This window comes from Lotus japonicus, chromosome 6, assembly GCF_012489685.1.
Source record: "Lotus japonicus ecotype B-129 chromosome 6, LjGifu_v1.2".
In the NCBI taxonomy this organism is placed as follows: domain Eukaryota; kingdom Viridiplantae; phylum Streptophyta; class Magnoliopsida; order Fabales; family Fabaceae; genus Lotus; species Lotus japonicus.
This window is the reverse complement of record NC_080046.1, coordinates 1,506,005-1,650,183: the sequence shown is the minus strand read 5'-3', so window position 1 is coordinate 1,650,183 and position 144,179 is coordinate 1,506,005. Positions and strand designations below refer to the sequence as shown.

The following is a 144,179-nucleotide window of genomic DNA, read 5'->3' as shown; positions in this document are numbered from 1 at the left end:
TTGTCCCTGCGGATCTGCTGTGTGTTTGGCTGATTTTTCTAGAAGCTTTGGATGGATTTCGTGATAATCAAGTTAGGGTTATTGAAGAAGCTTCTCTATGCTATCTGGAATATATTATAGTGGAATCAAATCTTTTGAAGAGGATTTGATTTGGTTTAAATTGTGAAAGTTGTTATCTTTTGTTCAAATCTTATTTGATAAGATTTGTTACTGGTTTAAAAGATTTGTTCCAGATCTGTTTTGTGGACTCTATTTTCGTGCAAGCCCATTGAAGATCAAGACCAGAAGAACGACTATTTAAGGAGGCTTAACCCTAGTTGCAAAGTGTGCGTTGGGCACCCAAGGATTGGGTTTTTAGGGTTTTGTTTTGTGAGTCCTTGTTCTGTTATTTTGTACACCTCTCTACTGCCTCCATTGATAATCATATGGCTTAGAGTTGGTTTGTTTAGTTGCTGTGGCAGTGATCATTAGGAGTTAGGGGAAGTTTCCTCATAGCTTAGAGGAGAAGGGCTAAGCTAGATTCACTTATGTAATAGTGGTAGACATTGAAGAGGCTCTATACTAAGGAGGAGTACTTAGGTATAGGAGGGACTTTCATGTGACCTGAGAGCTATTATTTGATAGTGAATTGACTCCTGGATTGGTTTCCTCCAGATGTAGGTGATGTTGCACCGAACTGGGTTAACAATTCCCTGTGTTTTTTTTCGTTGATTTAATTTATGTACTGTTGTGCAATTGTCGAACCGATTGTCCCAACATCGCGTTCGACATCTGTCCTGTGTGAGAACCGTATTTACAATTGGTATCAGAGCAGGCACCCTATTCTTTTTGGGTGAGTTCCAGGGAATATATTCTGGTTTCATGGACAACGCCAAGGAAGGAGGTATCCGCTGCTGTTTATGTTATGATGTGCAACTGATAGTTGTTGATGAATATTTTCTCCACCCCTGTGCTCACAAGTTGTGTTAGCCAAAATTCTGCTAATAAGGGGGAGTATTAATATGTGTTTTCTGAGATTGGTTTTTGTGCATAGCTTCTGATCATGGCTATGATTTTGTGTAAGCTACCTTGATATATTCTGTTTTCTCTGATCTGATGTTTCAAGCTGCAATATTTCTAAAGAGCCTTATGGTAGTGGATTGTATTAGCTAAAATTTGACAAAGGGGGAGATTGTTGTTCCTTTTTTTATGTTGTCTGCATTTTAGCTAATGTATGTGTGTGCCAAGATGTGGGACCAGATGTTGTAACATCGTGCTGTGACATTTGTCCCTGCGGATCTGCTGTGTGTTTGGCTGATTTTTCTAGAAGCTTTGGATGGATTTCGTGATAATCAAGTTAGGGTTATTGAAGAAGCTTCTCTATGCTATCTGGAATATATTATAGTGGAATCAAATCTTTTGAAGAGGATTTGATTTGGTTTAAATTGTGAAAGTTGTTATCTTTTGTTCAAATCTTATTTGATAAGATTTGTTACTGGTTTAAAAGATTTGTTCCAGATCTGTTTTGTGGACTCTATTTTCGTGCAAGCCCATTGAAGATCAAGACCAGAAGAACGACTATTTAAGGAGGCTTAACCCTAGTTGCAAAGTGTGCGTTGGGCACCCAAGGATTGGGTTTTTAGGGTTTTGTTTTGTGAGTCCTTGTTCTGTTATTTTGTACACCTCTCTACTGCCTCCATTGATAATCATATGGCTTAGAGTTGGTTTGTTTAGTTGCTGTGGCAGTGATCATTAGGAGTTAGGGGAAGTTTCCTCATAGCTTAGAGGAGAAGGGCTAAGCTAGATTCACTTATGTAATAGTGGTAGACATTGAAGAGGCTCTATACTAAGGGGGGGTACTTAGGTATAGGAGGGACTTTCATGTGACCTGAGAGCTATTATTTGATAGTGAATTGACTCCTGGATTGGTATCCTCCAGATGTAGGTGATGTTGCACCGAACTGGGTTAACAATTCCCTGTGTTTTTTTTCGTTGATTTAATTTATGTACTGTTGTGCAATTGTCGAACCGATTGTCCCAACATCGCGTTCGACATCTGTCCTGTGCGAGAACCGTATTTACAATTGGTATCAGAGCAGGCACCCTATTCTTTTTGGGTGAGTTCCAGGGAATATATTCTGGTTTCATGGACAACGCCAAGGAAGGAGGTATCCGCTGCTGTATATGTTATGATGTGCAACTGATAGTTGTTGATGAATATTTTCTCCACCCCTGTGCTCACAAGTTGTGTTAGCCAAAATTCTGCTAATAAGGGGGAGTATTAGTATGTGTTTTCTGAGATTGGTTTTTGTGCATAGCTGCTGATCATGGCTATGATTTTGTGTAAGCTACCTTGATATATTCTGTTTGCTCTGATCTGATGTTTCAAGCTGCAATATTTCTAAAGAGCCTTATGGTAGTGGATTGTATTAGCTAAAATTTGACAAAGGGGGAGATTGTTGTTCCTTTTTTTATGTTGTCTGCATTTTAGCTAATGTATGTGTGTGCCAAGATGTGGGACCAGATGTTGTAACATCGTGCTGTGACATTTGTCCCTGCGGATCTGCTGTGTGTTTGGCTGATTTTTCTAGAAGCTTTGGATGGATTTCGTGATAATCAAGTTAGGGTTATTGAAGAAGCTTCTCTATGCTATCTGGAATATATTATAGTGGAATCAAATCTTTTGAAGAGGATTTGATTTGGTTTAAATTGTGAAAGTTGTTATCTTTTGTTCAAATCTTATTTGATAAGATTTGTTACTGGTTTAAAAGATTTGTTCCAGATCTGTTTTGTGGACTCTATTTTCGTGCAAGCCCATTGAAGATCAAGACCAGAAGAACGACTATTTAAGGAGGCTTAACCCTAGTTGCAAAGTGTGCGTTGGGCACCCAAGGATTGGGTTTTTAGGGTTTTTTTTTGTGAGTCCTTGTTCTGTTATTTTGTACACCTCTCTACTGCCTCCATTGATAATCATATGGCTTAGAGTTGGTTTGTTTAGTTGCTGTGGCAGTGATCATTAGGAGTTAGGGGAAGTTTCCTCATAGCTTAGAGGAGAAGGGCTAAGCTAGATTCACTTATGTAATAGTGGTAGACATTGAAGAGGCTCTATACTAAGGGGGGGTACTTAGGTATAGGAGGGACTTTCATGTGACCTGAGAGCTATTATTTGATAGTGAATTGACTCCTGGATTGGTATCCTCCAGATGTAGGTGATGTTGCACCGAACTGGGTTAACAATTCCCTGTGTTTTTTTTCGTTGATTTAATTTATGTACTGTTGTGCAATTGTCGAACCGATTGTCCCAACATCGCGTTCGACATCTGTCCTGTGCGAGAACCGTATTTACAATTGGTATCAGAGCAGGCACCCTATTCTTTTTGGGTGAGTTCCAGGGAATATATTCTGGTTTCATGGACAACGCCAAGGAAGGAGGTATCCGCTGCTGTTTATGTTATGATGTGCAACTGATAGTTGTTGATGAATATTTTCTCCACCCCTGTGCTCACAAGTTGTGTTAGCCAAAATTCTGCTAATAAGGGGGAGTATTAGTATGTGTTTTCTGAGATTGGTTTTTGTGCATAGCTGCTGATCATGGCTATGATTTTGTGTAAGCTACCTTGATATATTCTGTTTGCTCTGATCTGATGTTTCAAGCTGCAATATTTCTAAAGAGCCTTATGGTAGTGGATTGTATTAGCTAAAATTTGACAAAGGGGGAGATTGTTGTTCCTTTTTTTATGTTGTCTGCATTTTAGCTAATGTATGTGTGTGCCAAGATGTGGGACCAGATGTTGTAACATCGTGGTGTGACATTTGTCCCTGCGGATCTGCTGTGTGTTTGGCTGATTTTTCTAGAAGCTTTGGATGGATTTCGTGATAATCAAGTTAGGGTTATTGAAGAAGCTTCTCTATGCTATCTGGAATATATTATAGTGGAATCAAATCTTTTGAAGAGGATTTGATTTGGTTTAAATTGTGAAAGTTGTTATCTTTTGTTCAAATCTTATTTGATAAGATTTGTTACTGGTTTAAAAGATTTGTTCCAGATCTGTTTTGTGGACTCTATTTTCGTGCAATCCCATTGAAGATCAAGACCAGAAGAACGACTATTTAAGGAGGCTTAACCCTAGTTGCAAAGTGTGCGTTGGGCACCCAAGGATTGGGTTTTTAGGGTTTTGTTTTGTGAGTCCTTGTTCTGTTATTTTGTACACCTCTCTACTGCCTCCATTGATAATCATATGGCTTAGAGTTGGTTTGTTTAGTTGCTGTGACAGTGATCATTAGGAGTTAGGGGAAGTTTCCTCATAGCTTAGAGGAGAAGGGCTAAGCTAGATTCACTTATGTAATAGTGGTAGACATTGAAGAGGCTCTATACTAAGGGGGGATACTTAGGTATAGGAGGGACTTTCATGTGACCTGAGAGCTATTATTTGATAGTGAATTGACTCCTGGATTGGTATCCTCCAGATGTAGGTGATGTTGCACCGAACTGGGTTAACAATTCCCTGTGTTTTTTTTCGTTGATTTAATTTATGTACTGTTGTGCAATTGTCGAACCGATTGTCCCAACATCGCGTTCGACATCTGTCCTGTGCGAGAACCGTATTTACAATTGGTATCAGAGCAGGCACCCTATTCTTTTTGGGTGAGTTCCAGGGAATATATTCTGGTTTCATGGACAACGCCAAGGAAGGAGGTATCCGCTGCTGTTTATGTTATGATGTGCAACTGATAGTTGTTGATGAATATTTTCTCCACCCCTGTGCTCACAAGTTGTGTTAGCCAAAATTCTGCTAATAAGGGGGAGTATTAGTATGTGTTTTCTGAGATTGGTTTTTGTGCATAGCTGCTGATCATGGCTATGATTTTGTGTAAGCTACCTTGATATATTCTGTTTGCTCTGATCTGATGTTTCAAGCTGCAATATTTCTAAAGAGCCTTATGGTAGTGGATTGTATTAGCTAAAATTTGACAAAGGGGGAGATTGTTGTTCCTTTTTTTATGTTGTCTGCATTTTAGCTAATGTATGTGTGTGCCAAGATGTGGGACCAGATGTTGTAACATCGTGCTGTGACATTTGTCCCTGCGGATCTGCTGTGTGTTTGGCTGATTTTTCTAGAAGCTTTGGATGGATTTCGTGATAATCAAGTTAGGGTTATTGAAGAAGCTTCTCTATGCTATCTGGAATATATTATAGTGGAATCAAATCTTTTGAAGAGGATTTGATTTGGTTTAAATTGTGAAAGTTGTTATCTTTTGTTCAAATCTTATTTGATAAGATTTGTTACTGGTTTAAAAGATTTGTTCCAGATCTGTTTTGTGGACTCTATTTTCGTGCAAGCCCATTGAAGATCAAGACCAGTAGAACGACTATTTAAGGAGGCTTAACCCTAGTTGCAAAGTGTGCGTTGGGCACCCAAGGATTGGGTTTTTAGGGTTTTGTTTTGTGAGTCCTTGTTCTGTTATTTTGTACACCTCTCTACTGCCTCCATTGATAATCATATGGCTTAGAGTTGGTTTGTTTAGTTGCTGTGGCAGTGATCATTAGGAGTTAGGGGAAGTTTCCTCATAGCTTAGAGGAGAAGGGCTAAGCTAGATTCACTTATGTAATAGTGGTAGACATTGAAGAGGCTCTATACTAAGGGGGGATACTTAGGTATAGGAGGGACTTTCATGTGACCTGAGAGCTATTATTTGATAGTGAATTGACTCCTGGATTGGTATCCTCCAGATGTAGGTGATGTTGCACCGAACTGGGTTAACAATTCCCTGTGTTTTTTTTCGTTGATTTAATTTATGTACTGTTGTGCAATTGTCGAACCGATTGTCCCAACATCGCGTTCGACATCTGTCCTGTGCGAGAACCGTATTTACAATTGGTATCAGAGCAGGCACCCTATTCTTTTTGGGTGAGTTCCAGGGAATATATTCTGGTTTCATGGACAACGCCAAGGAAGGAGGTATCCGCTGCTGTTTATGTTATGATGTGCAACTGATAGTTGTTGATGAATATTTTCTCCACCCCTGTGCTCACAAGTTGTGTTAGCCAAAATTCTGCTAATAAGGGGGAGTATTAGTATGTGTTTTCTGAGATTGGTTTTTGTGCATAGCTGCTGATCATGGCTATGATTTTGTGTAAGCTACCTTGATATATTCTGTTTGCTCTGATCTGATGTTTCAAGCTGCAATATTTCTAAAGAGCCTTATGGTAGTGGATTGTATTAGCTAAAATTTGACAAAGGGGGAGATTGTTGTTCCTTTTTTTATGTTGTCTGCATTTTAGCTAATGTATGTGTGTGCCAAGATGTGGGACCAGATGTTGTAACATCGTGCTGTGACATTTGTCCCTGCGGATCTGCTGTGTGTTTGGCTGATTTTTCTAGAAGCTTTGGATGGATTTCGTGATAATCAAGTTAGGGTTATTGAAGAAGCTTCTCTATGCTATCTGGAATATATTATAGTGGAATCAAATCTTTTGAAGAGGATTTGATTTGGTTTAAATTGTGAAAGTTGTTATCTTTTGTACAAATCTTATTTGATAAGATTTGTTACTGGTTTAAAAGATTTGTTCCAGATCTGTCTTGTGGACTCTATTTTCGTGCAAGCCCATTGAAGATCAAGACCAGAAGAACGACTATTTAAGGAGGCTTAACCCTAGTTGCAAAGTGTGCGTTGGGCACCCAAGGATTGGGTTTTTAGGGTTTTGTTTTGTGAGTCCTTGTTCTGTTATTTTGTACACCTCTCTACTGCCTCCATTGATAATCATATGGCTTAGAGTTGGTTTGTTTAGTTGCTGTGGCAGTGATCATTAGGAGTTAGGGGAAGTTTCCTCATAGCTTAGAGGAGAAGGGCTAAGCTAGATTCACTTATGTAATAGTGGTAGACATTGAAGAGGCTCTATACTAAGGGGGAGTACTTAGGTATAGGAGGGACTTTCATGTGACCTGAGAGCTATTATTTGATAGTGAATTGACTCCTGGATTGGTATCCTCCAGATGTAGGTGATGTTGCACCGAACTGGGTTAACAATTCCCTGTGTTTTTTTTCGTTGATTTAATTTATGTACTGTTGTGCAATTGTCGAACCGATTGTCCCAACATCGCGTTCGACATCTGTCCTGTGCGAGAACCGTATTTACAATTGGTATCAGAGCAGGCACCCTATTCTTTTTGGGTGAGTTCCAGGGAATATATTCTGGTTTCATGGACAACGCCAAGGAAGGAGGTATCCGCTGCTGTTTATGTTATGATGTGCAACTGATAGTTGTTGATGAATATTTTCTCCACCCCTGTGCTCACAAGTTGTGTTAGCCAAAATTCTGCTAATAAGGGGGAGTATTAGTATGTGTTTTCTGAGATTGGTTTTTGTGCATAGCTGCTGATCATGGCTATGATTTTGTGTAAGCTACCTTGATATATTCTGTTTGCTCTGATCTGATGTTTCAAGCTGCAATATTTCTAAAGAGCCTTATGGTAGTGGATTGTATTAGCTAAAATTTGACAAAGGGGGAGATTGTTGTTCCTTTTTTTATGTTGTCTGCATTTTAGCTAATGTATGTGTGTGCCAAGATGTGGGACCAGATGTTGTAACATCGTGCTGTGACATTTGTCCCTGCGGATCTGCTGTGTGTTTGGCTGATTTTTCTAGAAGCTTTGGATGGATTTCGTGATAATCAAGTTAGGGTTATTGAAGAAGCTTCTCTATGCTATCTGGAATATATTATAGTGGAATCAAATCTTTTGAAGAGGATTTGATTTGGTTTAAATTGTGAAAGTTGTTATCTTTTGTTCAAATCTTATTTGATAAGATTTGTTACTGGTTTAAAAGATTTGTTCCAGATCTGTCTTGTGGACTCTATTTTCGTGCAAGCCCATTGAAGATCAAGACCAGAAGAACGACTATTTAAGGAGGCTTAACCCTAGTTGCAAAGTGTGCGTTGGGCACCCAAGGATTGGGTTTTTAGGGTTTTGTTTTGTGAGTCCTTGTTCTGTTATTTTGTACACCTCTCTACTGCCTCCATTGATAATCATATGGCTTAGAGTTGGTTTGTTTAGTTGCTGTGGCAGTGATCATTAGGAGTTAGGGGAAGTTTCCTCATAGCTTAGAGGAGAAGGGCTAAGCTAGATTCACTTATGTAATAGTGGTAGACATTGAAGAGGCTCTATACTAAGGGGGGGTACTTAGGTATAGGAGGGACTTTCATGTGACCTGAGAGCTATTATTTGATAGTGAATTGACTCCTGGATTGGTATCCTCCAGATGTAGGTGATGTTGCACCGAACTGGGTTAACAATTCCCTGTGTTTTTTTTCGTTGATTTAATTTATGTACTGTTGTGCAATTGTCGAACCGATTGTCCCAACATCGCGTTCGACATCTGTCCTGTGCGAGAACCGTATTTACAATTGGTATCAGAGCAGGCACCCTATTCTTTTTGGGTGAGTTCCAGGGAATATATTCTGGTTTCATGGACAACGCCAAGGAAGGAGGTATCCGCTGCTGTTTATGTTATGATGTGCAACTGATAGTTGTTGATGAATATTTTCTCCACCCCTGTGCTCACAAGTTGTGTTAGCCAAAATTCTGCTAATAAGGGGGAGTATTAGTATGTGTTTTCTGAGATTGGTTTTTGTGCATAGCTGCTGATCATGGCTATGATTTTGTGTAAGCTACCTTGATATATTCTGTTTGCTCTGATCTGATGTTTCAAGCTGCAATATTTCTAAAGAGCCTTATGGTAGTGGATTGTATTAGCTAAAATTTGACAAAGGGGGAGATTGTTGTTCCTTTTTTTATGTTGTCTGCATTTTAGCTAATGTATGTGTGTGCCAAGATGTGGGACCAGATGTTGTAACATCGTGCTGTGACATTTGTCCCTGCGGATCTGCTGTGTGTTTGGCTGATTTTTCTAGAAGCTTTGGATGGATTTCGTGATAATCAAGTTAGGGTTATTGAAGAAGCTTCTCTATGCTATCTGGAATATATTATAGTGGAATCAAATCTTTTGAAGAGGATTTGATTTGGTTTAAATTGTGAAAGTTGTTATCTTTTGTTCAAATCTTATTTGATAAGATTTGTTACTGGTTTAAAAGATTTGTTCCAGATCTGTTTTGTGGACTCTATTTTCGTGCAAGCCCATTGAAGATCAAGACCAGAAGAACGACTATTTAAGGAGGCTTAACCCTAGTTGCAAAGTGTGCGTTGGGCACCCAAGGATTGGGTTTTTAGGGTTTTGTTTTGTGAGTCCTTGTTCTGTTATTTTGTACACCTCTCTACTGCCTCCATTGATAATCATATGGCTTAGAGTTGGTTTGTTTAGTTGCTGTGGCAGTGATCATTAGGAGTTAGGGGAAGTTTCCTCATAGCTTAGAGGAGAAGGGCTAAGCTAGATTCACTTATGTAATAGTGGTAGACATTGAAGAGGCTCTATACTAAGGGGGAGTACTTAGGTATAGGAGGGACTTTCATGTGACCTGAGAGCTATTATTTGATAGTGAATTGACTCCTGGATTGGTATCCTCCAGATGTAGGTGATGTTGCACCGAACTGGGTTAACAATTCCCTGTGTTTTTTTTCGTTGATTTAATTTATGTACTGTTGTGCAATTGTCGAACCGATTGTCCCAACATCGCGTTCGACATCTGTCCTGTGCGAGAACCAGAATTTCAGCAAGGAGAGAGCCATATTTTACTTAAGTAGGGTGTTGAATGATGCAGAAACTCGATACACTATGATCGAGAAATTGTGCTTATGCTTGTACTTCTCTTGTGTAAAGCTGAAATATTATATAAAGCCAATTGATGTAATGGTTTTTTCTCATTATGATATAATAAAGCACATGTTATCTAAACCTATCTTGCATAGTCGAATTGGTAAATGGGCTCTGGCCCTAACCGAATATTCACTCACTTACGCCCCACTAAAGGCAGTTAAGGGGCAGGCAATTGCTGATTTCCTAGTAGATCACACTTTGCCTAAAGAAATTGTAACTTATGTGAGCATCCAACCTTTGAAGCTGTTTTTCGACGGTTCCAGCCATAAAAATGGCACTGGAATTGGGATGTTCATAGTATCCCCAGGGGGCATCCCCACGAAAGTCAAGTTTAGGATTAAGAAGAATTGCTCGAACAATGAGGCCGAGTATGAGGCACTGATATCAGGCCTCGAAATCCTGATAGCCCTTGGAGCAAAGAATGTTGTCGTAAAAGGAGACTCTGAGTTGGTAATAAAGCAACTCACCAAGGAATACAAATGCATCAATGAAAATCTAGCTAAGTACTACACGAAAGCTAATAATCTATTGGCCAAATTCGACGAAGCTAGGCTAGGCCATGTTTCCAGAGTAGACAATCAAGAGGCCAATGAATTGGCACAAATCGCGTCAGGATATATGGTCGATAAATATAGGCTAAAAGAGCTTATCGAGGTCAAAGAAAAACTAAACCCCTCTGACCTCAACGTCCTGGTCATTGACAATATGGCACCTAATGATTGGAGAAAGCCAATTGTCGATTACTTGCAAAATCCCGTGGGTACCACAGACAGAAAGACAAAATACAGGGCAATGAGCTATGTCATCATGGGAAACGAGCTATTCAAAAAAACGTCGACGGAACACTACTGAAGTGTTTAAGTGAAGACGACGCGTTCATAGCAATCTCGGCCGTTCACGATGGGTTATGTGGTGCCCACTAGGCAGGAATCAAGATGAAATGGATCCTATTTCGACAAGGGATGTATTGGCCTACTATTATGAAAGATTGTATGGAGTATGCCAAGGGGTGCCAAGATTGTCAGAGACACGCAGGGATACAACATGTGCCAGCAAGTGAATTACACTCAATCATTAAACCCTGGCCATTCAGGGGTTGGGATTTAGACCTAATTGGCGAAATTAGCCCATGTTCTTCTAGGCAACACAAGTACATAATAGTGGCTATAGATTACTTTACCAAGTGGGTAGAGGCAATTCCTCTACAAAATGTTACCCAGGACACGGTGATCGATTTCATTCAGAATCACATAGTGTATCGTTTCGGGTTACCTGAGTCACTTACTACAGACCAAGGCACAGTATTTGTAGGCCAAAAAGTGGCATCATTCGCGGAATCTTGGGGCATAAAACTCCTAACCTCGACTCCCTATTACGCTCAAGCGAATGGTCAAGTAGAAGCGGCCAACAAAACATTGATCTCCTTGATTAAAAAACATGTTGGTCGAAAACCTAAAAGATGGCATCAAACATTGGGCCAAGTGCTTTGGGCTTACAGGAATTCACCTAAAGAAGCTACCGGGGCAACGCCATTTCGACTAGCATACGGCCAAGAAGCGGTGTTACCAGCGGAAGTATATTTACAGTCATGCAGAATTCAAAGGCAAGAAGAAATTCCAAGTGAAGACTATTGGAATATGATGCTTGACGAATTAGTCAATCTCGACGAAGAAAGACTATCGGTGTTGGATACCTTGACCAGGCAAAAGGATCGCGTCGCTAAAGCTTATAATAAAAAGGTTAGAGCTAAATCTTTTATGCTTGGTGATTACGTATGGAAGGTTGTCTTACCAATTGATAAAAAAGATAGACGTTACGGAAAGTGGGCCCCAAACTGGGAAGGCCCTTTTACAGTCGAGAAAGTGTTTTTAAACAACGCTTATTCGATTAAGGAATTAGGAGGTCGAAATCGATAAATGACGATAAATGGCAAATACTTAAAAACGTATATGCCAACATTGCATGAAATAAACATCGAATAAGGAAGTAAAAGAAAATAAATTGCTAAACTCGAATGTTTTATTAAGTAGAATAGAGCATTACAACTATGGCAAAGAAACTTTAAAAGGGAGGATTGGCCCTATAACTATTGTATCTGGCCCTAAGAGGCTCCATGCGCCTCAAGACATCCTCTTGTTGGGATTCCAGTCGCGATTTCTCCTGTCGAATATCCAGCTCTTCACGGGCAGTGGAAGAAAGCTTGTCCACCAAGGTTTTCAGAGCTCCCACACTCCCCTCGGGGTCCGCCTGGCTCAGAGCAGCCTTCAACGCTTCAAATTCCTCCATCTTCTCATCAATCTGGTGTTCAGCAAAGAACACTCGAGCAGTAAGCTCCCGGTGTTCTTCGTATAGGGGTACAGCTTCACACAGAAGGCTCAAGAACTCTTGAAGAGGAATTCTCACCGAGGCAATAATATTCCTCGAAAGAAGCTGGTTAATGAGCCCCGTAAGCTCTTCAGCCAAAGGAAGAAAAGAGTGCAACTCCCAGAATAGGTCCTGATCAAAAGCCAAGCTCCGGATCTGGTTGAGAACACGACGGCTAGCCATGGCTGAAGGAGTTTGTAAGAGCAGGAAAAGAATTCTGGAAAAGAAGCAAGGGAGAGTTTGAAGAAGTGACTGAAGAGAAGTAACCAAAAACGCTCTATTTATAGTATAACCACAAAGGAATGCATTAATTAATGGCGATCAGTTGCCAACTCTTCATCTTATGGTTACAGGCCATGTAGATTACCACTACCATCGTGAATAGTTTTGGCCTTTAATGAACAAAGACTTACATTGAATCAAGAAAACGTGATATAAGATTGCAATAAATGGGTTCATTCCCCAGAAACCAAGCAACGACTACGTAAGGGGGTGCAAGGGAGTTTGAACGGTGCAACAATAAGTGAATAGCCGTCAGAATAAATGTGTAGTGGAAACTGAAAAGACTTGGCAAATTAAACGTCAAATTATACGGCCTACGTGCCAAAACCACTGTCGAAATATTACATGCAAATCGGCATCGAAAGCCATGGTTAAAACAGTGCCATCATTACATATTGATAAGATAAAGTTTTAAAGCAGGAATTTAAAGGAATTCAAGCGATCAGCAAAGGTGGCAATCTTGGCATCGAGATCCTTCTTCACGGCCTGGTCAACCTCCAACTCCTTGATAACATCCTTTGTCGAGATGATCAGAGCCTTGGAGTCCTTGGTAAGCACATCCAACTGAGCCTTCACAGCAAGGCCTTCCTCGACCAAATCAGCTCGCTTTTTCTCCAACCTGGTAATCTCTCGATGTAGCTCCTCAAGTTTAGTGTCGACTTCAGAGATTTCATCTGCAATCAACACCTTCCTAGCAGTGAATTTCTTGAAGTCCTCTTTCATTGCTGCGACTTGAGCTTTACCAGAAGAGACTTTTGCTTCCTTAAGGCTAACAGCTTGGCCAACGTCCTTGACTTGATGAAAAGTGGCTGAAGCATCCACTAAGAAAGATTGAAGGTTGGCCAAAGCAGCAGCCCGATGAGAATCAAGGTTTTGGCCAAGAAGGAAGACGAGCAATTCCTTAGCAGCATGACTCGCTTGAGGATCAGTTTGGACCTGGTCGAGAAACCCACTGGCGAAAACAATAGCCTTCAGCCGACCCATACTCTCCTCGACTTGCTGAAAGTTGGCCACCTCACTAGATTGAGCAGTCTCAGCAGTGGCATCAGCTTGATGGGGTGGAGAATCCAAGTTTAAGGTGCCATCGAGAAAGCCATCCAAAGCTGCCAACGGGTCCTCCTCGAACAAAGTGTCAAGCTTTTCACTAGACACATGAGACGAAGAGCCACCCTTGGCTTGAGGCGAAGGTTGCATGGTGGCAGACGATTTTGGAGGAGGCATAGGGGTATCATCCTTGCCTGGAAGAGTTTCTGCTTCGCGAATGGGAGAGGTTGCACCTTGAGTTTCCTACAAGAGAAACCTCTTTAATGCCCTTTTCGATAAAGTAAAATGCATAATAGATGGACCAGCAGAACATAAAGAAATGTAAAGATACCTGGCAAGCAGATTCCTTAGAAGGGCTTGAGTTGGTGGAGCTTTTGGAACGATGGGGAGATTTAGGGCCAGATCTGCTCCTAACCTTCCTCCTCCCTTCAGATGTTGAGGTCTTTTTAGCCGAGGATGCGGCCTTGGGAGGTTTCTCGACACCTTCAGCTTTGGATTTTGCAGGATTGGGAGCTGGAGAATTCTCACGAGATGGAGGATTGGAAATGGAATGCTCATGAACATCAGCCTGAAAATAAGGACAAACACAATCGGATTAAGAAGTCACAGGTTAAAATGTCGCAAGGTACCCACGAGAACGGGGAACATACCTGAATGGAGGCGTCGCCACCACCTTCTTTGCCATCGACTTCCAGTTGAGCATCAGATGCTAACTTAGAAGCCCCACTGGTGGTGGAAGCACCAACCCCCTTGGCCCTCTTCTGAATAGCCGAAGCAGCAGGCTTGGGTTTCCTTTTTCGACTCTGTCGAAAGATACGTTAGTCCATATTCCAAAGAAATTGAAAAGGAAAGGGGAAAATCATGAGGAAAGTACCTTGAGCTTGTCAGCGAGACTGACATTATCATCCTCATCATCATCATCATCATCCTCAATCACGACTGGCTTGTCCTTAGAAGAATGAGCCACTGGAGAAACGACTTGAGGAGCTGGTTGGGTAATGACTTCAGCTGTAAACAACAAGAAAAATTAAGAGGTAAGACAGCAAAACCTAGGCCAAGTCGAAGTATTACCTTGACCAATACGCATGTTCAGCGATATGTGGTTGAAGATTTCGACGGGCACATGATATGGAAAGTTCCATAAATGGTACTTAGTCCAAGTCACTCGCTTTCGAGGAGGTAGAGCTTGATTGGCCAACACATTTATATTTACATGGTCAACCCATTTGGGTAGGACCGGTGGGAAGGCCAATGCAAACCTACTCGTAGGCAAAGATGGGAACCTAAAGCCAGTTTTTCGAGTAACAAAAGAAAGACCCTCCTCACCAGGAGGAATAACCAGCTTGGATTTTTTGGCTTTAAATTCCCATTTTTGCCTCAATACCTGAGCTGCTTTTGCAACCGTATCTCGAAGGCGAAGAGTTGGGTAATATACCACACCAAAGAACTCTTGAAAGGATCGAATTTCTGCCAGGTGCATACCTTTGGTCTTCTTCGGATCCTGCTTCTGCAAAAGAAAAGCATCTGTCATGCATTGCAGACAATCTACGAGGGGCTTCGAAATCTGAGCCCAATACTCAGACCACCAGGCTTTAAAAGCATTAGTAGCATAATATGAAGGAGCGTAAGTGAAGGGGCTCAGGTTGAGAAGTTTCTTGTTGTAAAAATGAACAGTTGTGTCGAAAGCAGAAGCCCTCTTAATGGCTCCAGGGTACAGGACTAGACTCTTGTCAAACAAAGTGTTGGGTAGAACTTGGCTAAGCCCAAACTGTCGAGAAACCAATTGAGGGTTGTAGCCACATAGAGTATAGTCACTACTAGCAAAGCCTACAGTTAAGACTCTAGGAGATAAGAGGGTCCTCCAGAGTGTGATGTGGTGCTCTTTGGGCAATGCAAAATCAGAAGCATTAGGATAAGAATTCCTCAACCAGAAAGGGCCACGAACAGCCTTGCTATAAGGAGAAAAACTGGAACGATAATGCTTCAGCTCGAGAAACATGGTAAAGTACTTTCTGAAATCAGCTTCAAAACTCGACGCATCATAAGCAGGGGTCAGGGTCTCGAGCCTATGGGCATCAATCCTGGTGTTAGAAACAGTTGGAGGATTAACTTGTACCGGCAGAAGCGATTCGAAGACTGCATTCAACCAAAGTTGAAACAACCAAAGAGGTCCAGCCGCATTCAGAGAGACGGTCTTGGTATTCCGGATATCCTCGACAGCTTCATTCAGCATTTGATAGAGGTTGCCAAGGACAAGCCTAGCCATAGCGAGTTGTCGACCCTCGTGAAGTAGATTGGCTAAGGGCAAAAGCTTGGCAGGTATACGCAGAGACTTGGTGCAAAAAACATAAGCAGACAGCCAATACAGCAAGAAAGCGACATGTTCAGCATCAGACACCTCACCACTCTCGACGCAATGGTCCTTAATAAATCGACTAAACGAAATATTGTCAGTAGGAATGGAAATGGGGTTAGCAGCTGCAGATGCAGAGTGATAATCGTCACCAATGGGCCATAATCCAGTAATGGCAGCAACGTCCAAGAGAGTGGGAGTAATCATGCCAAAGGGAACGTGGAGGCAATTAGTAGACCTCTCCCAAAAATAAAGTGCACTCAGTAGCATAGCAGGGTTATACGAGATTTGCGACCTCGACAACTGAATCAAGTCTAAAATCCCGACATCCTTCCAGTGTTGCCTCTTGTCTTCCTCAACCCTATCTAACAATTTCAGGCTTTGTCGTTAGCAGAGGGGTTAGGAGGAGCTGAACGAAAGGCTCGTTTTGGGTCAGCAAGAAATGGCATACGGTAAGAGGGTTGGAATGCCAAAATAAGCTCCTCTCCCCTAACACTAGGGTGAAATGACTCATGTTCTTCAGGAAGACTATTGGGCCTATCATGCTTCACTACTTTCAAAGGACCCAAAATGGCGCGTAAAGTACCATTAACAAAGAAAGGAATGAGTACCTGGGATTTCCAGATAGCTCTCTTCTCTGCTTCGTTGGGAGGTTCCGGGATTGCCACGCGCTTGGATTCATCCAGCTTAAGCTCAGTGGCCAACGGAATGGTCTGCTCAAGATTGGAAGACATTGAAGGAAACGGAAGGTATTCCAGGAAAAATGGAAGAAGACGAAGTGAGAGCTTTGAGGGAAGAAGCTGAAGGTTTGAGAAAAGGTAAAGTTTGAACAAGGACCGTGAGTAGGGTATTTATAAGCAAAAGGGCAAACGGAACCCAGGCCACATTGCGCAGGAATTTATAAAATTTGGAGTCCAAAAGATTATTTTATTAGCGAACTCATGTCACTTCTCAGCTTTTTGGCATAGGGGAAATCATGGCCCTAAAAAGGCTATAACTGTCAGCTAGTGGAGAAGTCTTCAGACGTTCTGGTTGCTGATTGGACCTGAAGATCGAATGGTCGAGAACACAAAGTATTTGAATCGTTAGAATCGAACGACTGCGATCAAAAATGCTTGGTGTCTCCAAGCTAAAGCAGTCGACAACCAACATTCTTGGGGGGCAACTGTTAAGCTAAAAATTACAAGTACTACGATTCTCGACATCATGGTGCAAAGGCATATTCTCGACAGAAAGGGTTACGGCGAGACCGGCGACTCAACACATGGTGTCCCCCAAAGCCAAGTTAGTAAGAGCTATATCTCGACAAACTCAGCAGATGAAGAAATCTCGATCATCCTAACAGAAGAGGCAGTTACCGAGTAACAAGCAACTACAAGCACGTGCATATACCCACGATGCCACGAATAGCAACGGTCACCCACGACTCAGAACCATCAACGTGGCAATAGAGTCATGTGCGCAAAGACCACCGGCTAAACGTGGGGTATGGCGCCAAAATTCAAAACCCACGAAGCCATTATGCATTCAAGAAAACCGCCAAGAACGTGCGAAGAAAGAACACTATAAATAGAGGAAGTAGCAGCAGAAGAAAAAGGTTCCCAACTTAAACTCTGAAAAATTCACCAGAAAGCTCTAATGTCCGCATCAATGAGACTCGAGGAGCGAAACGTGATGATGGAGGAGTATGTTGCAGAACCAACACTTTAGTTTCCCTGCATTTCAGCTTGTTGATTTCCAGTTCTTTTGTGTAGTTTGTTTGTCGAAATCTGCAGTTCATGTAGTTTTCATGCTATTTTAGTTTGTTTGACTGTTCTGTAATCGACTCGTATTCAATAACATCTAGTTTCATTTGAGTTGCTCGTTGTTGTTGAAAACACATTTATTCACACACTACACTTTGGCAAAGCGTTTTCTCAAAAGGACCCTGAAATCTAAACTTCCTTCAGTTGAACTAAGAGGATATTTGTTTACCAAAAATCGACGTAAACACCTTCATTACGCAAATTAGAGTAGTTTTAGTCATTTTAGTACATTTTATGCTTAGCTTTGCATTTTATCATTTTGAGGATGAGTCTTGGTTTTTATTGAAATTTTAGTTGATTTTACTTTGTAGTTTAAATATACAATTTTCAAATCAGAAACTCATAGGATATGTATGAATTTTCAGAATTAAAGAATATTTATGGGGATGTTGATATATAGTTTTCTATCTACCTGTATAATATGCTTAAGTTCATGTTTGGTTTTAATGTTTGTGTATTGGTTGTATCTTCATTCCGCAAACTTTATTAGTTATGCCTCATTGAGTCTTTTTGACTCGCCATGCCATTTTCTTCTATTTTAGATTTATGGGCAGAATAGTAGAAGACTCTGGGGCTTTATTGAGTTTTTTCAATAGTTGTTGATTCTTTTTCGTAGGCCTCCATTGCGTAGTGGTTAACGCTTTATTTTCATCGACTCAAGCATGATGCAACAAGAAGGATAAAGTCATTTTTATAAATTTGATTTAGAATATAAAAAATAAAAGAATATGTTTAAAAGATAATAATGCCGCTAGAGAGACATTTATTTCATTAATTTTATCGCTAATTATGTCTTTAATTTATAATTGAAAATTTTATCATTGTAACACCAATCTCTAGCATTTGTCTGTATTAGCGACATATGTTTTTCTATCCTTAAATCATGCCTTTAAAATGAGATGAAATGTAAATTTTGGATATAAATTGAATGAAGTGTTATTTTTCTTATTTCTCAGGAGTGAAGGTAAACTCGATCAAACTATATTGGAAAAACTAATTAACTGCACTAAAAATTTAAATTATTAGGATTTTTGAAATAAAGTTATTTGATCAAACGTCCAAATCTATTTTGTATTTTAACAAGTTCAATCAAAGACATTTAAAAAAAAAACTCTGATTGCCAGGAGCTTGTTAATGTGGTTACGGGGCCTGCTACTATTGAGAATACTGGTCATGGCCATCTGATTAGTCAGATTCGTGCTTTGCTTGCAAGGGAATGGCGTGTGGAGCTTGTTTGGAGTTGCATAGAAGGAAATGCAGTAGCTGGCTGGCTAGCTAAGAAAAGTTCCACTCTCTCAACGGATAGCGTAGTTTTAGTTGAGTCGCTGTTTACACTGATTTTTGGTAAACAAATATCCTCTTAGTTCGACTAAAGGAAGTTTAGATTCAGGGTTCTTTTGAGAAAACGCTTTGCCAAAGTGTTGTGTGTGAGTGAGTGTTTTTCGACAACAACAAACAATTCAGGTGAAACTGGATTTCATTAAACGCGGGTCAATTACAAAGAAGTCAAACAAATCAAAGTAACATGAAAACTACGAGAAACGTAGAATTCGACAAGAAACTACACAAAGGAACTGGAAATTGACAAGCTTAATGCAAGAAAAATAAAATGCCGGTTCTGCAACGTACTCCTCCATCATCACGTCTTGCTCCTTGAGTCTCATTGATGCGGACATTAGAGCTTTCTGGTGAATTTTTCAGAGTTTGAGTTGGGAACCCCCTTTTTTCTGCTGCTGCTTCTCCTATTTATAGTGTTGTTTTTTCCTCCACGTTCCTGGCGGTTTTTCTTCAACGCATGATGGCTTCGTGGGTTTGGATTTTAGCGCCTTACCCCACGTTTAGCCGGTAGCTTTGCGCACGTGACCTTAATTGGTTTGTTTGCGACGTGGGTGGCCTTGAGTCATGGGTAACCGCCGCCATTTGTGGCATCGTGGGTATGCACACGTGCTGATAATTGCTCACCACTTGGTAACTGCTTCCTTCGTCGAGTTTATCGATTTGTCGAATTTTCCTTTACTTCCTTGACTTTGGGAGAGTGTTACCTGACGGGCCTCAAGCTTCATCATGGTTCTTCTTGTCGGGGAGTCATCCTCCTAACACCGGTGTCGATAATTGTAGCGTTAGAGATCTTGGCTCAACAGTTGCCCCCCAAAAATGTTGGTTGTCGACTGCTTTAGCTTGAAGACACCAAGCATTTTTTATCGCACCCGTTCAATCTCAACGATTCAAATACTTTGTGCTCTTGACCATTCGATCCTCAGGTCCAATCAGTAGCCATAACGTCTGATGACTTTCCACTAGCTGACAGTTATAGCCTTTTTAGGGCCATGATTTCATCTATGTCAAAAAGCTGGGAAATGACATGATTTAGTTAATAAAATAATCACTTGGAGTCCAAATTTTATAAATTAATGCATAATGCGGCCTGGGTTCCGTTTGCCTCTCTGCTTATAAATACCCTATTAACATTTCTTGTTCAAACTTTACTTTCTTCCCCAAGCTTTCAGCTTTTTCCCAAAAGTTCTCACTTCATCTTCCTCCGTTTTCTTCGGAATACCTATCATTTCCTTCAATGGCTTCCGACCCTGAGCAGACCATTCCGTTGGCCACTGAGCTTAAGTTGGATGAATCCAAACGCGTAGCAATCCCGGAACCTCCTAACGAAGCGGAGAAGAGAGCTATCTGGAAATCCCAGGTACTCATTCCTTTCTCTGTTAATGGTACTTTACGCGCCATTTTGGGTCCTTTGAAAGTAGTGAAGCATAATAGGCCCAATAGTCTTCCTGAGGAACATGAATCATTTCACCCTAGTGTTAAGGGAGAGGAGCTTATTTTGGCGTTCCAACCTTCTTACCGTATGCCATTTCTAAACGACCCAAAACGGGCTTTTCGTTCAGCTCCTCCTAACCCTTCTGCTAACGACAAAGCCTACCTCAAATGGTTAGATAGGGTTGAGGAAGACAAGAGGCAACACTAGAAGGATATCGGGATTCTCGACTTGATTCAGCTGTCGAGATCGCAAATCTCGTATAACCCTGCTATGCTATTGAGTGCGCTTTATTTTTGGGAAAGGTCTACTAATTGCCTTCATGTTCCCTTTGGCATGCTTACCCCAACCCTCTTGGATGTTGCTGCCATCACCGGATTATGGCCCATTGGTGATGATTATCACTCCGCGCCCGCAACTGCTAACCCCATTTCGATTGCTACTGACAATATTTCATTTAGTCGATTTATTAAGGACCATTATGTCGAGAGTGGTGAGGTGTCTGATGCTGAACATGTCGCATTCTTGTTGTATTGGCTGTCTGCTTATGTTTTTTGTACCAAGTCTTTGCGTATACCTGCCAAGCTTTTACCTTTAGCCAACTTACTCCACGAGGGTCGACAACTTGCTATGGCTAGGCTTGTTCTTGGCAACCTTTACCAAATGCTGAATGAAGCTGTCGAGGATATCCGGAATACCAAGACCGTTTCTCTGAATGCGGCTGGACCTCTTTGGCTATTTCAACTTTGGTTGAATGCGGTCTTCGAATCTCTCCTGCCGGTACAAGATGATCCCCCAGCTGTTTCTAACACCAGGATTGATGCCCACAGGCTCGAGACCCTGACCCCGGCTTATGATGCATCGAGCTTTGAAGCTGATTTCAGAAAATATTTCACCATGTTTCTTGAGCTGAAGCATTATCGCTCCAGTTTCTCTCCTTATAGCAAGGCTATTCGTGGCCCCTTCTGGCTGAGGAATTCTTACCCTAACACTTGTGATTCTGCATTGCCCAAAGAACATCATATTACGCTCTGGAGGACCATCCTTTCGCCTAGGGTTTTAACTGTAGGCTTTGCTAGCAGTGATTATACTTTATGTGGCTACAACCCTCAATTGGTTTCTCGACAGTTTGGGCTTAGCCAGACTCTGCCCAACACCTTGTTCGACAAGAGTCTTTTCTTGTACCCCGGGGCTATTAAGAGGGCTTCTGCTTTTGACACGACTGACCATTTTTATAACAAGAAACTCCTCAACCTGAGCCCCTTCAACTACGCTCCTTCGTATTATGCCACTAATGCTTTCAAAGTCTGGTGGTCTGAGTATTGGGCCCAAATTTCGAAGCCCCTCGTAGATTGTCTTCAATGCATGACGGATGCTTTTCTTTTGCAGAAACAGGACCTCAAGAAGACTAAAGGTATGCACCTGGCAGAAATCCGATCTTTTCAAGAGTTCTTTGGTGTAGTATATTATCCAACTCTTCGCCTTCGAGATACGGTTGCGAAGGCAGCTCAAGTATTAAGGCAAAAATGGGAATCCAAAGCCAAAAAATCCAAGTTAGTTATTCCTCCTGATGAAGAAGGTTTATCTTTTGTAATTCGAAAAACTGGCTTTGGGTTCCCATCTTTGCCTACGAGTAGGTTTGCATTGGCTTTTCCGCCGGTCTTGCCCAAATGTGTTGACCATGTAAATATAAATGTATTAGCCAATCAAGCTCTTCCTCCTCGAAAGCGAGTGACTTGGACTAAGTACCACTTATGGAACTTTCCATATCATGTGCCCGTCGAAATCTTCAACCACATATCGCTGAACATGCGTATTGGTCAAGGTAATATTTCGACTTGGCCTAGATTTTCCTATTTTACCTCTTAATTTCTCTTTTTATTTGCAGATGAAGTCATTACCCAACCGACTCCTCAAGTTGTTTCTCCGGTGGCCCATTCTTCTAAGGACAAGCCAGTTGTGATTGAGGACGATGATGATGATGATGAGGACGATAATGTAAGCCTTGCTGACAAACTTAAGGTATTTTCCTTTTAGCTTTTCCTTTTCTTTTTGACCTCTTTGGAGTCTCGACTAATGTTTCTTCGACAGGGCCGAAAAAGGAAAGCTAAGCCTGCCGCCTCGGTTAGCCAAAAGAAAGCCGAAGGGGCTGGTGCTTCTACAACTAGCAAGGCTTCTACAGTGATGTCTGATGCTCAGCCTGAAGGCGATGGCAAAGAAGGTGGTGGCGACGCCGCTATTCAGGTATGTTTCTCATTTTCGAGAGTACTTTGTGACATTTTAATTTGTGATTTTCTAATCTGGTCGTGTTTTGTTCTTTTCCTCATGCTGATGTCCATGAGCATTCCATTTCCAATCCTCCATCCCGTGAAAATTCTCCAGCTCCCAACCCTACAAAATCCAAAGCTGAGGGCGTCGAGAAGCCTCCCAAGGCTGCATCCTTGGCTAAAAAGACCTCGACGTCTGAGGGAAGGAGGAAGGTTAGGAGCAAATCTGGTCACAAATCTCCCCACCGTTCCAAGAGCTCTACCAACTCAAGCCCTTCCAAGGGGTCTACTTGCCAGGTACCCTTATAACTTTTCCACGTTCTGGTGGTTCCTTGACTGTGCATCTTATTTTATCAAAGAGGCCACTAAAAAGGCTTTCCTGATTTTCTCTTGTAGGAAACTCAAGGTGCAACCTCTCCCATTCGTGAAGCAGAAACTCTTCCTGGCAAGGATGCTAACCCCATGCCTCCTCCAAAGTCGACTGCTATTGTGCAACTTTCGCCTCAAGCCAAGGGTGGCTCTTCATCTCATGTGTCTAGTGAAAAGCTTGACACCTTATTTGAGGAAGACCCACTGGCAGCTTTGGATGGCTTTCTCGATGGCACCTTGGAATGGGATTCTCCACCCCATCAAGCTGATGTTACTGCTGAGACTGCTCAGTCTAGTGGAGTTGCCAACCTTCAGCAAATTGAGGAAAGCATGGGTCGGCTGAAGGCTATCGTTTTCGACAGTGGATTCCTCGACCGGATTCGAGTTGACTCTCAAACGAGTCATGCTGCTAAGGAATTGCTTGTCTTCCTGCTTGGTCAAAAGCTTGATTCTCATCAGGCTGCTGCTCTGGCCAACCTTCAATCTTTCTTGATGGATGCTTTAGCCACTTTTCATCAAGCCAAGGACGTTGGCCAAGCTGTTAGCCTTAAGGAAGCAAAAGTCTCTTCTGGTAAAGCTCAGGTTGCAGCGATGAAAGAAGACTTCAAGAAATTTACTGCTAGGAAGGTTTTAATTGCAGATGAAATTTCTGATGTCGACACTAAACTTGAGGAGCTGCATCGAGAGATTGCCAAGTTGGAGAAGAAACGGGCTGATTTGGTCGAAGAAGGCCCTGCTGTGAAGACTCAGTTGGATGCGCTTACTAAGGAATCCAAAGCTCTGATCATCTCGACAAAAGAGGTTATCAAGGATTTGGAGGTTGACCAGGCTGTGAAGAAGGATCTCGACGCTAAGATTGCTACCTTTGCTGACCGCTTGAATTCTTTTAAATTTCTGCTTTAAGATTTCCTTTTGTCAATGTGTAATGATGGCACTATTTCGATCATGGCCTTTGATGCCAAGTTTCATGTAACTTTTCGACAATGTTTCGGGCACTTAGGCCATATAATTTGACATTTAATTTGCCAAGTCTTTTCAGTTTCAACTATGCATTTATTCTGACGGCTATTTACTATTGTTGCGCCGTTCAAACTCCATTGCACCCTTTACGCAGTCGTTGCTTGGTTTCTGGGAAATAGGCCAATTTATTGCAACCCTATACCGCGTTTTCTTGATTCAATGAAAGTCTTTGCCCATTAAAGGCCAAAGCTATTTACGATGGTAGTGGTAATTTACGTGGCCTGTAACCATAAGATGAAGAGTTGGCAACTGATTGCCATTAATTAATGCACTCCTTTGTTGTTATACTATAAATAGAGCGTTTTTGGTTACTTCTCTTCAGTAACTTCTTCAAACTCTTCCTTACTTCTTTTCCAGAATTCCGTTCCTGTTTTTGACAAACTCCTTCAGCCATGGCTAGCCGTCGTATTCTTAATCAAATCCGGAGTTTGGACTTTGATCAAGACCTATTTTGGGAGTTACATTCTTTCCTTTCTTTGGCTGAAGAGCTTACTGGGCTCATCAACCAACTTCTGCAGCGGAATATTATTGCCTCTGTGAGAACTCCTCTCCTGGAGTTTCTGGGCCTTCTGCATGAAGCAGTGCCTCTGTATGAAGAACACCGGGAATTCACTGCTCGAGTGTTCTTTGCTGAACACCAAATTGATGAGAAGATGGAGGAATTTGACGAGTTGAGGGTTGCTTTGAATCAAGTGGACCCTGAGGGGAGTGTGGGAGCTCTGAAAGCCTTGGTTGACAGGCTATCCATTACCGCTCGCGAGGAGCTGGATCTTCGACAGGAGAAATCGCGACTGGAATCTCAACAAGAAGATGTTCTGAGGCGCATGGAGCCTCTAAGGGCTAGATACAATAGTTATAGGGCCAACCCTCCCTTTTAGCGTTTTTTTTGCCATATCTGTAATGCTTCATTTCAATTAATAAAACATTAGACTTTTGGCAATTTATTTTTATTCCTTATTCGATGTTTATTTCATGCAACATTGGCTTATACGCTTTTAAGTATTTGCCATTTATTGTCATTTGTCGATTTCGACCCCCTAATTCCTTAATCGAGTAAGCGTTGTTTAAAAGTACTTTCTCGACTGCGAAAGGACCTTGCCAGTTTGGGGCCCACTTTCCATAACGTTTATCTTTTTTGTCGACTGGTAAGATAACCTTCCACACGTAATCACCGGGCATAAACGATTTAACTCTAACCTTTTTATTGTAAGCTCTAGCAATGCGATCCTTTTGCCTGGTTAGGGTATCTAATGCCAATAATCTTTCTTCGTCGAGATTGACTAATTCATCAAGCATCATATTCCAATAGTCTTCACTTGGAATTTCTTCTTGCTTTTGGATTCTACATGACTGTAAATACACTTCTGCTGGCAGCACCGCTTCTTGGCCGTACGCTAGTCGAAATGGTGTTGCCCCGGTAGCTTCCTTAGGCGAATTCCTGTAAGCCCAAAGCACTTGGCCCAATGTTTGATGCCAGCTTTTAGGTTTTCGACCAACATGTTTCTTAATCAAGGAGATTAATGTTTTGTTGGCCGCTTCTACTTGGCCATTTGCCTGAGCATAATAAGGAGTCGAGGTTAGGAGTTTTATACCCCAAGATTCTGCGAATGATGCCACTTTTTTACCTACAAATACTGTGCCTTGGTCTGTAGTGAGTGACTCAGGTAACCCGAAACGGTACACTATGTGATTCTGAATGAAATCGATCACCGTGTCCTGAGTAACATTTTGTAGAGGAATTGCCTCTACCCACTTGGTAAAGTAATCTATGGCCACTATTATGTACTTATGTTGCCTAGAAGAACATGGGTTAATCTCGCCAATTAGGTCTAAAGCCCACCCCCTGAATGGCCACGGTTTAATGATTGAGTGCAATTCACTTGCTGGCACATGTTGTATCCCTGCATGTTTCTGGAAATCTTGGCATCCCTTAGCATATTCCATGCAATCCTTCATGATAGTAGGCCAATACATCCCTTGTCGAAATAGGATCCACTTCATCTTGATTCCTGCCTGATGGGAACCACATAACCCATCGTGAACAGCTGCGATTGCTATGAACGCGTCGTCTTCACTTAAACACTTCAGTAGTGTTCCGTCGACGTGCTTCTTGAATAACTCGTTTCCCATGACGACATAGTTCATCGCCCTGTACTTTGTTTTTCTATCTGTGGTGCCCACAGGATTTTGCAAGTAATCGACAATTGGCTTTCTCCAATCATTAGGTGCCATATTGTTAATGACCAGGATGTCGAGGTCAGAGGGGTTTAGTTTTTCTTTGACCTCGATGAGCTCTTTCAGCCTAAATTTATCGATCACGTATCCTGACGCGATTTGTGCCAATTCATTGGCCTCTTGATTGTCTATCCTGGAAACATGGCCTATTCCAGCCTCGTCGAATTTGGCCAACAAATTATTCGCTTTCGTGTAGTATCTAGCTAGGTTTTCACTAACGCATTTGTATTCCTTGGTAAGTTGCTTTATCACCAACTCAGAATCTCCTTTTATGACAACCTTCTTTGCCCCAAGGGCTATCAAGATTTCGAGGCCTGATATTAACGCCTCATACTCAGCCTCATTGTTCGAGCAGTTACTCTTAATCCTAAACTTGAATTTCGTAAGGATGCCCCCTGGGGATACTACGAACATCCCGATTCCGGTTCCATTTTTATGGCTGGAACCGTCGAAAAATAGCTTCCAAGGTTGGATGCCCACATAAGTTACGATTTCTTTAGGCAAGGTATGATTTGCCAAGAAATCGGCAATTGCCTGCCCCTTAATTGCTTTTAGTGGGGCATAAGTTAGTGAATATTCGGTTAGGGCCAAAGCCCATTTACCAATTCGACTGTGCAAGATAGGTTTGGATAACATGTGCTTTATTATATCATAATGAGAAAAAACCATTACATCGATTGGCTTTATATAATATTTCAGCTTTATACAAGACAAGCATAAACACAATTTCTCAATTATGGTGTATCGAGTTTCTGCGTCATTCAACACCCTACTTAAGTAAAATATGGCTCTTTCTTTGCCGTCCTCATCTTCTTGGGCTAACATACTTCCAATGGTTTCATCTGTGGCAGAGATATACAGCTTCATTGGCCTCCCTCCTATGGGTGGTGCCATCACAGGTGGGTTAGACAAGTACTCTTTGAGCTCATCAAATGCTTTTTGATGTTCTGCTTCCCAGCGAAATACATCTTCTTTCTTAAGTCGAAGGAGTGAGGAAAATGATTTTGTCTTCTCGCTGAGGTTGGCAATGAATCTCCTCAGGAAGTTGATCTTTCCTAATAACGATTGCAGTTGTTTCTTGCTGGTTGGTGGACTTGTGTCGAGAATGGCTTTAGCTTTGTTCTTGTTGATCTCGATGCCCTTTTTATGCACCACAAAACCCAAAAAATCACCTGCAATAACACCAAAGGCACATTTAAGGGGGTTCATCTTTAAGCCATATTTCCTCATCCTCTCAAAGGATTTCCTTAGATGGGATAAATGGTCATCCCTTGATGGGGATTTCACCACAATATCATCAATGTAAACCTGCATGAAAGTTTCAATAAAATCATGAAAAATGGTATTCATTACCCTTTGGTAGGTCGCGCCAGCGTTTTTCAACCCAAATGGCATGGCCACCCACTCATATATCCCCAAGGCACCAGGACATCGAAAAGCTGTCTTCGACACATCTTCTTCTGCTATGAAGATTTGGTTGTAGCCTGAATAACCATCTAACAAGCTTAAGTATTCGTGGCCAGCAGCTGAATCCACCATCATCTCGGCAATGGGCATGTGATACTCGTCTTTTGGAGTGGCAGCATTAAGATCTCGAAAGTCAATGCAAACCCTCATCTTTCCATTCTTCTTGATTACTGGGACCACGTTGGCTAACCAATCCACATATCGAGCTGTCCTGATAAATTTGCACCTGAGGAGCCTTTCGATTTCTTCTTTGATTTTTACCAACACATCTGGATGGAACCTCCTAGGTAATTGCTTGACTGGTTTCTTATCTTCTTTGATGGGTAACTGCAATTCTACCAGTTCTCGACTAAGTCCTGGCATTTCATCATAATCCCAAGCGAAACAGTCTTTAAATTCTTTGAGTAATTTCACCATCCTATCCTTTAACTCTGGGTCAATAAGAGCCCTAATGTATGTTGGCTTCTTTTCTGAGCCATCACCCAAGTCCACTTCTTCCAAAGGGTCCTGTGCTTCCATTTTCTTGGAAATGTTGATCGCTGGCTTCTCGAAACCCAATGGGCTATCATCGTAGATGCAATCCAGCCTTAAATTACGGAGATCTTCAAATTCTTCGACACTCTGCTCGTCTTCTTCCAAGCGCGTGTTATCCTTATTCGTTGTTGCCTCCTCTCGAGATGTCATTTCGACAGGCAGAATTGAGACATTAGCTTCTTCAATAGCCATTTCTTTGGCCATTCTTTCGGCCTCTAAGGCCGTTCTTATTTTGTTTTCGGTTGCGTAAGCCGAAATTCGAGCTATGCTCGAATTAATCATCTTTACCACTGGTTTGCCACTCAGTAGTGGCATCTTTTTCTTCATCGTTGTGTCATCCACTCATGGCATCAGGTTTGCATGCTTCATTGAGGTTTAGCCCCCGGATGGGATCCAATGTCACTGAGTACTCTGAGTATGGGTTGAAATATTGATTAGCCACTGTGTCCAAAGGAGCTATGGTGGCTAGGCTCTTCTCGAAATTCTTCTTACCAACGTAACCTGTCTCTGCTAAGTAGTAGCTTTGATCTGCTTGTACATTTTCGACGACCCCATCAGATTTCCAAATGGATCTACGTTGGTGCAAAGTCGAGGGTACTGCCCCCACGCCATGAATCCATTCTCTTCCCAGCAGCAAATTGTAATTAGCCTTTGAAGGGACCACAATGAACAGTGTGGAGCGGGCCACCGTTCCTACTGTTATGTTCAGCATGATTGCCCCCAGGGAAGAACCTGTCTTTCCTTCATAATCAGAAAGTACCATATCATGTGGGATTAGATCTGCTTCAGTTTTACCCAACTTTTTGAGCATAAACCCAGGCATCAGGTTGATTGCAGCTCCCCCGTCGACAAGGACTTTATTAACTCCTTTCTCCTCGACTTTGGCCCAAACAAATAATGGTTTCAAATGGCTCTTCATCTGCTCAGTTGGCCTCTGGAAAATAGCTCTCTCATCCTCGACAGATCCTCTCTGCATCACATAATAACACAAAGGGTTGTCATCTGGTTCTTCCTCGACATAGTAATCTTCTTCACTTTCTGTAACCTCTGAGATTCTGTCGAATTCAGCAAGTAAGATAGACATTATGCAGATGATATTGAGGTCTTCTCCATCACTGTCGTCGAAATCTTCGAGCATGTATTCATCCTCATCTTCAACAGCCTCTTTCCCCTTTTCCTTGGCCGGGTTTGGTGGCACAGCTGTTCCTTGTTTAATGGCGTGGTCGAGCTGATTGATGATCGACGCCACGCTAGGTTCATTGCGAGGGTTGTCTTCTGGCTTTATGTCCCAAAGTGAACGGAACTTGCCACCTCTTTCCCTTTCTGCTTTCCTTTTCCTCAGGAAGCGTCTGAACTGAGTTCTGGTCATTTGTTCAGGAGTACAGTAGTTCCCAGAGCCATAGGAGTAGCTTCGCGACACACGGGAATTGTTGATGTAAGAAGATCCCTGGCCTAGGTCGATTTTCTGCCACTTCTGGTGTTGTTTTGGCCTTGGGGGTGCTGGTATGAACCATTGGTTTTTTGGCAACCCAGCATCAGGGACGTAAGTCTTGTCTTTATTCCTCGACTTCTGGCCTCTTTCAACCCACTCCTCATGGGGGTATTTCAACCTCCTAGACACAGGCACTTTGTTCTGATAATGCCTTTTCATTTCAGAATCTTGGTAGGCTTTGGCTGCAGACTTGTCGAAAACGGCGCTGCATCAAGGGCACAACATGACTTCTTTCTCGCCATCTTTGCTCCGGGACAGAAACTCAACAAGAGTTTCTCCGGCCTTGGGGTAAACCTCCTCTAAGCTCACCTCTTTCTCGACCTCTGGCTCTTCGACAGCAATGTTTTCCTCCTTTGCCTCTCCAAGTGTCAAGCCCAGATCTAGCTTTTCAGAAATGTCGACCATGACAATGTAGAAAGGTTCTACATAGTTAGCCTCAACTACCTGCAACGGATCAGAGTCAATCTTCATTTGGCCTTTGGCTTTTTCATCATACTTGAGTCTTCCTGAATCCAATGCCCCTTGCACAAGATCCCTGAAACGAACACACTGTGAGGTCCAATGACCAAAAAAGTTGTGATACTTGCAGTATTTCTTCCCTTTCCTTTGTTCAGGAGAAGGAAGCTTTTGGTCTTTAGGGACCACAAGCAAACCATCAGACACAAGTATATCATAAATTGCATCACATTTGGTCACATCAAAAGTATAAGTTTTTACTGCAGGAATTGTGTTCTTGGGGCTTTCTTCCCCGAGTTTGTTTTCATATGGTTTTAATGCTTTACAAACATAAGGATCGCCTGGCTGGAGTTCGGCCAGATTGACATCATTTATGTCGACGTCTGTAGGGACTTCTTGATAAACACATGGACTTTGACACACTGGGTCAGTGTCTATGTACGCTACTTTTTCCTTCTTTGGCCACTTAGTAGTCTTGGCCCTTTCTTCAGACTTTTCAGCCTTTAGTAATTCGATATGTCTCACCCTGTCTGCGAGTAGGGACATATCTCGAATATACTGAGTATCAATTTTCTTTCTAATGGAATACTCTAGACCACCAGCGGCTAAAACAACTAACTCGTGTTCAGGGACATGAGTGAAACATCGAGATTTAAGCATCCTAAACCTGTTTAGATAATCATCAATGGACTCTGCTGGCTCTCTTTTGACACTAGCCAAATCTTTCAAACTCACCTTGCACTCTCCCCTAAAGAATTGTTCATGGAAAATTCTTTCCAATTGGGCCCACGTATAGACTGGCCTAGGGGCGAGGGTGGTGAACCAGGTAAATGCGTTCTTAGTTAAAGAACTCGGGAAGTACTTCATCTTTAAATTTTCATTGATGGCTAAATCCCCTGCTTCGATCTGGTACCTGGCTATGTGTTCTACAGTGGACTCTCCTGAATCCCCAGAGAACTTAGTGAATTTGGGGACCTTCCAGCCTCGAGGAAGTTCTGATTCGAGAACTTCTTCTGTAAAGGCCGACACAAAATGGGGCCTATTCGCGAAACCTACGTTGAAGCCATGCTAGTTCAACAATTGTTCCACTACAGCAGCAACATTTTGTTGCCCCCCAGCGTTCTGGTGTCGAATTCTTTCTAGTACGCCATCAGCGTGTTCTTCCCTGATCACCATATACACATTTTGCAATGGTGGCTGCACTGCCTCGTTTCCCCTAAACAAAGGGTTTGCCCCCATATCTTGGTGTGGTGGCGCCTGATAGCGCACAGGGTCAGGGACATGGTTAGGAAATGGGACTTGGTTAACCCCTGGTGCTGGTTGAATTCGACTGATGCCCCCAGGGCTGTAGCCAAACGATCCATCTGACGTGCCAAATGCTGATTATTGGCATTATTATTTTGGAGCACAGGATTAATTAGTTCACCTATCTGACGAGATAGCATGTTAACCATTTCATGGTTACTATCATCTACTTGATGCCTAATGGCTTGAAGTGAACCAGTGTTCATACCTGTAGACAAATAAATTTGTGAACTGGACTCAGGGATAGGGCTAGGAGGGCTAACTCGACTCCCTAAATTTAGCATTGTTCCATTTGCCCCAAAGGGGGGTATGCTGAATGGAGGAACACTTTTAGGGAACGTCGAATATGTGCCTTGTATGTCTTGCATCACAGATGTAGGCATACCATAAGGCATGTCTCCTCTTGTAATAGTTGGAACAATTTGTGCCTGCACTGATGTAGATACAGGCATGTCTGCAACTGCAGAAATTGCCACGTTCTTGGTTGGCATAGTGGTGCCAGGTCCCATCCCAGTAGACACTTCTTCATTATTGTTACCGCTACTTCCCCCGGGGCTGCCCTGATTGCCCACGTTAGACCCTTGGGGGGAGGTTCTTCCTCGATTGCTTGCCATACTTACAGTCTTACCACTTCTCAGGTGCATATAAAACGTAAACCACAATCAAGACAAGTAACAAATACCAGATATCATGCAATAAACCAAACACACAAAACGCTTCTGTAAAACTTAGTTTTCACAAAAACGGTCCCATTGGGCGTGCCAATTTGTTTACACTGATTTTTGGTAAACAAATATCCTCTTAGTTCGACTAAAGGAAGTTTAGATTCAGGGTCCTTTTGAGAAAACGCTTTGCCAAAGTGTTGTGTGTGAGTGAGTGTTTTTCGACAACAACAAACAATTCAGGTGAAACTGGATTTCATTAAACGCGGGTCAATTACAAAGAAGTCAAACAAATCAAAGTAACATGAAAACTACGAGAAACGTAGAATTCGACAAGAAACTACACAAAGGAACTGGAAATTGACAAGCTTAATGCAAGAAAACTAAAATGCCGGTTCTGCAACGTACTCCTCCATCATCACGTCTTGCTCCTTGAGTCTCATTGATGCGGACATTAGAGCTTTCTGGTGAATTTTTCAGAGTTTGAGTTGGGAACCCCCTTTTTTTCTGCTGCTGCTTCTCCTATTTATAGTGTTGTTTTTTCCTCCACGTTCTTGTCGGTTTTTCTTCAACGCATGATGGCTTCGTGGGTTTGGATTTTAGCGCCTTACCCCACGTTTAGCCGGTAGCTTTGCGCACGTGACCTTAATTGGTTTGTTTGCGACGTGGGTGGCCTTGAGTCGTGGGTAACCGCCGCCATTTGTGGCATCGTGGGTATGCACACGTGCTGATAATTGCTCACCACTTGGTAACTGCTTCCTTCGTCGAGTTTATCGATTTGTCGAATTTTCCTTTACTTCCTTGACTTTGGGAGAGTGTTACCTGACGGGCCTCAAGCTTCATCATGGTTCTTCTTGTCGGGGAGTCATCCTCCTAACACCGGTGTCGATAATTGTAGCGTTAGAGATCTTGGCTCAACAGTTGCCTAATCCAGAGTTAGAAGTGCTTCTGTTAAAGGACTCCCTCTAGATTGATTAGTTTCTTTATTTTCGTCAATTTTCCAAATTTTCCGATGTATAAAAAAAAATTCAATCAAATACACTTCTACACTACACTTATCCTTATCACTTTTATTTTTGTGACATCCTTATCTTAATTTATTCCAATTCGAGATCTAGACAATATCTTGGCAGGCACAAAACCAACATGTAGAATATGTTTGATATACGGGATTTTAAATTGGTGAAACATATATAAAATTATAATCAGATTTTAATATGATCGTAAAGTATTTTACACTAACAATCCATCAAATTTATGAATGTGTCACATCAACTAATTCAATAAAAATAAAAAATAGATTTTGTCATATTTTAATGATATATCTAATTGATTAACAAATATTTTACATAGTGGGTGCATAAAATTTATTCTTAAATAAGAGGTATATAATTTTTTTATACCTTTTTTTGTTACAATAGAAAAATAACATATACCTTTAATATTAATATGTTGTCAAATAATTTATAAATATTTTTAATATAGATGCCATAATTATTTAAATTTTCATATTTTAATAATTGAGTGACCAAACAAACATGCAAAATGATATTATAAATGAGTTTAATAAATATACGTCATTGCACTATTAGTGTAAAATTATTTTACAATAAAATCTTTTCACACTATGTCACACACACACACATATATATATATATGAACAACTACATTTATTTTTAGTTTTAATTAATTTTTTTTAATTTTGCTGAAATCAATTAAAGTTCTGTGTAACAAATTTTACACCAGCACAAGTAGTAGTCTAGGGGTGGAAATAGGTCAGACGGCTCGTCAGGGGCCTATGGCTCGACTCGTCTGCGGTTCGGCCCGGCCTGGCTCGTTTATTATAAAGGCCAGACTTAGGCTTTTTAAAAGGCTTGTTAAACTAAAAAGGTTAGGCCCAAACAATTTAAAAAGTCTATTTGGCCTGATAGGCCGGCCTACTTATATATTATTTTTATATGTGTTTGTTTTAAAATGTAATGATACAGGTTTGGTTTTTGAAATGCAATGATACAGGTTTAGTTTTTGAAATGCAATGATACAAGTTTTTTTATTTGAAAAGAAAGTGCAATGATATATAAAAGGCTTATTAGCCCGCCAGCCTAATGACCTTCTTTTGATAAAATTGTCTGTTAAATAAACTTTTAAGTAGGCTTGTAAGCCAGGCCAGGCCTTAGAAAAGACCAGGTCAAGCCATAAAATTTGGCCTCTTGATAGGCCACAGGCCAGGCTTGGGCCACGACAAGAGAATGCAGGCCAGGCTTAGGCCACGCAAAGTTTGGTTCGGCTCGGCCTATTTCCACCCCTAAGCACAACCTTTTAATTCTACATCAATTATATTTAAGAAGATTTTAGTTACAAAGGAAAACTTGGACTAAAGAAAAGGGTGCACATAAATCATGTCCGATTTAGATTCTTAGGTGTCTGAAAATCTTACATTCACGCATTAAAAAAATTAGAGAGCTAATATTCTGAATCAATATTGCAAATTATTTAATTATTACAACTTAATATGTGAATGGTTCAAGATGAGATACATTACATAACTTAAAATGCTCGAGTTAATTCAAATCTATGACGTGGTCTTCTCTCCAACAAGTGTTCTTTGAACCTTTAGGTTGGTAAAGAGGACAAGCCAACCAATGAAGCACCAAGCATGTGAAAAACAAAGCCTATCTCGTAGGTTGGTTGCTTTGGCATCAACAATATCGATCCTTATAAATTCGATTTTCATCTCACCTTAGGAGCCCATGTTCTTGAGACACGTACACTAGCTTTGAAGTTTGCATTGTGCATTTGTCTAACTAAACAAGTTACAATAACTCGTGACACTGCTTGTGCTATTCATGTCAAGTGCTAGCTCGATCCCACTTGGTATATAAGAGTCATTTCTGCCCCACTTAATTTATCCACGTAAATTCCTTCTAGAGTGCTTCCAAATTGCCCTTTTTGGCATAAAGTTTTGGAGCATGAGGTGGTTCCCTTGCTCAGTGGAAATTCCTCACAATAGTGATTGGGATTCTCAGGATTGTGTTCATGCTTTCTCAGTATTAATTGGGATTCCTGGCTCCATTCATATAAATTCCAGGCACTGAAAGGACCAGAGGTATTAGACCATGTACTTATGCACCTACAACCAATTACTTAAATAGTCGCATATGTGCCAAGGTTCTTGACCATAAATCAACATCACTCAGTGCTCGTCCCTCATATCATGAATGAACTACTAAGAATTTTGTGCATTATATCATCGAGCTTTTACCACTTGAGTTATCCTAGTGAGTATCTCATCTTAATTATTGATGGAAGAATTTTAATAACTAAATAAGTAAATGAAAGTTGTTCTTCCAAAATGTGAGCTAATTTTTGCTCATGATCTTCTGTCGTGTTGCAGGTTCTGGATGGGCCTTCCGACATGGTGGCGTGATGTTGGCTTAACAAGAGGAGGTACTTGTAAAGGCACCAACGCTCAATTTAGTATGAGAGCATATAAATAGAAGCTCAAAGTCATAAAAGAATCGGAAGTTAGTGAAATGAGTAATGCATATACAATAGATGTTCAAAAGTACTTATAGGCATGATAAAAGACACACCCGAGGCATCAAGCCTTGCTGAAGTCTTTATATATGACAAATGTAGGTCAGGTTCATACCAAGTCGTTACGGAATGGTCTGAGACTTATCATCTCATCTTCTTTGAATAGTCATCGTGACTATGTTAAAGGCAAGTCTTTGTGACTGAACTCAATTCTTTACTGATTGATCTAGACAAAGCTTAAGCCTAGTCCTTGTAATTTATTTTGAGATCAATTATTACAATCATAGAAAAATGACAAGAGGAATCTATGAAATTTCTCATAAGCTTTATTGAAATTTCTAAAGACTTGTAAGACATTAAGGGTAGAGAATTCAAATGCTATTAGAAAATAAAATTGACATGTCTCTTAGGGACCATCTATGATCCCTAATAGGTGCTAACGAGGACATGCTCGATCGCTCAATTATTCTTTCTTCCTTTTTGAGTCCGCCCAGACCTTCTTTCTTGTCACATCTCGTCTAACCAAACTTTAGATCATATTACAAAAGTTTCTAAGCTTCTAGCTTCCTCTTGATTTTCTCTAATAGTAACCACTACTATATTCTTATTCACGAATTTCATTGATAAATGATGAGTACAAATTATTGCTTCAAACTCATTTAAGGATGGTCTACCTAGTTGGATATTCTAAGCAAATTTTAACTATTTTCCAAAGCTTCTCTTTTCTGAGCGTATCTTGTCTAGATATAACCTTTCAGGGGGGAATTGTCTCCAATTAATTCGACTAAATCTGTTTCATATGCGATCCAATCATCATATAGTAATTCTAGAGCCTTAAATCATTCATAGAGCATAACATTCGTTGAACTACCTGGATCAACAAACACTCGTCGTACTCTTGCATTCGAGATTGTTGCTGAGATTATCATTAGGTCATCATGGTCGTCTAGGACTCCTTCATAGACATTTTCACATAAAGTAACAACAAGCTTATTCATTCGGCTATAAGGCTTCGCTTTGTAAATTTTTGAGTGGAGGAGGTATTATTCATGGCCTCTTTGTAATTTTTTTATGGAGTCATATTCAGTAGAGAATAATTTTCATATCGCCCTCTAAAGTTTCTTCAATTCCCTCAAGGTGTGGCATGTCTTCGGCAACCCCTTGCTAGTGGTAAAATGATGGATAAACTGACTTGAGAGCTCATCCTAATTCTTAATTGAATTACAAGGAAACGATTGAAACAAACGTAAAGTTTCCTTTCTCAAGGTTAAGGGGGAAGTACAAAAAACCAAAGCATAAGAAAGAAGAGATGGTCCCGGGATTCGTCCACCTGCTGCTAACACAGTAAACATTCCCTTTGCACCTGTGCACCTCGTTTCGCAAGGTTTGCACGACATGGCAACGTTCGTGTCACCAACCGGTACGCAAAATGCTTGACTTTCATCGGGCGTAGAAGCAACCAAATCAATTCCAAGGAAACAGTGTGGCCAAAGGGCTATTGGCCGAAAGCTGGAGATCCTAATTTCTTGAAGATGCTCGTACATGGACTTAACGGAGAAAGCACCGTTGCGACTCCAACGCCAGTAAAACAAATCCTCTGTCACCTCCCAACCTAAAGGCATGGATTTGATCTTCCTTGCCCTTCTTTGCACAAAATAGTTGATCCACTAGTTAAGGAACCAATCCGGATACGAACACCCGTAGTTAAGTCTTTCAATGGAAGTTTTATATATCCATACACAACTCGAACATGGAATTGTGCTCAAAGAGAAATTAAACATATACCACTTGTTCTATTACATTTTTCTTTTTTATAATTTTTAAATTTACTAAATATGTATTTCTTGATTTTTTTTTTTGAATGGCTTTAGTATGTTTTTTCGGGGGTACCTATACATGTTGTAGTTAGTTTAGATACTCGACAAAAAATTCTTATAATTCTTAATTATGTTATACAGACTTTTACCATATTTTGCCAAACAACATTTTATTAATTCTATGACGTGTTATAATTCCTGTTAATCCATTTTTGAAAGGCATATAAAATGGAATCTCAATATTCCTTTTCACCGTGGGAGATATTACTGGTGAGGTAACTGCGTGAGATTATTGTTAATAGTTATGCTTTCAGGTTATCTTATAAGAATTATCGAGTACATATAACTAAATTATAATGTTTAGATCTAATCATGAATGGTTACCATTAAAATATGAGAAAAAGTTTGATGCACCGACAGTGCAAAGTTTTTTTACACCGTCAACCAATCAAATTTCAAGGATGTGAGAAAATCTCTCTTTTTATTCAATTTCATTAATTGACATGACACATCCTTGAAATCTGATTGGTTGACGGTGTAAAAAAACTTTACACCGTCGGTGCATCAAAATTAAACTCTTATGTGATTTTTTAAAAATATTACATGATATTTTTAAGTGTTTTTTTTTTGGTACAATATTTTTAAGTGGTTATGTGACTATCACATGACTATTAATTTTTTTAATTTTGACCGTTCATGTATGATGTACCCATATTTTCTCTTTAATCATATTTTCTCATATAAAATGATCATTCTCATAAGATACATCTCCTGGTACATTCAACTAATTTAATATTTTTTTATCTTTTATTCTTATAAACAAAACTAATTAAGGTTGCAAGCATTTTTCCTAGAAATTAGTGGTGTTCATTAGCTAGATTGGTTCGAATTTCGAGTCAAATAAACCGATTAAATTTAATTGGTTTGGTTTGGTTGGGCCTGTAAAAAAGTTTCAGCAAATCCGAATCAAACTGATCAGATTAAAATCGAGTTGGTTGGTTCTGAGCCTGGTCATTGGGTTTGTATATAAAAATGTAATCATTAATTTTCAAATTTTCATCTACATATTAAATCATCTTTTATGCATAAAATTTGGATTTTAGAGTAACTTGTTTGTCAAATTAATTATAAATATTGATTTCATTTTTAATTATACTTTATTCTTTTATATAATTATAACCTTTTTATCTAAAATTGGAGAATATATAACTTAAGACACTTGAAAACAAAGAAGACAAAGTTGTACAAAAATAGGGATAAAAATGGAAAAGAGTTATAAATAATAAAATTTGAAATGTTTAAATATAAACATCAAACATGGAGAAAACAAATCTAGTTGGATGATCGGATTGGTTCAGTTTAAAAATAAATAAATCCAAGAATTGAACCAATTATAAATCGTTTGGTTCAGGTTTAAGGTAAAGATTAACTAAATAAATCTGAACTAATTATATTGGTTAGGTTCATTTAGATTATTATTGGGTTCATCGGATCGAACCAAACTGATAAACACCTAGTTGAAATTTTAGTGCGTGATTAATCAAGAGATATTTTTTTAGAATTAGACAAACCCACCTTGTGTTCCATTCTTTTTCTTCTACTTAAGAACTTTTCAATGATAGAAAAAGTTTGCTTCATCATGAACCTCCCAAGCTATATGTTGAACTTATAGTAAGCTATTCCACACTTTATAGATCGAGTTAATCAATATACGTACGTACGTAGATTAATCAATACGTTTTCTGTAAGTAATTTAGGTTTTGGCATAGTATCTATCATTCTATCTTAATTTAATACAGCTATATTTTGTGTGTGCATCTTATACAGCTTTTAAATCAAGCTGTGATTTTGGCCCAAGATATTAAGCATGCAGAATAAGCATAAACAAAGTGTCTTGATTTCCCATATTTCAATTCTAACTGCTTTTAAGGAATTTTGATCCGAAGAAGATAGAGGATGTGTTTTAGCAGAAAAGGATAGAAAGTATCTCTTCTTAATTGTATTCTTTCAAATTAGTTGTTAGTCAACTAATAATATATTTTTTTATGAAAATTTTGGTAAATGTAAAAGTCAGTCATCAATATTTTAACTAATTTTCTGTTAAAACATTTGAAATTTTTACCTATTGAAAATTCTGCTGCGGACTTTTAAAAAAAAATCGGTTGAAAATCACAAGAGGAAACAATTCTATAAAAATAAGTTTAATTATATTTTTTCGATGCCAAATTTTTATACTACAAATAAACTTTCAACATATAAAATTGCGGAAGGATATTAGATATATTTATGGAAAATAAGGTAAAAACGTATATTCTTTTTGTTGGCTTACAAAAAAATTAAGGACCAAGTAGCCATATGGTCGGTTGAGAAAGTCAATGTAATGATTCTCTAATCAAGCGATTACTCGAGAAAGGGACTATGTTCATCAATAGTGGTTCCTAAGACGAAAATGGATAAATAAAAATTGATGACTTTGAAGCAATCCAATCCTCCAATGGCAATTAATTGCCTCCAAAAATTGAGAGTATTTCAACCACTCTATATATGATGGATAAGGCATGATAAGAGTGTGATGCATGAGCTACATGAAAATATTTAATTTACTACCACCCTCCACCATCGCCCTCCACCACTGCCACCACCCTTTCTGCCATCACCGTCACCGCCTCCACCACTGCCACCACTGTCATTGCCGCCACCATCCACCATCATCACCATCACCTTCCAACATCACAATCACTGCCATCGCCGCCTACACCACCCTAAACTGCTTTCGTCATCGCGACTACCACTACATATTGCCATGACCCACCACAACCACTTCCCTTCATTGCCACCACCACAACCATGGCCACCACCACCGTCATCATCACCACTATCACCTTCCAACACCACCGCCTGAACCACCACCACCGACATACAATGCTACCACCACCACAATACTCTCCACCAACACCATCCACCACCACTACCACTACCACTACCACCACCACCTCCACTGACATCATCATCGCCACCACCACTACCTGCATCACCCACCACAACCACCTCCCTCCACCGTCGCCACCACTCAGCATCACCACTGTCACCTCTATAGCCACCACCCCTCTCCATCACTGTCACCGCCATTGTCTCAGCCACCTCGGCCGCCACTGCCACCTTTACCACCCACTAACATCATCCTCATTTTTGTAATCTCTATCATTATTTAATATTTCACGAAATATATGTTTATATTAATTTTAAAAAATGATAAGTTATACAGTGTGTGAACTAATGCTATATAGTATTAATTTGTTATCAGACATGATATAATTAAGTCTTATACTATCAGACCTTATACTATACAATATACCAAATAGACTGTAAGACTATTTGAAACTATAACAATAAGTAAACCATGGTAAGGGGATGAGTGGGGGCGGGGGAGGAAAATGGAAAGATGGTGGAAGGGAGGTGGGATGAACGGTGGGAAAGAGAGGTGAGAGGATGGGGTGGTGGGAAGGGGGAGAATGAGGGATAAAGTGGGACCAAATTAATGATTTACTCTTTTTTATCATTTCAAATAAACTTTGAGTGAATTAATGGAGGAAAGAAACACATTCATCGAGGAACTTAGGTCACGTAAGATCAACAACTGAGATTCCACATGACACTTAACATACATAGACACTTCTGTAAAGACTCACTTGGAAAATGAGGTCAAAGACTAACGTGAACGACATTTGAACATTTAAGTGTTTTCCGATTAATAGTTTACTCCACCCAAAACCCTTCCTCGTCAAGTTAGGGTTGAAGCCTAGCTACTAATTAGTGAGGTCATAATTGTTACAATAGGCAAGCAAGAGATTCTCGTGCGGCTACCATGTAATACCCTGATTTCAATCAATAAAATTGTTATCTTTATGAATTGAATAATAGACACAAGTTTTGGAGGAAATCAATCAAAATTCAAAAGCACAATATCAAAATAAATTATATCTTCTTGAATACTATTATTTTTAGAGTTTAATGAATATACACTGTCACTGTAAAACTATTTTACACTGACATTCAATCAATGTTTGCCACGTAGGAGAGAGAGTTACATTCATTTTTAATTTCAATTAAAATAGAAACATATTAGCTTACTTTGCGGAATTCAATTGGATGTCAATGTAAAACTATTTTACACTGACAGTGCATATCCATTAAATTTTTATTTTTAATACACTCAGCAATGTGTTTTTTTTTGTACATTGAAAAAATAAATTGCACCTTCAGGAATTAATCTCTAAACTTCCTCCATACAACCTATATGTCTCCTAACTCTTACCGGTTACCACCAATCAAAAGTCCCCCTTCTAAATGAAGCTTTTAAGTGGAACCATTCTTGAAAGGTCAAAATTGCTCACCCTCCAAGAATTAATCTCTAAACTTCCTCCCTACAACTTATATGTCCCCTAACTTTTACCATAAATCAAAAATCCCCCTTCTAAATGAAGCTTTTAAGTGGAACCATTCTTGAAAGGTCAAAATTGCTTGATGACCACCATCAAAACTACTAATCAGTCCCTATATTAACAAGCATCGGATATTGGTAACAAAATAACCCATGGAGCTGGAAAGAACTATTCTACGGCCAATGCACCACGATACCAAAAAATCTGCGAGTTGCAGCATCATTTATAAAATTCATGATATACCAATGAATTGTTTTCTGTAAGAAGCTTAAACTAATACACATACTAAGTTATATAGTTCTTATGAAAAACACATCTACACATCACATCCCAAAAAGAATAAATAAATTCAATGGTTAACTCGTTTTCCTATAAAAATAGATTTAAGTGGTGACTGGTGAACAAGTTGTAATTAGATTGATGACTCTCAAACGATGGCATTGACAGCACTTGCAATTCTAGGCCACAGATCAGCACACTCCTTTCCGATAGGCCCCGTAATGGCAGAACCTAAACAAAACCATATGCAAATAACATTTCAGATTTCAAAAGGATGCACATTTAAAATGTAAAATAACAATGGCATAGTAAAATCCTATATGTCAAATGTAAAATATCAACACTTCAATATATGCATTTCTAACCTTTCATTTCTCCCTTTGGGTTTACAATAACACCAGCATTATCTGCAAAGGATATCAACTTGAATCAACTAAATAACAATGGCTTAGTAGGAATCTTTGCTTAAAGACTACGATAGCCAAACTATGAAAAAGTTGAGAAACAAAGGATCAGCTATAGCAGAAGCATTGCAAAGGAATAAACTGCTCTGGGCATCATTCTCTTATAAGAGACAAGAAAATTCAAATTCCAACGATTTGCAGAATCAGAATCATCTAAAGCTAGGGCTAAACACAAACGTTTATTTTCACAGAGAGATATAGCAGATTGACAGAATCCTTCCATACAATTGCATTGTTGGCTTGTTGCACATAAAAAACTGAAGGGGAAATGCCATATATTTGTGGAGCTCCAATGGAGCAGATGTAAGCACTTAAACCATCACATATGCAACAATGGACACGATTAATTTTCCAGAGCCATAACTGTATCAACCATAGTATTTTGAAAAGGGCACCTGACTAACGTCCGGAGACAGTAATGATTAAAAAAAAAGCAGTTTATGGCATGGATCGAGTTTGAATTAACCATATATGATTTCAAAACTTGAAGCATTTCTATCGTTACAAAAAAATTGCAAATTAACAAAATTCTACCAAACTAGTTTTGTATGATACAACACACACATAATAGAATTCAGGACATATACATGTAGAGTCCAAATGGAGCAGATGTGAGCACAGAAAAAACCACATCTGTAACGATGGACTCATCAATTTTCCAGACTCGTAACTGTATCAACCATTGAATGTTGAGGAGGATACTTGACTAATGTCTGGAGGCAGTAACTATCTATAGAGAACCAAAATCTTAAAACATTTAAATGAAGTGGGAAAATAATAAAGGCACAAAATCAAAACTATTTTATATTTATTGATAGTTACAAACCATTATCGCTGCAGACAATCCATTTTACAAAATTAACTTGAACTGCCACAAACAAAAACAACTCAGAAGGACAACCAAAATGTTGCAAATTAGTGTTGTATAAAAACAGCATCCACAAGTAAATAGAATTCCCGACTTAGATGTCGAGCTCAAATGGAGCAAATGTGAGCATGAAAAAAGCCATCACATCTGTAACGATGAACTCATTGATTTTCCAGACTTGTAACAGTATCAACCGTATTATGTTGAGGAGGATACCTGACTAATGTCTGGAGTCTGTAGCTATCTAACAGAACCAAAATTTATTTTATATCAAAGCTATTTTATATGAAAATGACAAAAAAGGCACCATACAAAAGTTCCAAACCATTCCTTAAAATTGTATAACATTGAGGCAATCCATTTTCCAAAACAATTTTGAATCGTCAGAAACAAAATCAAGACATGGAAGGAAAAACAAAATGTTCCAACCTTGACAGGGATGATATCCAAAAAGGAAACCACCCGGTAGGGGTAAGGTTAGGGTAATGTGGCTGGTCATGGGAGGTGCAGAGAAACCATAATAAATAAAATCTCCACACTACATTACCAGCAACATCATAGAAATTGGAAAGTATAAAATTTAATATGAAATAAAAATTAAAACACAATCAACTGAATATGATAATAAAAAAAGAAGATCAGGATGCAAGAGAATGTATCGAAATGCGAAAAGTAAGATCCCATTAGAGATCTAACCCGATATATTCGATGAGATCCATCGATATAACTGGTTACATAAACCAGTATCAAATCATTACGCACTCCACCCCAATGAATAATGGGAGGCGCGCAGATCATGACACTGCTTAACCAGCTAATCATTCAATCTTTTTACATGCATCCCAATTCAGACAAAAGACAAGATGAGACAAGACTCAGCTACCCAGAAGCTATAAGAGACACAATTTTCTGTTTGCACGCATTGAAACCCATGCAAACAGAAAATCAAACACACTAGAGCTGTTTGGATAATACTTTCTAACGGGTATCCAATCAGACTCTAAGAACTCCCTAAATATTAAATATCATGTTCCCTTGTCAATAGATGCATTACCACAATACCACATATTTCAATTGATAGAATATAAAGTGAAAGCACATCATGATCATGGTATAGAGCAAAATTAACCTTCAAAGTACATGAAGACCCCATCCTTTCTTCTGACAACAACAGCAGGCAAAACCTTCTTCCTAAGATCAGGCTTCCCCATTAACCATGTCACAAACACAAGCAGAAGGCAACCTGTTAAAGATTCTTAGCACATGTCTGTGTTGTCAGCACAATTCATCACTGGTAAACCCAGTGACATCCTGAACTTGTTACCAGCTGAACCACCAGGACCTGAAACACAACACAAAAGCATCGTCATTTCTCTGTAAACAAAAATGGATAAATGCAATAGCAAAAAAGGGTGAGGATATAGAGGAATTGTGACCTCGCTTCGACATCTTCTGCTGCACGCAGGGTGAGGGTGAGGGTGAGGGTGAGGGTGACGCCGAATGCAATTAGGGTTTGGAATTTAGGAATACTTATAGGAAGAATTAAGAAGCAATTAGGGTTCAAGTAGGGTTTTGGTGAGAAAGAACAACGGCACTGCAATGTCAATTTGGGTATCACGTGACTGGACAAGATTAGAATAAAAAAAATGAAAATGAAAATGAAAGAGGAAGTGACAAAAAAAATTAAAATTAAAATTAGCAGTTAGCAAAGCTGATTTTTTATACCTCGGAATCGAAAAAATAAATTGCACCTCCATTATTTGTTTGCCTGGGAATAACATCAACCTTGACTGCTCAGCTCCAAGTGAGAATGCCACCAACAACTATATATGAAGATAATACTGTATGCATTGCTCAAACTAAAGAATGATACATTAAAGGAGATAGAACAAATCACATATCACTCAAAACTTTTCTTCACTCATGATCTTCAAAAGAGTGGTGACATAGACATCCAACAAATCCGTTCAAGTGATAATTTGATAGACTTATTTACGAAGACTCTTCTAACTACAACATTTGAAAAACCTGTGCGGAATATCAGAGTTCGTCGGCTCATAGATCTCAATTAAAATGTATTGTACTCATTTTTCTTTAACCATGTTTTTTTCCATTGAGTTTTTCTTGGTAGGTTTTTGATGAGACAATGTACAAAGAGTCAAAGACGAACTATAAAATGATGTATTTTTTTTCCTTCACTAGGTTGTAAGGTTATCAAATGAAAATTAACATCTTCTTATACCTTGAGAAGAGGATGGATATGTTAGCTCAAGTGGTAAGAGTTAGGAGACATAAGGGTGGGATAAAGGGTGAAGAATTCATGGTTCGAACCCTAAGAGGGTCTAAATTACTAACATTACTAACGATTAACATTTGTCTATAAAAAAAAACTACATGATTTGAATTTGTGCTCTTATTATTATTATTTTTTAAATTAAAAGACAATATCATCCACAAAGAAGTGAAAAAACCCCTTGAAGAATGAACTCTTAAGGAAGAAACAAAAGTGAAGATTATACCAACAAAACGACATAAACTAACCCAACACAAAAGATAAACCACCAAAAGGAAGAAAAAAACTCCAACAGTGACTCCAAACAGGCCCACCCTAGGGCTCACAACAAAGCTATATAATTTATAATATCATTACTCGGAATACCTTACGAGTAATGAAATTAAAAATCTTAAGCACATCAAAATATAAGTAATGAGTCCTTGAATTATATCTCAAGTGGTAAAAACTGGGGACATATGACTTGGGGAGGGAGGGATCCAGGGATCGATCTCTAGAGGATGTAATTTACTTTCTGATGTAAAAAAATAAGTAAAGAGCTTAAGGAAAATTAGGCATAAGAGTGGAGACAATAAGATCACTATCCTCTAAAAATTAGATAATTAAATACAAATTGTAGTCTAATAAGATAAGTTTTTTAAGAGAAAAACTTGTTTTACCTTTCAAACAAATATAATCATGTATAAAATGATAAAATGTAAATTTTATTACAGATGATATAATTAAATAAAGTTTATTGAAATTCCATATTGGAAGAAAAAAAACAATGTTGAGCAGTTTATAAGTGAGAGATTCGTACATCTAATATCTTAAAATTTTAGGTGAAAATGTGATGTCTAAACCACTTGTGGTTTGTCCCAATGACTAAATCCCTCTGAGTTTTACAAAATTAGGAATATTTTTCCTAGTGTAAAACTTTTCAAAGAGTGTGTTTTTCTGTTCTCTTAAGCAGTAAACACCAAACGTGATCCATATGCCTCACATTCACTATCATAAGATGAGGATTGTATTCTCATTTATATATCTCTACTCTTCTCAATAATTTGTCTTGTGACTTGTGAGACAGTTTGAGACCTTCAAATTAGATGATATAGCCACGTCTCCCCCTTATAATTGACATTTCTCTTACAAGTTTTAGTATTTATTTTGCCAGTAATGGCAGCATGTGATTACGGTGCAGGTCAAGGTTTATGGCTGGCAACAACATTCTATCAAACCCATGTGACTCATCTTATTATTATTCATTATCAAACAAATCATTACACACATAACAAAGGAGTAGTTGGATACATTACTTCCTATATTTTGCACATCTAGGACCTTGTCCTTTTGTCTTGAGAAAATGGGGAAAGCACTTTGCTGCTGCTTGCTTATCACATGCCTAATGATTCCTTTAGCTGTTGCAGATTGGAACATTTTGAAGCTGCAAACTAAAGATGGATTGAAGATCAGCTTGAAGAACTATTGTGAAAGTTGGAGAATGAATGTGGAGCTGCACAACATTAGAGACTTTGAAGTTGTGCCTGAAGAATGCATTGAATACATTGGGAAATATGTCAAGTCCACACAATACAGAGTGGACTCACAGAGAGCAACTGATGAAGGCTTGGTTTACCTTAGCACCAGATGCAACTTGAACAAAGATGGAAGAGATGCTTGGAATTTTGACATTGATGACACTCTGCTTTCAATAGTTCCTTACTACAAGAAAAATTTATATGGGTAATTCAGAAATTCACTTTTCATATATTTTATGCAGATAAGTTATTATTCTGTTGTAATTGCTAATAGCTTGAATTGGAATCTTCTCTCTCGAAACTATGTTTGTCATCAATAAAATTTTGACATTTCAATTAAAAACATCCATGCAAGTTTGTAATTGTTTCTCCCATGTTTTTTCAATGACATGACAAGATTTTATTGGTGGAACAAAATATAGACACTATTTAGAGATAGAAAGTCTTGATTCACTACTGATTGATGGTTCTTAATCTTTTTCCCTTGATCTACTTGTGGTTACTAATTAATGACCATTATAAATTAGGCTTAAATACTCTATAGGTCCCTGAAATTGTGCCCCGTACGAAAATAAGTCCCTGAAAACTTTTTTTCCGATTCCGGATCCCTGAAATTGTTTTTTTAATCAGAATAAGTCCCTACCCATGTTATGTGCTTATGTGGCTCTTATTTTGCACAATCATCATTTCCATGTGGATTTTTTAATTTTCTTTTGTTACACATGTGTTAATCAATTATAATTAACAAATAAATCTTAAAATTAAACCCTAAATCAATTAATTCCTAATCCCTAATCCCAAACAAATAAATCAGAAGAAAACAAATTATTATTCACTATGTAATTCTTATTCATCTTCATCATGAATTAATTTTCATCTTCATCATCTTCATCACCTTCAACCTCTTCATCTTCATCATTCATCCACCCCCACCCTGAACCCCACTGCAAAAACCTCATCGCAACCCACCCCCAACCACCAAAATCCCAAAAACCAACCCCCACCCCCAAAAACCCAGAAATCTAGTTTCTCCCTCTCCCCCTGCATCTCCCCTAATCCAGAAACCCAACAATCCAACAACACCAGCCCCCTCTCTCCCTTCATCCACAACCAACATGAACACCAACAACAACATGAAAATCAACCCACAGCCAACCCACAACCTTCACCAACAGCAACAACAATGTAACAAAACCCACAATGAGAGTGAGAAGAAAAAGCTGCGATAACCCAACTCTATGAAGCTAGAAAGATCAGGACCCAGAAATCGATCTAGAACCAACCCCCACCCCCAAAAACCCAGAATCGAACTAGAACACGAAAGAGGCGAAGTAGAAGAGATTGAGACAGGAGACAAAGGGCCAGTGGCACCACCGAGCCACCACCGCACATATTGGCGGCCGCCGTCGCGAAGAAGCTAGGGGTTCTCAAACCTGAAGCTCCCTTCCTTCACCTTCTACCTCTACTTCTCTTTCTCCTTCTTCGACTTTCCTTTCCTTCTCTTAGGTTGAGTTCTGATTATATTAGATTTGGGAATTTAGGGATTTATGATTAGTGGGTTTAATTAGATTTAGGTTAATTAGGTAAATAATTTTTTATATTTAAATTTAATAGTTTTTTTATCCCATGTGTATTTAAAAATAAAAGAAAAAGCCACGTGTAAATATTGAGTCAGCAAAAAATATGCCAGATAGGCTTAAACCACGAGCAGGGACTTATTCTGATTAAAAAAACAATTTCAGGGATCTGGAATCGGAAAAAAATTTTTCAGGGACTTATTTTCGTACGGGGCACAATTTCAGGGACCCTTAGAGTATTTAAGCCTATAAATTATGATGGTTTTGTTAATAGTGGAAAGAAATTGAATGTGACATCTTTGGAAGAATGGATGAGCAAAGGTAAAGCACCTGCTCTTGATCACTCATTGAAGCTCTTCAATGAACTTAAGTCCAGAGGTGTTCAGATTATTTTGGTTACTGCAAGGAAGGAGTATCTTAGATCAGCCACAATTGACAACCTAGTTAAGGTTGGTTATTATGGGTGGGCTAGAATTATCTTCAGGTAAGTACATTTTATCCTTTTTTTATCTTTCACTACTACTAGCATATTTGGACCAGTCTCTCTTTTCTTAAAATCAATTCTCAAATTCCAAAACTAGATGAAGATTTCTCTCTAAAATTAATTGACTCCATAACACACGTCACAGCCTAATTTTATAGCTAATTTTCCTGTGCAGAGATCCAGCTAATGAATTGGTATCAGTGAAGAAGTACAAGTCTGATGTGAGAAAACAATTAATGAATGATGGTTACCGCATTTGGGGCATTGTTGGGGACCAATACAGCAGTTTTGAGGGGATTCCTAGTGCGGGAAGGGCATTTAAACTCCCAAATCCAATCTACTATGTTGCCTAATGTGTCATGCATTGTGATTGCATTTTTTCACCACAAATTTATACTTATTATACTCTTGTGTAATGAAAACATTGTGAATTAAATAAAAAGACTGTCTGAACTCAATTTTCTTGTTCTTCTTTGTTCTAGGTGTGGTTTCAGTGACGGATCTAAAAATTTGATGTTATAAGGGCAAATAAGGGCAATGTATACATATAAATTAGTAACAACAAAAATTAACATATACTATTAGAAGTGGTGACATTTTTACCAAAGAAGGCACAAGTGAGAGTATTTTTTACCAAATGGTCCATAAAAAACCACATACTTTTTCTACATATTTAGCAATATAAAACACAAGTGAGGGTCTTTTTTTACCAAAGAGCCCATAAAAAATCACATACTTTTACTACTCAATTTGTTTTCTAATGATATTTTCCAAAATCAAGTGAGGGCACATGCCCTCATAAGCTTCTACTTGCATCCGTCCCTGTGTGGTTTAGCAACAAATTTAGAATCTGTTTAGTATATTGTACAATATATAATCTGATAGTATTAAGCGTGTTAGTATTAGGTCTCACATGATAAAGCTTAATCAAAATTTAATATTATACAATGTTTGATCATATACTGTATCAGTGTGTGTTTGGATCAGCGTTAGCAGAATTGGATCTAGCCATAATTGGATCTGGTCAGAATTGGATTTGTAAACGTGAGTTTGAGCGACGTGATTTATGTTTGGATACATTTACTAGAATGATTTGATTAGAATTGTTTTTAGGTATGTAATGACCAAAATGGGTATAATCAAAATAGAGTATGCATAAAATAAATAACACATTAAAATAAGAAAATAACTTGATTTGTATGATTTCTAAAATTTAATTTAATTTAATTAGTACAAGAGTATAGTATTCCATTTTTTTTTGATACATCGGAAAATTAACGACAAACTACAAAGCATCAAAACGATCCCTCATGATGATGATCTCTAACTCAGGAGGGGGATTCTCCAGAATGCACACCGTTGTTGTAGGAATGTAGGGGAAGCCGCTCCATACTTAGCCAACCAATCAGCTGGCTTTATGCATTCACGTCGGACTCCATCCAGGGATAAGGACCATGGTCTATCCATCACCTCCAGTATTTCGGACAAGATGGGGAAGAACTGACGACTTTGAGCATCATGGAGGGAATTCAATAGTTCAGCCATTTGACATTTGTTTTCTTCCAAAATCCGTTTTTATAAAAAAAAAACGGTGGTTTTGCTTTTCTAAAAAGTTACCCAAACACTAAAGGCCCATGGTGCTTTTCTAAAAAAAATAAGCCCATGGTTTTATCTTCCTAATTTCTACCCCACCCGTGCCTCCAACAAGCGGTGGTAATTTAACATTACCAATTTTATCTCTCAATTTCTCCCTCACGCTCACGCTGCTATGTCCTAAACCATCAAAATACAGAAGATAGATCACTGGTCAGTATTGATAATAAAGAGTGGGAAGGGTAAGATGGACCAAAATATTTCACAGGCTCAGATCCGGATCCCCCCACGTAGAAGCTACTCTTGCTTGCTTCAGTTGGATCCATGTTTTGTTCTTGAATCAATTTTCAGATTGAAGTACTCAAACATCTTTAAAGCATAGAAGATTCACGTTTGGGGCTCAGATCCATTTTTTGGGCCCAGATTCACGTTTCAGAAGCTGAACCAAACACACACTCAATGTACCTAATTGACACATCGCCAAGTAGCTCTCGTAGCCCTTACTCTTTTCTAATCTATATTAATACATTAATATTGATTGATATTGATGATAACAATAATGCTATATCATACCAATACAAATTAGAGTACACTAATTCAATAGTAAAAACACAAAAAATAAGTGTGTAAATTATGCTAAGGGTTGAGAAAAAGTTTTTTTTCTTCTAAATAATACAAAAAATAGTACTAAAAAATAGAACTTAAAAAGATTTACCATAGGTTATTTCTTTGGTCATGTGAAATGGTGACATAGTGTGGTGGATGAAATGTGCCTCACATGAGGTGAGTTTATGGAATCTCGTAGTTAGCGTTTTTAGAAATTGTATTGTCAATTGTCAAATGCATATAGTAAAACTAATTGTGAGTCAAATAATGCATGTTCTTATCACAGAACCAAATGCGCTTCAAATGAAGCACATCATTATAGCATATTCTAGCGCGGTATAGGGGGTTCAAGGAGCTATCTTGCCTCGTTAGTGGTCAAGCTCGCTTTGACCAAGGTGAGTTTAAATGCATTGATGGTGCCTGCAATACGCCTCATCTCAGGCGAGTCTCGTTAAACCCTATGTTTCTCACCCCGAGCTTAAGAACTTGAATTCACGCGCGTTCGTGATTCACGGTTGGATAAGCTGATAAGCAATCTACCTAAAATATTTTCTTTTTTTGAGCCAATAGTGTTGGGTCCAAATAGCCTTGTTTTTGTGGTCCAATAAAAGGGTCATTAGCAATTACCAATCAAACCTATAAAACAAAGCCCAACACACATAGAGCAAAACCTCACTCATCTCATTCCTTCTAAAGACGAATATGACAACCGAAGCGGCCGTTGAAGACGTTGCGGCGGCGCCAGTGCCAGTGCCGGCACCGGAGACGGGTTTGAAGAACAAATTGGACAGAAAGTGGACTTTCTGGTTCGATAACCAATCGAAACCCAAGCAAGGTGCTGCTTGGGGAACCTCTCTTCGCAAGGTTTACACCTTCGACACCGTCGAGGAGTTCTGGTGGTCAGTTTTCATCTTCCTCCTCCTCTCAATTTATTGTTATTCAATGGATTTGAAGCTTGCAATCTGAACTCTGATGTTTCAATTTGATGGGTCTGTTAGGAAAATCTTGATTAATTTTTTTTTATGGATCTCTTAATCTTCTTGGGCTGAGTTTCATGATTTTAATTTTCTTTTTATTATTCTTGATTATTATTGTTGATGTTATTTGGAGAATCAGGTTTTGGTAATAGATATTGATAGAAATTTGATGAGTTTGTGATTTGGGAATTTTTGGTGCAGTTTGTATGATCAGATATTCAAGCCCAGCAAGCTTCCTAATGGTGGGGACTTCCACATGTTCAAGGATGGGGTTGAACCAAAGTGGGAAGATCCTGAGTGTGCCAATGGAGGAAAATGGACTGTCACCAGCAGCAGGAAGGGCAATCTTGATACCATGTGGCTTGAAACTGTAATTTTTATCACTTGCCTTTACCTATTTGAAAAATTTGAGTTGATCTTTTGCTTGTGATTGTTTTGAATAATTCTGGTGGTGATCCTACTGAATAGCTGATGGCTTTAATCGGGGAGCAACTTGAGGATGCTGAGGACATTTGCGGTGTGGTTGCAAGTGTGCGCCAGTGGCAGGACAAACTTTCATTATGGACAAAGACAGCAGCAAATGAAGCTGCACAGGTTTGTTGTTATTCTTATTCTTATAAATGACAATTGCAACTTTATGTGATTTTCTGTTGTCTTCGCTGTATGTGATTTCCTATTGTAGTATCAAGATAACGGTCTGCATGTGAGATAACGGTATGCATGTGAGAGCCTTGATACTTCAAGTAGAAGTTATGATGGGTCGATGCTTTTGCTGTCTTAGAATTTTTAATTTTGTGTGCGCTCGTGTGGTGTGTGTGGGATTGAGATTGAAGGAAATTGAAGATAATAGGTTCTTGTTTGATATGTGCCAAATATTTAATTTCACGTCACACTTTCATTTAACAATGTCTTACTACCAGCCAACAATATATTGTGTGCTTATTAAATTAAATAAGAAATTTAAGCACGATATAATCTGAAGATGTAGATGAGCATGGATCTATTGTAATCATGGTAGTCAAAATTGCGGTTTAAGTATATAAATTGCATGATTTTGCGATTCAAGAGCACCCTGCGATTTAAATACCAGCAAATTCGCATCGGTTCGAAATTGCACCCTAACTCCCTAAATTGCTGCAAAATCGTATTTTGTTGGATCCGTTAATTTCCGGGTACCGCCCATTCCCAAATCGTGACCCGCCTTCCTTTTCTAAAACCCTAAGGTTCCCTTTTCAGCCAAACAATATATAAAAATAGGAAATCTGCTAAATCTTGCGACATTTTACAATTTAGATTTGCAACTCCCTCCCATTTTAGGTCATAGTCCCAAGTATGTCTGCCATGATTGTAATCATTCATTTTCCTCTGTTTTGTTTTCTCGAACTAGTTAATGGTGTAATGTGGCATGAAGTGATCTCTCCAAAAAATACTCAGCACAGCAGATTGCATACAGATGTCTGTTACACCAAAGCCTAACAAATTATAGGACACACATTGCTGTTACTATGATCTCAGTAAACATTCAATTATCAACACTCTTCTCTGCTGCCAATGATACTAAAAAGCTAATTGGTTATAGTGCTTTTAGAAATATAGAAATTTATGAAAGAAAGGTTTTGATTGTAATGGTTAAAATGATTTTTCATAGTAATAATAGCTCTGTATAATGATCTGTAGCAGTGTTGTTAAATAGCGGTTATAGCGCCGCTATGCCGCTATAACGTAGCGGAAATTCGCCGTGCCGCGATCGCGTCGCCGCGACGTAGCGGCAAACGCGATAAACGCAATAGCGCCGCAAAACTGAATAGCGCCGCGACGGGCAAAGCGAAAATAGCGGTGGAAGAGAAGATCACGTGTGATTTTAGGACTTTTTTTCAAAAAGGCACCGCTTGGGAGGTGGGAATCAGCCACCGACTGAATTAATTGTACCCAATTAATGGAAGAAAAGTTTTATAACTTAAAATCTTCACTCTATAAAAGCCTCAAAACCTTTCGGAGTTTTCCCTTCTCTCTTCCTCCTTCTACATCAAGCTTCTGACCCTCATCTCCGGCAACCCCAATAGCTTTTCTGATGACTTTTCCGGCGAGTTTCTGGCTCCCATCTCTTCACTCTGCCATGCTCTGTTTTTTTGTTTTTTTTTATTTCTTTCTTTTTCTTTTACGTACTCTTCCGTTTTATGTTTTTAGCCTCTGTTTACTTTTTTCATACCCAGTTTTCTTTACTTTTCTTTTTCCCTTCCTTCTTTCTGCACATTTTCAGACTCTCTTTTTTTTTTTTTTTCACACTCTGTTTTCTGTTTTTTACCGTCCTGTTTTGTTTCTAATATCTGTTCTTCCTTTTTCTCCTCTCCCATCATGATCTGTTCTGTTTTTCTTCTTCCATTGTGAATGTGAACCTATGTTTCTAATATTTGTTCTTTCTTCACATCATCTTTTGTTTATTTTTGTCATTACATACAATGTTTTTTTATTTTCTGTTTTTTTTCCCCTGTTTTGTTTCTAAAATTTGTTCTATCATGATCATTTTATGCATTTCATTAGATGTCTTAATTTTATTTATTTTTTGCAACTGTTTTTTACTAGCACAAACAGCACAACAAGCTGTTTTTCTATATTTTTTTTTTACTTATTTTAACCGCTATGCGGATACCGCTATTTGCCCGCGACGCTATCCGCTAAATGAAGTAGCGGATTTTGGCCTCGCCGCGATATTCCGCGATCGCGATTTGATAACACTGATCTGTAGTAGGGTGATGATGAATTAGTGATAATGTTAGGGATGGCTATGTTTCTGACAATATTATAAATGACCTTGGAAAGGAAAGTGCCAGGAGTAGAATGGTATAATTTTACTAATATGATTTCCTTGGTATGCTTGAAAATTGAAGAGCGGAGGGGGACCAATTATAAGCACTCTACATGTCTGGGAAAGTGTCAATAGTGAATTTATGCACCATTCTACTTATACCCGGATATACTATTTCTCACATGTTACTTAAGTATGTCATTTTCTGATACTTATATTTTTGTACATAGCTCCAAGGCTTTTTAGTAAATAGACTTCTACCTTTTTTCTGGTAACAACAGCCATTTACATTTGTGTACATGTCTGTCGGTTTCATTCTGCCATTGTTTCATCTTCATTTTGTGAATGTATCACATCATTTGAGTTCCAGAATTCTAAGGGCTCTATTCTAACCATGTACCGCATTCCTTGGCAAAAGTCATTTAGACTTTTCTTAGTCATCCAAAACTCAGGATGACATTTGATCTGAGCCACTTTGTTTTGGAATTTGTTTTGCAGATGAGCATTGGAAGGAAGTGGAAGGAAATCATTGATGTTACCGACAAGATAACATATAACTTCCATGTAAGCTTCTGCTCATAAATTTGATTGACTAATGCATTAATATCTGTGATCCTTACTGTCTCGTGGTTACAGGAAGATGCTAAAAATCGAGGTGCAAAGGCTCGATACACTGTATAAGACATTGCAGGAGGATTTTCTCAAGCTTGTGCTGGCAAGGCTGTGTACTATTGATTTTTGTACCATGTTCTATATGTATTAGAATGCACTGCGTTTCTGGGCTGAGGAGTTACTTTTCTTTTTGTTCCCCCACCCGTCTTTGGGGGCAACACTATTGTAATCTGTTTGAATTTTTGAAATGGTTATCAAAATTTTCATTTGAGTTATATTTGCAGTTTTTATTATCATGTTTAAACGCTTGAAATTTTGCTAACGGGTTGTTGGTTCAAGTGGTGCATACTTGATTTCCCTTAAGCAAGGTCTCGGATTTGAGTTGTTTATGAAAAAAATCTAGTTGGGAGTTAGCCTCACGAGAGAATGTGGATTTTCCGTGCTCGAACAGGTTGTCTCCCATGTAGGATACTGCCTCCCAGCTAGGGTACAACTTTCTTTTATCACTATCATTGAAATAATTAAATTGATGTAACAATTGAACCAATGATAGCAGCTCATTAAGGAGTTGCTAGCTCTTCCCAAATGTTTGGAGACCTTAATAGAGATATGAAAATGCTAGCAACACTGCTTTAAAACTCTCTCTTTCGACGTTTGATCTTTAATTAGTTGAAATTCATGTGGTTTATTGAAAATATAAGTCACACTTCAAACTTAATGAGATTCACATGAGTTTTAACTAATTAATAAGTGTTGAAAAAAAGTGTTAAAGTGAATGTTACTGGCACTGATGGTAGGGATATCTCTCTAAGGTGTATAAGAAAAATATAATAAAATGGAAGCTTCAAAGCCTTACAGGGGCATCTTCGCACAATTTCAATCTTAATGCTAAAGTCCCACCATCAAAGGTCTCAAGTTCTGCCTTTTTAGAATATTTTACGTGAACATATGTAATTTGGAACTGGCTGATGAACATAAAGTTTGGATTGTAATACTCCAGAATAAAATTTGAAATTTATTTATGCTAAATTTATTTATACGTAAACTTTGATCCTTTTCCCATAGTTCATCAGTCAATGAAGCAGCCAAGAACACTTTGTCTTGATCTGCGTTAGCTGCTGCCAAAACAGCAAACAGCAGCACTCATGGGCTTAACTAGGTGCATTAAAGCTTCTCTTGTTTAAGGTACTTACTTCCCAGCAATGTCTAATCGCAAGCTTAAAGTGTTTAGGTATCTGATCAGAGTATCAGACACTCAAAGGTCATTCACATGCCTTTTCTTTTTTTTGTCAATTCATCATTCTTCATCCATCATTGATCTTAGTCTATTCTGATAATAAAGTTTCCTAGCTAGTTGTATATGAGTTTTAGATGCCAGGGTCTAATATCTCCAATGCTTTATTTCATAATCAAGTGATATGTTATCATAGGATAACAAAGTTTCTAGTTGCATCCACATGTTATCAAGTGAAAAAAACACGATGTATAAATAACGTTGCTCTATTCTCTGTACTGCCATTGATAGTAAATGACAACCTCCTTCAATTTTATACTATTTCATGTATCTAAAGAACAAAACAAGACAGCCATTTCTCAAGAATGAAAAATCACAACTAGAGATGAGTTCCTAGTTTACATTCTGCTGTCAATTGAAAACCATCAAGTTTAAACATAGATACACTCTCACATGGTAATTACAAAATGTGGAACATTTCTTAAATTTATCATGCAAGAAACCCCAGCCATTCTCCATTCTTCTTGGCCAACCTGATCAGCCCTTGTCTCTGCTTTGCATCTGCCCCTATTGATTTGCAGAATTCTGTAATGACCTAAAATTTCAAAATTTTGAAGTTCAGAAAATACACAATACAAAGGTACTTATTGTATATATATTGAATATACTCAATTCAATTTCTTTTGTTTTTGTAAATTACTAGTTTTTTATGGGTCATTGACGGGTGTTATACCGTTCGAGAAAATGTGTCAGCCCCTCCCAACAGATGACTTTCTCGGGATTAGAACTTGTGTCATCACCCCTTACTAGTTCTGATTAAACTATTCAATAATTGCTAAATGCAAGGTAAGGCTGTCTATGAAGCTTTATAACACTAAGTTACCTTTCATGGTTGCACCAATGATATCCACATAAAATAGCAGCTAGCATTTTGAAACAATTGCTTCAACACAATTCTCAATTTTTTCACTCCTTTTCTCACATAGCAATCTTAAATACAATTTTTTTGGGGTAACTTGTGGAGACAAATGGTAATCATGGACTTCAAATTCAACTATATTCCTACCCTAATTAACCCTCAACATATTTAGTCCTTTATAATTGGTTTCATGATATGGACTTAATGTATAGTCACCAGCAATAACAACACATAAATTCAATTTGTTTTTAAAATTTCAACTCCATCAATCTCTAATTTAACCAACCTCAGAAAAGATGAACAATATAAAAGACAGTCAAGGGGAGAATAGATCCAAATTCAGTTGTTCTCCAATCTTTTTATCTTTTATCTATTTCTTTGCCTTAATACTCCAAAACATGCTAGTCATATTATTCAAGTTCATTTCTCCTTTCAAAGATTCTTCTTGAACCTATGTTCAACATATTTCAAAATTTTCACTCTAACCAATTATCAAAGTTTGGTCTATGGAACAAGTTTCTGACTTCAAATGACCACAAATCCAAAAATAAATTGCTCAAAACATCAAGTTAAGCAAAAGAGCAAATACAATTGATGGCAAGAAAACATTGAATTATCACCTGGGAGTGTAAAGCAATGGCTTTCCCTCTGAGCTGGTTGAAACGCTTCTTGCCAACGATGTTACGAGTGACAATCACAAGAGGTGCAAATATACCTTTCCCTTCATTGACATTCTTCATCATGGGTTGCAACCTGACTGGCTTTCCTCTTCCCACACGAACTTGTGTCGACTTGGCAAGCGCAGTGTAATCTTCACCAGTCATAGAGGTTCCCCAGCTTCCATAGAAGGAGGAGCCAACACACCCAGTTGCAGAAACTGAAGTAGCCATTTCTATATGCTCTGGTTTTTTCCTCTCTTTCTTCTATCTGTGTGGTTTGATATTGTTGTGTGAATGTGGAAGTAAAGAGATTGATTCTGTTTTAGATTGTTAGAGGTTGAGAGAGGTGGCTGTTATGGTATATATTTGCTTGTGAAGGAGGGGATATTTGGGTGTTAAATGGAGAGCCAGTGGTTTAGAATTGGACAGACTCAAGTGTGAATCACAAATGGAACCATTTGGAGCCACACATTTTGCTTGGTGGCTTAGATTTTTGGGTTTTTTTTGAAATGCTTAAAAGTCTATAACACAAATATGACTTGTATTGTAGCATAGTGTTACAGCTTATTGGGAGAAGATCTAACACTCCAAATTCTACTGGGTTTATGTATTTTTGGGTCATCCTCTAACTCAACCATTAGCCGTCCATCGAGAACAACTTTTATGTGAACGAAAATGAAAATAAATGATTGGCAACTCAGTTGACAACACAATTTGAGTATGGAGGAATATCTTATGTGTTTGATCCGGTCACAATATTTTTAAGAAGAGGGATGAGTTTTAACTATAATTAAATTCTAAAATTAGAATAATTGACATTTGAAGGATGAACAAATACCGAATGATTTACATAAAATAAAAAAATTAAATTGCTATAGATTGTTTATAATTTTTTTTTGGCTAAATGGATGGAACCTCTCTCTAAAACCTTTCCTCTTCTTCGCTTCTCTTACTCTAGTCTGGGCTTGGGTGGCCCCCCTGCTGCCCCGGTGCGGTGGCAACCCTCCCTTTTGCTATCGTTTCCCTTTTCCTCCCACCCACCCTCCCTCTTCCTCTTTCCCTCATCCTCGCTCCTTTTGGAGATCTTGGTCGTGCTCCTCCTTCCCCATACTAGATTCGAGCCCGACAACACTCTTATCCTCCTTCCTTGCTCGGTGCAACATCGTTTGCTTTCTAGATGAACAATTTTTCGCTGTTTAGTTGCTCTCTGAGGGTCCAGGGCCTCGGCTTGTGGTGGCTGACCTTTAAGGATTGAGTCGGGAAACAACAGTGATTTAGAAGAGATATGATGATTACTTAGAATACGATGAGGGTGGGTTTCATTTTTGGTCCCTTTTGAAGCCATATCTTCTCGTCTACTGGTTGGTTCCTTGCAGATTTCGGTCGTGCAACAATGGTGTTTGGATCGGCTAGCTTGTTGGATTGACCTTCGGCTGTGTTTGAGGGTTGTTTAGTTTTCCCTGAGGTCTTTGTTTGTTGTGTCGGTGGTGTAGGTGCTAGTAAGGGTGTTCGTGGGACATGTTGGGACGGGTTCGACTTGACTTTTACCCTGCCCTAAATATTAATTGGGTCAGTTTTTAAACCCGAACCCGTCCCTAGACCTGAAGAAACCCGATAGGTGCGGGTTCAACATAGACCGGGTCACAAAAGAACGGGTTCGGGTTGGCTCGAATGACAAATTGAATGTAAATTTCAAATTTCAATAAGGAATTTTAAATACTTATCATTCTGTAAAAAATTAATTTCTTATCCTATTAATGTATTATGAAAGAAACTACATAGAAGTTAAGTTTTTCATAAGAAAATACTAAACTAGAGTAAAGAATATAAATTTAGTTCACTTCAACATAACAATTAATGAAAATATACAAAATCATGTTTTGAGGTAAGTGGCTAAGGAGAGTTGTGGGACGGGTTGGACTTGACTTCTACCCGATCCTAAGTATTGATAGGGTCTAGTTTTTAAACCCGAACCCTTCCCTAGACCCGAAGAAACCCGACGAGATGCAAGATCTAAGGGACATGGGTCAGGACGGGTCAATGAACATGGTCGGGTCTTGTACACCCCTAGGTGCTACCGGTTGTTGCTATTTGTAGCTTCTCCTATTGCTTTTCTTTCTGCTTTTAAATTTAGGTTTTGGGTCTCTTCTCTATAGCGTTAATTTGGGGTTTTGCTTGTGGGTCTTTGGTTTACTCAGCTAGTTTGAGTCCCTGTTCGGTGGGTATCAAGCTTCTTGTTTTGTTGTTTTTCGATTTCAATGAGGACCTATCCATTGGGATAGATGCTAGGTTTTTTGATTTCGTGCTTCTAGGGTTTTTTCTCGAAGTGTTCGCTATAGTGACATAGTTCTTGACAGCGTCTGTGTGCTATTCTGAGTCCGAGTCCGCTAGCAATAATTTATCATTTTCCATAGCATAATGAATATACCACAAGGATACACTTTATATTTTAAAGAAAATCACTATGCACTCCCATAACAAGGGAACCAAATTGATAAACACCACTAAGTAAAAACACTTCTTTTCAAAGGAAACTAGTCTTTTTTTTTTTAAACTAACTAATCCATTATTCTAACATATGCCTGTTTTCGGTCAGAAATAGAAAAGTAAAAGACTATGATTAGTTTTTAATAGGACTTAGCATTACTTGAGTTGTGGACTTGTGGTTTCAATCAAGATGACCTTTAGTTATGCTACCTCGAAATATTTTTGTTATTTAGGAATTCATATGGATGGAAATTTTTCACGGTGCTAAAACGACTCAAATTTATGACCAAAACGTAGTAGCCAAGTTGCATCTAGAGATTCCAAAATGTTGTCAGTCACGTTCATGTGTACATCGCGTTAGTTGGACTACTTACAACCTTAATCAAATAGGTGGCATTATGCGAACGGCGAACATGTCTCCCTTTTCAACCTCATGATTTTTGAGGTCATACACACATGTTACAACCTTTACGCGTTTCCCCTAGCTCTCCGTCCAAATTGCATCTAGCCATCTTCAATTATGCTTCGAAATAAATTTTATGTGAAATTTTTAAAATTCATAAACCTCTCTCAATCTCATCCTTTTCCGATGTATCAAAAAAAATCTCACCCGAATATTTAGTACTCGAAGTCTAAAAAAGTAAATATTTAAACTAATTAGTCATATGGCTTTAGTCCCCCTCTTACCTAGGCAATGCAAAACTTCTCCAATAGTTCTTTTTTACCTCCTTCATTTAACATATCGGGTGATGTGAGACTTACTTCACCATTACAATCAACTCCAACGATCTCAACATTGATTGTAAGAGTTACATTTTATGCGTTCATTGTCTATAATAATAATAATTGAATTCACCAACAATCACAATCTTCATTGCCTTGAAAATTATCATACTTCACCATAAAGAACACACTTCAGTTGAAACTAAACTAAACCAATAATTGCTTCACGTCGAAAGCTTGCTGAAATTTATGGTGCAACTTCCTTATTGACTTTCTTCGGAAGTTCTTTAGCCATCGACACAATCTGACCACACACTTTACATCAATGTCAACGACGTCCGTGTGTTATTCTGAGTCCGCTAGCAATAATTTATCATTTTCCATAGTATAATGAATATACCATAAGGAAATACACTTTATATTTTAGAGAAGATCACTCTATGCACTCCCATAACAAGGGAGACATTTCTTTTATCTTATAGTCTTTTTCTAATACTACTCCACATGGATAATTTCTCTTTACATGGCCAGACTTTCTACATTTTTCAGGACAAAATATTAATGGATTTTCTTCCGATAAGCCCCCCTCTAAGTTACTAACACCGAGCTTGATGAAGTGCTTTCCTCACTTTTTATTTTTCTTACCCGATATTTGCCTCATTTAAGGACTAACTTGCGCGACTCAGTGACCAATAAGTCAATGAATGACATTTTCAGGGACCAAATTCAAAATTGACCATTTAGCTGTGAGTACCAAAACGAAAGAGGAAGAAGCCATGGCGGCATAACATCAACACAACCTCAACAACAAATGGCATCGGTGGCAACCCATTTCTCAGGTTTTCTCCTCTTCTTCCCCGTTGGCGTTCGTCGCTTACTCTCTTCATCCTCTCTCTACCTCCAAAACCCAACCCACTTCCGATCCAAACTCTGGTATTTCGCTGACCCACGCTGGAAGAATCTTGATCTCTACATTCTTCTCATAGCATTGCCAATCGCTTCATTCTCAGAGCTTTTCTTCTTCCTTTCCTTTTCTGGCCACCCCACTTACAGATTCTCATTCTTCCAGCAATCTCTCTCGGTTTTGGCCTTCTGGGCACTCATCATATTGATCATTGTCTATGAATACGTGGGGTCTTCTTTTATGAATGAAAGTTTTGTTTTTGTTTTCGGTGGAATTGTTTTTTTGGTGGAGTACTCTGTGATGGGTAAAGGAAGTTCAGGTCTTTCTGGCATTGTGTATGGATTGTTGGGTGGATTGACTCTTGCTTGTGCTGCTTCTTGCTTTTACTTGTCAGTTAAGCCTGGTGCTTTTTTTGCTGAGTTTTTGTTGTCTTCTGGTTTGGTTTTCAAGGGCACTTGGTTGCTGCAAACTGGTCTTTCATTGTATACTGATGCATTTGGATTGAAAGGGTGTCAAAAGATTTCACTTTTGCCCCCTCAGCAGGAGACTGTTGATATGCATTGTGATCTTGATGAGGATAGTTTTAGAGGTGTTGCTATGATGCAGTTTTTGTTCACAGTGCATGCTTTTGTGGTTCTGGTTTTGGCTATTGGAATGTTTGGGGTGTTGGCGAGTAACCGGAATTTGAGATGTGGGGAGTCAAAGGGGCCATTGCTAGCTGAGCTTGAATCGGGGAGTTTGCGGATGCGTCCTCTTCCAGAGCTGGAGATGGAGTGAAATATGAATGGTTTTTTGGTAGAAATAGAATCAAAGAAGGAAAGTCTGCAATGTGAATCATTAGTGTGGTTGTTTAACCTGCCAGGTAGGCAGTGCTTACCAACCTTTCTTTAGTTTGTTGTTGAACTGACTTTGTAGCAATGTTTCATGTCAAGATATTTTGAACATTATATGTTTACAATCAATGGAAATTATAGGCGTTGCATTTGGAATAAGCTTGGTAACAGGCATCTTTTGCCATATCTTTTAAATTGAAGTATTGAACCTTCATGCCTTTTGTTGTATCTGAGGTATTTGGGGATAAGATCCTTCGAATTCCAGCCTCTTATTTACAGGTCTTGGTCCTCTCCGGTGGTCTCATTCCAATGCATACCAGTACCAAGCTTAAGGAATAACATTAGGATGAAGAGTGAGAAAGAGAATGAGTGTATCTTCATAATGAGGACGCTTGGTATTTATAGGCTCTGAGTGAGTAACCGGGATGAGCTGTAATCTTAGGTTGTGACTAGAGAGTAAGTGGGTCGTAAGTTTGAAGGGTTCTTAAATGAAGGAGCATGTTATTACATACTGTTTAAGGGAGTGTGTTAGAGATGTGATAAATAAAAATTATTTATGTTCTTTCATCTAACAATTTAAGCTTTGGGAGAGTTGGTTCATGAAAATTAGCGATCTTAAGGTGCTGAGTGATGATTGGTATTACTTCTAGAGTACATTGCTGGTGGACGTGAGGCTGTCTGCTAAATTTTCTAATGTGAATGGCATTAGTATTGCTGCTATTGCAGATATTTACGTGAGAAATGGGGCAGAAAAATTTGGCTGCTGTAGATTGTTACACACCTCAATTTTAGAAATAGATGAAGGTAGAACTTCATGCAGAACTGAGAACTGTTCAGAGTTATTTTGTTGCTTCAAGTATAATTATATCAAGCATGGATGTAGAAAATGTGTTATAGTAAGAATACATGGATTCATGACAGTAATTAAATCTTGAAAGTGAGGTAAGAGATCTGTTGTAGCATTTCACTCTTCCATCTTGTACTTTCTGTTTGATACTCCAACCAAATAAACATTTAGATGGAATCCCTCTTCGAAGTATTTAACTATCTTTTGTCAAACATACTAGTAAAACATTTAACTATGATAGTTTGGCATTGACTTAACACTTACACCATCACAATATTTTTAAACTGTCCCTTTTGCTTATAATCAAGTAGTTGAAAATCATAAATTTCATAGTTATACAATATACATGATAAAATAGTGCAGTGAGGATCTTCCAGGCCAATCCCCCAAAGTTGAAGCCTTGAAGTCCATATATTACACAAAGAAACAATGGCTTCAGAAAGAACAAAAAACTAGTCCAATTTTGTATATCGTGATGAAAATTTTGGGAACCTTAACCATCTTTGACGAAATCGTGTAAAACCATGAATTTTAAGTCGGAAATTCCTCTTTAACTTTCTGCCGAAGGTGCCCCATCTTTGTTTCAGGATGCTATATTTTGATGATCTTACTAGTTTCTTTGAATACCTACATCCTGCACGTACAAAAGAGATTGTAATTGAACAATTGGCATGCTATCAGGAAAACTTCTCATTTTCTCACTCTAGATTGCTTTCATTCATATCTATGAATACAAAGTGGATAACAATTTTTTGGTATTTAGTTTAGTATAAACAAATATTACTAGTATAGCCTTGAAGGGCTATTTCTGAAACTAATTCATAGTGTAGGTTGCCTCCTTAATTCCTAAATCTTATTATCAATATTGAGATGTCTTAGCAGAAAGCAAACCTTGATGTTGTTGGGTTTGTTTCTTTTCTTCTGAGATCGTATGGTGCAGGACCTGCATGTAGGAAAACAGGATCAACACTTATCTAGCTAGGTTTAGCTATTTTTGCTGAATTTCTGTCTGTCACGAAAACGGTATGAATTCTTGGCATAAGAAATGCATTTTAGTTGGAACTTTGAGCATACCAAGTCTTTATTCAAACAATGAACTTAATGTTGTGATTCAATTTCCTCTTACCTCAACCAAGTTTTCCAAGCGTTTCCTCATCCTTCGTTGAATGAAACCTTTGGTGCTCTGTAGCACAGATGTGTGTCAAAGATGTCAGAAATTCAGTTTCAATGGGAAGTAGTCATTAAAAAGAGCTATTGATATTCATATTACCTTTACATGGTACCTAACATAGGCATTGAAATTTAACAGATTCCAGACTGTTTTGTCTAGCCTGTTGCCTTCAACATGGCGAGAAGAGATATCTGTTAAATATCAAGATGTTAGTCATAGAGGCATTGGAACTATCTTACTCAACAATTCTTTTGTTGATCTTATTTTGTTTAAATTTGGGAGTTCAAAGCTGTGTTAGAATCGGTTTGGCTGCAGACTAACGAGCACTTATTGGAGTTTCTCTAGTGTTTTTTTCTAGTAGATAATCTCCAATAAGTGCTTTTTGGTCCATATCTAAACAGGCTCTTAGTGTCATCAGTTTATGGCTTGTATGGAGGTAGTTAATGGGATAATTGATGGAGGATAATAGTTTACCAAAAGAGAAAAACCCTCCATTGGTACTCAAATCCTCAAAAGCTTCTCCTCTCAACTCTGGTGGAGGAATAGCTGACCAGGTGCAAGGTGGTGCCTTGGCCCATTTATCTGAATTCCCAACATCCACCAGCTCCTGTCAAAGGTTGTAAACAAATGAGTTGCAAGCACATTGAGTTGAAAATGAATAATTTAGTTGTGCTTTCTCAGCTACAAACCTGAAAGAAAGCTGTTGCAATAACCACGTCTGACTTTTCTCTTAAACGTATCGGGAAAACTGCTACGATTCGCTGTGGCTGAATGCAGCATGTATTATTTGATCAGTGTGGACAAGCATTGGAATATGAACAACTTTAACAGATCAGAGACCCAGTGAGATGTTGTCTTTGATTACTAGGTTGTTGAAATTTTCTGCTTTTTTCCTACTGTGGTGATTTTCATGACAAGTTCAATGATTTGGTTACTAGGAATTACCTGTCTGATGACAAAAAATGGTTCTCTTGGATGATAGACTAGTTTGAGGGGTTTGTACATCCCCTGAACTGCATCATCAGTATTCACATTCCTCAGTATTTCTTTCATCTGTGAACTCAAAATTGCCGATTGAACCGTGGAAATCTCCTTAATGACCTTGACATAGTCTGGCACCAGAATTGTGCATCATTAGATGGGCAAGCTAATGTTCATTTAAATTTATACTCTTGCAGTACCCTTATTTTCATTGTTTTTGCTTTGGCTGTTTATGAATGAAATGTTTTTGATCACCAATTATACTATATGATAATTGAGTTGAATGGAGGGTTGGCAACCATGCTGCAAGTTAATTAAGGGAAATAAACCTTTGCTTTGAGGAATCTGGTTGAGGTCAAGCTTCAGAGTAAGCTGATATCGTTCTCTTGCTGGTTCTGCAATTTCCATAACACGAGGACAAAGTTCCTTTACCATTTCAATGGTGTTTGGAGAAAGTTCATTTGTTAGGACTCCTTGGCAAAGAGGTGGGATTGAAATTGACAAGTAGGCTACTAGTGGATTAGAGGCTTCAGACTGTAAAGTAAAATGGAAATAATCAAAATCTTACTCAAAGTGTTTGTTTAAACTTCAAATTGAAATCCTTAACAATTCTAAAGATTTCCAGACAAACAAATTAAGGCACTGAGAAGAACCTTAGTTATGCACAACCTCTATTTATATAAAATTTCTTTCATGTACCATGTCGTATATGATTATTTTTTGTGTCGAAAACTAATCTGCATTACTGGTCAACTATTGATATTTTGCTTGAAACAGTGGAAATAGCTCTAGCTACCTCCATTATGCATTTCTGTTGAGTTATATGTTGATTCAGAATAGGATTGACCATGTCAAGTGAAACTTTATGTCTATCTCTTTCTCAATAAATGTTTAAAGATCTCACTTATTTTTTACATATGAAGAGAGTGAGATAGATACATTCTACAGTGAAAAAATCTGAGGATGTTTCCACGTGAGAAGATTATGATAAATAACAAAAAGTATGTGGCTATTTTATTTTGTTTGAGCAAGTTGAGAATTTTACCTGAATATGGTACTCCACAGACCCAAATTCATGTAAGTGGTGATCAATCTCCATTGGCTTCTCAGCACTGTCATGAGGAAGACAAGCACTCAATATTGCTATTTTCTAAACGAGGATTACCACTTAAGAAACCAGTTAAGAATGTTTCATAAAAGCTGTTTAGAGGTTTCCAATTACAATTTACCTTGTTGAGTAATGATATGTGGACATACATATTTTATCAGACACTCTTCCGACATACACATTAGCAGGGGTTTTTAACCTCCACTAATGCATATGTCGGAAGAGTGTCTAATAAAACTGTATCCCGGCCCTTCATTTCCTTTCATATATATATATATGGAAACTTTCTTACCGGTACAGCTTGAGCAGTATTTGATTCAGAGCAGGGGATGCTCTATCTATGCATGCCATTCTGATAAAACTCTCTTCTTTCTTCTCTCCTTCTGAGATTGTGTGAATATTTAGTTGTGTTAAAAGTGAACTAACACATACAATTCGAGACCTTTCAACTGTTTTTTGGATGTATGGACTTTGAGTAAAATGTAAGTCCAGTGTTTTAATCATGTTTGGTAACCTTTGAAGCAAATACACAGCCACTCATGACTCAACTCTTCCACTCAACATTACATTCTTTGTCATTTCCTTCCTTTCTCTTGTCACTTTCCCTTCAGTTTTACTCCATCCTTCCTATATATATATGTGTGTGTATATATATATATAATTTATTATCATGGAAGAAATTAATACATTAACACCATAGTATTCCTTTGATCTCTGAAAACGTTCTACAGGTTGTACATGTTACCAAAATAGTACAAGTTTGTTCATGCATTTTCAGGTAACAAATTAATCTTTTAAGAGAATTGGATCATATCAGAGCGATCCTTTTACTCCTATCGTTCTAATAAAAGAAATTAAAATGAACACAATTTAAATAAATCAGTATAAATGCTAAATATCCAACCTACTTTTTATGTGAGGAATTAGTCTCACAACTATTGAATGTGAGAGTAAGAAAAACAAATTAATCTAGTGCAACAAGGATATGTGTAGTGGATTACTTTTTGGGACAGTGCAAAAGAATCTAGAAGGGGAACCCAGAAGATTGTCGTAAAGTGACAGCAACACCAACACCGCACCATTTTCATGGCGTTTTCTGTGGTGCCCGCAATTTTTTTATGGGTAGCGTACAGGAGTTTGACTGACCAATTACATTATTTCATTTGTTTTGATTTTTTTAAATCCTAGATAATAGTACCATATTTTCGTAAATCATGATTCTACCCCCTAACTTCATTTATTTTTAAGTTGGTCCTTAATCTAAGGTAAAAGAAAACAAAAACTGAGTTAAAAAAACCTTGCTAGATTTTACCAACTGTGTTCATGAAAGATTAGATTAGGTTTTATGCTAGAGGATTTGTTCTTGAATGGCAGATGGTTGAGGCTCTGGGCCATTTGCGTCACCGTCGCCGCCGATTGTGCTTTGAAGCTTTAGAAACCGCCGTCATCGTCGATGTGTTGCCTGAGTCTGTGTTCTTCAGGTGGTGCGCGGAACCTACAAGGGAAGAGAAGGGAACGTGACTCAGGTCTACAGGCGCAAGTGGCTGATCCACATCGATCGCAAGGCCAAGGGACGCCGCCGCCGCTGACAAGGAGAAGGGTACCCGAAGTGCTGCAAGTCTGGTTCGATCAGGTCAGATTTCACAAACAAACACCAGAATCTCGATTTCATACTCGATATGTTCAAATCAATGGCTATTCACGTTGAGCTTAATTAGGTTTTCAACAAACAAACATTCACTCACTTGAAAGAGGGTTTATGGTAGATGACTGAACCTTGTTTTGTGTCAAATTAGCAGTCTTAAAACTCAGTCGTTTTCCTTTTTTTTGGTTTAGGGGTTTCTGTTGAATTCTTGATTTGTTGTTTCTGTTGAAGTAGCCTGTATGTGAGAGTAACCCATCACTCATTGCTCTACTCAATTTGTGCATAGCTTGTTAATTGAATTGCTTTCAAGTTAAAATAAAATGTGGAGTCCTGATGCCATGAGTTTGGTTTCAATTGAGATCTATTAGCAGGGATCTTATTTGTGAGATATATAACATCATTATCATGTTCATATTTGCCAAGTATCTGTGTTGTTTGGCCTTTTCTGATTTAACAGTGACTCACTCTTGTGAATTCAGCTACTTGCTTTAGACTCTAGAGGAGTTGAACTCAGGTAGTTGAGAGCTTTCTGGCATGACTCACTTGAATTAATATTTTTTGTCATTTCTTAATTTTTAATTTCTTAATTTGGTTACTCGCTGAAGTGTACTGAAAGGCATTAACTTATGTTATTTTGTATGCATAGTAATTCATGACCAATAACCTTTTGATTTGAAAGCATCATCTCAATTACTAGCTAGTGTGTGTCAATGCCAAAGGTGGTACTTCTTGCTCACCTTAATGGATTCATCAGAGAATCCACTCTCATATTTCTTCCCCTTCCTAGGTGCCTCACTTTAGCTTTCAATTGATGGCCCTTAGTTGAATTGCATTGCTGCTTGCATTTTCTGTTTGAAATTAGATAAGTTGCTAATGATGAGAAAACTGCATAATTTTTTTAAGTTGATTCTCTTATTACTTGATTATCTTGCTAATGATGAAGAAATTGTTGAATGAATAGAAATAGGCCCGGTCAAAATTTGGTGCCAAATGCAGTCTTATTTCTTATTTCTTATCATTCTTATACATGTGCTAAGTAAAAGCTTGAGCATTTTCTTTTTTTTGCAGTACATGCTGGGTTTATATCAGAAATCTCTGGATTATAGTCCTTTCCGAGTTCCGAGAGACGCTGCTTGGAACAGTGTGAGAAGGAATGCTTGACATGGTATGGGAATTTAATCGACACGGAGAAACTAGTGATCAAGGCCAAGCACTTGTCCTTGATACTGTTTTCGGAAAATTGAGATGAGTTCAATTGTCTATGTTTATGACCTTACAATGTTCAAATGTCATCTAATGTTAACGTATTTCTGTTTGATCTGTTAAAATGGGAACGGATCCTCTCAAGTCTTTTCTCTCAATTTTCAGCAGTGGACATTTGTGGCGGTTTCAAACCGCCACAGATGTTGCCAATAATTCGCATCAATATTTGTGGCCGTCTTGCAACATTTTGTGGCAGCTATAAACCGCCACAAATGTCCACGGCAGAAAATTGAGAAAAAACTTGAGAGAATCACCCATGGGGGTCTTTGTTGGCTAATTATAGTGTCCATATTGTATTGGTAATTATTGGACTACCTTATTTCGATGTTGTTACCACAGTATAATGTTTTTTGTATTCTCTAAAGTTCTACTTGTAGGAGTCCGAACCTCCCGCAAAATACAAGATTTTTCTCTGTAGTGTTAATACATATACCGACAGAAAACAAGCCGTAAGAATGTCTTAACGTATTATTTATTTATGTCACTACAGGCTATATTAATGACAATTATCCGTAGGTATAGTGACTTAAATGCTATAGAAGAAAATGTATATGGGGACACCTAACTACCAATTTTATGTTTAAATTTTTTAAAAATAATAAAAATAACGTTGATAACATGTTTGATTATATTTTTAAAAAATATATAATATTGAAAAAAAAAATATAGGCATAATAATGAAATATGATCAATACATAAAATAAAAATAGGCATATGTATCTCTTATTGGCACATGGAAGGTTTTTTTTTGGACAGTGCTCATTGAAGGTTAATGATGCTTTAGGGGCACTTGAATTCTCTTATTAGGTCAAAGTAGCCCTTAATAGTCCATTGAAGCTTAAAGATACACTTGAGAAACTTGACTTTCCTCATTGGGTCTAAGCATCTCTTATTGGCTCATTTAAGCTTAGTTGGCGAAGCTAGGATTTGGATATCGGGGGGGCCAATTAGATCAAACACAATTTTACCGAACGATAATCGAAACGGACTCCACAGTGCAAATCAATTGATATAATCAATTTTTATAAGTAAAAGAAATATATAATTAGTTTGAATACAAGAGATACTAACCAACTTATAAGTTTTTAGAAATTGAAAGTCTAAAATAAATAACAATCCAACAAATGTGTTATCATCTCAAAAAAGTGATGGATTCAAAGAGTAATTCTATGTTTATAAATAAATTAAATTGTAATATGCCATTAAGGCTGTGCTTGGTTTAGTGGTAAATCAATTGAAAGTATTGTTTTGTGTCCGGGGTTCGAATCCTCACCAAAACTTTTTTTGTTAGAAATTTGAATTTAAAAATGTGGCAACTAGGATTCGCACACGGGACGAGTAGAGGGACGATTGACAGAAACTCCGCTACGACACTTTGCTTTTTTTGTATCAAACTATCTCGATATGTATATATTTAATTTCTTACGGGGGCCATAAGAAAAATTACATAGTATCATGATAAAAATCGAAAAGATGCACTTGAGACACTTGACTTTTCTTATTGGGCCTAAGCATCCCTTATTGGCACATTGAAGCTTAAGGATGCACTCGAGACACCTAACTTTTCTTATTGAGCCTAAGCATCCCTTATTGGCACACTGAAGCTTAAGGATGCACTCGAGACACCTGACTTTTCTTATTGGGCCTAAGCATCCCTTATTGGCCCATTGAAGCTTAAGGATGCACTCGAGACACCTGACTTTTCTTATTGGGCCTAAGCTTCCCTTATTGGGCCATTGAAGCTTAAGGATGCGCTTGAGACACTTGACTATTCTTATTGGGCCTAAGCATCCCTTATTGGCCCATTGAAGCTTAAGGATGCACTTGAGACACATGACTTCTCTTGTTGGGCCTAAGCATCCCTTACTGGCCCATTGAAGCTTAAGGATGCACGTCAAACACTTGACTATTCTTATTGGACCTAAGCATTCCTTATTGGCCCATTGAAGCTTAAGAATGCACTCGAGACACTTGATTTTTCTTATTAGGCCTAAGCATCCCTTATTGGGCCATTGAAGCTTAAGGATGCACTTGAGACACTTGACTTTTCTTATTGGGCCTAAGCATCCCTTATTGGGCAATTGAAGCTTAAGGATGCACTTGAGACACAAGTGATTTCTCTTATTGGGCCTAGGCATCCCTCATTGGCCCATTGAAGCTTAAGGATGCACTTGAGGCACATGACTTCTCTTATTGGGCCTAAGCATCCCTTATTGACCCATTGAAGCTTAAGGATGCACTTGAGACACTTGACTATTCTTATTGGGCCTAAGCATCCCTTATTGACCCATTGAAACTTAAGGATGCACTTGAGACACATGACTTCTCTTATTGGGCCTAAGCATCCCTTATTGGACCATTGAAGCTTAAAGATGCACTTGAGACACTTGACTATTCTTATTGGACCTAAGCATCCCTTATTGGCCCATTGAAGCTTAAGAATGCACTCGAGACACTTGTTTTTTCTTATTAGGCCTAAGCATCCCTTATTGGCCCATTGAAGCTTAAGGATGCACTTCAGACACTTGATTATTCTTATTGGACCTAAGCATCCCTTATTGGTCCATTGAAGCTTAAGAATGCACTCGAGACACTGGATTTTTCTTATTAGGCCTAAGCATCCCTTATTGGCCCATTGAAGCTTAAGGATGCACTTGAGACACATGACTTCTCTTATTGGGCCTAAGCATCCCTTATTGACCCATTGAAGCTTAAGGATGCACTTCAGGCACTTGATTATTCTTATTGGACCTAAGCATCCCTTATTGGTCCATCGAAGCTTAAGAATGCACTCGAGACACTGGATTTTTCTTATTAGGCCTAAGCATCCCTTATTGGGCCATTGAAGCTTAAGGATGCACTTGAGACACTTGACTATTCTTATTGGACCTAAGCATCCCTTATTGGCCCATTGAAGCTTAAGAATGCACTCGAGACACTTGATTTTTCTTATTAGGCCTAAACATCCCTTATTGGCCCATTGAAGCTTAAGGATGCACTTAGGATACCTGACTTTTAGATAGGATTAACACAAGAATAAGTATAACTCTTAGTTAGGATTGACCTAAAATACTTAGGGTATTAGTGAGGAATGTGCAGATCTCTTAGCTAGAGTTGACATAAAAACCTTTACTTTGAACCCTTATACGAAATGTCCTCATGCCGATGACTTCGTATGAACCAAATAATGTAAATTCAAGATAATCATTACACAAAAATTGATCGAACAATAAGTAAATCGAGAGGGCTCGACCCTAGCCCATGTCCTACATGCTACCTCTTAGGTGTATGCTTAAAAGCATCCTTCGTGGGCTAGCTGTATGATGTCCGAGTCATATGGTTGAAGAGTCGATCGGAGTAAATCGTCAACATGAAATATGAAGTAATGAATTTTTAAAATAAGTAAATATTAATAAAAATAAATCGTCGACATGAAATAATAAGTAACTCATTTTCTAAATAATAATGTCGATCTTTTTTAAAAAAATATATGAGAATTTTGGCGGGACATTTTTTTTTTGAAACTGGCGGGACATGTTGGCGCTAACATAATTTCAAAGTTTTGAAATTGTGAGGAAAATTTCAAATTCATTTAATTTTAGGGAAGAAACCTAGCAGCCCAATTCCATAACCTCCTTCCTATCCAGCGCCGCCACCCAAGTTGTTGCCCTCCCTGAGCCACATCCTCTTCACCTTCCTCAACCCCCAAACTCTTCTCCTTCTTTCCGCCTCCTTGCATTCGCTTCCTCCTTCAAATCACCACGAAATCGCCGCACCACCACTCATAGATGACGATATCTTAATTTTATCACCTTTTTAAGGGATGGATCATACCTTGCAACATGTCTATTTAACTTCATCACAATTAAGATTTGTTTTCTGTTTGTGTTTTTAGAAATAATTGTGGTGTTTGGGTGGCAAAGTGGATGATGGAAATGGGCAAGAATGGATATAGAATTGAGGTAAAATCAACTAATTTGGGATATTATAAGCTTTACATTTATCTTTAAAAATACTTTTTATAAATAGATGGATAGATGGCTTAACCATCATCATGGAATTATATAGCTAATTTTTTTTGTAGGCCTGTTGCAGCCACAACTCTGTAATAAACTCCTCTCAGCTTTCATTTAACTATTTCCTTGTGTGTTTTGACCTTACCAGTGTGTTTTCATCTTTTAACACAGGTATGCCAGGAGTGACGACATATGCAGGTTGTAAGATCAAGTTTTGATCTAGTAGTACAACTCTATGTTTTGATGATTACAAGTTAACCTTTTGATATGAACAATTGTGGTACTCTAACGTGTTTTTCTGAGTGTGCTATTTACAGGCTCTGACCTCTACTCAATCTCACACAAATCAGAAGCACTGTGTATAAAGAGTGATCCAAGCAACGCTTTCGCATTGACCATGTTCAATATGAACAGTGAAAAAGCTTCAGAAGTTCTGAAGCTACACAAACTCTGATGTGGACTCAGTCACTAGAAGCTCTGAAGATCCAGAAGTTCTGATAACCAAGAAACACTGAAAGCTCAGATGTTCTGATGGTGTAGAAGACTCTGAAGATACAGAAGCTGAACAGTGGAATCTCTGATGTCCAGAAGCAAGAAACTCTGAAGACCTTGTACTTCCCTCTGAGTTCAGAATCAGAAGATACAACGGTCAGAGGATCTGTGCCTTCCCTCTGACTCTGATCAACCGGCTTCACAAGTTCCAACATGAAGCTTTCCCTTGATCAAAAGTCTCCTAGGTTTAAAGGTCAAGTCACTATCCAAGTACAAAAGCAACTGTACCATCCTGACGACCTACCTAACGTTCTCAGCCACAACAGAAGCTGGAATTTCCAGAACTGCCCTCCAACGGTAGCATTCCCATGCAGCGTTCAAACCCTAATCCTTGGAGTATAAATAGAGGCTGAAGTCTGAAAGATGCGGTTGGAAGAATTTACATAAGCACAAGATATATTCAAAAACCTTCAAGCATTCTTTCATCTGAAATTCATTGTGTTTACTATTAGCTTTTTAGAAGCAAATCTCTTGTAAACATTCTTTGATTAAACAATTTGTTTAGTTCCTTTAGGAGATCAAGGTTGATCGGATCCTAGAGAAGACTAAGAGAGTGAATCTTAGTGTGAGCTAAGTCAGTGTAATTGTTAGTCACTTGTAGGTTTCAAGTGCAGTTGTAACTCTTACCTGATTAGTGGATTGCCTTCATTCTAAGAAGGAAGAAATCACCTTAACGGGTGGACTGGATTAGCTTGAGTGATTTATCAAGTGAACCAGGATAAAATCCTTGTGTGCTTTTCTATCTCTTATCTTTAGCACTTAAGGTCTCGAAAGATTTGTCAAAATCTTTAAGGTGGAAGCTTTATTTTGAAAACGTTATTCAAACCCCCCCTTTCTACCGTTTTTCATACCTTCAATTGGTATCAGAACGCAAGTTCTGATTACCACACCTAACAGTGTTCAGTGATCCGGGCCGGTGTGAAAAACTATGGCTGCCACCACCAGTGAAACTCAAAGAGATGGTTACAACGCAAAGCCTCCCATGTTCGACGGTCAAAGGTTCGAATATTGGAAAGATAGATTGGAAAGTTTCTTTCTGGGTTTCGATGCAGATCTCTGGGATATTATTGTGGATGGCTATGAGCGTCCAGTTGATGCAAATGGCAAGAAGATCCCAAGGTCAGAGATGAATGCAGATCAAAAGAAGCTGTACTCGCAACATCACAAAGCAAGAGCAATTCTTCTAAGTGTTATTTCTTATGAGGAGTACCAGAAGATTACAGATCGTGAGTTTGCAAAAGACATTTTTGAATCTCTGAAGATGTCTCATGAAGGAAACAAGAAAGTCAAAGAATCAAAGGCATTGTCTTTGATCCAAAAATATGAATCCTTCATCATGGAGCCAAATGAGTCCATTGAAGAAATGTTCTCCAGATTTCAGTTGCTTGTAGCTGGCATAAGACCTCTCAACAAGAGCTACACAACAAAAGATCATGTCATAAGGGTTCTCAAGAGTCTTCCTGAAAGCTGGATGCCTTTAGTGACTTCAATAGAGCTCACGAGAGATGTCGAGAATATGAGTTTAGAAGAACTCATCAGCATTTTGAAATGCCATGAGCTGAAGTGCTCTGAGATGCAAGATCTGAGGAAAAAGTCCATAGCCTTGAAATCCAAATCTGAGAAGGCTAAGGCTGAAAAGTCAAAGGCTCTCCAAGCTGAAGCAGAAGAATCTGAAGAAGCATCAGAAGATTCTGATGAAGATGAGCTGACTCTGATCTCCAAGAGACTCAACCGCATCTGGAAGCACAGGCAGAGCAAGTACAAAGGCTCTGGAAAGGCAAAAGGAAAGTCTGAATCCTCAGGCCAGAAGAAGTCCTCACTTAAGGAAGTCACATGCTTTGAGTGCAAAGAATCTGGGCACTACAAAAGTGACTGTCCAAAATTGAAGAAGGACAAGAAGCCAAAGAAGCACTTCAAGACGAAGAAGAGTCTGATGGTGACATTTGATGAGTCAGAGTCAGAGGATGTTGACTCTGATGGTGAAGTCCAAGGACTCATGGCTATTGTCAAAGACAAAGGAGCAGAGTCAAAGGAAGCTGTTGACTCTGACTCAGAATCAGAAGGAGATCCTAACTCAGACGATGAAAATGAGGTATTCGCTTCTTTCTCTACCTCTGAACTAAAACATGCTTTGTCTGATATCATGGATAAGTATAAATCCTTATTGTCTAAGCATAAAAAGTTGAAAAAGGACTTATCTGCTGTTTCTAAGACTCCTTCTGAACATGAAAAAATTATTTCTGATTTGAAAAATGATAATCATGCTTTGATCAATTCTAACTCTGTGCTTAAGAACCAGATCGCCAAGTTAGAAGAAATAGTTGCTTGTGATGCCTCTGATTGTAGAAATGAATCTAAGTATGAAAAGTCTTTTCAAAGATTCCTGGCTAAGAGTGTAAATAGAAGCTTAATGGCTTCAATGATCTATGGCGTAAGCAGAAATGGAATGCATGGCATTGGCTATTCTAAACCTATTAGAAATGAGCCCTCTGTGTCTAAAACTAAATCCGTGTATGAATGCTTTGTTCCCTCTGGTACCATATTGCCTGATCCTTTACCTGCTAAAGTTGTTAAAACCCCTCTTAAAAAGGGATCTTTCTCCATGTCTAAATATCATGCAAAAATTCCTTTACATTATCATGTTGAGAAACCCAAGGTGATCAGAACCTCTGGGATAACTAACAAGAGAGGACCCAGAAAGTGGGTACCTAAGGACAAGATTATCTATGTTGCAGATATCCTTGATAGCTCCACTGAAACACCAATCATGGTATCTGGACAGTGGATGCTCGCGTCACATGACGGGAGAAAGGCGTATGTTCCAAGAGCTAAAATTAAGCCTGGAGGCGAAGTTGGCTTTGGAGGAAATGAAAAGGGTAAAATTGTTGGTACTGGTACTATTTGTGTAGATAGTAGTCCATGCATTGATAATGTGTTTTTGGTAGACGGCTTAACACATAACTTATTGTCTATAAGTCAATTAGCTGACAAGGGTTATGATGTTATATTCAATCAAAAGTCCTGCCGGGCTGTAAGTCAGATCGATGGCTCTGTTCTGTTTAACAGCAAGAGGAAGAACAACATTTATAAGATCAGATTATCTGAGTTGGAGGCTCAGAATGTGAAGTGTCTTCTGTCTGTTAATGAAGAGCAGTGGGTATGGCATAGACGGTTAGGGCATGCCAGTATGAGAAAGATTTCTCAGCTGAGCAAGCTAAACCTTGTCAGGGGCTTACCTAATCTGAAGTTTGCTTCAGACGCTCTTTGTAAAGCATGTCAGAAAGGCAAATTCACTAAAGTCCCTTTCAAGGCAAAGAATGTTGTCTCAACCTCAAGGCCGTTGGAACTTCTGCATATCGACCTTTTTGGACCAGTGAAAACTGAGTCTATAGGTGGCAAGAGATATGGGATGGTCATCGTTGACGACTATAGCCGCTGGACATGGGTAAAGTTTCTAACCCGCAAGGATGAGTCTCATGCTGTGTTCTCTACCTTCATAGCCCAAGTGCAAAACGAGAAGGCTTGTAGGATTGTGCGTGTCAGAAGTGACCATGGTGGAGAGTTTGAGAATGACAAGTTTGAGAATCTGTTTGATTCCTATGGAATTGCACATGATTTCTCTTGTCCCAGAACTCCTCAACAAAATGGTGTTGTTGAGAGGAAGAACAGAACTCTTCAGGAGATGGCTAGAACCATGCTCCAAGAAACTGGCATGGCTAAGCACTTTTGGGCAGAGGCAGTAAATACAGCATGTTACATTCAGAACAGAATCTCTGTGAGACCAATTCTGAATAAGACTCCCTATGATTTGTGGAAGAACATAAAACCCAACATTTCTTACTTTCATCCTTTTGGTTGTGTTTGTTATGTTCTTAATACTAAGGATAGATTGCATAAATTTGATGCTAAGTCTTCTAAATGTCTATTACTTGGTTATTCTGAAAGATCTAAAGGTTTTAGATTTTATATTACTGATGCTAAGACTATTGAAGAGTCTATTCATGTTAGATTTGACGATAAGCTTGACTCTGACCAGTCAAAGCTAGTTGAGAAGTTTGCAGATATGAGCATAAATGTTTCTGACAAAGGCAAAGCTCCAGAGGAAGCTGAGCCAGAGGAAGATGAACCAGAAGAAGAAGCTGGTCCCTCTGATTCATAAACTTTGAAGAAGAGCAGAATCACTGCAGCTCATCCTAAGGAATTGATTCTGGGCAACAAAGACGAACCAGCCAGAACCAGATCAGCCTTCAGACCCTCTGAAGAGATCTTGCTTAGTCTGAAAGGATTAGTGTCCTTAATTGAACCCAAATCCATAGATGAAACTCTTCAGGACAAGGATTGGATTCTGGCCATGGAAGAAGAATTGAATCAATTCTCCAAGAACGATGTTTGGAGCTTAGTGAAGAAGCCTGAGAGTGTCCATGTAATTGGAACAAAATGGGTGTTCAGAAACAAGTTGAATGAGAAAGGAGATGTAGTCAGAAACAAGGCAAGGCTAGTTGCTCAAGGCTACAACCAGCAGGAAGGAATAGACTACACTGAAACATTTGCTCCAGTAGCAAGACTAGAAGCAATCAGACCGTTGATCTCTTTCTCAGTGAATCACAACATAGTTCTACATCAGATGGACGTGAAGAGTGCCTTCCTAAATGGTTATATTTCAGAGGAAGTCTATGTTCATCAACCCCCAGGTTTTGAAGATGAAAAGAAACCAGACCATGTGTTCAAATTGAAGAAATCACTCTATGGTATGAAGCAAGCTCCCAGAGCATGGTATGAGAGACTCAGCTCATTCCTCCTGGAGAATGAGTTTGTAAGGGGTAAAGTAGATACAACTCTCTTTTGCAAAACTTATAAAGATGATATCTTAATTGTGCAAATTTATGTTGATGATATTATATTTGGTTCTGCTAATCAATCTCTATGCAAAGAATTTTCTAAGATGATGCAGGCTGAATTTGAGATGAGTATGATGGGAGAACTCAAGTACTTTCTGGGAATACAAGTTGATCAAACACCAAAAGGAACATATATCCATCAGAGCAAGTACACTAAAGAACTTCTGAAGAAGTTCAATATGCTGGAATCTACAGTGGCCAAGACTCCAATGCATCCTACATGCATTCTGGAGAAAGAAGATGAAAGTGGTAAAGTATGTCAGAAGCTCTATCGTGGTATGATAGGCTCACTCCTATACTTAACTGCATCTAGGCCAGATATATTATTTAGTGTTCACTTATGTGCTCGTTTCCAATCAGATCCAAGGGAAACCCACTTAACTGCTGTTAAGAGGATCCTAAGGTATCTGAAAGGCACCACTAACCTTGGCTTGATGTATAAGAAAACATCAGAGTATAAGCTTTCAGGTTATTGTGATGCTGATTATGCTGGAGATAGAACAGAGAGAAAAAGCACTTCTGGAAATTGTCAATTTCTGGGAAGCAATTTAGTCTCATGGGCAAGCAAGAGGCAATCAACCATTGCACTATCCACTGCAGAGGCAGAATATATCTCAGCAGCTATATGCAGTACTCAGATGCTCTGGATGAAACATCAGCTGGAAGATTATCAGATCTTTGAGAGCAATATCCCAATCTATTGTGATAACACTGCTGCAATATCATTGAGTAAGAATCCTATCTTACATTCAAGAGCAAAGCACATTGAGGTAAAGTATCACTTTATTAGAGATTATGTACAAAAGGGCGTACTTCTTCTGAAGTTTGTTGATACTGACCATCAATGGGCAGATATCTTTACAAAGCCCTTAGCAGAGGATAGATTTAATTTTATTCTGAAAAATCTGAATATGGACTTTTGTCCAGAGTGAAGATGGATCAGAACCTCTGACTATGATACTTCTTGATCAGAAGATGTCTAGTCCAGAAGGTAACTCAATCAGAGTTTATGTACCCATTGGTGCTGACCCTGAAGCTGAGACAGTAAACGTGTGTCAGTTTCTCTGATGCATAGTTCCTTGTGCCTGTGTGACAGTCTGTCATAATATGTGTAGATGTACTTCTCTCCTGCGTGTGATATGTGTATTTACTGTTACTATGATGTCTTTAATTTTTAACCGTTGATTTTATCCTTCTTTTTGATCAACAACGGTTACTTTTAAAAACCCACTATGCACACACGTTCTCTTACACTTAAGGTTTTACATTCTCTCTCTTCAGTTTTTCAAAACCTCTCACCCACGATCTCTTTCTCTCTCTCTCTCTCTCTATATTCATCATCTTCATCTTCTACCCAAAACCTTCAACCGCTCCAACAATGGTGAGACAAACCAGAAATGAAGCCGCTGAAGCAACAAGTTTCCCTCACATGGTAGTGGGTCAAGCTACAGGCCAAATGGGTCCTGAAGCTCCTAGTCAAGGTCAAGCTCAAGAGCAAGTTATTCTGATTGCAGAACGGGGCTGTGCCGTTCATTGTGTGTATGCTCCTGAGGAACTTCAAGTACTGGCAGAATGGAGATTCGACCTCGACAATCTTGCTACAAATGGGTATGATCTTCGTTCTGAAGTCCGTGTTCAAGGCTGGGAGAATTACTTCAACAGGCTTCGTGGACCGATGTATGACAAATTGATCAAGGAATTCTGGAAGCATGCTGACTGCGATGACACTCAGGTGGTATCCCACATTCTTGGAAGGAGGATCATAATTACAGAGAAGTCATTTGTGAACCTACTGGGTGCAGAGACTGCACATGGGTATCGATTTCAATTCACTGAATCGAAGCTGAAACCCAAAACGAAGGATGAGACCAACAAGGCCCTGTACACCACATACAAACCGGGCAAGACTGATTACAAGGTACTGGACCTTCATCCCAAGCTCAGAATCTGGCACAAGATTCTGCTCAACTGCATCAACCAGAGACCAAAGGGCAGTTCCCCAGACTACATCAACTTCAACCAGAAGGCGATGTTGTTTTTCATCCAAGACAAGAAGAAGATCTGCCTTCCCTACTTCCTGTTCTCTTACTTGAAGGAGTGTATCAAGAAGTCCAGAACTACTGCCTCCATCAAGTCAGCAATCAAGTATATCCCTTTTGGGAGATTGCTATCAGATCTCTTCATTGAGAGCAACCTGGTGCAAGATCTGGTCAATGCTGGATGCATAGAGGATCTGACCACCATTGTCAGTGATGTCTTCACTGCAAATTCTCTGAAGAAGATGGGCTTGGTCCAGAAGAAAATCGCCCCTGCTCATGAAGACACATCTTCTGAAATCAGACGGAGAAGGGTGCCTCTGAATGACTACCCTCTGTGGACACAGGCAGACAATCCTGAAGCTATTAAGTGCTATGTTGAAGACCTACGGGCTCAAGGCTATGAAATTGATCTCGATGAATTCTTCAGAAGACTGCCGCCAGCTCAAGAGTTTCCCTCTCCTACCAAGAAGAAAGTTCAGAGGAAGATGGTCTTAGAAGAATCCTCTGAGGAATCTGGTGGCCCTCAGAAGAAGAAGAAGAAGAAGGCTGACCAGCCAAAGAGGAAACATGATGAAACCATCAAACCTGATGCTGGTGGTGATGGTAATGTTGGTTCTAATAAAGATGGTCCTTCTCCTCCCAAGAAGAAGAAGAAACAGGTCAGACTTGTGGTGAGGCCTACAAGTGTGGAACCTGCTGCTCAAGTGATCAGAATGGTTGAGACTCCTGTCAGAGTGACTCGGTCTTCAGCAAGATCATCAAGTAAGTCTGCTATTGCTTCTGATGATGATTTAGATACATTTGATGCACTCCCTATCTCTGCTATGCTGAAACATACCTCCAACCCACTCACTCCTATCCCAGAGTCCCAACCAGCCACACAAACCACTTCACCACCCAATTCACCAAGGTCTTCATTTTTCCAACCTTCACCAAATGAAGCACCTCTCTGGAATATGCTTCAGAACCAACCTACAGGACCCTCTGATCCAACCTCACCTATTACAATCCAATACAACCCATTAACTTCTGAACCCATCATCCCTAATCAACCAGAACTTAACCAACCAGAACCTGAATCCAGAACTTCTGATCACTCTGTCCCCAGAGCTTCAGAACGTCTGGCTGCCAGAACCGCTGATACAGATTCTTCAAGTGTCTTTACTCCTGTATCATTTCCAACCAACGTTGCTGACTCCTCTCCTTCCAACAACTGTAAATCCATTAGAAAATTCATGGAAGTCAGAAAAGAAAAGGTGTCTACCTTAGAAGAATATTACCTCACCTATCCAAGCCCTAGGAGATATCCTGGCCCTAGACCTGAACGTCTAGTTGACCCAGATGAACCTATCTTGGCCAATCCCTTACATGAGGCAGACCCTTTGGCTCAACAAGCTCAACCTGACCCTATTCAACAAGAGCCAATTCAACCAGACCCGGAATAATCTGTGTCTAACCACTCTTCGGTTAGATCACCCAATCCTCTGGTTGAAACTTCTGAACCACACCTTGGAGCCTCTGAACCTCATGACCAAACCTGTGACATTGGCTCTCCCCAAGGTGTCTCTGAAGCTCATAGCAGCAATCACCCAACCTCCCCAGACCAATACCTCTCCATAGTTCCCTACACTCACCTCAGACCCACCTCTCTCTCCGAGTGCATCAATGTGTTTAATCAAGAAGCTTCTTTGATGCTACGCAACGTGCAAGTTCACACTGACCTGAGTGAGAATCCTGACTCTGTTGCTGAGGAATGGGATAATCTGAGTACTTGGTTAGTTGCTCAAGTTCCTGCTATGATGAGTTTTCTCATTGCTGAAAGAGATCAGCGGATATCAGCTGCAAAGCAAAGGTTTGCCAGAAGAGTGGCTCTTCATGAACAACAACAAAGACACAAGCTTCTTGAAGCTATTGAAGAGGCCAGAAGAAAGAAAGAACAAGCAGAAGAAGCTGCACGCCAAGCCGTAGCTCAAGCTGAACTAGCTCAGTTAGAGGCAGAAAGACTTGAAGCTGAAGCTGAAGCACTTCGATGCCAAGCACTTGCACTAGTAGTGTTTACTCCTGCTGCTTCTGCATCCATTCCAGCTCCTCAAGCTGCTCAGACTGTTCCTTCCAGTTCTACACAGTCCAGCTCGTCCAGACTCGACACCATGGAACAACGTCTTGATACTCATGAGTCTATGCTGATAGAAATGAAGCAAATGATGATGGAACTTCTGCGTCGCTCTAATAAACCTTAGCTTCAGGATCTCCTCGTTTTTCTTGCTTAACTTAGTTTTATTTTAAACTCTGGTTATTATTTTTTTCCTTTAGCTTCTCTAGTTATTTTTTGCTTTGTTAGTTCTGTTTATCTTTACATATATATATATATATATATACTTTGTCACTTTATGTTTGCAAAATTTTTTTTATTCATAATCATTCTCTTTTACATCATACATTTTTTTCTAAGTCTAGAATGGAGGATCCTTCCTCATTCTCCTGCACTCCTGGCGCTGCTCTGACCTCTCCTTCTCCAGACGATCCAGTGCATACTGAATGTTGTTGAGAATGCCATTTAGATCTTCCCTCTCCAGAAACTCTTCTGAAGTCTTGAGCTTTCCTTCTATAATATCTTTTTCTTCCAGCAGTTTTAGTTCAAGCTGGCTGAGTTCCCGCATTTCCTCCACGAAGGCAAGGAATTCTTCTAAGTCATTCCTCAACTCTGGACGCAGGTCCTCTTCTAGCAGTTCCCTCGTCAGCTCCGATATGGTTTTTGTACCCTCTGGATGCCTTATATTAAGGAACAAGTCCTCCGCAAAGGCCTTCCTTCTGAGCTCTTCTAGTGCAACCTTGTATGAAGCCATTTCTGATTATGGACTTGATCGAGTTGTGAAGCTTACCCTCTTTCTCCATCGCTTTATATAGGCTTCACTTTCTCTCTGAAAGTTAATGCTCCTACAGTTTCTCGAGGTTAAGTTCTTGGTAACTGACCCCTTTCTTTACTCCCTTGGCCGGTGGTAAACGTTCTTCTTGTGCATTAACTCTTCTATTTATTTCGCCTAACTCTGATTCATGCATCGTTTTAATTATCTTAAAACTTAGACCTTCTCTAAGGGGGAGTACCTTGTACTTCAAGCTAAGTTTTTCACACCCCAAGCTTTTTGCTTATGACAAAAAGGGGGAGTACAACCCAGTTTTTGATGTGTAAGATGTGTTAGTGTGACTTATTCTTTTCTTTTGGAGAATTTAAGAGTTCCACCTTTATGACCATAGATGTGTCACTGGGCAAATACAAGGAATACATTTCACTTCTTCTGAAGTGATTTTAGTTTGACTATGATACCCAAGACTCTGATACCTTGTCCGTTGACTCTGATTACTTATGCGCTTTGATTACTCTAATTCATCTATGTCATAAGTTTTTCACTCTGAACTCTTATTTTATTTAGCTCAGAATCTAGACTTTTCTAACGTTTTCATCAAGTATTAGATTCAGGGGGAGCTAAGCTCAGAATCAAGTAGTGACTTGAATTCAGAATGAGCAAGATAAACTATTCACATCAGGATAAGTCTTATTCTATATCTCTAAACTCTGAGTGAATTCAGTTTAATGTTTAAGAATTGTTCATCAAAAATCTTAGTTTTGTCATCATCAAAAAGGGGGAGATTGTAAGATCAAGTTTTGATCTAGTAGTACAACTCTATGTTTTGATGATTACAAGTTAACCTTTTGATATGAACAATTGTGGTACTCTAACGTGTTTTTCTGAGTGTGCTATTTACAGGCTCTGACCTCTACTCAATCTCACACAAATCAGAAGCACTGTGTATAAAGAGTGATCCAAGCAACGCTTTCGCATTGACCATGTTCAATATGAATAGTGAAAAAGCTTCAGAAGTTCTGAAGCTACACAAACTCTGATGTGGACTCAGTCACTAGAAGCTCTGAAGATCCAGAAGTTCTGATAACCAAGAAACACTGAAAGCTTAGATGTTCTGATGGTGTAGAAGACTCTGAAGATACAGAAGCTGAACAGTGGAATCTCTGATGTCCAGAAGCAAGAAACTCTGAAGACCTTGTACTTCCCTCTGAGTTCAGAATCAGAAGATACAACGGTCAGAGGATTTGTGCCTTCCCTCTGACTCTGATCAACCGGCTTCACAAGTTCCAACATGAAGCTTTCCCTTGATCAGAAGTCTCATAGGTTTAAAGGTCAAGTCACTATCCAAGTACAAAAGCAACTGTACCATCCTGACGACCTACCTAACGTTCTCAGCCACAACAGAAGCTGGAATTTCCAGAACTGCCCTCCAACGGTAGCATTCCCATGCAGTGTTCAAACCCTAATCCTTGGAGTATAAATAGAGGCTGAAGTCTGAAAGATGCGGTTGGAAGAATTTACATAAGCACAAGATATATTCAAAAACCTTCAAGCATTCTTTCATCTGAAATTCATTGTGTTTACTATTAGCTTTTTAGAAGCAAATCTCTTGTAAACATTCTTTGATTAAATAGTTTGTTTAGTTCCTTTAGGAGATCTAGGTTGATCGGATCCTAGAGAAGACTAAGAGAGTGAATCTTAGTGTGAGCTAAGTCAGTGTAATTGTTAGTCACTTGTAGGTTTCAAGTGCAGTTGTAACTCATACCTGATTAGTGGATTGCCTTCATTCTAAGAAGGAAGAAATCACCTTAACGGGTGGACTGGATTAGCTTGAGTGATTTATCAAGTGAACCAGGATAAAATCCTTGTGTGCTTTTCTATCTCTTATCTTTAGCACTTAAGGTCTCGAAAGATTTGTCAAAATCTTTAAGGTGGAAGCTTTATTTTGAAAACGTTATTCAAACCCCCCCTTTCTACCGTTTTTCATACCTTCACAGGTCTCTTTGAAGTGGGCTCTCCCAAGAAAGGAGAGAATGTGTTTGTTTCAGCAGCGTCTGGTGCAGTTGGTCAACTTGTTGGCCAATTTGCTAAACTTACAGGTTGTTATGTTGTGGGAAGTGCTGGAACTAAAGAAAAGGTATTGTTGAAATTATTGAAGTTATGGGTATAATTCATAATCACCTATTCTTAATTTATTATTTGTTTAAAATACTACTATTCTTTATTAGCCTATTTAGCCTATGAACATATTTCTGCTCTGCTCATTTCAAGCTTGAGCAATACTCTTTAAAATTGAAATCTCCTAATGAAAATTGAGACATCTAGCATAATTTGTTCTTTAATTTATCCATGATTGATGGTGTATTTAAAATCAATGAATTTTTTTCTAGTCAATGCCTCAATGGAGCATCTCGTTACTTTACTTGCACCAAAAAATGTATAACTTTGTGGTTTTATGCACAGATTTGGTTAAAATGTATACTTCATCATGTATAGTTTTCTTTGCATAGCTCATTCAAGGTTAGGCCTGAAGTAGATTCTGTTTTATCAGCACAAAAGTAAAAACTTAATGTGGATCTTTTACAATCAGGTTGATCTATTGAAGAATAAATTTGGGTTTGATGGAGGTTTTAACTACAAGGAAGAGCCTGACCTCGATGCAGCTTTGAAAAGGTTTGTGTTCTATACCTGACAATTTTTTGTAAATGTGAGGTTTAGATCTAAGTTCCTTCATGGCCATCAAAAATTTAAATTATGTGTTTTGCAATGAAACGCAGTAGTGACTAGTTTATGTCATTATACAAATCAGGCACTTTCCAGAAGGCAATACATTTACTTTGAGAATGTTGGGGGCAAGACACTCGATGTTGTACTCCTGAATATGAGAGTCCACGGTCGCATCCCTGTCTGTGGAATGATTTCACAATATAATCTTGCTCAACAAGAAGGTGTACAAAATTTGGCACACCTCATATATAAGCGGATTCGCATGCAAGGGTTTATGTTCAGTGATTTCTATCACCTATATCCCAAATTCTTGGAGTTTGTCCTGCCTCATATCAGAGAGGAAAAAATTGTGTATGTGGAAGACATAGCGGAGGGTCTTGAGAATGGTCCTGCAGCTGTGGTTGGCCTTTTTAGTGGTCGCAATGTTGGAAAAAAGGGCTTGTTGTTGCTCGTGAATGAAAATCTTTTCTGGCATTATTATGGTATCAGATTTTGTTCTGAATTCTTATTGAAAATTTAGCAGTCTTGATATCATCTTTTGTGATCATCTTTCTGAACTGTATGCTGATGCACTCTGTTCCTGATGGTTCTTTGAGTTAAGTCAATATATTATACTGATTACTCATGACTAAAAGAAGTTACTTCTTTTTTCTAATGTAAATACTTTGTTATTTTACAGGTCTGAGAATAATTCTTGGTATAAATATTCATAAACTTTGATTAGATTTCATCTATTTGATCTTTATAAAGGAAGAAAAACAAAATTCTCATGAGACACTCATGAGAATTTGTGGCTTCCTTTTTAATAAAAGACATTAGATTTGCCTCGAGCTGTACACATAGGGTGTGTTTGTGAGTTGGGGCAGGGGAGGCTTATGAGTTATGAGAAACCATCCTCTTGTTTGAGAGTGTGTGAAGAAGGAGGTAAGGGTTTGAGGAAATTTTTAAAACCCTCCAAAATCCCTCCAATACATTCCTCTTGTTCTAGTTATTTTGTGGAGTTTCTCGAAAGTGGAGTTTGGTGGAATTTTAAGCTTCCAAACAATGGGAGGATGTATACTCCCTTCCCCTCTTTTCCCCTCCCATTCCTTTTCCCTCAAAGTCTTCATCTTCCTTCCCTCAAAATCTCTCAAACAAAGCCATATGGCACTTCCTCGCCCTCTCAAGTGAGTACTTTACACAAACACCACTTTCTCTTTCTCGTGTGTTCTTCCTCTTAGGTTTTTTTGGCTGCGCCCAGCACCACCATGTTTCACATCTATGATTAAAACTCCTCGCCGCTCTCAACGTCGTCGAACATGTTTCTCTCTTCACTACCCTCATTGCCTACAACAACCACTATCGCCGCTTCCACTCTCCTCATATGGAAACATCTCTTACTTTATCCTTCGACGACACCGCGGTTAGTTTGACAAGGATTGGACAAGATTGAACTTTTTGTGATTCTTGACCTTGAATTTTAGACTATGATCATGCAATTGATAGTCCTTGGTGGTTCTTGAGACTTTTTTTTTTTAATACAGAGCATCCCTAGCAGAGGGATAAAGCCATACGCCATGGAAGAAGCTATGACATACTTTACTTTTTTTTTAAACTTATATCATACTTTACTTAAATACAAACAATTTTCAATATGCATTTATAAATCCGATCCTACCAATAACTCACCCAGCACCTCAAGAGTCAATCACCAATCTGAGTTTAAGATAGATTTGTTTCACGATTTACCTTCACTGATCAAACGACCTACTGCCACTGAAGTTCTAAATGATTTGGGACGATGAAAATTATTCATAAGATCTTCGGATGTACACAAACAAAGATAAAGCATCAATGATAATACTGATACTTGGATACGTTAATGTTTCCATAATTGGTCCTCTGAATTTCTATAATCAATAACCCAATAGTTACTACTTACTACATCAGAAATGACCTGATCAAGCAAAGCATTAACACTGAAAAGCACTCTTACCATTCAAACCGAAATTTTCCCAACCATATCGAGCAATTCAAAAACACCATCTAACTGATAGTGCAACATCTTAATTTGTAAATCCAAAACAAATGACATAATGAACTGTGTACTCGTAATCTGGATACTCTGCAGTGCTATGAAGCCTACCTCTAATATACAAAGTTGTTGGTCCTTAGCAGATAGGGGACATCCTATTACAATGGTTAACACTTCAAATGATGTTCCCTGTACTCAAAAGCCTGAGGACCTACATTGTGATGTTACGGGTGGTGGCAGCAAAGGGACACCCTGGCTCAGCATTTGTTGGGCTGGAAAACCTTTCCGATACGGTGTTGGTGGAGGTCTAGTACCCTTGCGGAGGTGGCATTGATGGAGGTCTAGCACCCATGTTGAAACCTGCTGATGCGCCACTAACAGGAGGTGGGGGTGGGATAGATGGCATTCCACCAGGAGGAGCGGGTCTAGGACCGTTTGCTGCCATAGGAGGCGGAGGCGGTGCAGATCCTGGCATTGGAGGTGGAGGGGCTCTAGGAGGATTTCCCATAGGTGCACCAGGAGGTAGCCCTTGTGGAGGAGGTGGTGGTGGTGGTAGTGCACCTTGTGGTGGTGGTACACTTTGCAGTGAAAGTTACACTTTGTTGTGCTTTGGTGACGTTAGCCAAATCATCATTTGGTGTGCAAGATCCACAAGAACCCTATCCACTGTCTTTCTGCTAGAGACCCTGATATGAAAATTCTATGCTAGAAGCAAAAGAACTTCTTCACATAAAGTATACACATCTATCTATTGTACTTTAAAAATAGATTAATCATCACATTGTTAACCAAAGAAAACTGTCAAATATCCAGTAATACGGAGTTAACCAACAGAAAACTATAAAATATCCTTTAACAGAAATGAACTGAAGATCAGATACCCGACATCGAGCATGGCAGACCAAGCCAACACACAAAAGTATACAGTAATGCAGAGTTAACCAAATCAGGTGCAAAACTCAAATTCCAAACATGTATCACCATGAGCAAACCAATGAAGAATCTTAACGAAACAATAAAACCTTTAAATTAACTTCAAACAATGTAAGACTCAACCTTTAGTTGAAAGCACAGAACAAGCCAATAGTAACGAAAAATCCCTAAACATGTGCATTGCTGCATTGCATCCAAAATGTTTTACGCAAGTCCACAAAAATAGTATTGAGATAATTGGATTTCCCACAATACACTTGGACATCCATGCAGTTAAATTTCCACTACTGAAATCCATTGCAGAGAACACATTTCAGTATTTCACCACCCCTCATCTATAACCCTCACCCTCATCTATAAGGAAATGCAAGTATTCAAGTTCAGATAAATAAGTTGAAAACAACAATGGCCAGACAAAGGCACTCAAGTAACTGTAAAATTGTTAATCTCATCAGGCCAAAACAACAACAATTGAACACAGTTTTGATATGCAGCAAAACAGAATCACAGTAAACAGATTTGCATAATTAACTCCTCTACTAAAGTAACACAAGATGATCCACAATTGCAAACTAATAAAAAATAGGCTTCACTATCAAAATGGATAAGAACATCTCTAATTTAAAGGCTACAATTCAACAATTCACCCAAAATTACAGATTGAATACGGGTTATTCAGCATAATTGCAAGCTGTGAACAAATAAACAACTGGATTCATAAACGCATATGCAGCAAAATTAAAATAAAAGCTAATGCTGATAATAGAAGTATCAAAAGGTTTGATTTAACATTAAAGCAAAAGATAATAACCCATAACGAATAGCTGAGATCCAAAAAGAGCATATAGATAGTTTTCTAATATCAAATGAAAACAAGAACAACACTCAGGAGCAAACTTGGTACTCTTCTCCTTATCAGCAGCGGCGCGTCCCTTGGCCTTGGGATCCTTGTCGAGCCTGAGCTTGGTGACCACCACCTTGGAAGGGTGGATCCCAACGTTGACGGTGGAGCCGTTCACCTTCTCACTGGTGATGCGCTCGATGTGGATCACCCACTTGCGCCTGTAGACCTGAGTCACCTTCCCTTCTCTTCCCGTTGTACTTGGAGCGCAGGTCGGCTGCGAGCGGTGCGCTCATGAGGACGCGCGCGGACGCTCGACGACGCTGTGAAATGAGCCTTGCGGCTCTTTCGCCTGCTGCGCGAGACTAGGGTTGAACTTCATCTTCTTTTCCTTTTCCTTGACAAGTCTGTGGCTATTGTTGTTCCAACTTCCTTCAGAAGTTCTTTTAGAAATGGTACGTGAAAATTTACTGAGATAAGTGAAAATGACAGTGGGGTCATTAATTAAGAAACTAGATAGAAATGGGGTCGTTTCATAATTAATGAAAGTATAAGGATATATTAAAATACAATATAATTCATTTATTGTGCCTAACTATGATTGGTCTATGACATTCCTGTACCTACCCATGTTCAAAATTGTGGGCACCACAGCAAGCACCTTTCTCTTATTGGTGTTACCCGCACAGCCATTCCAACACGGGTTATTTTGGTGTAATCATATCTCATGTATTAGGAAATAAATTATTTTTATTTCTAATTTTATAGTTAATCGATAACTATTTTATAACTAATAAATAATAATACGCCATATGTCACTGTAAATATATCTACGTCAAATACTTTATAGGAGAGTCAAGAGTGTTACCACTCATACTGGTTCCCCAAATATGATTGTCTCAATGGAGAATATACTTTGTTAAAATAAAATTGAACTTTGATTTTGATAGTGTTGTTAACATAGGTGGGAAGTTTGTTTTTGTTTTTGTTTTTAATTTCTCAAGCTATATCCACAGTTCTGTACATGAAACTAAACATCTCGAGATTCTAAATTCATATTAAGTGAACATGTCTCTCATAATAAATCATTCTTTACATCACCAATTCATCATTAACACTAATAAAGTAATTTTAGGGACTCATCATATAAATCAAATGATTTTATTTATATGTATTTTTTAATAGAAAATAGGGGTTAAGCCCAACAAAGAATACCAAAAATAAAATATTACAATCCTTGAAAAGAGATTTTCAAAGCATCCGTTAAGATAAGATGCTTCAATTCATTCAAGGGAGACTCTACCAAACCGGCACCTAAATGTTATGAGCCGCCTTCAAATGCTAAATCCACCTCCAATCCTAGACACCAGTATTCTCCTCAAGGTTCAGGTTAGAGCTAGAACCATACTCTAGAAGCTATAAGTAAGTCGACGACGTAAAGTATTCCACTGAGTTATTATTCCCCCCAAATAAAACCACCCTCCACATTAGGGTGTAGAGAAACTTGGGATTGATGAATATGTCGAACCTCCTTCTCCGGTTAGATTGTTCACAAGTGATGATTTAACTCAAAACACCATTCTCTGAAACATCCTAAACTTTAACCCCCACAGCATGAATATGAACAAAGTTATCCATATTACAAAGAGGGTCGTAAGGAATCCAAGAGTCATCCAAGAGGCAACCACCATTCCAAAGCAAGGGAAGTTTAGAGGTAGAAAGACAGAAGAACACAACACTTGAAGGGTATCGTCCAGGCATCGCATTCCAAACCAATCATAGCCTTTCAAAATTCGTCAACCCATTTTTATTCCAGCATACAAAATTAATTTGGTTAGACATTGAATATTGGACACTTGAAATCCTTGACATAAATACAAATTTAATAACAAAATACTCATTGACAAATATCAACCGCAATTTCTATCCTCAAAAAGGTAATATCCTCATTATCATACTTCCAACTACTACTTGTTTAACTAGCCAAATGATTTATTTATATAAATATCTCTTTCCATAAAGCAGAAAAGACATTACCAATGGTACTGTCATGCTTAAAGAAAGCACAAACGTTTTGTCTGACGTGTCAGAAACATAAAATATGTTGTTTATGTCATAACCAGAAACCACATTAACCTGTATCTTCTTACATTCCCCCCTGCCGATCGGTGGGAATCAGGTTAAGTATGTTAATGAGGATATTACCTTCTAATATGGTATCATCGCCTATATCCTAAATCTGTTAAAGTGGAGATTACCTGCATATGGTGGACACCCGCAGAGGTTGTACTCTCGCATATCCCACGCCCCAAATGTCCATTCATGAATGTGAGAGGATGTTTGAGAAATCTTACATTAATTAGAGATATGACCAAGATAGCCCTCATAATATGAGAAGACAATCTTCAACTCTTAAACTAATTTTTGAGTTGACTTAAAACCTCTCAACTTCTAATATAACTCTCACACCATGGTTGGTACACTAAGTGGTAAGGTGTTGATCAATGAGTATATTTTCATGCACAAGATCTACGAATCAAACTCTCAACTAATAATTTAAAGGAACAAATTCTCGCTCATTATGCCAAACCATCTTGATTTTTTTAAACTAATATAAAGTTGCACAAAAGTGCATGTAAGTGTGTAAAATTATTTAATTTTTACATAGTTTTTAATTAAAATAAAAAGAAAAAGAAAAAGTTTTAACAATAGATAATGCTAACGAGTTATTACGTTCAGTCCTATTTACAAGAAACAATTTAAAGTTTGTGCTGCATTAATTACTTTTTTACAAGAACACCACTACTTAATTAAATTTTCTCTCTAGATTGGCGAGCTCTACGATTATAGAACCCGCCCCGATCAACGCACTAAAGCTACTCTAGAGGACTGTTATACATTAAGCGAGCATGAGAGAAAGGCGACTTCAGTACTAGGCAAGCTATCTATATAAGACGATCTTATCCATGAACGGACGAGGCCGCCCATACTAATACTTGACTTAGGATTATACACCTGTAAGAAAAATTAGGCTTGAGGATTATGAGGCTCAATGACCCAAATAGCTTAGGCTTTTAGTCTTTTAGATCATCCAACTATATAATGAAGATCATTTATTGTACTATGGACCTTTTGACTCATTTATGACACAACAACTTTTATTCCTACATTCTGTACTACTTTATGCTCTGAGTTTCTTAAAAAGTCTATGGTCTTAGTCAGGTCTAGGTTCAGATCACTCTCTTTTCACCCTCTCAAACATTAATGATGAATAGAAATTAAGAGAAGTGAGTTAATGACAATTTTGAAAATTCAATATTAATATTGGATGAGAGAGTTAGTAATATTTTTTGGTGCTTGTTGTGGTACCTTAAGCCAGATTAAGGCGTGGTACCCAGAATGATATAAATTAATAGAAAAATAATACAATTTGAACTTAAAAAAAAATGATGGATGAAGATTTGCAAGGTTCAACATACTTGAGGCATGGAGAAAGAAGATTTTGACAAGAAAGGATCTTAGATGATCTCTCAAAGTTGAAAGTTAAACTTAAAACCCTAGTTTTTCAAATCGTGCATTGAACAGTATAAACAAACTTAAATACAATATGTTATTAGTTCATTGAGTCATTGAACTTAAATTCTTAAAAATTGCAACAATAAATCATCCATTTTTATTAAGAAAATAACAAAAATATAACTTAAAGTACTATACGAGGTACCACACCAGAAAAAAAATATGGGTACCACATAATTCACCATATTTTTTTCCATTAATTTTGGAGAGATAGTAATATATATTTTATTTTTTTGCTGTTGTTGAAAGGAGCTAAAGAGTAGTTAATGTTTTGCAATTTTCTAGCACTGAATAAATATCTTGCAATTTTGTACTGCTGTGTTTAGTCATAAATAAAAGAATCCGGTGGGTTGTCACTTTGTAACGAGAAAAATTTCCCTCATTTTCTCGGGAAAATTCTTCCTATTCTTGACACTGAGATTCTTATCCCACAATTTCCTCTGAATTCTTATTGTAAATTCCCATTTGATTCCACTGTTGTCTGCGTGACTTGATAGCTACATCGTGAAGAACAACGCGTTGACCTTATTCAAGGTCGAATCCCACAAATCAAAGTTTTGATCGATTTTGGAGCTGGAACATGATTTTGAGTCAACTGGGTCAAATGGGTTTCTTTCAAATCCGAAGATTACTCTAGATTTTGGGTTGGATTGTTTTTTTTCTTCTTCTTCTGTTTCCTTTTTTGTATGTGGTTGTTGATGGATACGGATTCCAAGGATGCTAACAATTACATGGATAATAAACCTGTGATGGGTTCTTCTTTGGGAGGTGAAAAGGTTGATGATCATGATCATGATCATGTCAATGGAGAAGATGATAGTGACTCTAATTCTTTGTTGCCTCCCCGGAGAGGTGGCATGTCACGGAACTCTGATAAGACACGCCTGAAAGTGCAGTGGAATGATAGGAATGGAAACAAGCTTGTTGAGGTGCTTGAATATGAGCCAAGGTAACTATTTTTTATAATTGTTAAATCTTGCTATTTTTCAGCCTCAGAATTTATAATTTCTTTCCTTATTGGCAATTTGACTTGTTCTGCTTTGATTTGTTTCAAATTTATAATTAGAATGTGCACTTTTTAATATCTTGGACAATTATTATGTACTGCTTCAGTTTTATATTGCTGTAAGAAGAAGAAAGAAGATCTTGACATGATTTTTTTTTTCCTAATCTGGAGTCTCTGGTGAATTTTTGATAAATTTATGCTGTGTGAAATAGTGAGATGACATGTTTGTGTATAATTTTTTTTCTGATGGTGTGGTGATATGTTTTGCACAATAAGCAACTCTTGAATAAGTTGATGAATTCATTGAAGTCTGTGTATGATTTGATGTCTATCATCTTAATGTTCATTACCACTGAATTAGAAGTCTTGGTCTGAGGGGTTAGCTATAGTTAGACTGTGCATACGTGTCGAGGATGATCATCTATTGCTTTGTTTTGTTTTAACTAGCCTTTTTTATTTTAAGTCTATCAGGATCAGAATAAGATGATTTAGCTTTCTCATCTGTCTGAAATGCCATGTTTAAGTGCAAATGAGGAACTGATACGGCTCAGGTCACCATGTTTTACAAAATAATTGTACGGTGATAATTAGTAGATTGTTTATTTTTGGGTCTTTAGAAATTCTTTGAACCAGCACATTCGTCTTAATTTAGACATTTTTGGTCTTTCCTTCTTCTCTTTTCACTGTTTTTTGTTTGACTTGTTCTGTCAATGCTGAAAATTTCTATGACACAAATTGGAACTTGTCACCTTTTTATTTTTGGTTTTCCCATAGGTTATCTAGTTTTAATTATTCTATCCACAAAAAAATCCCCTTTTAACTAATTCAGAGATTTACCTTGTGATAGGCTCTTTATAACATTGGAGGTTAGCCTGCATACCATGTCATGGCTTAGACTTCGTATCAAGTCTTAGTTGACCTAGTAAAATTTAAGTTCTACTTTATACTTCCTAGTTTTCTTTGGCCTTATGGTAGGATAGTCTATATGTGGGGTTAGGGTAGCTTCATGATAATATGCAAATGCTACTTTTGGAGGGGGTTCTCTTTGACAGATATGCAATAGGATTGGAGGACACTTCATGTGTTTCACTTTCTGTGTTACCCTTGTTTATTGACTACTCTTACTCTGAACTTGAGGATATTTGGTCCTATGTTATGTCATGACAGTGTTAAAAAAATGCATATGGACATTTGTTTGCTTCTTAGAATTTCTGGTAAGGGAGTAGTATTAAAAAACATAAAATTAAATTTTAAATTAGAAAATATTCATTTGTTAAGACATTGTGCTGACTTGTAAATACTAGCCAGCTGATGCCTAAGTTAGTTTTAAACACAAGGTTTATATGATTTGCCTCCAACAAGTCCTAAATTCTAGTTGTGAAATCGGTCTTACAAATTTACAATAGATCTGCAGTGGGTCCGGGCTTTCCCTGTACCCGCAACGGCTGAAGTTTTATAGCACCAGGTTTCCCTTTTTATTGGATTTGCCTGGAATTTGATGCACTGTAGCTTTTCTTTCCAAATAAAATTCCTAACATTTCAATACGTTAGATCTTTCTTGAGCAAAACTTAATTCAGGCCTTTCAATCTTTTGAACACTTGAGCGTTTAAACTCGCAACTCATCTGATGTAAATGATCCATGAAGGGCTTAGTACATTTGAAGACAATCTTTTAAGGACCAACGCATCAATATCTTAAATTTTGAATCTTTAATAATTAGTAATGCTTTTAATTGTAGGACATGGAAAATGCACATGTAAGTTGCTGGCAGTAAGTTAGGTTAGGTTAACTTGACTACGTGAGAAATGTTGCAGGAATACCATGGCTGAGCTTTCCTGCTACTGATATGTCTCTTTGAAATATTGGAGTCCTATGATGGACAAGTGTAGAATAGGGGGCAAGTTTTTCCGGGGATCACTGAAAAAATATATATAAAACTCCGATACCTTAACAAGTTTGGCATAAATTAGGGCAACTTTGGTATTACATTTTAGAAAACATAAACACCACTAGTTTTATTAGTATACTACTGTGAATTTAATCATTTTAGAATCAACGGGTGCTTCTGAAATCACAGAAACAAGGTTTGCCTTTTATCAATGCAATCGTGTTTTCTTTGTTTCCTTTCTGTTTCATTTTTATTTTCTTTGTGGTAACAGAAAGCAAAAGGTAGAGTAGAGTGAAAGACTATATTTAAGATATATGGGTTTTTGTGTTAGCAGGACTGAATCATGGGTTATTTCTGAAGGAGAATAAATAGAAAACATGCTGATTAGATGGTTTTGGTGAGGAAAAGTGCATTTAATAGGTCTTTGCTTTGACACAAAGTCTAAAAAAAATGCAGAGAAATAGGAGTTTGTGTGAGTTTCGAGATTGAGTATCCTAGGCACCCACATGAAAAGCTGGAAGTGCCTATTAGAACTAAAGTTAGCTCATGGGTGAGGAACTGAGGATTGTTCTACTGTATTTAAAGATTTATTAAGCCATATCTCTAGTCAATTTTAGACCTCTCAACACCCCTCCGTCATGCCCAGACAGGATATATGGAGCGCGAAATTTGCAGGATTGGACATCTGCGGGTGGACTAATAAACAGATCTAGGATATGCTTAGATACCATAATATTAGAATTCATTTAGGCCTAACTCTACTGCTCGACCCTATATAAGGACTTGTTTGACTATATCTCTAGTCAACTTGGGACCTCTCAACGGTGCCATAAGCCCTTGGCCGTGTTCTGAAGTATAACCTGTGTTCTACTGAAGGAGGATTTATTGGTTACGTTTATGCTTTGTGAGACTCAGAAGACAATAGTAGGGGAAAACACTCAAGTTCTTGTATATGTAGGAAAGGCAGAATGACCGGCTGCATCGATATCATCATGAACTTATTATAACATCTATAGAAACTGTGGAAGAAAGTGATAAAAATAAAATTAACATGGGGAGTAGCTGAGTTTTTTGTATTGATATTGTTTTATTATATGACTTCAGGTGACCAACAAATTGGCTTTCCTTTGCTGGTGAAGTTGAAGGTTTTATGTTGAAGCATACCTTACAAATTCTGTCAGCTCCTTAATTTAATTTTAACCTTAACAAATGGGGGAATAAAAAAAGGAAAGTTTGAAGAAAAAAAACTTTTTTTTCTGCTTGGGACACATGTTCAAAGCATCTTTAATGCAAACTTCAATGTAAAACACATTGTAATCGAGTCTGAGAATCAACCCTTATTTATTGAGATAATGATAAAAAAATAACTTATCTTTGATGTCTCAATGGTGTTTGCAGTGATGTCAGTGACTCAGACGACGATGAAGATTCAGATTCTTGTATCTGTACAATAATGTAGAAATCATGTTGATAGCTGTCTCAAACTCTGCTGGATTAATCAGGGAGCATCATTGTGGCTTGCCAACCCTGAATTTGACCAAAATATGACATAACACGTTTGATGTTAGCTCTGAGGTGGGACCAAACAGTCCAATAACCATGACAAGCTGCTTCTGAAGTCTACCAATACTTGGATTCATTTCATCTTACTGGGTTTTGAGATTATTTCTTAGCTGAAGTTTTGGGTGAATTCTCTGATGTAGATCAAAACACAAGTTTCTTCCAGCAGTATGATTCGGAAAGTATATAGCTTAGACACATCTATTGCTTCCTTTTGTTTTCTCTGTTCCTCAGTATGTGGAACAAATTTTCATGATTCAAGAATTCATTCCCAGTTTTGTCTTTATGAAGTGATTACACCTTTTGCCATAGATTCAGCATGTGCTTCTGTAGTTTGTATTCACTTTTACTTTTCATGTGATTCTACTTTTTTTTTGTCATGAGTTATTGGAGTAATGCCCCGAGGGTGGAACGGCACTATGTGAATCTACTCAATCAACTTATGCTGGCCAAGTTGTATAGACAAGCCTCCCCTACTTGGGAATGCACTTACTCCATATGGTTCCCTTGACAAAGATTTTTTTTTTAAGTATGTATTATATAAATTACCTCAGTTGGTTAGAGCGTGATAAGGAAAAACCACCTCTGATTCACGTTTACAGTCGCAAGAGGAAGAAACTCAAGCCAACCACCACCATGGGTGGCGGTGCAGCCAAATCTGCTGATGAACAAGGCACGAATGAACAGTAGCGCACATGAACAGTGCGCGTGAACAGTAACTTGGTAGTTACAAAGTTGGTTATGTGGTTATTTTATAGTTATGTAAGTTTTACTTTAGAAAAACTGCTGATAGGTAGTTATAACTTATAAATATAGAATACATCAGTCTATTTTCATTATTCAGAAGTTGTGTGTTTTAGGAGAGGGTCTAGATTCTCGAATTCCAGAAGTACTAGGAGAGGCCTGGCTCTCGAACATCCAGAATTTGTGTAATTATTCCTTTTTGTTCCTACCAATTTGGTATCAGAGCATCATCCAGGTGTTGTGGTGCAATTGAATTGAGAAGAAATGGAGAAGGGGACAACAAGATACAAGTGGAGAAGGAAAAGAGAAGTTCCATGAGGCATTCATTGTCACCGAAATCAATTGACCTTCTTAGACAAATGAAAAAGGAGATCACAGATTGGAGAGATGAAATTGCTCGCCAGATAAAGGAACATGAGAGAAGACACGAAGAATATCAAGAATGGACGCAAACCAATTTCATACTTGTGATTTCAAGAATGAGTGCTAGGCTGAATCTCGGAATCCTACGAATACAGCCGATGAAGGTGCCGGCTAAATTAAGGAAGTGGAAGATCAAGAGTGGCATGGAGATCAAGTGAGATCCAAGGAGAAAGTCACTTCTGCCGAAGAAGTCTGAGACAAAAGAGACGCGGAAAGACTCGTTAGTAGTGGCGGCATAACAGACCACGATTCTCAAGAGTGGCATGGAGATCAAGTGAGATCCAAGAAGAAAGCCACTTCCGCCGAAGAAGTCTGAGACAAAAGAGACGCGGAAAGACTCGTTAGTAGTGGCGGCATAACAGACCACGATTCTCAAGTGGAAGATCAAGAGTGGCATGGAGATCAAGTGAGATCCAAGGAGAAAGCCACTTCTGCCGAAGAAGTCTGAGACAAAAGAGACGTGGAAAGGCTCGTTAGTAGTGGCGGCATAACAGACCACGATTCTCAATGTAGTGTCGGTGGAATCACAAAAACAATCAGAGGCCACGATTCTTGTTAGCGGTAGTACGTTGACGACGAGACATCAGAAGGTCGTCCCTGTAGCGGTCATCTTTCTCAAGCCATTGCTGGAAGGTTCGTCTATGGTAGAATTGGAGAATGGCCGCCTTCAAAGGAGGAAGAAGGTTGAATCCATCATTTTTCCACAATTCGTTGATTTAGGATTCGATCGGGGGAGAAGACCGCCGCAAAAACCACCGTATTCATTTTTTTGCATGGTGGTAACAGCCAAACGCCCGCTGGCTAAGCCACCAGATGTCTTTGACGGTGGTCCCAACACATTGAGTTGTATTCCATGCCATTTGGTAACTACCAAACAACCTCCGGCAAAGCCACCAAATTCAGGCTTCCTTCGTGTGATAACAATTCAGAATCTGTGTGTAGAATGCAACAAGTTTTGTCCTGACTATCACCTTGAGGACAAGATGAATCTTTTAGGGCGGGGAATTGATAAGGAAAATCCACCTCTGATTCACGTTCACAGCCGCAAGAGGAAGAAACTCAAGCCAACCACCACCATGGGTGGTGGTGCAGCTAGTGCGCGTAAACAATAACTGGGTAGTTACATAGTTGGTTATGTGGTTATTTTGTAGTTATGTCAGTTATACTTTTGAAAAACTGCTGATAGGTAGTTATAACTTATAAATATAGAATACAAAAGTCTATTTTCATTATTCATAAGTTGTGTGTTTTAGGAGAGGGTCTGGACTCTCGAATTCCAGAAGTACTAGGAGAGGACTGGCTCTCGAACATCTAGAATTTGTATAATTATTCCTTAATATTCTGTTCCTATCTGAGCGTCGTGCTAATAAGTCGATCTCACTTAGTGGGATAAGACTTGTTGTATAAATCAAACTATTAAATACTTTGTTGTATTACTACAAGATTAGGCTGTTTTAGTGGCCAAATTTAGCACCGGTTGTGATATTGACGCAAAATTTCGCTAGTTAGTTCACCGACTCAAAGCCGATGCAATCAACTGAAAAAAGGTTCCCGCTTTAGTTTAGCGACCGACCTTGAATTGATTCGGCTAAGTGCCATTTTGCATTGGTTTAGGCAGACTGTAATATCACCGATCAATGTAGTGTTCGCCCACTAGCGGTGGCTACCGGTCGAAGCTACATTCACCGGCCAACTTCTTGTTGGCTCCAGCCGATGCTAACGCCATGTGGGTATGACACATTCTGTGTGCGTGAAAGTTAGCGTCGGCCTAGCTGATGGTAATGAGTTATGGTATAGAAAAACCCCTTTCTCACTCATTCTTCAAACCCTAAAACTCATATGTCCCTCCGCCACCCTCACCTTCTTCTTCTCCTTCGGCCCCTCTGTGCTCGTCTGCTACCCTCACTGTTGGCCCCTCCCTCCTTCACCATCGTTATCCTCTTCCTCTCCCTCAATAGCTTCCTCCTCCTCTGCCACCTTGACATTCCCCTTCACCGTCTCTTTCTGCCTCTTCATTCACCCTCCATCGCCTGTGAGGTTGCACCGCAGTGCCGCTGCACGTCGCCTCTCTACCACGCCGCTACTTTTACCCTACTATCATCTTTTGTATATGTATTTATGATTTTATTTGTGACATATTTTGCTGAAGAGTTTTGTGATTCTTTATATGTGAAATAAAATTATTTATTACTATTAGCTTAGATATCTTTGAAAGGCACTAAGAAAGAGTATTATATTTTTTGCAAAGCAATAAGACCATAATAGAGAAACGAATGTTGGGGGAGTTGCTACAAACACCTAGGATTGGGTTGCCCTTGAGAAGCAAATTCTAAAGCTTGAAAATTTGTTCATAGACTTAAAGTTAAAGCTGTAAAAAAAGGATGAACAAGTTGGATTAATGAAACAAAATAATATTATGATTGATAATATTTTATATTTATGAGTCATTGGATTAATGAAGCACTGGTGGCCGATATTATGAATCCTTCTAAAGATTAGATGTAAGGGTATTTGCCAGGGGCTCTCAAACTAGAGGTTTGTTTATAGGTGTGTTCTTTTCGTCGTACTGAGGTTGTGCGCATCATTGAAATTGCACGAGATGTTGATGACGACTTCCATCTTGTTGAAGGACAACCACTATCTCAAGAGGTTTCTTTTCCTCCGTGCTCTCAAGGCACAAGAGGTATCATGGCTAGTATTCAGGTGGGTTATGCTTCTGTCGTTCGGTGCAATCACCCGAGTTTTCACCGATTCAATCTGATTTGTATGAATAACCCATCTAATAAACAATTCGGATTGATCAGGTGACCGGTTTTCGATCGAACAAGCCTGTCCGAGCCGAGTTTTAAAACACTAAAATTGCACTAGGGCTCTTTTGGAAACATAGCTTAATTAAGTGCTTATGGTCCTTATGACATAAGCGCTTATTCATAAGTTATTTTATAAATTTTATTGAAATAAATAAAAAATAAGCTATATATAAGCATAAGTTTTTTTTTTCATAAGCTATATATCCTGAGTAGCTTATGAAAATAAGCTCAAAACAGCTTATGGTAGGCCATAAGTTGTTTGCATAAGCTCTCCTAAACACTGACATAAAAACTTATGCTATCAGATAAGCTCAAATAAGCTCTTCCAAGCGGGGCTAGTTAGGTCTACATCTTGTTAACAAGATCTAGTAATAACTGCATTCATTGCTAATCCATTAATGACAAAGTAATGATGTGTTAAACGTCTATTATCTCAAACTAATTACTAGCTCTAAACTAAAACAGGAGGTGACAGCACACACAAATTGCCAGAAAATAGAAAAGTTGCAACAACCATTCGTGTAATTTATGCTACTTGCTGACCCTCTCATCATAAAACTGAAAACAAAGAATTAAAGAATATTAAAAAAAATGCTTCCGAGAAAAACGCATTCAAAGAAAGACTAGTGTTCTATTTTGGCCAACAGATAACGTGGACAAACCCAAAATCACTCATCTCCAATTCTCTTTACATGGTCTCATGCACCATCCATGCACAAAACTGCTGTCACAATAACGATCACCATGCCCTCAATATTCATGGCCTCTTTCTCCTATCCCTTCTTCTTCTTTTAACACAAATGCACCACTCATTTTCCCCCAGCCATTCTTTTTTGGCATAACAATTAACATCTCTTGCTGTGTGGTCATCACCGCCACCATTCACCACCGGTTTCTGACCCACCACCCATCTTCTCTGCCTTATGGGTCAGCAAACCCACCGTGAATTTTTTTCCGCCCCTTTGTCTTCTCAACACCATCATCATCACCACCATCATTATCATGGATATCATCAGGATCCACGCTTGCTCGAGCTTACACATAAAAATGAGACCGAGACCAATCTGGTCTCACCTTTTGGTAAGCTCGAGGGATTGAGCGAGGGTGACATTAGGGAATCTGCCTATGAAATATTCTTCATGGCGTGCCGGTCGTCCCCCGGGTTTGGGGGCCGACAAGCACACTCGTTCAATTTGAACAACCGTGAGAAGTCCAGCCATGTGGTGATGTCACCAACAAGTAAGGTGAAGCGGACTCTAGGGTTGAAGATGTTGAAAAGGTCACCATCAAGGAGAATGGTGTCTGGTAGCAACGATGAAGGGTCGCCGGTGGGGGGTGGAAGCCCTTACCATCACACGATGCCGTCGTTGAGGCCACGGCGACCGATGACTTCCGCGGAGATCATGAGACAACAGATGAGGGTGACAGAGCACAATGATAATCGCTTGAGAAAAACCCTCATGAGGACCCTCGTTGGCCAAGTATGTATATACATAAAATTGTTTTAGGACCATTTCTGTATTTCTCCATGAGAAAAGGATTAATGATCCTTTTAATGAGAGAAGTGTGGAGGTGAAAAATAGAAAGAAAAGATTACAGGAAAAGAATGATATGATAGAAAAAAACTAAAGATACAGAAAGGTTTTTTTTTTTTTTTTTACTTTCCTTCTTTTCTTGAGGATAAATTCACATTTCATTAATAAGAAAGAATAGTAATAACTACATTCATAAGGATAAATGAATAGGAAAAAAGATAGAAAAATTGTTGTTATGAAAAATCTGGTTAGCTGATAAGTTATATATATATATATATATATATATATATATATATATATATATATATATATATATATATATATATATATATTAAAGATTAGGAAAATGCCTAACAGCAGAAAAAATTTCGTCTGCTGATATTGTTTCGTTTTAATTGGTCAATCTTTTATTATGTGGAATCCACCCTTGAATGCTAATGTTTTTGTTTTTGTTTAGAATGGGAAGAAATGATTGTTATGTGATAATTGGGCAAATTAATTATTGGCCAGGATGACAAAGTTTAATCTACAAAACTAACCACCTCAAATAAACCACAGAATGTGCAACAGAGTGGCACTATAAAACCTTAATCAAGTTGAAAAATGATGTTAAACTCATCAAATATATGATGCATTGAGACATTTTATGAGGTTTTAGATTGAAGGCCTATTGACTACATGTTTGTTTGCCCTGCTTAAAGAAAAATGGAAATGAAAATGTCTACATGTCTCATTGATTTTCTTGTTTCTCTTTTGTGAATTTTGAGTTATGTCAGTATGATAAATAGAAAATAACAATCAGTAAATCGAAAACTGAGCAGAATGCTAAAATTACTTGAAACTTGCTCTCATGGAAAGAAATTACTGTAAATTGGTCTCACAAATTCAAAATGCTTGTAATGCAGGTGGGAAAAAGAGCAGAAACAATCATTCTCCCTTTAGAACTTCTGCGCCACCTAAAACCCTCAGAATTCAGTGACTCCCATGAGTACCACATGTGGCAAAAGAGGCAGCTCAAAGTTCTTGAAGTAGGACTTCTCAAACACCCTTCCATAACAGTAGAAAAGAGCAACACATTCGCCATGCGCCTCCGCGATATCATAAGAATTGGGGAAGCAAAAACCATTGACACTGGAAAAAACTCTGATACCCTGAGAACCCTTTGCAATTCTGTGGTTTCATTAGCATGGAGAGGTCCTAATGGCACCTCCACTGATGTTTGCCACTGGGCTGATGGATTCCCTTTCAACATTCACTTGTACACTTCACTTCTTCTAGCCATTTTTGACAACAGGGATGAAGCATTGGTCCTTGATGAAGTTGATGAGCTACTTGAGCTCATGAAGAAGACATGGTCCATATTGGGGATCACTAGGCCAATCCACAATGTGTGCTTCACATGGGTGTTGTTTCATCAGTACATAGCAACTGGACAGGTAGAGTAATTCATAACAATTACATGACAACTTAATTGAAATACCGGGATACTAATAAAGCTAATGCCCCTTAATACATAGTTTCTATAACCTTCCATATTTGTAACCATCAACCTTTTACATATTGAAATCCTCTATCTTCATTTGGTGTCTTCTTCTTTATCCAACCAATCAAATTGTGCCATGTCAAATGAAAATCACTCATATAATGTTATAATTGTCATATTCATGTCTACATGACACAATTTGATTGATGAGACAAGAAGAGGAGTATCAAATGGGGGTAGAATGTCCTCATCCGTTACCCGTGTCATGAGTTCATCCTCTATTTATAATAGAGTTAATCTATAACAATTAGTAATTAAAATACTAAATAATAAAAAAGCTAATAGAAAATGATTAGTTGTTTACATAACAATGAATGATGACCCTTAAACAAACATAATCCTCCTTAATGGATAGTTACTACAACCTTTTGTATTTGTAACCATCACCCTTTTATTTTATAATTACCTACTTACTTCATTTCTAACAGGTGGAGCCTGACCTTTTGTGTGCCTCACATGCTATGTTGGCTGAGGTGGCCATTGATGCTAAGAAAGAAAGGGAGTCTTTGTATCTCAAGTTGTTGACATCAGTGCTAACTTCAATGCAAGGTTGGGCAGAGAAGAGAATGCTTCATTACCATGAGCGTTTCCCAAGAGGCACTATTGGCCAAATTGAAAACCTTCTTCCTGTGGTGTTGTCAGTAGCAAAGATTTTAGGGGAAGATCTCATCATTTCTGATGCTAGGGGGGAAGGGGGAGAGAAAGGAGATGTGACTATTGTGGATTCTTCTGGGGACCGGGTTGATTATTATATTCGATCTTCCATGCAAAATGCATTCGACAAGGTTTGTGTTTAACCTATGTTTCCTTTTTTTTTTATGCAAGAGTTTATTTGAGCTTATCTTATAGGATAAACATCATGTGAGCGTTTGGGTAAACTTATGAAAATGACTTATGACATACTAATAAGCTGCTTTGAGCTTATTTTCATAAGCTGCTCATATTAGCTAATGTATAAACACTTATACCTAGTTATAAGCTATTTTGAATTAAACTTCTCTAATCCATAAGAGCTTAGTTCGGCCGTTTACCCATACGTACCTTTAGTGTTTCTTTTTTTCTTATTTTTGATAATATATTTTTTTTTTGATAATATCTTTTTTTCTTATTTTGTTTAGTCATAATGTGTTTATCTTTATCATGAGTCCTAGGTGATAGAGGAAGTGAATGCCAAGTCTGCTGAATTGGAAAACAAGGGAGATCTAAGTGAAATTCTGCTTCATTTAGCTCAGGAGACAGAAAATTTGGCACTGAAGGAAAGAGAAAATTTTAGTCCAGTGCTGAAGAAGTGGCACTCAGCAGCTGGTGCAGTTGCAGCCTTGATGTTGCACAACTGCTATGGGAATGTGTTGAGGCAATATTTAAGTGAAGTGACCTCACTGACTTATGAAACAGTTGAGGTGTTGCAGAGGGCTGAAAAGCTTGAAAAGGGTTTGCTCCAAATGGTTGTTGAAGACTCAAATGAGGGTGAGGATAATGGTAAGACAGTTGTGAGGGAGATGGTTCCTTATGAAGTTGATTCAATCATAGTGAACCTTCTGAGAAAATGGATACATGAATCAATGCACAAAGGCAAGGAGTACTTGCAAAGAGCAAAAGATACAGAAGTAAGTTTTGGCTTTGTGGTCTTCTTACCTTCAAAGATTAAATTGGAGAGCACAACTAAGGAAGTGTTTAGATCACAAATTTGTGATTTATGATTTCTAATTTCTTTTCTCTTTTGCTTCAGACATGGAATCCAAAGTCCAAATCAGAGCCATACGCACAAACAGCAGCAGAGCTGATGAAATTGGGCAAGACAACTGTGGAACAATTCTTTCAAATTCCAATAGGAATAACAGAAGATTTAGTTCAAGATCTTGCTGATGGACTAGAAAGTCTCTTCCAGGACTACATGATGTTTGTTGCAGCTTGTGGTATGTACCTTGAACACTATCACAAATCAACTATCTCAAGAGTTTAAATTTTTGAATAAGACACATTCGATAGTTTATGTTCCTAACAAGACTGCTCACGCCAGATCCCATTAGCCTAATCTGTTGGGCTGGTGCAAGTTCCTTTACTAGATGCCAAATTGGCTATTGCATGACCAATGCACAGGCTCATCTTACTTGTGCTGAAATTCAATTTTATATTATAATAACGGGGTCAACAAGATATTTAACATTCTAACAAATATATTTATCTAGAGAATAAAACATAGCAAAAGTGTTAGACTCACTTAGTTCACAAATAGCCACAATTGGACTGGCAAAATGCCTACCATTGTTATTTACATTGCTTAAAAGTTTAGACTCAGGGATCTACCACTAAAAGCTTGTAGCAGAAATTTACCAATAAAAAGGGGTCTAAACTTTTTTCACTTTCAGGTACAAAACAGAGCTATATTCCTTCACTTCCCCCACTAACCAGATGCAACCGGGATTCAAAGTTCATCAAGCTGTGGAAGAGAGCTGCTCCCTGTGGTGCTAGTTTATTAGAGCTAGAACACATAAATGGAACAAATCAAGGTCATCATCCAAAACCATCTACTAGCCGCGGCACACAGCGCCTCTACATTCGTCTCAACACCTTACACTATCTTCTTTCTCACATTCAGTCCCTTGAAAAAGCACTCTCTCAGAACCCTTGTGTAGCTCCTTCAAACAGGAACCGCCGGTTCTCGAACAACATCAGGACTCAAAGCAACCACGGTTCATATTTTGAAATAGTACTCTCCTCCATTCCAGCAGCATGTCAACATGTCTCAGAAGTCGCGGCATACCGTCTCATATTCCTCGACTCCAACTCAGTCTTCTATGACAGCCTCTATGTTGGAGATGTGGCCAACGCTCGCATTCGACCGGCATTAAGGATTCTCAAGCAGAACATCACACTGATGACCACAATGCTGGCAGATAAAGCACAGCCTCTTGCAATGAAGGAAGTGATGAAGGCCTCTTTCGATGCATTCCTCATGGTTTTGCTTGCTGGTGGGAGCTCAAGGGTGTTTCAAAGGTCTGATCATGTGATGATCCAAGAGGATTTTGAGAGCTTGAACCGCGTTTTCTGCGCCTGCGGGGAAGGGTTGATAGCGGAGCATGTGGTGGACAGAGAGGCTGCAGTGGTGGAGGGTGTCATAGCATTGATGAGCCAGAACACTGAACAGTTGATGGAAGATTTCAGCATTGTGACATGTGAGACAAGTGGGATAGGAATGATGGGTAATGGGCTGAAATTGCCAATGCCTCCTACTACAGGAAGGTGGAATAGATCAGACCCAAACACAATATTGAGGGTGTTGTGCCATAGAAATGACAGATCTGCAAATCATTTCTTGAAAAGGACATTCCAATTGGCAAAAAGGAGATAATAGCTTAGAGGATGAAAATACAGTGTATCTCTTGATAAAGTTTAAGCACAAGGAGAGATTCCATTGGCAATGCATTGTTGGTACTCAGTTCCTGGCTTGTTAAAAGGAAAGAACTTGGGGGAAGTGTGAGGAGGGAGAAGGTTGGGTTTGAAAGCACAGAAAGAGGTTCTGAAATGGAGATAATATGAGTTGAAGAAAGCAATGCTTTGTTTTCATAGAGACTACTGAAGGCTACAGAACATGTGATGGATTGTATTTGTCCTATAAAAAATTCTTTAATTTTTTGGGAGAAAAAGGGAGAAGGAAAAAAAAATAGCAGTTTCTTAGTGTAGTTTGTTGATGTTGCACATAGTCTAAGAGTAACTGTGATGCTACAAGCAGTTATGCTACAATACAATTAGTCTACACTACAGATTACAGACAAACTAGTAGGCCTATATATAAACACTACTCTAAGAATTTCTGCTTGTAATTATGTAGAAAGGAAAATACAATTTTCTTTTCTAATTTCAGTGTGAAGTGAATTAAAGGGCAACTTGAAAGAAGGGCATTAATCAAAATGGTGTTCTAAAGGTTAAAAATGAACATACTAAATACATGTTTGAGGAAATATTATGCAGCAAGTCCATTACCATAATTATTGACAGACAAAGTTGGCATCAATAACAATTGGATCATAAATTAACCAAATAACCCAATAGCTTATATTTCTATCATGTCCCTCACACAAGAACCCATTAACCTTAATTTGTTAGGCATCTATGATCCCTGTTTTGAAACCAGATATCAAAATGGCACTTGCTACTCAACCACAAGTGCACCCGTCCTGTGATCTGGAAAACTTAGGAATCACTTTACTTTCAAGGGAGGAGGAGTAGGAAGGCCTCCATGCTATTAGCTTAGTATGATATTTTGTCCCCGAAAGCAATCCCATAAATGATTAGATATTTGTAGAGCTGATCTTATCATTCTAATAAGGTAATAACACTACAAGAAAATCGGTGATTAGAGTCAGCCAAAAGCTGATGCTAATGACGTAAAAGCCCACACTGAATCCGATTTAGCGCCAACTTAGCCTTAATGTCGTGGTTGACGCTAAAATAGTTAAAGCTAATTTTTAGCATCGGCCTCTAGGATGTCACTAAAAATTAGCATCGGTAAAGTCAACGATAGTCGGACGCTATTTACTTGACAAGAAAGCCGACGCTAATGTGACTTTTTAGATTTGGTTGTATATGTAGACGCTATTTCTCTCTACTCAACTTCTCTCTTCTCTACTCTCTCTTCCCTATCTCCATCTTCGCTACCAAACAAAGCATAAGAGATTTGAGGTCATTTTGCATACATTTCATGTTGAAAGGGATTGGTCATACCGGCATTTCTGTATTTATGAGAAGCATCTAGTTTATTTATTAATATATAGATTCAGAAGCGCGGAATATAACGGCGACACCTCATATTTTATACTACTAGCAACACTATCCAGCTCAGCATTTTCACTTACGTGTCATGTTGTATTCTTCTCAAAGATTCAACCTCTACAAATCCATTAACAAAACCTTCTAAACCCTTGGACGACGCCTAATGATATGATATCACTGAAATCAAAACCGTTCCCCAATTCTCACCATGGCAAGCGGCGCCTAAGCTTTGACCACAGCTGCGAGTTTTCCATTATCAATCTCTCTCTCTCTCTCTCTCGTGTTTCCCCTCCATAGTGATGTTTGATGAAGTTGTTGGTCCACAGTCGTCTCCGCTCCTCCACTGTCACGCTAAGCTCTGACCTCAACTGCATTCCGAGTCTTGACTCAAATCGCTGCCGCAGCATGCATTAATCGACGCGCTTTGAAGATGATACCGCCTAATTCGGGCGAGAATTCAATTGGTCGAGACGTGAACATCCCTCCCCAAGCTCAATTGATTACTGCGTTTATATGACTATTGATTTTCGTAATGATTTGGTACAATTTTTCAGCAATTCTGTTAGAAGTCCCACATTGGCTAGAGATAGAGCCAAGATAAGCTTTATAAGGGTAGTGCAAACCTCAACTCTTGAGCTAGCTTTTGTGGTTGAGTATAGGCCTCCTAATTTCTAATATGGTATCAGAGCCTATCCTAGATCCATTTGTTGTGGAGACCTCCCATTATTGGGCCACCCGTTGTTAATCCCACGTTCCAGTCTGTTCAATCCTGGACGTGAGGGGGTGTGTTAGAAGTCCCACATTGGCTAGAGATAGAGCCAAGATAAGCTTTATAAGGGTAGTGCAAACCTCAACTCTTGAGCTAGCTTTTGTGGTTGAGTATAGGCCTCCTAATTTCTAATAAATTCCGTAGACTCGTGTAAAAGATGTCTTTCTGTTCAGAATAACAAAGTTCAATGGCTGGGAACATGTGGCCTCTATTTCTTATTTTGTTCCCAGGAGTTGTTAGATAATTGATTTCACCATACATGTATAGTTGTTTTATGGCAACCTACTTTTCTTTCCCAGGATTGAAAATGAAGATACATGTTTCTAAATAACAGATCATGCATGAAGATAAATATCATTTAGCAATTTTTTTGCTGTTTAGATGACTAGCTAATTAACATGGATTTGAATTTTTTGTGTAGGTGGCTCCCATTTTCTGATGCAGCAACCTGGTAGGAATTTCTACAATGGCTTGGTATCATTTGTTGGAGTTGAGAACTTGAAACCGAGCAATGGATGCCAGCAGAAGACCTGGACAGGAAACTTAAAGCATGGTTGCAGCACAAATCATCAGCTCAGTCCCTTCGAAGATCACAACCCATATATTGAAAAACTCACCGGTAGTCAGTGACAAAGGAGAAAGTTTGCAAGGAATAGGTGAAAGTGGCAATGCATTGATAGTTTCATGAAACTGCATTAGAAGCATAGGGGTAGGGCTTGCTGGCGGAAGTAGCAATGCGGCAACTGCAGTATGGGCAGCAAATCGATTCAGTGGTTGTCCTTCCACATAGAAATAACTCCCAGAATGGTCAAGGGAAATTGGATCACATTTTCCCTTCTTTTTCTCTTAGTGAGCAGCCTATTGCACTGGTGGAGGTGAGGTTAGTCCAAATATTAGGTACTTCCTTTCCTGAAATCAGATTTGACAAAAAACAATAAGTTCATTTCTTATTTTTTGTTATCTCTACTTTGTTGGTTCTCATTTGTGTGTTGCTGCTGCCAATTGATAATACCTGTAACTACTACAATAGATTAGGTTTGTAAGTAGACTTGTGCCACCATTCTGTAATACAACTTAAAGCAGTGGTAGACAATTTTGATAATAATTAATTGTTGAATATATTTGAGCATGTGATACTATTTTGTAATATGGGCAAGTGACCATCACATTTTACCCTGAAACATATTGTTTTATATATCACTTCTTAGTGTTTTGAAACGTTAAAGCACAAAGATTATTTTCTGATATATTTGTAGCCAACAAAATTATTTTTTCTGAGGACAAATTCTTCCTAGGCCTTGCTCAGTGCACCCAAACCTCTCCAAGGACAACTGCAAGCAGTGCCTTAGAAGTGTTGTGTATCCAAGTTGTATCATTACTTTATTAGATATGATTTCCATTAGTGCCAGATATAGAGAGACAAACAAAAAGGACAGAGTCAAAGAGGGCATTCTTTGTAGGTAGGAAGAAATTCATGAATAATATTTTATTTTTTGTTGCAGCACGAAAATTTATCTTATTCTTTTTATATAGTCCAAATCCCCTGATATATCAAATACATTTGGACTCAACTTCTACTCATCATTTCATTCTTTACTCAATTTTTCTTGCAGCGCAACGCGCGGGTCTAAGTCTAGTTTAAATATGAATCTAAACTCTTTGAAAACAAACTAGGCACAAGAATCGTCAACGACAGAAGTAAAATAGCATACCAAGCAATTTGTCTCCCTGTCCCTGGCCACGACATTCAGGAGCTACTGCAATTAATAGCAGCAACCTCATGGACCCATCTTTCAAAATGATCCACCTAAGCCAGCAGAACCTGATAAGAAAACATAAAACACTAAAAGATTCCTCAACAATGTTTCGTGCTGAAATTTGTGACTCTAAAAGTTTGGGGTAGGGTGTTCAAGTTTTGGATTTTAACCAAACCAAACCATATTAACTATAAAACCACTTATACGGTTTGTTTTTATTATCTGACCCAGTTTTCAACACTCAAATCGGTTATGAAACCAATTATAAATGTGGATTTGTTTCAAAAATTAGATTTCAAATTGGATTTTGTTCTAAAACTGGCCCTAAACCATTGAATCGACCTGAAACTTTAAAATCGACTTGAAACACTAAAATTGGTCCCATACCCTAAAACTTGCTTGAAACCAAAAAATCGGTCCTAAACCTTAAAATAAGCCATAAACACTAACATTGATCCGAAACCCAAAAAATGAGTCCCAAAATTTAAAATTGACCCAAAACCCTAAAATTTAAAATTTGCTCGAAATCCTAAAAATCGACCCTAAACCCTAAAATTGGCCCTAAACTTTAAAGTCTGCATGAAACCTAAAAATCAGCCATAAACACTAGAATTTCTTCGAAACACAAAACTCAGTCCTGCACCCTTAAATCGATCACAAACCATAAAATAGACCTGAAACGAAAAAATTGATCCTAAACATTAAAATCGACCTAAGCCCTTAAATAAGCTCATAACCCTAAAATAGGCTCTAAACTTTAAAATTGGCTAGAAACCCTAAAAATTGGCCTTAAACCCTTAAATTTGCTTGAAACCCAAAATCGATCATAAACCATAGAATCAACTCTAAACCCAAAACCCAAAATCGGTCATGAACTTTAAAATCGGCCCAAATCCCAAATTTGATTCTAAACCCTACAAGTTTTTGGCTGATTTTAGGGTTTAGGTACGATTTTAGGGTTTCAGGCCAATTTTAAGTTTCCAGGCTAATTTTAGGGTTTCAGGCCGACATTGGGGTTTAAGGATAATTTTATAGTTTATGGCTGATTTAAGGGTTTTCGAACCGATTTTACAGTTTATGGCTGATTTCAAGGTTTCAGCCCGTTTTTTATTAGGACCTATGTTTAGGTTTATGACCAGTTTTAGAGTTTAGGGTCAATTTTAGTGTTTAGGTTCAAATTTAGGGTTTATAGCCGATTTTAAAGTTTAGGAACAATTTTGGGTTTCCATTTGTAAAATGGATAAGTTAAAAGTAGTTATTCATAAATTGGACACTTTTGGATATGGTTATGGTTTGGTTCATAGAACCAGATTTTTTGAACACGCCTAATTTTGGGGATTTGTGGTGCCTATAACGAAGATGGTTGTTGAGTCTTCTGCCCTCTGAGCTTGCAAACCAAGAAAAATTTTGGGTAGCAAATTAACTAAGCACTACAATTTGAGTTCAAGATCAATGCACTTAGGCTTTGTTTGGTAGAGAAGAGAGAGATAGAGAAGAGAGAGTAGAGAAGAGAGAAGTTGAGTAGAGAGAAATAAGTGAGAAATAGAGTAGATTTAGAGGTTGTTTGTTATGGTAGAGATAAATGAGAGAGAGAAGAAAAATAATGATGTGACATTTCTCTCCTTTCGTTTGGTTGAATAGAGAGTGAAAAGAGAGAAGATTAATTTTATGTGAATTGACATTTAAACCCATTACATATATTTTTATTCTATTTATTATATTACAATCAATTAATGCATAAAGGGTATGGCTTGACATTGTGTTGGGTCTCACGGTTTCTCTTCTCAAATTGAGAAGATTGATAAAAGTGGGTGGACCCCACAATTTCAGATCTCTCTCTCCCTACTATCTCCAAACCAAACGCGGGTGGTAGTGCACAATCTCCTCTAACTCCATCTATGCCATTTCTCTCTCGTTAAACTCTGCTCAAACAAACAAGCCGTTAGTTAGTTGTAGCACTTATTGGATGGTTGTGTTGTGTTGTGTGGGGAGATAGGGTTTTATATGTGTAGTGCGAGAAATTAAAGTGATTGCAGTTTCTTTCTTTATTCAACAAGGTGGGACTGTGCTTCGTGAATTGGTCAATGGTTGGCTTGATTGCATAGCCTATCATCGAGCTTACCAAGTTGGTGGCAAATGCCCGGATACCTCATTGTTTGTTTTTCTTCTTTTTGGCAAGCTATTCGGTGGCGGCGGTTACCCATGAGACTAATCAGTCACCACTCCAAATAGTTAGCATATTAAGTAGTAATATGTTGGTCAAAGAGTTTTTTCTATTCATAAAAATGAGGATTCAAACCCTAAAAAACTTCCTTAAGAGATGAGCACACATAAACTTTACGAGGACTCACATTTCATTGTTTTTGTTTGATCGACCAAAACAATAATGGCCTTTTTTTTTATAAGTGAATATTTTAGTCAAATTTAAGAAGGGAAATCTTGGGTAGACACACAATGAGTCTAAGAAAGTTGTATAAAAACAATATATGGTAAGAGCATGAATGTTCTTTTCCTATCATTTGGGGTGGACAGGATAATGATAAAATATGAAATAAACAATGAGAAATAAATGAAATTTTCATTGCGATATAAAGTACATAATATTTTAAAAAAATTATTTTCTGAGAAACGAAATAATGTTAACTGAGTAGTAGCAAGTGAAAAAAAAAACTGAATTTTTTAATGAATAAAACCAATATTTTAAACATTTCTTCATTAGTTCATTTTTAATTAAATTTATATAAGTAACTAAATAATTTAACTTATTAGGGAAAGTACCAATAGATAAATAATAAAACCAATATATTATAAAAATTAATAGTTTTACATTTATAAATTAAAATATTTTAAATTATGAAAAAATGTACATTTTGAAATAATTTTGATTTGAAAGTGTGGGTGCTAAAGGAATACAAAATGCTATCATATCCTCCTGTTAATTTATAACTCAATTCTCCCTCAGTATAAGATTTACACATCATGACATGATATAAAAAGAAGCAGAATTGCATTGCTCTATCCTCATGATGCAACAAACTATGAATTACATGAGGATATGATTATATTATCGATCATATCTAGGTTCCTTGTCTTCTTCATCAAATAGACCCAAACAACTGAATTGGAAAAAAAGAAAAAAAGAAAATTTGTATATGTGATATATGATCTGGTATAATAACAAGTTACAGATAATGAAATAGTAAGATGTATATAAGGTGCTTGTATCATTTTATGTATACGTATCATAATTGTTCTACAAAATATGTTTGCTTGAAGGTATCTTAAAAGACTTAGCTTCCACAAAAGTAAATTAAAATATAAGCATACAACATTTACTAGTTGTAAGAAAACAACATAGCATTTATTTATATGTGAATATTTTAAAATTTCACTAGCTATTAGCACACAATCAGCTACCTTTGTCTCTTATTAGCAGCTTGTGAATATTTTAAAATTTATGTGAGTGGTTGAATCATGAATTTGTCAAAGGTTGAACCATTGGAGGCTTGGAGTCACCTACCACATTAGACCAAAGTAGAATTGATGTTTAAGTTTTAATCTTTTACATTATTTTTAAGATGACACTTATTTACAATATGTACTTTTTCTGTTAAAAATTAATATTCATTTAATACTTTGTAAAAAATATGATGAGTCTTTATCAAATGTTTGGTGGTTGATCTGCTTAATTGAGTTTACTATCTAATTTCATTTTGAGTGTTTTAGGGCAGTGCTTTATTTGTGTTTGTGTGATTATTGAACTTCATCTTTAATTGAATAACATTAGGTATTAGGGAATTAACTAGCACTATTTTATTAAAAGATGTGTTTAACTAATTATTTTTGTCTTAACTGAAAAGGTGTTACATGCTAACTTACTCCTTCTAAAAAACTAGTGGGAGTAAGTTAGCATTCCCCTATATATAATACAGTAGAAACTCTTGAAATTAATAATGTCAGGACCGGAGAAATTTATTAATTTAGAGAGTTATTAATTTAAAGAGTTTTAAAGTAATTATATTGTTACGCGAAAGGAAGCACTTATGGCGTTGAACACTCTTCACAACTTTATGATACAATACAAAAATACAACACCTGAGCTATTTGATGCAATAAGAAAAGTTAGAGATGAGCTCCAAATAGACTTGAACTTTAAAGAAAAACCGACAATTATTGAATCATATTTCAATAGAGTGTAATATATTTTTTTCAGTTTCTATGAATTATTAATTTATGATTTTCTTGGGACCGAAAATTTTAAAGGGATCTCTCGAAAAATTATTATCTTATTATTTTATCGAGTTTTTCAATTTTTTACATTGGCCCAAGTCGGGACCGGACAAATTTATTATTTTAGAGAGTTTATTAATTTACCGAGTATTAATTTAAAGAGTTTCTACTGTAGGTTAAAGCATTGTGAGTAGTTAATGAGATCAATTCCCCAGTTCGTTTTCCTCATTGTTTTAACACTTATTTTTAATCCCGTGGGTTGATATTTAATGCTACATAATAAAAAGATACTCCCTCCGTTCCAATTTGTTTGTTGTTTTAGCTTTTGCTAGAAATTCCAAAATGGTTGTTGTTTTATATATTCAATGCATTTTTTCTCATTTCCTTCCCTCTATACCCTTGTTGAATAATTAATTCAAAGTTTCTTAAAAAACCAACCTACCACCTAAACTAATTATCCCCACTATCTCTATTAATTACTATCCCTATTTACGAAAATGTAAGTCATTATTCTGGTCAAGTTTCTCTTTTATACTCCCTCCGTTCCTAAATATAAGACCTAATACAAAAAATTGCGCTTATTAAGAAAACATTAAATGTGTTCAATTAGTGTATTGGTTTTTTAAAAATGCATACATTCCTCCATATTTACCCTTTGTCATTTTCTCTCACTAATTAATGATAAGTGGTAATCAAAACTTGGGAATTGAAAACATATAATTAATGTGGAGGGTAAAAATGGAAGAGTACAAAACCTTTTGTTAGATTATTGTAACTAGGTCTTATATTTAGGAACTTCAAAATTTTGAAACTAGGTCTTATATTTAGGAACGGAGGGAGTAGTAGTAACTCAAATTTTGAATTTACACACTCTCTTTTATTTTCAATGGAAAAGATAAACTTTTGTTGCTGCCATTTTTCTTACTACAGCAATATTAGCATGAAACAAAACATTTATAAGCAAATATAAGGGGGAAACAAAAACATTCAAAGGTGGAAATCTAAAATTTAGATTAAGAGGGAAAATTTAAGTATTGTGGAAAGATGATTAGTGGTTCAAATTTAGGTAAAATTTTGACGGGAAGCATGAATAGTTTTTTGGTGCGAGGGAAGCATGTATAGTTGATAAAATTGGAAGTTTGTAAATTTTGACATATTTAGGGGAGAGTACGAATTCCCAGTGGAAAAACAGAGAGTTTTAAAAAATAGAATAAAAGAATGCACAGGAAATTGAAAAGGCTATACTTGATGTGATTATTTAGAGAACATAAACAAATCAATTCTCCCACACTTAGCAATGTATTGGTTCTGTCAAAAAATTAACAATGTATTGGTAAAGATGTGAAATTAGTAGTGTGAGTGTGGAAAATGAGGAAGGAATTATTGACATGAATGAAAATAAATAGGGGTATGTTGGTGAAAATATTAATCCAATGATTAGCTCTTAAACTGTGTGCAATTGCTAAAACAACAAACAAATTGGAACGGAGGGAGTACATTTTTTAGGAGGTACTATCATCACCATTCGGACGCAATACCTCCCGCATTCTTCACTCAACTTCAATTTCAAAATTGGGCTATCTGATAATTAATTTCTTCCTCCTCCCAATGTCCTTGTTCCTATGCTAACTCGCCTTGAAGAATCTTGATGTCTCTAATTTCATCATGTGCCTCAAGTTGAGTTTTAATTATAGTCAGTTGAGAATCTTGATCCCAAGTTATTTTTTCAACATCTCTACTAATTCCTCAAGTGCCACCAGCCCACCATGCGTGATTCCATTGTTCCCTCTTCATGATTCGAAAAAATTCGAACTGTAGAGAGAATAGTCCATGATATATAGTTACAAGCTTCCGCTTGAGCCACCACCGATGTACATGGCGCTAGCCATAACAAATTAATATATAGAACTCTGGAAATTTGAGTAAAGAAAAGTAGATTTGCAGAGATAAAAGATAGTAAGAAAGGGAGATTGTTATTATTTCTGGGTAAGATACATGGAGAGTAACTCCTTCAATAGTCTCCCCTTTACGCTTAAGCAATATCTTGGCCCAATGTTTATTATTATTTATTAACTGCCTACTCTATTCCTCTTCCCGTTCAACTTTTTAACATCTACTCTTAAAAATTCTACTAAATGTTCTAACCACTCTTCTAATCGTTCTTAACTGACTAACCTGAAATGGTTGGGTTGACCTCAAAAGGTCGGGTCGACATAAACCCAACCATAAATTCTGATATCTAAACCATAAACCCTAAAATCCAACCTAAATTGGTTGGGCCAACCTAAACTGGCCTTGGCGACCTCAGCAAGTCAGCTTACCTAAACAAGTCAAATCGACCAGAACAGGTCGAGTGACCTAAACCCTGACACTAAACCTGATACAAGTTGGTCAACCGACCAGAACTTGTCAGCCTAACCGAATCCCTAAACCCAACATGAACTTTTCGGATTGAACCGAACCTCCTAGTCGACGTTAACGAGCCGAGTTTAGAACCCGAATTTTAAAAATATATATACTGAAATTCAAAAATCCGGTAGATGAGTATTTAATATACCAGATTTTTGAAAAACACAGATGAGGTTGTGAACGGAGTGAGAACGTGGAAGAGGAATGGGGTAGATTTGGAATTTTAAAAAGAAGAGGGTGAGAATTGGAATGCTGGGGTGGGGATTTTAAGGTTTTAATTAAAAATTTATTTTAAGCACATTTGTTTCAGCTTAAAAATAAGTGATTTTAAAATTAAGTAGAAATTTGATTTGTTGGTGATTTTAGTATCATCAATGGATTTTAGTAGTAATGTCATTTATTGTAGGCCGATGCGATTATGCGTTAAGCTCGGAAACGAGTTAGGGTAGTGCGGAGTGCACGCTTGTTGAGCCAACGCATAATTGACCGCGATTAGATTGCGGGGTGCGGGGTGCGGGGCAGCGCCCCGTTTGAAATTTTTCGAAAAATAATTATGTTTTATTAACCGTTTTCGGTTTCTGAAACAAACTCCTTATAAAGGAGTCATTTGGCCTCAGTTTCATATACAGAAAACAAGAAACCGAGATTTCTCTTACATTCCTGATCTGTTCTCATTTGCCTGAAGCAGATTGTTCTTCAAGAATTATCCCAACAAGGATTTCGTGATCCCAGGCAAGAATTGGGTCGAAATACTTTGTTCGGAAAGTGTTCGAACACGATTCTTCGAAGTTATCCAGGATTATCATACCCAAATTTCTAACATGATTTCCTTGCTATTAATTAACTATAAAACATTTGGGATTTTGTGTATCCCAACCTACCTTATTTTTTTGTTCAAGAAGTCATTTTCTCGTATAACTTCAATGTTTGATTTCCATATGGAACACGTTTTGAAGACGGGTCCCTTAACGCTTGTAATAATTTTTAATTATTCTTAGGTTGAATTGCATTTTTTCATTCTCTTAGTTTGAACTAATATAAAGGTGATTTTAATTTCCTAATTTTTTTAGCTAATCAAGTCATTGTACTTTTTAAATTAAACAAATTTGGTCATTATCTTTAGCTTCATGTGCAAAAAACTATTAAATTTCCATTTTCTTTTCAAATATTATTTTTTTTATTAAAATTTAATGTTTTGATTAGTGTGTTTTGATGTGGATAATAAATAACTTTTACTAGGATTAAATTGATTCAACTTGTGAAGTTATTTCTTAAAAATGAGATTTTTTTTTTTGGCTTCTTACCCGGGTTCGATCCCCTTTGAGGTAAAAAAATAATATCTTTGTGGCCAGGGACATCACTATTGTATCTCGAGCCAAATTAGTTACGTGGGGCCTATTTTCCTTGTGGAGATGAGAATTATGAGAGTTCTAAGTCTAATATAAAAGATAGAGACCTAATCCGCAACAATTAAAAATCTGTTCAAAAGATTATGTGGAATGAAAAGTGCAAAATTTTTTATTTGCATTGAACATTACATTTGTTCAATTAACATTTGTTATTATTTAAATTTTTGTCATTAATGCATGTCATCACTCGTTCGGAATACGGTTGTATATATGTTTATGATCCTTCCAACAAATGTTCTTCTCAGGATTGGACTTATGCTCTCATCCTTATATGAATCTAACTTGTTTACCACTAAACCAACACCTTATCGGTAATATTTTCCTATTTAACTTGCATGACAAATTACAGCTTTATATTTTTCAAATTAACTTGATTAATTATGCATGAAATTACTGTTGCACAGTTGCACTCTTCTATTTTTTTAAAAAAACAATACATTTATGATATATCATTTTCTAGATGTTTTTCCCACCCGAATGATAGCTTAAGTGGTAAGAAACATATGGGTTGAGAGAAGGAGTTTAGTGATCAATCACTGAAGGCTGAAATTTATTTTTCCGATATACATAAATTTTCTAGATTTTTTTCATAATATCATAAATATAGTTAAGACTATATAAAGAATTTATCTATATTTGTATTGTGTATAGAATTAAATACCACCTTTGTTCAGGGTTTTTCCAAATTACCCAAATAAAATTCTAACACGCAAAGTTAACAACAATAGTGCATATATATATAGTCGTCAATGTTGGCACGCATTTTCAAAAGAAATTAGGCACAATCACATTTGGATATATATAAGTATCACATTAGACTTTCAAAAAAAGTATCACATTAGAGAGATGAAATTTCATAATACATACAATTATAAGATTATAATACAATCTTGATTCAACAAGCAACTTTACAATATAAGATTATAATACAATATTCACAATTCTCATGAGAGTATTCTCTACCATGAAATACAACTTTCTATTAAAAAAGGGATAAAAAATTAAAAAAATTATACAAACAAGAAAATAAAAAAGAAAATAAAAACAATGAATCATATGTCGATCACCCAAACACAGCCTTTGAGTTCTTCCAAACTTGCTGTTTTAACTTGTAAACTGAAAAGGCTTCCATTTATGATAGCTTCTTCCAACTTGGCGGTGGTACATTTTAGGATTGCCAGCAACATTCATTTCCTTGACTGGACAATTTGTACCACCACTTCCTGGGATGTTTGTGCAGCCCGAAGGCCCTGAAGGAGGGACAGGACCCTTATCAAGGGACTGCAACCTAAGCTCTTTCTTCTCCATCTTCAAAATCCTACCACCAAAGTTTGGCTCCACATGCATTATGGTAAGAAGCAGAAGAACTACCAAAACAATGTTGAGAACCCTCATAGTGTTCCTAAAATTCACCAAAAGGATTATAATTAAGCAAATTAAATACTTAGCAAATGATATCTCTCACTAGCTAGGATTGTTGGTATTTATAATGGTAATTTGGTAGGTGGTAACCGATTTGAGGCTTTGTGACGTGTGTTTTGTTGAATGTTTTTGACTAATGACTATACTAAGATTTAAGTATTGATAATTTGTGCAGAACATGTGTTTGAATTGGTCATGAGATGGAATTAAATTGAGGTGTGTAGAGAGTTTTTGTTTCACTTGAACTTCAATTAATCCATGGTTTTTCCCAGTCCACAATCTTATCCACGCGATTAAGTGATGCTTAATATGATAATAACTATTACTATATATTGAGAGAAAGATATCAAAGTTGTAAACTTGTTTTACAAGCAAAGTTACTCGCTCCTCATGCATGAAATCGATGGTCAAGTTCGAGAAATTTCTTGGCACTGCAGTTATTGTGGATGTTACCAAATTAAGAAATAGGCATATAGAATTGTAATGTGAAAGGCTTGAACTAATGGGAACTAGGTCAAATAGTTGCAATTTATAATAGATTACCCGTCAACAAGTGAAAATATAAACTTGGTCAAATCCTACCAAAACCATGCATATCAATTAAAATAAAGTTGGTTCACTTTTAGTTCCTTTACTGGTTGATGTGTGGTTTTGATTCCTCTATGTAACTTTTGAATAAATTTACTCTCAATTTTCAAACTTATATAACTTCTTAATATGATGCGCGAGTTGTAGTGGTCGAAAGTTTTAACCCCTAAGGCTAAAAGTACAATACATATGAGCTGCATTTTTAGAGAGACTTCTAGCCTTCACCACATGAAGAAGTCCAATCGGCATCTCAAACAAAGAAAAACTTTTTGAATATACTTTTTTATCCTTTCAAGGTGAAAATAAAGCTAAAAAAGAGGAAGAGAGGATAGCTTAAATTCTGCTACTCAAGCAAAAGTTATATTAGATAAAAAGAGATATAAACGGAGAGAAATAACGAATTGATGAAAGAACATGAAACCCTAATCAAAATTGCAAGAACAGGAAAAGAAAACTTTTTGAATATACTTTGTTATCATCGGATCAATTGTACCATATGTTTTGCTTCAACTACTAAGTCCAAGAGTCAAACATCACATTTTACTCATTCTTAAACTATTATCGGTTATCTTTACTCATTAACCACTTGACTAGCCAAGTATGTTTATGTTAAAAATTTAACTTAGTATGCATTACTTATTTTCACCTCTCATTTTATAATATTTTCATCACCTCAAATCCATATTATTTGTCAATGACAAATTTCGCAAGCTGAGCTATCAGCTGTATAATTACTCATTTTTATATTTTCTTAAGGCTCATTTGTTATGTTGTATAGTATAATGTCAAATGTCATATAGTAATAAGTCTGATAGTATTAGGTCTGATAAAATTTTAATACTATACAACGGTTAGTAACACACTATATAACTTATCATTTCATTTAAATTAATATAAACATATGTTTTGTGAATAATTGAATAATGATATATATTATAAAAATGAAGATGGTATTAGTGGGTGGCAAAGATGGCGGTGACAGCAAACGTGGCTGTGATAATGGAGGTGGCGGTGATGGACGGCGGTGGTTGTGGTGGTGGCAGCGGTAAAACTAAGTGGTGGTTAGGGAGGTGGCGACGACGGTGTTGGAAGTGATGGCGGTGGCGGGGTGGAGGAAGATAGTGGTGGCGATGGTGGAAGATTGTGGCGGCGGTAGTGGCTTAGGTGGTGGCAGCGGGAGTGATGGTGTTGGAAGTGATGGTGGTGGTGGCTGCGAAGGGAGGTGGTTGTGGCGGTAGTGGTGGTGCTGGGTCATGGCGGTATCTAGTGGTGGCAGCGATGACAATGGTGGTTGAGGTGGTGGAGGCTGTGGTGGTGGTGGAAGGTGATGGTGACGGTGGTGGTGGCAGTAGCGATAGCGATGACAACAACGATGGTTGTGGCAGTGGTGGCGGAGGGCGGTGGTGGAGTGTTGGTAGTAATGATAGATGGTGGTGTGGTGGCGATGGTGGAGGGTTATGGTTGTAGCTTATACATCACACTCTTCTCATGCCTTATCCATCATATGTAAGGTGGATTAAATAATTCATCATTTTAATGTATAAGAAATGATTGATGTATAAGCTTATACAATACAATGTTAGCACCAAACAATGGACAAGTTCATAATGTATTGTATAAGCTTATACTATCATGCCTAATACGGTATGTTAAACGAGCCCTTAAAAAATTTCAAGCAACTGCACATCGGGGATGTATATTCCTATTGTTGGCGATTTATTATCATGTTTGCTGCACATCAATGTATCATGCATCTCGTCCTTTTCTAAAAAGTTTATTTCTGTAACTTTAACATGAATGAAATGGTACCTATAAAATCCCAAAAGCCCAGCACATGTATAATTTCAATCAAAAGCTGGAACCAAATTACTCAGAAACACTCTTTACAAAATGTTTTCTTATCAAGGGCTACAATCTCACTCCAATCTAAAGAGACCCAGCAATTTCTCCCTGCATTATTACATCCACTAATTTGTGGACAATCCTAGTCATCTTCTCCCTCTAAGGACCATTTGAAGGCCTGAAAATTGGATAGCCATTGACACCACAGGACATGCTTGAGTAATCTTGATAGTATGAGTAACCATTATTCTCTGGATTTCTCATTCCTAGATAAGATAGATCAGAACCAGGTACCTGCCATTGGTTTGGAACCAACCCATCTACCTTGCCATTTCCATATGCTGCTGCTGTGCTTGCCGCCTGAGGATGATATTCCCTATAAGAGTCAAATTGCCGACCAGGGGAGCTGTAACCTTGCTGAAACCCTGGATCATGGTAACTTTGCGATCTCTCAAACCGACAAGAACTGGATGCAGATCCCAAATCCTCACTTGTACCCAAGTCTCCAGGAAAAGTGAATTGCCGATTAAGCAATTGCGGTCCATCATTGAGGGGCTGGAACACTGAACTTGCCCTGGTTGCCTTTCCGATACCATGCTCCTCATCAAGCAGGTCATTAATGATATCAAGGTGCGGGAACTCATCCACCAACCCTTGGTTCTGATGCCTGGATGTTGTGCAGGCTGGGAGCTCGCTCCGCATGTTGTCTACTGGCTTGTACAGGTCAAAATTTTGAGCATCATTAAGTTTGGGAGATGGTTCATAGAGCAAGGAGGTTGTGCTGGATTCCCTTTGAGAACTTTCAAACCACTGGGGTGCATTTTGTAAAACATCCCGGGCAATCATATGAAAGGGAACACCAGACTGGACAGCCTTAGAATCTATTTTGTCATAGCCCTGGGAGAGAAACATTGGCGACGAAACCAGAGGCGTTTGTGAATAGCCAGAAGATGTGTTTACTACTGAACTTGAGCTAGAATGGGTCAGACCGGCGGCCGTTGAGGCCACATGATTCCCCATCATTGCATTTCTGTAGGACTGAGGAACATAACTATGAGTAGCAGGTGAGGGATCAGGACCCAACCGGCCAGTTGCACTTACTGAGCGTGCAAGAGGAGGATTTGTTTGATGAACCAAAGAGACAACAGAAGCGGTTGGCCTTGGACCACCAGGAACCAAAGGAGCACTAGAAGGCCTTGACATTGTAGCCCCTTGTCCCGTAGATTTTTCGGATAGTCTCGGGGGTGAAGTCTTCTGGATCTCCTTTTTGAGCACAGCTGTTGGTTGTGTGGCCAAAGTGAAAGATGAAGATGCATCTTTATCAGTCTGTTGTGAGACACCGAAAGATGCTTTCCTGACGTGAACAGGCTCTACAGTACCACTAGTTTGGTGTTCTGACTTCATTTGGACAGATGTAGGTAAGTTTCTTGGAGGACTCCTACGTGACGATGGCACTGCTGACGTCTTCTCTTTCTGTAGGCTTTCGATATCAACTGGTCTTTCAACATCAACTTGGTCTTTCCTGTGCTGCTTCTTTTGTAGTGGAAGAACTTCTTCCTATCAAGTACAAAAGCAAAAGCCTATGATGTCAAGACCAAATTGTAAAGACAGAGACTTCAATGTATAAATACACACCAATGACTGAAGCAAGACAGAAAGTTTAAAAGGAATAAACTAGACTGATGGCATTTTAAAACAAATAAATATTAATTCAGCCATCAATTTTACAACAATTCCAAGTCCTCATGCTTCAAGAAAAAGGAAGTGCAGCTCCTTTGCCACATAAATAAACACATCTTTTATTGAGGTTAAAGCAGCACATGTCAAGTCCAGGAAGGAACGAAAAACCTTAAAAGCACAAGACAATGATAACGGAGCCACTAGCAGGAATGGATAGAATGAAAGGATTTAAAAACAAATACATTTTCAGAGTAGGAAAGTGAAAGATGAGAAATATAAACATCATTTTTATACGAATACTTCAATTCTTAAAGACAGGCACATAGAAACATCACCAAGCAGTCTTCAGCTTTGCAAAACCATCTTATTTTCATCACATTCCTAGATGAGTGCGAAATAAGGCAAACTGAGGTCTTTAGTCATCTCTAATTTTTAAGACACATATAGATTCGTCATTGAAGTCGTTCATGTTAGAGATATAACATAAAAAATATTCAGGAATCTTTGCCGATTAGTTTCAACTATTGGAATAATGCATTCAGGACATGATATCATATCCTCTAAAGTTCAATTCTTATTGCCCCATTTTTCTGATAAAGAGTTGACTTTCAACACAAGGTAAGTGTACCTACACATTGCCCATACTTCAGTAACAGAAATGTTAGCAACACAAATTTTCTGACACTACAACGTTCTGTGATTGATCCATTTTCTATGAAGTTAACACATTTGTCTTGAAAGAAAATGTGTTCAAGTGTGTCAAAAACTCAACAAAGCCTGTTGCTAGCATTCCTGTACACCATTGACAGACACTTCACAGCTAAGGAAAAAAATAAATGCATATGAAATCTAACATGAGAGAAGCAGTCAAAAAACTAGGGAAAAATAATAGAACAAAAGGGAACTTGGTAATTACAGCAAAACTAAAAGGATAGGCTTCGGCTAAAAAGAGTACCTTTCTGATCACATGCTGCCCAAGCCACTTTAACCGATCCTGTAAGCAGGGTGCACCCTCAGGCTCATATTCACCAACCTTACCATTAACAGATTCGTTGTTAATATCAACAGCATCTGCAGCAGAACCAGATGCCTGACTATCCATTTCAGTTGTCCGATTATCCCCATCACATGACGCTTTAACTGGGTTCTTACTTCTGGATAAAAGCACCAAATCAAATTAACAAGCAAGGCACATTATTGATACCCATCCACATGAAAGAAACACTACTTTTACTTACCTGCTAGGCGACTTCTGGACTTTATAACTTGACAATGAGTTCCCCTTGGAGGACCCATTAATCACCACCGATGGCAATGAATCAGTAGAGCATGTTGAAGAACTGTCATCCATCACAGAACTGCTCCTTTTCTCAGTCATTCCATTTTGTACAGATGAAAGACCAGTTATACCATTGTTACTAGCCTCAGTTGGAGGATGAACCTCTGATGCATCAGTATCCCAATTGACAGGACTCACATCTCTGTCTTCGGAATCAGGCTGAAGCACTTCACCAACCCCATCCACGGAGTCAGACACATCAGAAACAACTTCAAGCACATCAAGCTTTTCATCCAGAGTTTGAATCTCCTCGTCCATGTTAGAATCTTTTTTCTCATCGGCAGCATTGTCTTCCTCCTTGTCGAGTACAGCCACAGCAGGTCTCTCCTCTCTACCTTTATCTTTTCCTTTACGATTGCTCCGTTTCTGTTTGGCCTGCAGTGACGAAACGGACTCATTGTCAGCAGTTAAAAAGGGAAATTAATACAACTCTTCTTCACACCCGCATGCATATGACATCCCTTAATCCCATAAGTAACAGGCATGGCAAAGGAAAAGGAACATCAAGAAAAAATCTTAGGAGTTATCATTCTAATTGCTGGCAAAATATTTCCAATTTAGGTATAATTAACCAAAACGTTTACTTGGTTCTGACTTCAATGCTAGCAAGTATGACCCATATCTCTGCTTATTTTGAAGTCTTCTACATACGGTGTCAATGTTTTGATCAGTGTTGTCAATCCCAGATAGCGGCCTACCCCAAAAACGCTATAGCGGTATAGCGCATAGCGGCCTAAATTTTTTGTATATTTTATATACTATAACTATATGCATATAAATGATAAAAAATACTCAATTCATGGCAGCCATAATTAACATAAAAAAGTCATAGGTGTCAAACAAAACATACTAGTACCAATAAAAGCCAAGGTAACAAAGAAGTTTAAGTATCTAGTTCACAAATTAAATTGCCTAAAAACATGAAAGTTCGATATCACTGCCTCCTAATCCTCCTAAAACTATACCATTTTCAGTATGTTTCAGAAGCAAAAAGCCTGAAATACCTAAACACAGGGTGTTTTCTTCGCACACACAGAGCTTATTGGGGGGGGGGGGGGGGGGATATTAAAGAATAAGTGTTTTAGTGTTTGGTTAGTTTCTGCTAACAGCTGTCACAGTTAGCTATGTAAGCCGTTATCACTGCATTAGTATAAAGTGTCTTGTAATCATTGGAAAACAGTGTGATGAAATTATATCAGAGAATTCTCCCTCCCTCCCTCCCTCTCATTCTCTCTTTCTTCCCTTCTATGAATTCTAACACTCAAGAAGCATATATAAAGAAGAATCATCAGCATCTTTTCTATCTCAAAGTTCAGCCTTCTGCCTTTGAATCCTGTAAAAAGCAGCCGATTTGTAAGCTGAACAAAGTTCTTTATGGTTTAAAACAAGCACCTCGGGCTTGGTATGAAAGGAAGACTACCACTCTTCTTGGCTTTGGATTTAAGGCTAGTAAATGTGATCCTTCATTGTTGATTCTAAAGACCGCTTCTCACTGCCTCTTTATTCTGATATATGTTGATGACATCATCATAACTGGGACTTCCATGACTCTCATTCAGGATCTAATCACTAAGCTTAATGACATCTTTGCTCTTAAGCCCTTAGGAGATTTGGATTACTTCCTTGGCATTCAAGTTGAGATACTTCCTAATAGCTCTCTTCTTAGGACTCGGTCAAAGTACATTGGTGATCTACTTCTTAAAGCCAATATACATGAAGCAAGTGCTGTTTCTACACCTCTTCCTGGTGGCTGCAAGTGAACAAAGATTGGTTCTGATTTTATGACTGATCCTTCTCTCTATACGTCTATTGTAGGTGCCTTACAGAATGCAACAATTACTAGACCAGAGATAGCTTATTCAGTCAACGAGGTGTGTCAATTTATGGCACAACTTCTTGACTCTCATGGCAAGTTGTTAAAAGAATATTAAGATATCTAAATGGTATATTGCAGTCAGGATTTTTGCTTCAGCCTGCTCTTTCTACTGCTTCACTGCCTATCCATGCCTTTTGTGATACTGACTCGGCTTCAGATCCAGATGATAGAAGATCTACATCAGGATCATGTATTTTTCTTGGTCTCAACTCTCAAACCAATCACTTAGTGGTCTAAAAAGCAGCAACTTGTAGCCCATTCTAATGCTGAAGCTGTGTATGGCAGCCTTCCCTTATTGTTGCTGAAGTTCTTTGGGTTCAATCTCTACTTAGTGAGCTTCAAGTCACCACATCTGTTCCACAATCCGTGGCCCTGTCATAATCCGAACAAAGCACACGGAGCTTGACATTTTCTTTGTTCTAGAGAAGGTGATACTAAGTCTCTTGTTGTCTTTCATATACCTGCTGCTGACCAGATTGCTTATCTTCTAACTATAGCACTTCCCAAGCAGAGATTTATTGAATTAAGAGATGAACTCAGTGTTTTCTGCAAAAAACGCCCGAGTTTATGGGGAGAATGTTAGAGACAATCTTAGTTATAGCTTAGTTAGCTTTAGTTAGTCAAGTTCTATTGTTCGCAGAATCTACTAGAAACTGTTGTAGACAGCTATGACTATTCTCTATATAGTCATGTGCTTGTAACTGAATTGGTTAAGAAATAATATCAGAGTTTTTCCTCCCCCTCTCTCTCTCTGTTTAATTTCTGCTAGGATTCTAACAAGAGGAAATTCAAATAATAATTTAATCTCAAGTCTATTTAATGTCTCATAAATTTGCATTTCAATCTGACAGATAATCAAATAGTAACATCAAGACAACCAAAAAATACGGCAGCGACCATGAAATCAATTATAGGATATTAGAGATTCTTGACAGTGCAACAAATTAGATATGTGCAAGACCTGTTTCTTCTTTGACTTCTTTTCCCTCTCATTAACTCCACGTTTTGCCTTCTGCTCGCTTTCAGCTAGCCATGCTGCCTCCTCTTCACGGATGAGCTCTTCTTGTCTCTTCAAAGCAACAGCTTCCTGATAGGAAACCTCAATTTTATTGCTGCACCCATTAAGTAAAGTAAATAATTAGGAATTAGGATAACCTAATACATTTACATCCTACAAACTGCAAATACATACAAGTAAAAAGAAAATTTCAACGAAAATAATGAACAGTACAGAAATATTAAACACACATTACCAAAATCAAGTTAAACACGTATTGTTTATTATTCATAAAGTCAAAACCTCATAAAGCAAAGCCCTTATACTTGAGGGCCAGGTCATTGGAGAATATTCGATCGGCAACACCTCATACAGAAAAGAAAAAAAACAGAGCCAAGGTCGGCAGAGAATAGGGGTGTTAAACGGATCTATTTACCCACAATCCATCCACGATGACATCCATCCAATTATAGCTTGTACTGAATGTTAGTTGTAAAAACACGGTGTATGGTTGGATCAGTTTTTAACATGGTCCGCCATAGAATTGCCCATGGATTAAATGGATGATTTTTAACAAATTTAAAACAAAAATTCTCTCTCTCTGTCCCTTCTCTCTCCCCCATCTCTCTTGTAGTAGTTTTGTGCATTAAAATCAAATATTAATTTTTATGATTCAATCAAATGTTAAAAATGGGAAAAAATTAAAGAAATATTTCAAATACTGGACATGAGAATCCATAAATAAGGTAGTAACTACTTATTAATATGTAACAAGTTGAAGTTCTTTATAATTGAGAGTGGTAAACAAGTACATGTATTCATTTTTTATGGTACATGCTAAGTTGTCAATCACGGATAGTCGCGGACACCCAAACTACAGGGATTGCGGGATCATGCATAGCGGGATGACCGCGAAACGGTGGTCGTCAAATGTTCGTCGAAGAAAAGGATGGACAGTAGTCCTCACTCTTAAGGCAGAGGAACAGAAAAGACGCGTTTTGCACATAGGGGAGAAGACTCTATTTCACACCTAGGGTTTTTTTGTAGGGAAATTCCAGCAAAGGCCCTAAAAGTACCCATTTAGGTTTAAAGTTGAGGGAATTTTTGTAAGTCTCGTGGATTCATGTGGAAATTTCAAAAATACCCCTAAAAATACCCAATTCAAGTTTTAAGTAGACGGCATTTTCCACAGGTGCGGGTCATCTTCCTTGTCGCGTCGTGATTCAACGAGAACATCCGCGAAATCACCCATGATAGAGGTCGCTCCAGCCGTGATGGCAAACTAAGACACGACAAGCCATGTAGTCCCAGAACATGGTGCGACGCAACATAGGGTGCATGTTCTTGGTTTTTAACACAATAACGTATATTTCTAATTTTGTAAAATATGTATTTATGAGGTTTTTTACAAAAACAAGAATTAATATTTTTTGTTTATCGATTAGTAATTAAATTAAATTTTGAGAAATTCACATGGAATTTTTGAAAAGTTTTGACAGAGAGAGATCATTCACGTACTTTCACCACAAAACCATAAGGCAATACGTGAGTCGACTCGTTCACTAATATATTGTTTTCCCTTGCTTTTCCATCCAATATGGGACTTCTTTATTCACACTTGTACTCCAACACTCCCCCTTTAAGTGTGAATCCATTTTTATTTTATTTTTTGCTTGAGCTTGTACTTAGCGGAACTTCAGAGGTCGTTGGATTTGTGCTCCTTCATTTAAGTCTCAGAGACATTACAACTTGCTTTATCTGGACTTGTACTCAAGCGGAACCTCGAAGGTCGCTGGACTTGTGCTTCGTCATCTTGAGTCTCAGAGGCCTATGTGTTTTTCCCTTTTTTTATTGAGCTCATTCATTTTTTTGGGGGCGGGGGGATCATGAGCCGTTAGGCATTTTTGGCTCTGATATCATATTATAATTTAGGTTAGTTGTTAGGCAGATAATGAGATGGGCTAGGGAGATCACATCCACATTGAGGTAAGAGCACAAGTGATTTGGGCGTCGTCATCCACATACTTTCACCACAAAACATAAAGGCAATGGACGAGTGGGTCAATTCACTTATATACTGCTTTTTTGTTGCTTTTCCATTCAATGTGAGACTTCTTTATTTACACTTGTACTCCAACAAAAGGAGACAGAGGAGGGAGAGACAATGAGAGAGGAACGGAGAGAAGTTCGATTAAAAAGGTGTAAAAAGATTAAATTTATGGATGGATTGGATATCCATCCATTAAAAATTCATTAATGAATGGATGGGTTGAATTTTATTTAATTGGTCATGGATGAATTAGATTTTCTTAAACAATTTCAATGTATCATAAATGGGGAAATGGATTATCCGTTACAATCCAATTCAAAATTCATTTGATCCGTCCATTTGCCACCCCTAACAGAGAATGACAGGCTGAAGCATTCCACATTTTAACAACTTTGCTTGGTCATATGGCTGACATCCCCTTCTATCTCCCAATCATTTTGTATGAAGATCCAAAGAATTTAAGGTGTGATCTATGTTTCCAATTGTGGATTGTGGAGTGTGACAGCCACCGAAAAAACTGGGATAACGGGATTTCACATAGCAGGATGGCTGCGAAATGGTGGTCACCCGAGGTTCGTTGGACATGCAAAGGCACATGACTTCGCATTTCTCTTCCTTTAGGGTTTGTGTGAAGTTTACAGAAAATCCCCCTAATAGTGCCCCACTTTAATTTAAAGTCAAGGGCATTTGGCTAAGTTCAGGTAGCCTTCCCTGTTTTACCGCGACCTCATGCGAAAATCCGCAAAATTGGAAGTGAGACGGGATGGGACACACCGCCCCAGTGGTTGTGATACTCGTCGTATTATATGATCTCCAACTTTTACCTCTATGCTAGACTGATGCTCATACTAAACCTACTTCCATATACTCTACTTTACTTTTGAGTCTAAATGATGTGTTTAAATGTTTGTCACCATGAGTCTAGTTTTACATTTATTGCTTCTCCCGGTTCTTCAACTCATACTATAATATCAGCAAAAAATAAAACGCCCGCGCACGAGGCGTCATATCTTGAGCTTATTCGGTATGCACGTGAAGAACTAAAAGGAAAAGATAAGAACACAAAGTTAAACCCCATGCACCCCTATTCTTGAAGGGAAATCTTCAAAATTCCAACCTTGTTTTCCACGCTAGTAGGGACCCCCTCACACATACCTTTTATTGCTTGAATTTAAGCAATGCTAACTCCTTTGTTCTCTTGTGCTTTCTACAAAACCTTTCTAGGTACTACATCACCGTGTGTAGGTCTCTCTAATTTCTCAAATATCTCTTCATTAGTCTTCTTAGCAAGTGTATAGCTTCCATAGTTAATCTCCCCGGCATAAAACCAAGTTGATTCCCCTCTCAATTACTCTTACCCAGGCTTGTGAATCGCGCACCATAGAGGCGAAATCGCGCCGTCACTAGACCTTCCCGTCGCGGTCGTCGGACCCACTTTTGCGGTCAGATTCGCAGCTATGGCAGTGCTATTTCGCACCTACAAGGACTAGGGTTGGTTTGTTCTGAACAAAAGAGAATTTCTGAAAAGTCAAGGGTGCCCTCAAAATTAGAACGTTAGGGTTATTAGTTGGGGGTATATTTGGTTTTCAGTTCTTATAGTCGGGGCTATTGCTGGTTTTTCAGCTCTACTAGTGGGGGGTATTTTTGGTTTTTTCAGTTCTTAAAACCCTAAAGAGACCCGTAATTCGATCTAAAATTTGTGCTGCCTCCTTCAACCTTTCTTCTCCCTTACCCTGCACGTGCGCCACTCGGACCACCTTCCAGCCACCTTTCAGGGTCTTCTGGTGATTTCTCCGTCCTCCATCCTCCTTCTTCCTCCTCCTTCTTCAGTGTAGTGGCCATCCTGTTATACGCTATACGTTTTTTGGGCTGGCCACTTTCCGAGATTGACCAGCCTGCTCTCTCCATAAACATCATAGTAACTCATGAGTTTAAGGATTAACCATTCTACAGTTTGCGGAGTTATGTATGTCACCTCTGTTTTAAAAAATTATAAATTAAAGAACTCCTCCATTAAACCTAAATCCTCTTATAGAAACAGAATTGCTAAAAATTTAACATTAAACTGAAAGTATAGGTAAATATAAAATATATCAAATTGGTTTACATCATAACTGACTGATGTAAATTTAAGGAGACTGCTTGCTAATGATCATTAATTCATCACCGACAAACAACATCCATTAACACAAAAGATAACCAAACTCAATTCAAAGGTAGCAAGAACTAAAATGAAGACTATATAAATGAGAAGTTAACCTAGAAAACTTAAAGGGCCCAGAACTAATCACGTATACTACCTGAAGACTATATAAATGAAGATAACCAAACTCAATTCAAAGGTAGCAAGAACTAAAATGAAGACTATATAAATGAGAAGTTAACCTAGAAAACTTGAAGGGCCCAGAACTAATCACGTATACTACCTGAAGATATGGGCAAGGACAAATATTTCCAAAGTCCTGCGCCCCAATTCTGTGAGGCGCCTTTCATCACGCTCTATAGAATCTTTATTGAAGTCCTCCCCAGAGTTTCCATCCTGCAAAAAAAAAAAAAAGGTGAGTCAGGTGTCTTAGGGCATGTTTGCTTTTTCAGTTGAAAAACTACATTCGGTTCATTGAAATTCAAGAATGCGCGATACGAGGCCTCATAACGTACAAAAAGTGAAAGGAACCTTGGACCTCTGTTGGGGTTTAGATAGGCTAAATTAAAACCCAAACATTCACTTAGCAATCAAAAGAATTCTAAAGTTATCAAGTCAAAATGTGTCATATCCATGACTGACAGTTTAACAGGTGACAGAAGACACCATTTCACTAACCAGAACTTCTTTAAGCTTATCCTGTCCAGAATATCAGTAGTCTAATACATCTACAGAAATATGGGTCTATAAAGCTGTATGAACTCAACCTTAATTCAAATAACAAAGGTAGCAACAGACTGCATACACAATCAGGTTGTGAATTAGGTTGTCGAATAGGGGGGGTCACTTTTGAGGGTAAAGTACATCATCACAACCATTGATCACGAAATCCATAGTTGAGATTGTAATCATATATACTTGCACATGTTGGTATTTAAATCTCATCCATTAATTTTTCAATCAACGGTTTTGATGCCTTACTTTGCCCCCTAAAGAGACTCTCGGCTTAGAGGAGCTAAATCCCATATGTTTATGTAGATAACAACCTAAATTCAAATTTTCAAATTACAAAGTTGTAACAGACTACAATCTGTGGCTGTACAAAGCAGATAAAATCAGATAACTACACAAGAACGAAGTTCTATTCTTTTCCCTGGCTTCAACCTGAAAATGAGACTGTTTTCTAATCCCTATTACTATTTCAATTCCCTAAAATATCTTGCACTAATACCACAGGGTTCAAATGGCTTACCCAATATCACCAGACATCAACATACTTTCTCACATAACCTTTTAGCAACAAACTATTTTTCTCACCTTTGTGCGATTTTGAGGACCCTTCTCATCTTTAGGAGGCAGAGGCTCTATGGTAGCCCTCTCAAGTAGCAGTAGAACATCATCCACCAGTACAAACATATCTTTCTCAGCACGAACAATTGTTGCTGGCATTTCTTCAGCATCCAACAATTTTACCCTATTTTTCTTGCAGTTACTCTGGCTTTCAAGAGCCTTCAATCCACTATACAAGGAGTCCATTACCAAAGTGGAAGTCACTTCTTTCTCTATAAAGAAGTGCTTCACAACTAATTTCAGAATTACATCCATCCTTTCTCTAGACATGCGGCGCCTAGCAGATTGATCAATTTCACGCCAGAAAGTACAGAAGCTGTAAATATTGTAAATTAACATTTGATCAGCCAATATAATCAGACATTACAAATTAAAGATCTGGCGTAAAGTGGTAATGAGTCCTAATACAATATATAAACAGGATAAACAGTTTATATCCCTCTTTAATAACAATATCAAGACAGATTAAACTTATTATAGGATATAGGATACGTAATATACCAATAAAGTCAAACTTCATATGCATAAAAAAAAAGGCATCAACTACATGAAAATTCGTATAATGCATCGTACCATTGCTACATTAACCAGATTAAACTACAGTATCACTTTTCCTTACCAACATGTCTTATTTTGCACTTTTCTGGTTTTAAGGAAAATTAAAATGAAAATTGATAAATTAATCATCACCAACATTGAAAGGAAATACTCCTGACTCTTCTAGGCAACACTTCTGAGAATGATATGAATGACAACATACATGATGGGATAAATTAGAAATATGTGACAAAAGGTTGAGATGCTTTTAAAGATAAGCACGAAATACCTTGACCATTTAGCTTTATCCTCTATCAACTTCCCGAGCTTGCTTCTTCTCTCCTCCACAAAACGCCGGCAAATTTGTTCTACATTTGTCAAATATACCCGAACAAGTTCTCTCCTATACTGACAATCAAGGCAACGAAAAGGCCTGTCAGCTTTTTCCCTGTGCATTAAAACAAAAGATATGGTCATACATCTAAATCAAAAGTTCCAAGGTATATTGCATTGTTGCCAAAAAAAACAATTAAGATCCAATCTAGCTTCAACACAATATTCGAAAGGGTTTATTTAAGGTATAGAGAGGAAAAAGGAATGAAGATTATTATTTTATTGATATATCAAATATTGGGTGTGATCTTACAAAAGACAAACACTTATCTTCTTTATACTAATGGAAGACTCCAAATCCTACTCAAACAGGAAAACTAATTAAGACTCGTGATTCTAACGAAAAAAGGAAACAAATCAATATGAATGAGGAAATAAAGAAACCAATCCTAAATAATAATCTAAAACACTCTAAGAAATTATCAAGATATTGTAACATATCTTCTTATATTCTAATAGTCATTATTTACCTTTTCAAAACTATTCTTTCTGGCATTCTGCTAAAATGACTTAATGTATTTTACTTAAAACAAAAAATATCTTAGACTGGTATGCATAAAAATACTTCAAATATCTTTACAAATGTAAAGTGTTTATAATTTTGGCCTGACGTTACTTAGTTTCACATTAGTCATTATTAAAGAAAAACTAAGATGTCAATTTAACAAGTTTCTAACCATTAAACAAGTCAACTCCAAAGATAAAGAAGCTAACAGCCAACCTTTGGCAACAATTCTGAATATGTTAATCTTGAAATTTCACTCAATGAACCAGATGAGAAACAAACACAAAAAGTTGCAACTTTTTATAAGTTTGTTTCAACTTTTTATCAAACATGCACTAAGTAGTAGATTAATGAACATTTATACTTTCTCCTTTCTAGATAAGTACATAAATGGAGTGAAAACCGTGTAAGATAACCTTAATGACCAGGTACACTGTATACAAGATGATGTGTGCATATTTGTAAGATTGTAAATAAAATATAAGATAGAACACCTAATCACTTGAACTTGAGCTTTTATTATCAGATTGTCAGATGAGTCAACAAAGCCGTCATACACCTTCGAGAGCTCCATAAACTTTTTCCATCCCCAGTCATGCTCCTTCTTCCAAAATCGGTGCAATGTATCTATAAAACTCAAGCGAAAATAACTCAACAATGCTGTTAAGAAAAATTTAATTTAAATAATTAGGCCAATTATTTAACACTGACCAGAATATTTAGATTTCTTCGGGTCCTTATTAACCACAGCTATCGTAAATTGTGCAAAATGACTCCATCCTGTATTACCCCCAAAAAAGAAGGGAGAACAAAAATGAAAAAAGTACTATGAGACCATGAGTAGCTAGCAGATGTAATATAACTAATGCAATCTTAAAAATTTACAAATCAAACCTGGAAGAAGTTTGTCATGATTAGCAACACAGAGAAACAGAGAGAGATGATTGCAGACATCACAACCTTGTGGATAAATTAAAATATACCTGCCACATACCACAACATGATTACGACAATTCCAACTAACATGTAGAGCATGTGTCAAGTCATCAGGACTGTCTCAGCAAATCCTATATGCAAATGTTAGATTACAGTACCAACTCTGAATCAGGTATATTAATTCTATGATTACTACTCCTGATATAAGACACACCGTCCACAAATCAAATAAACAGTATATTTCCATCGTCTGACATATTAGAATGTTAAACAGTAAGAAATTCTCTTGTAAATGCCTGAAAATTGGAGTACTGGAAGGGGAACTAAGCAGTGGCGGATTTACCGCCTGGCGTGGTCGGGCTTATGCCCGAGCTCTAGAGAAAAAAAATAATTTTTTCTTTGGACCAGGATATCTTTTAGGCCCAAAAAAAAAAAGAAAAAAGGGCAAAATTTTAAAGTCTGAAGTGAAACCCTAATCTGGAGGCAAGTGTAATGAAAGGGGAAAATCTAGCTTGATCGATTTCATGAACACTGCTTCCTTCACGAGTTCAAGGCTTCACCACTGGGCTCTGAGTTGATCGATTCATTCGATTGGAACCTCCTCTGGCTTGATTGATTGTTGTCTCTTTCTCTCTGAGGTTCCATAATCTCCATAGATCTCGTCCTGTGGCCGCGCTTGTGGGGCTGTGGGTGAGTGAAGAGGGGGAGCAGCCTGCATGCGGTGGCCGGTGGTGGGTGAGGATGAAGCGGTCAACAGTGGGTCATGGGTATTGGGTGAGGCAGTGAGGCGTGAAGTGAGGGTGAGTGACAGAGTGAAGAGGGTTGAGAGGCAGAGAGTGAACGCAGAGAGTGAGTGAGGCTTGAGATTTGAGAAGTGAGAATTCAATGTGTTGGATGCGTGGGGTTTCCTTTGTCTCCATTCCAGGAAGAGCTTTTTCACTTTATTGGAATTCAATTGTGACTACCTTTCTCTGTTTTTGTATCTGTTCTGTTTTCTTCTATTTTCCTATGCTTTCCTTGTACAATTGTTTTTTGGACCTGCCCCTTAGTGGTTTTGAATAAATTATTGGTTTACCCAAAAAAAAAAGATGGGAATTGGGAAAGGAAAAGTGAGACTTGAAGTGAGAATTGAGAGGTGAATTGGGGAAAATTGTATAAGATGGGAAACTTTGAATGAGAAGAGTCAGAAGTGATTAGGGGAATTGGGAATGAGAAAGTGAGACTTAAATTCATGAATTGGACTTGTCTTTTTCTTATTTTGTACTCCCTCCGGTCCTATTTATAAGCATGAAAGAGAAGAAAAATCTTGGTCCTTTTTATAAGAACCAAATGAAAGTTTGAGCTATATTAATTATTTTTTTCCAATGATGTCCTTATTAATTCTAACTTGTAAAATGTGTCTCATTAATTATTCTCTCTCTTTCTCACTTTCCAACACTAATAACAAAGGGTAATTTTGGAAGTTTATTTTGATTGAAGACAAATTTAATGCATTTTATCTAGTTTAACTACATTTCTTAAACTATGTGAATTTTTTTTTGTTGCTTATAAATAGGACCGGAGGGAGTATTGTCTAACGAAATGAAACTCAAATTAGCTATATTTTTGTTGGTAAAATGACGAGTCTTTTTTATTTGGGTTTATAACTATTTATATATTGTGGCGTGTGAATTTAAGGTTTAAAAATTTGCCCAGGCTTCCCCAAATTTCTGGTTCCGCCACTGGAACTAAGTAAGTTTGTAACCGAAATCAATATTTTTCCCTCTCAACAGAGATGCTTTAGAGATCAATTACGTACAAAAAAACTCGTCAGACTAACAAGACCATGAAAAGTTTTATCCGCCAAATGAGGTCGGCTAATATCGATCACACTATGCCATTGAGCTCGATCAAAAATCAAATTCTATGAGCTATTATTGACGATGCCAGGATTCTATTTGGGCATTATATTCATAAACATCAATGCATAAGTGAGTGACGCAAAAAGAGAGTGAATGAGGGAGAGACGAGGAGGTACAAAAAATTATGCTGGACTATACCCTTTTTCATGAAACAACAAATTTCCAGTATACTATAAAGGAATGAAGGTGTAAATTAAAATGATGCAGAAAAGTCTAGAATTACACTATGTTTGGTTGGACAGGAAGGGAGAATTTTTTTAAAACTTATCATGTTTGGTTCAAATTTTAGGAGACGAGGGGAATGGAGGGGCCAAAACCCCTCGTAACTCAATTTTGTCTCCCCTCCATAAGTAGGAGGATTTGGAGGGGAAATATTCCGTATAACAAAAGTACTCATTCTCATGTTTTAAAACTTAAATCTGCAATTTAAAAGTAAGGGCAGTTAAAGTAAACTTGTTTTAAAATCCCTCTCCTGCCCTCATGAACCAAACATGAAAGGGGTTATTTCCCCTCCCCTGCCATCCCCTCTCCCCTCCTCTTAAAAAACATAATAAGAATTAAAATTCCTCCCCTCCCCTCCGCAGACCAAACACGCCCTTAAGCTATAAAGCACACCAAAATCATGCAAGGCAAATAAGCATATCCAAAGCCACATACCACTTGTAGCTGCCAACCTCAAATGCACTACTACGGAGTTCCCTTTTGTTAATCTGAGAAAAATTTTCGATCTTCCATGTATATTTTCCATACAACTCAGAAGGTTTTGGACCTGTAAAGAGATAAAAAAAAGAAATTAGATTTAAACAAATGTTGGTGGAAACATTACACTTTTAATAATAGTTACAAATTCACAACCATCATCATCATCGTCAGTGTCCCAGTAAGGGGGTGAAGTCGACGGAGTCCCATTCTCCACCTGCTCAGAAGACCGCCATTCTGCCAAGGCTTCCCCAGATTGACAACGCTGCCCATTAAATATTCCCTCCACAGATTTTCCCACTCCAGATTCCTCACTCGCAGTCCCAGCCATTCCCAGATTAAGCACTATTTCACTGACACTCCTCCTACAACAGCTGCTCACAAGAAGCACAAAAACAAAGCGCCAAAATCAGTCCCTTAAAACCCACATTGTATCGTAACATAGTAAATCATTCAAAAAAACTTCTGGGCATAAATAAATCATGCAACAAAAACAGAGTGAAACTTTACCACTTACAAGTTATCAATTTTGAACAAAAACAGAGTTAAAAGAACGAATTGTCACGGGCAATCAAAGGGGATGAATATATACAACGAATTCAAATGCCAGTAATTCACCAATTGAAACATAAACAAAAACAAGTAACAATTGGAAATGAAACTTCACCTTAGAAAAATTCAAAAGAAAAACCCATGAATAAAACCCTAAAATGAAAATTGAAAAAAACAAGAAATTAAACCCAAAACCAATAAAGTGAAATTAAACAAAGCCCGAATTAAGCCACAAGATTACAATCAAGTGGTCGATGCAAATTGCATGACCGAAAATCCTCGGAAAGAATCGTTGCCCGAAAACAAATGAGATCTCGAGCTACGATTCCCGTGAAAAGCATTGATCGAAATCAAGGGAATGACGCAGAGGAACGCCAAGAAAAACCCCATCAACGAAAAAACAAGAAAACAACAAGGTGAATCGGAAAAGGACATCGAATCAAATGGAACCTGGAATCAAAGGAGGAGATAGCAATAGCGGCGTGAGAATCTGGAGCTCTGAGATTTTAGAGAGAGAAAGACGACGAAGAGAGAGAGAGGGGGATGAGAGAGAAAGAAGAGGTAGAGGGAGGTGGTGAACAACGGAGAGAGAGCAAAGAACAAAATTTTGGTTTTTTTTATTTTTTATTTCATTTTGTCTTTTTTGTAAAACAAATTATGGATTTTCCTTATGGTTTTATTTCTTATTTTTTGCCCTCCTGGATTGGAACAAATGAAAAATGATAATTATGTTTATTTTACACTTAGTAAGGATTTTGGAACCAACACAGTTTAGATTATAAAAAACACAAATTGATATGAAGAGAAGATCAACGTTTGAAAATTTTATATTAGACAAATATTTAGGTAACATAATGGTAGAAAGAGAAATACCACATTCAGACTTACCGGGTAATGCGCTTGCTCCTTGGTATGTATGGTCGGCTACTACCGTAAGTGGGTTCGCATTATGTTAGAATGGCCCCGGAGCGTTATTGAAGCAACCTTCCGGTCTGATCCACTATTGATTTTCCTCCTGAGCAAATGATGTGTCTATCAGAAGTATTTTGAAGCTACATTTTATTCATTCATTGCAGGCTTTGGGAGGATCAACTTTAAGGGTTGCGCGTGTGTTGTGTTTCTGAAGCATTGTGAAGCTTCAATCCATGTTTATTGAAGAGGGTTTTGGTCGTGATTCGAAATTGATTGAGAGGGAATGTGGACGAGAAAAAATCGTTGTGCAACTCTTCGTGGT

At 38.1% G+C, this 144,179-nt stretch overlaps 8 protein-coding genes and 3 pseudogenes across 9 annotated transcripts; 6 read left to right on the top strand and 5 right to left on the bottom strand.

Annotated features, from left to right (window-relative positions):
* Positions 1-42,161: 42,161 nt before the first annotated feature.
* LOC130724407 (60S ribosomal protein L23-like) lies at positions 42,162-45,223 on the bottom strand (annotated as a pseudogene).
* Positions 45,224-47,134: 1,911 nt separating this feature from the next.
* On the top strand, positions 47,135-49,908 carry LOC130724406 (acid phosphatase 1-like). Its single transcript, XM_057575620.1, has 3 exons — positions 47,135-47,594; positions 49,241-49,450; positions 49,626-49,908. Exons 1-3 carry the CDS (start codon positions 47,215-47,217, stop codon positions 49,801-49,803), a joined length of 768 nt encoding a protein of 255 aa, XP_057431603.1. The 5' UTR covers positions 47,135-47,214; the 3' UTR covers positions 49,804-49,908.
* Positions 49,909-52,311: 2,403 nt separating this feature from the next.
* LOC130722854 (eukaryotic translation initiation factor) lies at positions 52,312-56,319 on the top strand. Its single transcript, XM_057573708.1, has 5 exons — positions 52,312-52,548; positions 52,828-52,996; positions 53,095-53,220; positions 55,931-55,996; positions 56,069-56,319. Exons 1-5 carry the CDS (start codon positions 52,352-52,354, stop codon positions 56,111-56,113), a joined length of 603 nt encoding a protein of 200 aa, XP_057429691.1. The 5' UTR covers positions 52,312-52,351; the 3' UTR covers positions 56,114-56,319.
* Positions 56,320-57,528: 1,209 nt separating this feature from the next.
* Positions 57,529-59,252, bottom strand: LOC130722855 (protein PROTON GRADIENT REGULATION 5, chloroplastic). The gene is made up of 2 exons (XM_057573709.1): positions 58,818-59,252; positions 57,529-57,873 (listed from the first exon to the last, which is right to left on the bottom strand). Exons 1-2 carry the CDS (start codon positions 59,085-59,087, stop codon positions 57,769-57,771), a joined length of 375 nt encoding a protein of 124 aa, XP_057429692.1. The 5' UTR covers positions 59,088-59,252; the 3' UTR covers positions 57,529-57,768.
* Positions 59,253-62,784: 3,532 nt separating this feature from the next.
* LOC130725432 (uncharacterized) lies at positions 62,785-63,962 on the top strand. Its single transcript, XM_057576661.1, has one exon. It carries the CDS (start codon positions 62,878-62,880, stop codon positions 63,745-63,747), a length of 870 nt encoding a protein of 289 aa, XP_057432644.1. The 5' UTR covers positions 62,785-62,877; the 3' UTR covers positions 63,748-63,962.
* A 756-nt stretch (positions 63,963-64,718) lies between these two features.
* LOC130725431 (actin-related protein 2/3 complex subunit 2B) lies at positions 64,719-68,449 on the bottom strand. The gene is made up of 10 exons (XM_057576660.1): positions 68,203-68,449; positions 67,848-67,914; positions 67,132-67,336; positions 66,767-66,933; positions 66,511-66,588; positions 66,296-66,428; positions 65,921-66,012; positions 65,777-65,833; positions 65,542-65,593; positions 64,719-65,284 (listed from the first exon to the last, which is right to left on the bottom strand). The coding sequence occupies exons 1-10, from the start codon at positions 68,412-68,414 to the stop codon at positions 65,103-65,105; spliced, it is 1,245 nt and encodes a 414-aa protein (XP_057432643.1). The 5' UTR covers positions 68,415-68,449; the 3' UTR covers positions 64,719-65,102.
* A 6,314-nt stretch (positions 68,450-74,763) lies between these two features.
* Positions 74,764-88,550, top strand: LOC130722856 (NADPH-dependent oxidoreductase 2-alkenal reductase-like; annotated as a pseudogene).
* A 1,228-nt stretch (positions 88,551-89,778) lies between these two features.
* On the bottom strand, positions 89,779-92,084 carry LOC130726667 (60S ribosomal protein L26-1-like; annotated as a pseudogene).
* A 3,503-nt stretch (positions 92,085-95,587) lies between these two features.
* LOC130724077 (uncharacterized) lies at positions 95,588-100,044 on the top strand. Its single transcript, XM_057575247.1, has 2 exons — positions 95,588-96,227; positions 99,572-100,044. The coding sequence occupies exons 1-2, from the start codon at positions 95,965-95,967 to the stop codon at positions 99,630-99,632; spliced, it is 324 nt and encodes a 107-aa protein (XP_057431230.1). The 5' UTR covers positions 95,588-95,964; the 3' UTR covers positions 99,633-100,044.
* Positions 100,045-104,434: 4,390 nt separating this feature from the next.
* Positions 104,435-110,700, top strand: LOC130725960 (protein unc-13 homolog). The gene is made up of 6 exons (XM_057577156.1): positions 104,435-105,191; positions 106,151-106,681; positions 107,217-107,573; positions 107,940-108,395; positions 108,518-108,704; positions 109,158-110,700. The coding sequence occupies exons 1-6, from the start codon at positions 104,634-104,636 to the stop codon at positions 110,138-110,140; spliced, it is 3,072 nt and encodes a 1,023-aa protein (XP_057433139.1). The 5' UTR covers positions 104,435-104,633; the 3' UTR covers positions 110,141-110,700.
* Positions 110,701-125,889: 15,189 nt separating this feature from the next.
* Positions 125,890-143,553, bottom strand: LOC130726010 (TNF receptor-associated factor homolog 1a-like). Of its 2 annotated transcripts, XM_057577214.1 has the most exons (13): positions 143,396-143,553; positions 142,550-142,767; positions 142,352-142,463; positions 139,752-139,840; positions 139,569-139,637; positions 139,352-139,484; positions 138,249-138,407; positions 137,390-137,738; positions 136,356-136,468; positions 131,844-131,994; positions 128,906-129,381; positions 128,623-128,821; positions 125,890-127,544 (listed from the first exon to the last, which is right to left on the bottom strand). In XM_057577214.1, the coding sequence occupies exons 2-13, from the start codon at positions 142,722-142,724 to the stop codon at positions 126,147-126,149; spliced, it is 3,423 nt and encodes a 1,140-aa protein (XP_057433197.1). In that variant the 5' UTR covers positions 142,725-142,767; positions 143,396-143,553; the 3' UTR covers positions 125,890-126,146. The 2 variants fall into 2 exon arrangements, with proteins under 2 accessions (XP_057433197.1, XP_057433198.1); XM_057577215.1 differs by lacking the exons at positions 125,890-127,544; positions 128,623-128,821 and adding an exon at positions 131,344-131,428 and having other exon boundaries at positions 129,245-129,381.
* Positions 143,554-144,179: the final 626 nt, after the last annotated feature.

What these genes read in the sequence shown, in the direction of transcription:
- LOC130722854 (XM_057573708.1), top strand. Translation starts at nt 52,352, where the DNA reads ATGACAACCGAAGCGGCCGTTGAAGACGTTGCGGCGGCGCCAGTGCCA. An exon ending in CAGCAAATGAAGCTGCACAG is followed by an intron (nt 53,221 to 55,930) that starts GTTTGTTGTTAT and finishes TTTGTTTTGCAG; the next exon opens with ATGAGCATTGGAAGGAAGTG. An exon ending in AGATAACATATAACTTCCAT is followed by an intron (nt 55,997 to 56,068) that starts GTAAGCTTCTGC and finishes TCGTGGTTACAG; the next exon opens with GAAGATGCTAAAAATCGAGG.
- LOC130722855 (XM_057573709.1), bottom strand. Translation starts at nt 59,087, where the DNA reads ATGGCTACTTCAGTTTCTGCAACTGGGTGTGTTGGCTCCTCCTTCTAT. An exon ending in CCATTGCTTTACACTCCCAG is followed by an intron (nt 57,874 to 58,817) that starts GTGATAATTCAA and finishes TTGAAATTTTAG; the next exon opens with GTCATTACAGAATTCTGCAA.
- LOC130725960 (XM_057577156.1), top strand. Translation starts at nt 104,634, where the DNA reads ATGGGTCAGCAAACCCACCGTGAATTTTTTTCCGCCCCTTTGTCTTCT. An exon ending in TGAGGACCCTCGTTGGCCAA is followed by an intron (nt 105,192 to 106,150) that starts GTATGTATATAC and finishes CTTGTAATGCAG; the next exon opens with GTGGGAAAAAGAGCAGAAAC. An exon ending in TGCAAAATGCATTCGACAAG is followed by an intron (nt 107,574 to 107,939) that starts GTTTGTGTTTAA and finishes CATGAGTCCTAG; the next exon opens with GTGATAGAGGAAGTGAATGC.
- LOC130724077 (XM_057575247.1), top strand. Translation starts at nt 95,965, where the DNA reads ATGTGGTTGTTGATGGATACGGATTCCAAGGATGCTAACAATTACATG. An exon ending in GTGCTTGAATATGAGCCAAG is followed by an intron (nt 96,228 to 99,571) that starts GTAACTATTTTT and finishes TGGTGTTTGCAG; the next exon opens with TGATGTCAGTGACTCAGACG.
- LOC130725431 (XM_057576660.1), bottom strand. Translation starts at nt 68,414, where the DNA reads ATGATTAAAACACTGGACTTACATTTTACTCAAAGTCCATACATCCAA. An exon ending in CTGTGGAGTACCATATTCAG is followed by an intron (nt 67,337 to 67,847) that starts GTAAAATTCTCA and finishes TTTACTTTACAG; the next exon opens with TCTGAAGCCTCTAATCCACT. An exon ending in ATGTTAGGTACCATGTAAAG is followed by an intron (nt 65,834 to 65,920) that starts GTAATATGAATA and finishes TCTGTGCTACAG; the next exon opens with AGCACCAAAGGTTTCATTCA.
- LOC130726010 (XM_057577214.1), bottom strand. Translation starts at nt 142,724, where the DNA reads ATGGCTGGGACTGCGAGTGAGGAATCTGGAGTGGGAAAATCTGTGGAG. An exon ending in TCATGACAAACTTCTTCCAG is followed by an intron (nt 139,638 to 139,751) that starts GTTTGATTTGTA and finishes GGGGTAATACAG; the next exon opens with GATGGAGTCATTTTGCACAA. An exon ending in GTCCAGAAGTCGCCTAGCAG is followed by an intron (nt 128,822 to 128,905) that starts GTAAGTAAAAGT and finishes GCTTTTATCCAG; the next exon opens with AAGTAAGAACCCAGTTAAAG.
- LOC130725432 (XM_057576661.1), top strand. Translation starts at nt 62,878, where the DNA reads ATGGCATCGGTGGCAACCCATTTCTCAGGTTTTCTCCTCTTCTTCCCC.
- LOC130724406 (XM_057575620.1), top strand. Translation starts at nt 47,215, where the DNA reads ATGGGGAAAGCACTTTGCTGCTGCTTGCTTATCACATGCCTAATGATT. An exon ending in TACAAGAAAAATTTATATGG is followed by an intron (nt 47,595 to 49,240) that starts GTAATTCAGAAA and finishes TTTTGTTAATAG; the next exon opens with TGGAAAGAAATTGAATGTGA. An exon ending in TGGGCTAGAATTATCTTCAG is followed by an intron (nt 49,451 to 49,625) that starts GTAAGTACATTT and finishes TTTCCTGTGCAG; the next exon opens with AGATCCAGCTAATGAATTGG.